This window comes from Zalophus californianus, chromosome 3 (genome assembly GCF_009762305.2).
Source record: "Zalophus californianus isolate mZalCal1 chromosome 3, mZalCal1.pri.v2, whole genome shotgun sequence".
Classification (NCBI taxonomy): Eukaryota; Metazoa; Chordata; class Mammalia; order Carnivora; family Otariidae; genus Zalophus; species Zalophus californianus.
Window position 1 is genome coordinate 74,076,275 of NC_045597.1, and position 144,179 is coordinate 74,220,453.

At 41.9% G+C, this 144,179-nt stretch overlaps 1 protein-coding gene across 2 annotated transcripts; it reads left to right on the forward strand.

The window, feature by feature from the left end:
- The first annotated feature begins 13,874 nt into the window (after positions 1-13,874).
- Positions 13,875-107,939, forward strand: USP12 (ubiquitin specific peptidase 12). Of its 2 annotated transcripts, XM_027589890.2 has the most exons (9): positions 13,875-14,364; positions 66,878-66,958; positions 76,958-77,171; positions 84,798-85,030; positions 90,565-90,641; positions 90,759-90,842; positions 99,895-100,092; positions 103,539-103,617; positions 104,753-107,939. In XM_027589890.2, the coding sequence occupies exons 1-9, from the start codon at positions 14,317-14,319 to the stop codon at positions 104,852-104,854; spliced, it is 1,116 nt and encodes a 371-aa protein (XP_027445691.1). In that variant the 5' UTR covers positions 13,875-14,316; the 3' UTR covers positions 104,855-107,939. The 2 variants fall into 2 exon arrangements, with proteins under 2 accessions (XP_027445691.1, XP_027445692.1); XM_027589891.1 differs by lacking the exon at positions 76,958-77,171 and having other exon boundaries at positions 14,307-14,364.
- The last annotated feature ends 36,240 nt before the right edge of the window (positions 107,940-144,179 follow it).

Genomic DNA, 144,179 nt, shown 5'->3' on the forward strand with positions numbered 1-144,179 from the left:
CACTGAGCAGGGAGCCTGATATGGGGCTCCATACCAGGACCCTGAGATTGTGACCTGAGCCAAAGAGAGATGCTTAACTGGTGGAGCCACCCAGGTGCCCCCTGTTATGCCCTTTCTTTTTGCCAACATAATATTAGGCCAGACCAACTGTTAACAAAGGTTAAGAGCTGTCCTCCCTGAGGATTGAACTCAGGACCTTCACATGATGAGACTGACACGATGTCAGCTGCGCTAAGAGGGCAGGCTGAGAGTTTGGGCTTGTGTGTTTTGTAGCTGTTCTTAATATATTCATTTACTCATTCATTATGTTCCCATTAGATGTTGAAGGTCCCATTAGATGTTGAAGGTCTTACAAAGTTGAAGTAATTATCTCTACATGTCTTCTGTTCAGATTCCTTGTGTGGTACATACTCAGGGAGCAGTTCAAATGAAGCAAAGCGGGAATTTTCGAGGCGTGAGAGAATATTTCTGCCTGAAGAAGTCAGGGCAGACAGCGGAGATGACATTTGCCCTTCACATTTAAGTACATGGGATTCCAGCAAGTAGAGAGGGGAGGATGCCATAATCTCCCTGTGAGGGCGAGATTTGTGCTTATCTTGTTTACTACTGGATTCTCTAGCTACTAAGTAGTAGGTGTTCAACAAAGATTTATTGAATGACCATTTGCGTGCAGGCTAAAGAGAAGAGACACATAATCAAATTCTCAGAGTCATGGAAGCCAGGTTTATTCATACAAAAACTAGTTTACTTTTGCTGAAGGATAAGCTGCATGAAAAGGAAAACTGGAAACTGAAATTGAAAGTTATATATTGAATCCAGGTTCTACTAGACTAAGAAGTAGTCAGTAGGTAATCATGACAATGGGTTGGAAATATTCATTCAGGTTGTTTTTTTAAAATCAATGGGATAGATCAAAGGCAAAGAAACCAATTCTAAATCTATTAAAAGAAAACTGGGGAGATATGGACACAGGCTGTATATTTGATAATGTTAAGAAATTATTGTTCATTTAAGTGTGATAGTAATATTTTAGTTATCTTTTGGAGAAACATAAGGAAATGTTTACAGATAAAATAATCTGATGTCTGGATTTGTTTCAAAGTCATCCTGGAAGTTGTGGGGTAGAGGTACAGATGAAAACAAGCACGGTCATATATTGATAACTACTAAAACTGGGGGATGGCAAAGGAACTCTCTGGGGTGATGGAAATGTTCTATATGTTGATTGGGGGTGGTAGTTTAATAGATATATACATTTGTCAAAACACTTTGTACACTTAAAGTTTATGCATTTTACTATATGTACGTTTTATGTAGACAAACAGTGATGGTTAAGTTGAGTTCATCTTACTATTCTCTCTGCTTTTTAAAATATATTTGAACATTTCATAATAAAAAGTAAAAGGAAAGGAAGAAAGGGAAAAGAAAAAAAGAGAGTGGAAGACATCTACTGCAGTACTGGGAGCAGGAGACTTACTCCAAGTGGTGACATGGAATAAAAGGGGATCGATTGAGGGTCACATCTTTCAGGTCAAAACAGCAGATCACTTGGATTGAGCAGGGTTCTGCCTCATTGGAACACTAGTGCAGTATCACAGAAAACGGGATGGGCAGCACTGACTCAGGCATTAAAAGGAAAAAGCATACAGAAGTGTTTTCTGATCCAGTTCCCATTTTCTCCAACCAACTTCATGATCAACATCATCAAAATGCCTACTTGTTATTCTCATCCATAAACTAGTTACTCCATCATCTCATAAGGAAAAAATGATTTGAAGAAATTTTCTTTGATGTGCTTTTGGTAGGATTGAGACTTTCTTAGACCATAATTATGGACCCAAGAGGAAAGGTATTTAGGGCTTTCCAGGCGGGGGCTTAATCCTAAAGAGATCTCTCCTAGAGATTAGCGTCCCCAGGTGCCTTGCTTCTAGCAGAACTATGTCTGTGGAACAGACTATATTATCATTTTCATGTTTGTAGATCCATTTTTATTTTAATATTTGAATGGTAGCAATTTCTGTGGGTATGTTTTTCTATAGATTTGGTATTATGATGACTAAAAATACTATTGATGCAAAAGTTAAGGAGCAGCAACAGTCAAAGAAAGTTTTAATGATAAGGCTGACCGATCTTGACCATGAACAAATATGAACAAACAGGCTCTCATGTCATGCATGCCAGGGAAGCCATTCATCCAAGCCTCTACAATAATGTTCTGAGTTATATTCAGATGAGGTTAAACATACTGTCCCAGAGATACCCTGACAGGATTGAAAGAAGGAAGACATAACCAGAGGCAGCTATGGCCCGGAAGTGGATTATTCCCCCCAATCCTACCCCATATGGACACTGTTTAGCTGGCATCTATTTGTTTGCTTCTTCTCTTCTGACAGAATGCCTGTATTGTCCAGGGTGGCCCCCCCATCCCTCAGACAGCCCGATGCCTCGAGGGAAGCTGACTCCCAGCCCCAGTTCCAGGAGCGAAACTGCTTAATCAAAGCGATCCCCATACTTACACCATCACCAGTGATTTGTTCAGAAATTGACTTATGTCTGTTTCCTCCAATTAAATGTAAACTCGATGAGAATGTGGATGTTCATCTGTGTTGCTGAGAACTGGAACAGCACCTGGCATGTAGTTCTTCCTAACATCTCATGAGTTCATTTTTCCACTCCTCTTCAGAAAATTTTAAATGAACACCTATTACATGTTGGGGACTCTTCTGAGCACTGGGGATGCAAAAACACACAAGACTCAACAAATCTAGTAAGGAAGATGGACATATAAGCATTCTCTAACAATACAACATGGTAAACACTGTCATGAGCTATATACATCGAAGGCTGAAGGAACATGGGAGGAGAAACCGGCTTCCTCCATAGGACTCAGGCAAGGCTTCCCAGCACTTCTTCCAGCACTAGGAGCAGACCTTAAAAGATGACCAGAGATTTTCCAGATGAAGAACTGGGGCAAATGCAGTGTGACCACATAATCTGTTGACCAAATGAGGACATTTGGAGAGTGAAAGGGAGGCTATTAATAATTACACCGAATTACAGGTGTAAACAGAGACTGTTCTGGGCAAACCAAGCCATATGGTCAGTCTTGGAAGAAGGAGCAATGTGGGAGAGGGTGGAGGATGGTGGAAGCCCAGGGGAAGGCCAGCACTCTGGTGTGTGGGAGTAGAGTGTGACACAGTGGGAGGAGGGGCTGTAGCTGGGGTGGGGGGTGAGGGTCACTGTGTGAGGGACCTACTTTGGCAACCAAAGAACTCCAACGTGGTCCTCCAGCATCTGGGTCCTGTGGAGCTTTCTCAGCAGGAGAACACCATGACCAGATTTGCATCTGGGGAAAATAGCTCTGGCAGGCATGTAGGGAAAGAACTGGAGGGGCACAGACTAGAGAAGAGAAACCAGACAGGAGGCTGGTGCCATGGCTCATCAGGGGATGACGGGGCCCTGGTCTCAGGCAGCATGGGAGGGTGGGTTCAGAAGGAAATACATACTCCAGGTAATGCTGAGGGAGAATGGACCGATTGTATGGAGGGGCAGGGGGTGAGGAACAGAAGAAATAGATGATGCTAAAGTTTCCAGACCGGGTGACTGGTGGCTTCTGTTGTCCATTCCCATGGGTGGAGACGAGTAGAAAATTACCTCAGCTGCTTGGCAGACTGAGAGTTGACAGGGAGCAGATACAGGAAGCTGAATTTTGTAGGAGCCAAGTGCCAAGCCAAGAGGCCAATCCAAAAGCTGAGTCACTATATCCAAAGGGGTCAGCACAGATGGGAAAGAAGGAGTCAAGGTGCCTCTTGGGACCAGGGAACCCCGTGAAGGAGAAGTACTGAAGCAGATGGGCAGGGAAGCAGGTACCCAAGGGCAGACCCACTGAAGAACAGATAAGACATGCTCCCTGCGGCTGGAGAAGTAGACTTGGTGGCAGAAGAGGTGAATCTGTAGGCAAGTCGACATAATAGAAGTGATCGGTGTTTTCGGTGCCCAGAGGAGGAAGAAACTCAGCATAAATGAACAAATTGGGTGCCTGAGTGGCTCAGTGGGTTAAGCATTGCCTTCGGCTCAGGTTATGATCTCAGGGTCCTGGGATTGAGTCCCATGTCAGGCTCCCTGCTCAGCGTGGAGCCTGCTTCTCCCTCTCCCTCTGCCTGTCATTCCCCCTGCTTGTGCTCTCTCTCTCTCTCTCTCTCTCTCTGTCAAATAAATAAATAAAACCTTTAAAAAAAATAAGTGAACAAATTGGCATCCTGTTTTGTCTACAAGCCCTGGGTGATTTTTTAAAAAATTATTGTTTTTTTATTGGGGTAAAATATACATGCATTTTTTAAACCATTTTAACCATTTTTAAGTGTACGGTTCAGTGGTACTATGTGTAAGGACATCCACATTTTTGTGCAACAATCACCATACCCAAAACTTTTTCCATCATCCATCCTTGATAGAAACTCTGTCCCTCCCTTAAACAGTAACTGTCCCCTGCTCCTCCCAGCTCCTGGCGACCACCATTCTACTTCCTGCCTCTATGAATTTGACTTCCCTAGGTACCTCATATAGGTGGAATCAAATAGTATTTGTCTTTCTGTGACTGGCTGATTTCACTTAGCATCATATCTTTAAGGTTCATCCATGTTGTAGCATGTGCATGATTTCCTTCTTTGCCAGGCTGAATAATATTCCACTGTATGGATATACCAATTTTGCTTATGCATTCATCCCTCGATGGACACGTGGGTTGTTTCTACATTTGGCTATTGTGAATTCATTACTTTTCAAATTAAGCAATCACACACTATTTTTTTTTTAAGATTTTATTTACTTGAGAGAAAGAGAGAGAGAACACAAGCAAGAGGAGTGGGAGAGGGAGAAGCAGCCTCCCCACTGAGCAGGGAACCCGATGTGGGGCTGGATCCCAGGACCCTGGGATCCTGACCTGAGCCGAAGGCAGACACTTAGCCATCTGAGCCACCCAGGTGCCCTGCAATCACACACTATCCTGACTAAATCGTCTTACTGAGGAGAGGAGAAGAAAGATTCCAGGTGAACAATGGCGTATTCCTTTTATCTCATTCATCCTATGATGGTCCACTGTGTTCTGAGCACTTATGCACGGTTTCTCATTTAACCCTCAACAACGTGATGAAATAGGGAACTTTTCCCTTGTATAACGATGACACTGGAGCTTAGAGGGTTAAGAGCTTTTTCAGCATTGCAAACTGAATTAGACATCCTGGGGGGTGAGGTTGGGGAGAGGAGATTCAACTAAGCATTCTGATGCCCTAATTATTATTATTGTTTTTAAGTAATCTCTACACCCAACATGGGGCTCAAACTCAAAACCCCAAGGTCAAGAGTCCCATACTCTACTGACTGAGCCAGTCAGGAGCTGCTGATGCCCTAATTCTTAACTTGGGGCACCTGGGTGGCTCAGTCGGTTGAGTTTCTGGCTCTTGATCATGATGTCAAGGTGATGAGATCGAGCCCCACGTGGGGCTTTGTGCTCAGCAGGGAGTCTGCTTGGAGTCTGCTTCTTCCTCTGTTCCTCACCACATCCCCCCCACCCCCGCCCCGGGCGTGCTCAGTGTCTCTCTCTAAAATAAATAAATAACATCTTAAAAAAACAAAAACAAAAACAAACCTTGCTCTTTAATTCATGTGTAAAGAGACTGTTGTCTTTCTTTACTAGGAGTCTCTGAGCCATTGAAGGCATAAGAGCTCTAAGAGGGTCCTAAGGAAGTGTCGAGTTCAAGTGCGTATTCCATTTAGGCAGGGAGACCAGAATTTTAAACCAGGCTCACACTGATAAGTTACTTTTAAAAAGAAAACATTTTTAGATTGTGCCTAGTAATTAAAAAATATTGTCACATAGGGGCGCCTGGGTGGCTCAGTCGTTAAGCGTCTGCCTTCGGCTCAGGTCATGATCCCAGGGTCCTGGGATCGAGTCCCGTATGGGGCTCCCTGCTCAGCGGGGAGTCTGCTTCTCCCTCTCCCTCTGCTGCTTCCCCCTCTTGTGCTCTCTCTCTCTCAATAAATAAATGGATAAAATCTTAAAAAAATATACTGTCATATAAATATGTTGCTTAAGCTTTAAAAATATTCAGTCTATTTAATTTTTGAAATAGTTATACATTTGTGTGATTCAAAACCCAAAAAGTATAAAAAAAATACGGTAAAAATTCCTATTTCCATCTTGTTCCCCAATCACACATTCCCACTTCCTCAATCCTGGGACTATGAACTGTTTCTTGTGTATCTGACAGGAGTTTCTTTATGCTAAATATATTTTGGAATTTTTGCTTTCGTTCAACTTTGCAAAACTTGGCTATTTTAATAGAGTATTTTTTAGAAAGAAGAAGTGGAAGCCACGCCTGTTTCTCTCGAATGATGACAAAGTTTGAACATTTCAGGAAACCCCCAGGTGATACACTACCTCTCACCAGGTGCCCTGGGTAGGCTGATCAAGGTCAAGGGGCAAGGAGGCTTGGTGGGTGCTAAGATACAAAAGTCACAAGTTAGAGACACACTTTTACAATACAAACTCCAAACATACAGTTAAACTCTGGTAAAGCGTACAGAAAAGCCATCCTGAGAAGTTTCCGAGGGAGAGAGGGCATGATGAAAGAAGAAGCTGTCTCCATGGGAAAAAACCTAAAGACACAAGAAGGAAAATCAGAGTTCTGATTGGGGAAGTAAGACGTAGGTGCTTGAGACTTTTTAGAGTCCAGAGAGTGTTATATTTTCTTTTCTTTCTTTCTTTTTTTTTTTCTGATGAACTTCCTCACAAGAACCGAGCAAATACCAAGGTGAAAATGGGAAATTCCGACATCATGAGAGTCAGAGAAGCAGCAGAGCATCCGGGAGTGCTTTGGGAGCCTTCAGATCTGTTGTATTGACTAGAGAAGATAAAACACCTCTATGGACCAGAATTATTTTATTTTTCTTTGCTCCGGAATTGGACCTATGGAAAGGTGTATAGGAGAAGCAAGCTCCCCACTGAGCAGGGAGCCCGATGTGGGGCTCGATCCCAGGCCCCTGGGATCATAACCTGAGCCGAAGGCAGACACTTAGCCATCTGAGCTAAGGTGTTTATCGGTTCTGGCCCACAGAATAACAGGTGTTTATTCAGCACTTACTATTCTTCTGCAGCCTTGGGGATAGAGCTCTCCAAACAGACAGATGAAGGTCCAGTTCTTGTGGAGGTCATACTGAAAGGAGGGTGTCCAGTGACAGCAAGGACGTGACTGTGTGAGGGAGGGACAGTGCTCCGGGGACGAGGAATACCTAGGGCGAGCCCTCGTAGGTAGCACAGAGCTTGTTGGTGTTTGAGGAACAAAATGGAGGCCCATGTGATAGGAACATAGTGAATGAGGGGGAGGAATATGAGATGAAGGTGGAAAGATAGAAAGGAGGAGGAGGAAGGAAAGGAGGTGGGGGGGTGTATAACAGAAGTATCTGTTCTTTAAGTGTCAGGTGCTGTTTTAAGTATTTTACAAGTATTAATTAACTTAATTCTCAAAAGACGTCAGGAGGTAGGTAATATCATTATACCCATTTTACATACGAAGAGATTTTTCTTTACGATTATTTATGAGATGTAATTAGGTTACTCTTTGAAATTTTCCAACTTTTCCTTTTGGATCAGGTGACCTGATTCTCTAGTACGTGGTAGCATTTTTTGACGTCCTAAAGAAGAAACGATCTTTCTCTTCTCTGAACCCTTATGATACTGTAAATCACACAATTGGCACTTGTCTAATTTAAAGTTGTTTGGGTACACATCTTCTCTCTCAACTAGTTGGCATACTTTTTGAAGGCAGGACTGTCCTTCCCTAAGCACCTACCACAAGTAGGAGGTATTCAAGGATAGGTATTGAATACAAAATGCAATTCAGATATACATTGTTGAATAATCGTGTGACCAGAACAGACCATGTTCCTCATGTTTCTATCCAAGGTTGTCAATGTGCTCCACATTTTATGGCTCTATTTCTCTCTGTTCTGCAGTTTGCATAGAAGAAGAGGGTGGCTCATGAAAGCATTTGAAAGGACATCCTCTTCTCAAGTTAAGCTCAGCCACTTTTGACTTTTTACAAACAGATGAGATAATTGTGTCATCCTTCCCAGCATCTGGATAGTCAGGCCCTGCTTAGCGAGGAGCTGAGTACATGAAGAAAATATCCTGGTTTACTTTTGTGCTCACCAGAACTCAAGGTTTTCTCCCCAGTTTTAAACCTGGGAGCTAGATGTGTCCTTGAAATTCTCTGCCATGTTTGGTCTCAACAAATTGCAGGACTGGGAAACCAAATTGATATGATGACGAACAAGGAACAAGGAACCTTTTAAGGTTCGCTGATTCTACCACTTAGTATTGATGGATTTGACAGAAGAGATCAGAGACTCTAATCCTTGCGGATGTCACTGTGGATTGGATCGTCCCCTTGGCGTTCCTCACTCATCTTCACAAACTCCCTGCAACGTGCCTGGTGCTGAAGCCTTAGACACATGCCGTGCTTTTTCAAGGTTGGTGCATGAGATCCTCTCTCTGCCTGGGAGACCACTGCCTTCTCCTCCCCCACCACTGTTCATCCTATTCTGGATCACGATGCTGTCCTCAGCTTGTCCCCCCACCCCACCCCTCCCTCCCATGGGCAGAGCTCTTCTCACCCCCTCTGGGAGCTGCCAGGACTTTGTTCTTCATTTTCTCAGTGCATTTTCCATAAATGAAGTCATCTGTCTACCCCAATGGCCTGGGTGCTTCCTGAGGGTGCAGAATTCTCTTACTCATGAGTAGGTGACCAACAGATATTTGTTTTAATGAATGCACTCACATTTCAGCTTTAAATAGAGTATAACAATAAAAGGATTGTATCCTTTTAAAACCTAGATTTAAATGGCAAGTTTTAGATACATTAGCTATATGCCATGCTGCCCAGCAAATCAACAGCTTATATCCTTAGTTCAGATGACTCAACTTTACTCATCAGAATTAGAAGTCAGCCTCAAAAAGTAAGTCACTGATTTGTCGATTTGAACCAAAAAGAACATCACTGTTTTCATTAACATCTACCTCTGAACAACAGGACGATGTTAATGCCACCAAGAAAGTTGATTCATTGGACTGTCAATGGGCAGGGTAAAGAAGGGGAGAGACCATGGGTTTTCAAGTCCGAGTGTGTGGTGTGGCTCCTGGGTCTGCACTGGCTAGGCAGCGCCATGATGAATGTGGTAGAATGAGCCCAAAATGATCAAGTTCCAAGGGCACTGGGAGGCTTACATTAGAAAATGTACCTAAGGGCACCTGGGTGGCTCAGTCAGTTAAGCATCTGCCTTCGGCTCAGGTCATGATCCCAGGGTCCTGGGACTGAGTCCGGCAACAGGCTTCCTGCTCAGCGGGGAGTCTGCTTCTCCCTCTCCCTCTGCCTGCTTGTGTGTGCTCTCACTCTCTCTCTGTCTGTCAAATAAATAAATAAATAAATAAATAAAATCTTAAAAAAAAAGAAAATGTATCTAAAGTACTAATTAGGTGTCTGGCACATAGCAGAGGCTCACTAATTCTGGGGGAGTAAACTGGCAGACTGAGGGCTGTATGTGCCCACCCTGATTTTTAAAATATTGACTTTCGAGTGGTCATTCAAAGCTCTCCGGTTTGTGTTGAGTGCCAGGCACTGTTCTAGACACGTCTCCACGTTTTATCCTTGCTGCACCCCTCTGAGGTAGACATGATTATTACCCTTCTTTTCCAGAGAGGGAAACTGAGAAAAAAAATTTGGAATATATTTCATAACTAAAACCTGCATGTGGGTCCCAAAGGAGTCAATGCCTCTCAACCTACCTCATCCTACTAGAATCAAAATGAGGCACTTTTACATGAGCTGATGTAGCAGAGTGGATACAAATGCGATCTCTGCAGCCAGGTTCAAATTCTGGTTCCACTGCTTCCTAGTTGTGCAATCTAGGAAAGTTAGCACTGTGCCTCAGTTTCCCTACCTAGAAAATGGGGATTAATAATAGCACTTACCTCACTGGGTTATGATGAGGATTTGATAAATCGTTTGGTGTATAGAAAAGTCCTCAGTCATTTGACAGTTACCTGTCATTATGGTTGTCTTATACCCCAACTCTACCTCCTTCTGCCTACTTCCTTCCCCACCCACCACAGGCAACATTTCATTTATTTATGCTCGTTGGTACAAACACAAATGCCTTCAGGGAGAAAAAAAATAGCAAGAAGTACACAAGCATACCTCATTTTATTGCTCTTCAGCTGTATTGTGCTTTACAGATATTGTGGTTTTTTACACTGAATGTCTGTGGCAATCATGTGTCCAGCCATTCTGCCAACATCACGTGCTCACTTCATGTCTCTGGGTCCCATTTTGCTAGTTCTTGCAATATTTCAACGGTTTTCATTCTTACTGTATCTGTTATGGTGATCTGTGGTCAGTGATCTTGCAATCACTTTGTAATTGTTTTGGGGTGCCCATATGAGACAATGAACTTAATCACTATGTGTGTTCTGACTGCTCAGGTTGTTCTCCCTTCTCTCTCCCTCTCCGCTGGCCTCCCTGTTCCCCAAGACACAACAATATTGAAATTAGGCCAGTTAGTAACCCTACAGTAGCCTCTAAGTGCTCAAATGAAAGGAAAGGTCTCTCACTTTAAATCAAAACTAGAAGCGATTAAGCTTAGTGAGGAAGCCATGTTGAAAGCCGAGATAGGCCCAAAACTAAGCCTCTTGCGCCAAACGTTAGCCAAGTTGAGAACGCAAAGGAAACAATCTTGAAGGAAATTAAATGTGCTATGTTAAGATGATATGGAAGTGACACAGCCTTACTGCTGATATGGAGAAAGTTCGAGTGGTCTGGAGAGGAGAGCAAACCAGCCCCAGCATTCCCGTAAGCCGAAGCCTAATCCAGAGCAAGGCCCTAGCTAGCTCTCTGTAATTCTGTGAGGGCTGAGAGAGGTGAGGAGGCCGCAGAAGGAAAGTCTGAAGCCAGCAGAAGTTGGTTCACGAGGAAAGAAGCCAGCTCCAAAACAGAAAGCACAAGGTGAAGGAGCGAGGGCTGGTGGAGAAGCTGCAGCAAGTTGTCCAGAAGGTCCATCTATGATAGCAATGCAGGTGGCTACACTCCAGGACAGGCTTTCAGTGTAGATGGGACAGCCTTCTACTGGAAGAAGATGCCATCAAGGACTCACAGCTCCAGAGGAGAAGTCAGTACCCGGCTTCAAAGCTTCAAAGGCCAGGCTGACTGTCCTGTCAGGGGCTAACGCAGCTGGTGACCTCAGTTGAAGCCAGTGCTCACTGACCCTTCCGGAAATCCTGGGGCCCTTCAGAATGATGCTCAGCCTACTCTGCCTGTGTTCTGTACATGGAACAACAAAGCCCGGATGACAGCGCGTCTGTTTACAACATGGTTTACCGAACATTGGAAGCCCACCGTTGAGACCTGCTGCTGAGAAAAACGATTCCTATCAAAATATTACTACGCACTGACAATGCAGTTGTACACATACCCACCTTTCTCTACAGTGAAGGTTGTGGTAAAGCTGATACAGCTGCAGGTAAAAACTGGGTTCGAAATCCAGATGACCCCTTCTGAGCTCTGGGTACAAAAGGGTTGTGTTTCAGTCAAATTTTTTTTTTTAATATTTATTTATTTATTTATGTGCGTGTGAGAGAGAGAGAACACAGAGGAAAAGGGAAAGGGAGAAGCACACTCCCTGCTGAGTCAGGAGCCCAGAACCCTGGGATCATGACCTGAGCTGAAGGCAGACTCTTAACCGACTGAGCCACCCAGGCAACCCTCAATCAAATCTTAACTGTATTACATATTGTTAAAAAACACCCTGTTGCTGTGCTTAGCACATAGAAGAATCTCTTTTTATATCTGTGCCTCACCGATAAACTTTAGGCTGGGGAGACAAGGCATCATGAAGTTCTGCAATTAGGATCTCTGGCATCCCTTATGAATTTAGACGGTTATGACATCACCTAGACACAACTCTTGATAATTCTACAGGAATCCATTTTTAAAAGACCTGTTCTTATGTAAAATTATGTGTAAAGCTGGTGGCTTCTGTTCCTGTGACATTTTAGGATTCATGGACAAAGAGGCATGTTGGTGGACAGCGTAGATGGAGGCAGGGCTCAAATTCTGGCACATCAGACCTGTTTCCTGGAACAGAATAGTAGAAGGGGAAGGCAGGATTACAGTAGGCATTTACCCAAATAGGCAAGACAGGGTCTGGGAGCATGGTGACACTGGTAGGCCCTGGGAGTCTAAGCAGAGAACATAGAATTCAGGTGGGTGATACTTCCAAGTCTTAGACAGGGAGACAGGGAGGCAAGCACTCCAAGATCCTGAATGTGTGGTGGTGAAAAGCAGGGTCCTAGCCACTGGCTTAGGTATCAGGGGAAAGAGGGAGGGCCCCAGCTTCCATGGAGGTAGGTGCCTGGAGAACCAGGCCAGCTACTATGGGACTTGCCTATATTCTATTTGCAATTTTTTTTCCCAAGCAAGCTTACAATGGAAATCACTATGGAAACAGCATTCATCTACCAGAAGTCTGTTTAGCACCTAAATTTTGTTTGCTTTGTTTTATGTTTCGAATGCTTTGAACCTACTGGGCAAGGCATATCTGATCTTGGAGCTTCATCTGAATTCAGGCCTTCAGCCACGCTGAAATGGGGGAACCGAAAAGGCACCCCATCACTGCAGCTCACCAATTGGGAAGTATTTCAAGCTTTCCAATATAAGAAAATTATTCTAACTTGAACTACTTTCTCAAATAGGAAGAAATAAAGCTGAGCTTCCTGATATGAGGAACAGGATGCAATGATGTATTTTATAAAAGTAGAAAAGAGGAACTCTGGGGCGCCTGGGTGGCTCAGTGGTTAAGCATCTGTGGGCTCAGGTCATGATCCCAGGGTCCTGGGATCCAGCCCCCCATCCATCGGGCTCCCTGCTCGGCGGGAAGCCTGCTTCTCCCTCTCCCACTCCCCCTGCTTGTGTTCCCTCTCTCACTGTGTCTCTCTCTGTCAAATAAGTAAATAAAATCTTAAAAAAAAAAAAAAAAGGAAAGAGGAACTCTACCCCTAGCTGGCCCTGCTTAAATATTTCTCACAGGACATTTTTCTCACTCAGGAGACTTCTTGTCTATGATAACATCATCATCGGTGTTGGGCTGAGATCTTCCCTGTTTTGCAACTCAACTTTCAGAACAAATATATTTAGGCACTATATTTATAAACATATTCTAAATTTATGGCCAGCAGGGAGGCGGGAAGCCTGCTTGGCCCCCTTTCCCCATTACTTATCTTTCTTCCTAATTCAAGGAGCTAAATATATAGTTTCATTTTTAATTATCTTTTGCTAAGTTATGGTGTTTTGACCCAGGTGATTCACCCACTATATGTCAAAGAGACAGACCACCTGATATTTTGTTAAATGCTTGGGATGTTGGGTTGCCCGGTTATTTCAAACGTAGAGAAAACAGGTTTCCTCCCACCCCACCCAGAATTATCCAGATCATCACGTCCGTTTTCTATTTGGGGAGTGGGGACCAGCTGTCCTTTCACCCTTAGTGGAGGCTGCGGGTCAGTCCTTTCCCGGACTTACCCAGGTCGCCGCAGCCCGTGCAGCGAGAGGACGAACCCCTCCTCCCGTTCCCCCCGCCCCCCCGCTTCCCCTGCTCCCCCCAACTCCACTCGCAGCCAGGGCTCTGCTGGCACTCGGGCTCTAGGACCGCGAGGGACGCGGGCGGGAGGCGGGGTCCGACCGAGCGCGGGGTGGGGCCGCGCCGGAGTTTCCCTGCTCGCGCGCTCCAGGGCCGAAGAGTCGTGCGCGGCGGAGTGGGCGGGGCCGCGCGGGGGCGGTCTGGGAGCGCGGCGGGTGGGCGGGGCGCGCCGCTGGGCCGCGCAGCTGCCGGGCGGGCGGGGCATTAGGGCCTCGGCAGAGCCCGCTCCCCAGCGCGCAGAGCGGGGTGTACGGGCGGGCGGCTTCGCGGGCGGGCGGCTTCGCGGGCAGGCGCGGGCCCCGAGGCAGCGGCTGCGCCCTGCGCCGGGGAGGAGCCGGGGTCGGGTGGGCGGGCGGGCGAGCGGCAGGCGGGGACTGGGGCCCGAGGCGGGGAGTGCCGGAGCGCCGGCGGCGAGGACGGCAGCGACTGCAGAGCAGGCTCTGTGCGTGGGTCCGCGGCGGCTCGGGGTCCGCCCGCGGGCTGCGGTGCGAGCGGGCGGCCCGGCTCCTCTCCTCCCCCGCCCGCCGCCGCCGCCGCAGCTGTGATTGGGTGGAAGATGGCGTTGGGCGGATGGAAATCCTAATGACAGTCTCCAAATTCGCCTCCATCTGTACCATGGTAGGTGCGGCGGGAGGGCGGCGGGGGCGGCCCCGGGACCCCCGCAGGCGGGCGGTGTCGGCTCGGCCCTTGTCTCCGCCCCTCGCCCGGGCGGCCCGCGGGGCCTAGCGCGGGGGCCCGCGGCCCGGGCGGGGGCGGTTGGACGGCGGCTGGCGGGGAGCGCGAGGGCTCAGCTGTCCCCGGGAAGCGGGGAGGCACCCGGCGAGCCGGGGCGGCGCGAGGGTGGCCGGCGCGGGGGCGACCGTGCCGGACGCGGCGGGGCGCGGGCACCGATCGTCAGCTCCCCCGGGTTCAACTGTCCGAGTCTTCCCGCGGCGCCGGGGCGGAGCGGCGAGGCGCACCCCGAGCAGTGGGCGCGCGGCCCCCGGCTGGGGTCGGAGGTGGAAGGACGCGGAGCAGCGCCTCTCCATTTCCGTCTGGCGGTGCGCGGAGCGGGGAGGTGGCCCTGAGCGGGGGTGGGGGGTCCGCGGGCAGGAAGGCAGGGTCTCATTCCTGCCGGGAGAGGACGGAAGTCAAGTGCAGATTTCCTCCGCGAGCCTCTGGCGAGGCCCAGGCCCCCACCCGGTGCTTAGGGGAAGGGGGTGTGTGTGAAGGTGGAAACTTTAAATAAGCGCTGTTGAAAATTTTCCCATTTTCTACTCTTCCTGAGCAACGAGCTCTCCGTTTTCCAACCATGTGTCCAGGTGGCAGTCTCGTCTTTACGAATCCACGCTAATCTTGAAAACAGCTTAAGCTTCCCCGTCGATTGTTTAATACATCAGACACATCTGTGTGTGGCTGAAAGTATTTCTGTGCAGGGACTGACTGTGAGGGTTGTTGTTGGCGTTTCGTTGGGGCATTTAAATAGACCTTAAGGGAAGAATGCTAATGCCTGTTGCAAAGTCCCGAATTAATTACAGCAAAACGTGGATGCGTTTAAATCTTGGTGTTTTCGTGACTGGCCAGAAGGGCCACAGTTTTCCACACGATGGGGCAAATTCGTTTCATTAGCTCCTTATGAGCTTACATCTAGGGATCATAATTGTGAGCCCTCGCAGAAAAAAAGTTATTCTTTGCAATGTGGGCCCAGTGATTATGTTATTAAAGATATCTGAAATCTTTCCTTCTGCTCTCACTGGCTCTTTTTTGTGCACCCGATTGCATAAGGAGATCCCCGAGCAATCTTCGATTTAAGGGTAGTACATTTTATATACCTTTCTTTAAGGAGTGGTGAGTCAGATTGGAAGGATGCTTTAGAGGCAGATTCTATACTGCACGCTGAGGAACAGTACAAAAAATGGCTGAAGTCAGGTGGGATTAAAATCTACAGTATTAAATCATGTTGAAGAGTGAATCACTGAAGAATCCATTTCCCCAAATGGATGTTTGTTCTTTCTCACAATTTACATTTTAGGAAATCATTGATATTAAAGGGACTTTATTAAAAACGATTCCCCAGGATCATTTGGATTAATTATTTTTAGATATGCCAGTTATTACCGTATTCTGTACCAGAAGGAATGTGATAATTAATTCTTTGAGAGTGATAATCTTGCCAGATTGCTGAGCTATACAGATTGTCTGGTCATAGTTCGTTGTCAAAGTCTATTGCTTCGGGAGTGATGTGTTACTCTTTCCTCACCGTTCATTCACTCAAGTATGTAAGGTACATACTTAGCACTTGCTAAGGGAGAGAGACTGGCCTCAGCCGCTGGGGGGAAACAGTAGTAATCAGGGCAGTCCCTGCTTTCATGGTGTTTATGATCTAGTTGAGGGACACAAACAGTATTCAGGTAAACATATTAATAAGTATATATGCTCTAATTAGGTTAGGAAAATGGGGAGAGATTTGCCAAGTCAAACGCTGAGTAAGGGATTCTGAGTAAGGGATTCTGATCTGAAGAATGTCAGGCTCCAAAGCTCTTTCTAGGGCTTTCACTCAAGTGCATTAATTGATTGCATGTGGTGTGTGTGTGTATTGTTGGTGAATATGGAAACATCATTGCCTGGTCAAATAAGATTGTTCCAAAACTAGTGTTAGAATTGGGTGTGTCTGTAGTCATATTTGGATAAATTCTGATGCACTCCCAAAATAATGCTGAATATCTCAAAGTAATCTGTAATCTTATTCTTTAAAGAAGACTGCAGCTCATCTTAGAATTAGAAAATGGACAGTCAAGAAAAGTAAAGATTTACCTTTATGCCTTTGTAGATGCTATTTTGGTAGACTTTGAACACTCCCTCTTCACTTCTTGTCTGGTGAGTTTTTCTTGGTCTCTCAAGCTGGTAGCCTTACTGGGTTATTCCTGCTCCTGTCCAGCCACACCCTCCTCTATCCCCCTCATAATTTCATGGAGCTTTTGTAATCTCAATAGCATTTATCATCCTTGCTGTGTTGTAAATTTTTCTCTTGTCTCCTCATTAGACTGGGAAGGACTGTTGTTTATTTCTGCAGTTTGGTGGATCACTAACTTCTGCAAACCAGAGAACAGTTTCCTGGAGTCCCTCATTTCTCCTACCAGAGTCTGGGGAGAAGTGAGTTTGTTTAGCATGGATGAGGGAGGGGCTGTATGTGTGTGGAGTGGTAAAGAGGAGGCGTTGGATCTAAAGAGAATGGTACGACTACCCAGGGAGTCAACATCTGAAAATAGTTATGATGAATTGGAATTTTATTTTAGAAATAGTAAAGTTTACCTGATTTTTTTCATTTGTCAACTTAAGGCATCTGAGCAAATTGGCAATACCTGAATTGGATTAAGTAACTGTTAAAAACACATCTCTTCAGGTATGTCTTATTCTAGGTCACTCTTGTGCTAACATGTGAAAATCAGTGTTTTTTTTTTTAAGTTAGTGTTATAGTCTGACCCAAATGAGTGATTCTTTTTAGATTGCAGTGAATAAATTTGCAAAGGTTCCTCTCGAAATGCCTCTTGTTATTTGTCCGTGAAATGATATATTTTCAGTATCACTTGGTGTTTGTTTTGTCACTCAAGTGGCTTCAGATTTCACATAGTAGTTACCTAATATTAAATAGTGTACTTAATAATTATGAAATGGTGGGAAAAGTGGCCTGGTACATATTAAGAGGGGCCAAGGTTTGGAAATTGAGGTGCAAGTTGTAGAGCAGTTTTGTGTGGCCTAGGACTAGAAAGTTATAATATGGGTCATGGACTGTTACACGAAGGCAGGTCTGTAATCATTGTTAGCACCAACTGGGACCATTATGTCCCTTCCTGTTCGGGTTGCAGAAGTCCTGGTTGGGAAGAGATTGCTGAGGAGGGGGATTGGGTAAAGGAGAAGTTAAGGGTGGTAGGTCCTGGGGTGGCACTGGCCTGGCTGCTTGCCCACTCCCAGTTACAGCAGGGGGAGGTAGAGCCATTGGAACGTGGTGAGGCCAAGGCCACAAGTCAGCTCTGCGTGGGTCTGACAGGTTTACTTCTCAAAAGCCTGTACCTAACACAGCACCCTACACATGGTAACCTTTAAACTACTTATTGAAGGAAAGTCACAGGTGGAGCAGGCTATTTGTCTTTTTTCATTGTTTTGCGTCTCAGTGGGGTCACTCAGTAAGAGTTAAGATGTGTGCAGGGTCAGTGCAATTTATCATCACTCCAGAGAGAAAGGAAAAGGGAGGAAGAACCCTCCAAGCCTGTGCCCTGTTGATTGCCCCCCCGGGGGTGGTGATGGCTGTGTGTGCGCACGCACTCAGGCTGCTCTCCTCTTATGCAGTCCGAATATTGTATTAAGTAATAAAATGCTTTGTTCCTTCTCAGGAAATAGGGTGGGTGTATTTCTTTTATTAGTAAAATAACTAATTTTTATTAATATTTTATTAGTAAAATAGTACTTCTATGATAGGAACATTCAGAGTGAGTTGCCATTGTTTTACTAATTTTTGCTGTTTTTACTATTTAGACAGGAAAATTTCAAAAAGAAGGATTTTTTTAATTCATGTAAATGGTTAAATACTGATAAGGAATGTTTGAGCATGTGTTTGAGGAAGCTTAGTGGAGAGAACATTTAGAATAAGTTATAAAAGTTTTATTTAAGCTTACTAATCTGATTTTGGCTAAAACACATTTTGATTATTAAAAATTATACATTCTCATTATAGAAAATTTGGAAAATATTTTGTAAAAAGCATTTGAAAACTCTTAAGCAAAAGGAAAGAACTGCTTTACCTCCCAGAGCATATTTTGTCTTTTTAAAAAAAAACTTAATTGAGCTTATACCCTAGATAAAATTTCCATTTCAGTTTTCCCCATGAATGGTTGTCTTGCTAGTTTTTAAATTTGTACAATTGCAGGATAAGCATGGAGAGTTTAATGTTTAAGATGATAATATTACAAGATGCTTAACACAGAAAGGTATAGTGATAGGCTACCAGGTTGTTGACAGGTTGTTTATCGATTGTTAGAGGATAAAGTTGTATAGTTAGGAGAAAAGGAATTTTGTAAAAGATGATGGGTTTAGTCCAATATTAGGCACTTATTAGTTATACAAAGGTAAGACCATTGGGATTTGAAACTTAATATGCTTAAAAAGTATAGTTTTAAACACCACATTCAAGTGTGTAGAATGTGTCTAAAGACTGGTTTTATTTTATATCATGTGGTTTTGCTTACCTCTGCTTCTCGCTAATCTTTTTATAATAGATCTCAGAGCAGGTTAATTATTTACCCTACCATGACCCATGTGGCTGGTTTTAGCCAGACTTGATCACAGCATGTCTGTTGTCTTATTTGATTTCAGGCTTTTGACCAGGCCCCCGGAGATGGAAAACCTCCATTTTTGTTACTTGCAAGTTTCTTTCTTCCTGCCGTTGAGATAATTTTTATTCTAGTTCTTCTGAAACTTTTACTGTCTCAGGAAAGATTATTTAAGCACTTGTTCACTTAGTAGCATTAATTCCTTTCCAGAAACCTTCATTTTTCCAGATTTAAATGGTCTAATTTAGATAGTCTAACCTAAAATCTAATTTAGATTTTCTTGTAGTAACTTAATTCCAGAAACTTAATATTTTATTATGTATTCTACGGCATGGTATGTTAAAAAGAGCAGCTGAACCAGAAGATAAATTCTAGTTCACAATTTGACATTTAGATCTATATAGACGGGAAAATCTCTTAAAACTTTGAGTTTATTTTTCTCATCTGTGAAATAAAGGGATTAGATTGGACACTTTGATAAATATTTCTTGTATGTTTGTTTCCTTCCAGATCTAAAACTGATACTTTGATCCCTTCAGAGTTTATAAATTATTATTGATAATCATCAGTATTTTGGAAGCTCTAATCATGTTTTATCTATTAATTTTTTTCTTCTGACTTTTTGACCACCTTCACCCCCTGCACCTTTGCAACCACCAGTCTGTTCTCTGTATCTGTGAGTTGGTGGGTTTTTTTGTTGGTTTGTTTGTTTTTAAGATTCCAGATATGATAGATCATAGGGTATTTGTCTTTCTCTGGTTTCCTTCACTTACCATAATGCCCTCTAGGTCCATCTATGGTGTTGCATATGGCAAGATTTCATTCTTTTTTTCTGGCTGAGTAATATTCCACGGTTGTGTATGTACCATAATTTCTTTTATCTAGTCATCTATCAGTAGACACTTGGGTTGCTTCTATGCCTTGGCTATTGTAAATAATGCTGCGGTGAACACAGGGTGCAGATATCTCTCTGAGTTAGTGTTTTCATTCTCTTCAGATAAATACCCAGAAGTGGAATTGCAGGATCATGGTGGTTCTATTTTTAATTTTTTTGAGGAACTTCCATACTCTTTGCCATAGTGGTTGTACCAATTTACATTCCCACCAACAGTGCATAAAGTTTCCCTCTTCTTCATATCCTCACCAATACTTATTTCTTGTCTTTTTGATAATACATTCTAACAGGTCGAGGTCGTACCTCATTGTGGTTTTGATTTGCGCTTCTTTGAGGATTAATGATGAGCATCTTTTCATATATCTGTTGGCTATCAGTGTGTCTTTGGAAAAATGTTTGTTCAGATCTTCTGCCCATTTAAAAAATCAGATTTTTTTTTTTTTATTGAGCTGTATGAGTGAGTTCTTTATATATCTTGGATATTAGTCCCTTACCGGATATATGATTTGCAAATATTTCTCCCATTTAGTAGGTTGCATCCAGTCATGTTTTAGATAATATAAGGAGCGTGGAATTAGATATAGTTAAATATGAATTATGCCTAGCTCCCCAGTTTTGTTCATGGAAAATTGCAGTCCAAATTAATACATATTTCTAACTTTAAAAGCATTTAGTGGAGGTTAGTGAAATTGCCATTTTATTCATTAACAGGCTATTCTATGTAACTATTTACTCATGTTTGAACATTTTTTCTTTTCCAGTACCATTAAAATGAATTTGAATTGGTGCCCTTTCTTGAGAGTCTACATTTGTTTCCTTAGGTGTGAGTGTAACCTTGGACAAATTAATTGTGCCATGGTTTCCTTATCTGTAAAATGGGGATAAAATGATAGCTGGTTCATAGTAATCACTCTGTGATGGTGGTGGTGGTTCTTTTTTTTTTTTTTAAAGATTATTTATTTATTTATTAGAGAGAGAGAGAGAGAGAGAGAAACAGCATAAGAGGGGAGAGGGTCAGAGGGAGAAGCAGGGTCCCCGCTGAGCCAGGAGCCTGATGTGGGACTCGATCCCAGGACTCCGGGATCATGACCTGAGCCGAAGGCAGTCGCTTAACCAACTGAGCCACCCAGGCGCCCCGGTGGTGGTGGTTTTTTATTACCCCTCTAAAGTGATTTGCTCCCTCAGTGTGGAAAGGACTCTTTGGCGCTACTGATTAATGTTAGCTCAACAAATATTAGTAAGCAAAATTGAAGTTTGTTTTATGAAATGCAATTATTGCAGTTCATTTTCATCACAAGAAACAGCTCATTAGTAATATATGCCTCTGAAAGCATAGATTTATTTTGAAGTGGATTAGATTATGATACTGTAAACTAAGAATGAAGATGATCTTTCTCTGTTTTAAATAGTTTGTAGAAAGATTTTATTCCTTTTTCCTGGGAATAAAAATGTTCTAATTTGTGACATTCTTGAACATGTTTGAGAAGTTTAGATAAGTTGGGAATACTACTTTTAGAAGAAAAATCTTGCCTTATTTTTTGTACTAGAAAAAAAGCAACCCAACTTTTTGTTTGTTTGAGCTGTGTGTATCAAAGTTAACTTCAGGCCTTATTTTCTTTTGTGTTTTCCTATTGTTCCTGCCTCTGTCCTTTCTTGGAATAACATCTCTTGTTGGCCTGCCATGCAGTTACCCAGTCTGCTTTCATATCTTGTCGAAAACCTGTTCTCTCCTTGTCTCATGGGCTAGAAGAGGATTAAATATCTGTAAAGTGCTTTAAGGTGTTGTAAGAAAAGGGTAAATGATAGATGTTATGAAGTTATGTATGGGTTGCTGGATCGAAAACTCGCAACCAGAGACACAGTGTTGTTGAAAATACCTAAAACTAGAATTTGATCATTTAAAATCTTAGAATTTGTGTTAGAAGGAGGTGAGGGACACAGTTTATAGACATAATTTGTTTTGGAAGAAGAACTATTAAGTCTTTGCTTTCACAAAAGTACTCAGTCAAGAAGAGTTTTGTGATAGTGTCAGGTTCAAGATATTTAATAGGAAACATAATTGAGTGAGGTGCTATAGCTTTTCATATCCTCTGTGTTCACTGGCTTATGCTTTTCTGTTGCTTCTTTGTAAGAAAGACCATTAACTCTTTCTAAAAATTGTGTAGTGTCTGCAGTGTATAAGCTTGCCGAGACTCCCCATCTGTAGTAATCCACATGTCAAAGACTGCATGCCAGTAAAAATTTATTTCCAACTTAGAAGAAGTGGATGTTTATTTCGGTGATAGCTGACAGATATTCTTATTGAAATGCTTCATAGGTGCAGGAATCATCCATGCATTTCCTTCTTGTGAATAGTTTAAATCACAGTATCTTTTAACTGAGTTATCGACTGTTGCCCTTGATTTTATTTTGGTGTTTTAGTGACTGATAAGTCTTCTGCCTGATAGTGTTTTTCATGGGAGGCTGGGGGGGGATTTTTTATAAGCCAATAGTGACACGCTTTGTTTTTTTGCTTTTGTTTTTTTGGTAGAGACTGCCTTTTCTTCAGTAAGTACTTTTAGGAAGTATTAATGGAGAATTACATTACAGTAGGGTTTATGTGGGTACTGAGAATACAAAGATGACAATGATAGGCCCTGGTCTTTACAGAGCTTCCCATTTCGTGAGTCCTGAATGGGTTCTAGTTGTGCTGAGGAAGTAATCCTGGTGGCCTCTGGGCAGCCAGGAGGCGTTTGGATTGACCAGATCCCTTGACTAGTCTCATCCAGGTGAGAACATTGTTATCTGTATATTTTTGTGGGCTCTACAGTTACTACTGTTTATGTATGCTGTGATGAGAAAAAGGTTGGGAAAGAGGGTAGACATACAGAACAAATGAGTGCAAGGAGATGGTTTTTCTATAAGTAATGATACATGTGAAAGAGAAAGTGGTTCTCTCTAAGAGAAAAGAGGACTTCAGGGAAAAGGTTTCACAGAAGAGATTTGAACTTTGTGAAATGAAGTCATTTATTGTATAGACAGGAAGGGGTGGGATTCCAGATGTGAGCAAAGGTATAGAGTCATGGGATAATGTGCTACTTTTAAAATCTGTAGCTGGTTTGGCATGGAAGGAGTCCTGGGAGAATTTAGGCTGGAGAGGGGGAAGGGACAGATGAAGAAGTACCAAGAGAGTTTACCAACCATTGACTTTCATTAAAATATCATTAAAATATGTATTTAATCTGAGAAAATGTAAGTTCAGAGGAAAGTTGTAGGGATAATGAAACAATGGAATTGATAAAAATATGTCAGTAATTTTATATTATTATTACTTTTTTCTAAAGATGACAGTAACAAGATGGGGTAGAATAGAAGGCTATTCAGTGGGTGGTTAAAACCTGATAATGGTTTGATCCCCTGAAAAACCCCAGTATTAGAAATTTTAAAGTTATATAGGCATGTTAAAAATGAAGGATAGATAAATACACACCCACACAAGAAATGAATTTTTTTGCGTCCAGACCAGCAGGAAATTAAACTATCACTCAAAGTCTGAGGGCAGGAAAATAGAAAAAGCAAGATGCAGAATTAAAAAAAAAAAAAATCAGAAAACCAAAATAAAGTGGAATAAGCCCTATTTCGTTAATTATAATAAACTTAAATGGATTAAATTTATCTGTATTATAGTGAAGGGACTATCAAATTGGATAAAACCCAAAAATACTGCTAAATAAGAAACCTGCCTAAAACAAAAAGACAACATATATAACCATACAATCCTATTATCATACCTAAGAAAACCAATTATATAGATTGAGATATTTCAAAGTTATTTAGTCCTTTTTCTCTTAGCTTCATACTTTCTCATAACTGTTGTCTTGGAGATCCATTTAGGGCTAGGAAAGCTCAAGTAATATTAACCCCGTTTTCACAGATTGGAGAAATAGGCTTCAGGTCATCCCCACATTCACTAGGGATGAGGTCTGAATTTCTTGACCCCCAAATCCGTAATGGTATCTACAAGCCAGTATGTTGAAACTTTCATGGTTGGAACAAAATTGTTTTCCCTTCCGTTTTAAAGAAGAATTTGGGAAATTTTGTCCCTAACTTCCAAGCTTTCGGTGTGTGTGTGTGTGTAGCTTTGAGTCCCACTTCATTACCTATTGGTACTTGGATTTCACCTGTGAAATGGAATAGTCATTCCCATTAGATTGCATAAGGGGATGCATGTGAATTGAGATGATTCATGTAGACATCCTTTGTGCTATAAAATAAAACCTAAAATCATTATATGACCATTATTAATAGGACTCCTTGTCCTCCTAAGGAGAGGATGGAAGGCACTTTAAGGTGCCATAGCCCGGGAGTTACAACAGGGCTCACAAGTTCGCTTTCACAAAGTGTAGTCGTGTCAAAATTTGAAAATGAGTATTTTGAGGATCCTGATCTTAGGATGCTCAGGTGATCGATGAAGCAAAGTTTTAGGTTCTTCTTTTTTTTTAAAGATCTTTTTAGTGGTTCATAAATTTATGGTTAATAGGGGTTTGGTTGTTTTTTTTTCCTGATAAGCTATCTGTAGGTTTGGCTTTCCTGTTAACATACAAGTTATTTGCTGAATTATTTGTGCTGTGAGGGAGCAGTTAACTTCTGATGTCAGCAAACTTTCTGTAATTCCCTTCTAGTAACATTTTTTTAAAAGTCTAAAATTATGGAGAGTAAATTTTGTTAATTTCTTCAGTATTGGTCCACCTCGGTTTTTCAGGGATCCTTGACAAGAGAACTTTTATAATTCTTTCAGAGTGGGATCTTATAAAGAGCCCATCTCAGCACAAATAAAGTAAGCAGTGAAGGGGCAAGGAGAGAGTAAAATAAAAGGCTTCTGTTCTTTGGAATGGTAAATATGTTTGTAATATGAGAGTCTGTAGACAAAAACATTTATTCTGATTTGTATGTGATTATCTCAGGCATTATAACTGAAGAAGTTACTATCTTTTTTCCTAGAATGTTGTTCCACAGTTTTGTTTTTGTTTTGTTTTTTTGCTGATGTCAGACAGATTCCCTGGTGTTTAATTTGCTTCATGAATGTACTCATGCAGGGTGATTATGGTGGTACCTTGGGGGTAGCAGTTGGTACTTTGAAGTTTGCATGAGGGTGCTTGCTTTGGCAGCACATATACTAAAAATTGAAGTTTGCATGAGGAAAATATGTTTTGAAAGCGTAGGGAAATAGGGTCCTCTTGTTTCTGCAAAACAGGATATAATATTTAGAAGGTTTCCAACTTACAGACTGGAATGATGAAACTTTGGTTCATCTAGGAACAGGTGAGGAATAGAAATGGGGTGTTTCGTCATTCATTATTTGATGGACTTACAGTGATATTCTCAGACTGATGGTTGTCAGGGTTATTTCTTTAAAGGTGAACAAAGGTTGGAACAATTTTGAAATGTCAGAGGCTCAAAACTAGATATAATTGGTCAAAAACAAAACCAGAAATACTGTGCTTTGATTCTGCTAGGCAAATTTATTATTGTTGTTATTATTTGCATATGTTTCTTTAAAAGACCGTTCACTTTTTTTTTACTAGTTTCTTTAGTTTACTAGTTAGTTTCGTTTGTTTTACCACTTTTTTTTTTTTTTTTTTTTTATTTGAGGAGGTTTACATATCTCTCACAGGGAACCCAGTTCAGCTGTTCCCATGCCTAGTAAAGCAGATGCCTGGACTTTGACTGTCAGCTTTACAAAGAGAAAGTTGAAGTAATCGTAACTTCTGATTGATTTTTTTCTTCCCCTGTGAAAATCAAGCCTTAGCCTAGTAACCCCACTTGCAAATGGGCAACATTGTCATCTTGTTTGGATGAGCTAGATTGCCCTTTTAAACTAACAAGTAAAATCTGTCACCTGTTTTGTTCTGTCTGTAATTTTGTTTTTGTTCCTCAAAGACTACATGGCCACCTTTGCTGAGGTCACTGGTTCTCCTGGCACTCCATGGTCCTGCTGTGCCAGCCTACTTGTGTTAATTCTCTCCTGTCTCTCCCTCCCTTCTGGGGCTAGACCATTTCAGCCCTGACAGCCTGGCTTTGTTGTGATGTTCTTGCCATTTTCTGTTAGTGATGACTTAGATCATCTTAGCCGACTTTGGAAAGTTGAATGTGACTTTAGTAATTTTCAGCTTTCCCAGAGAACTTAGATATAGATTTCTTGGTGAGAATTTTTTGCATCCATATTCATCAGGAATATTGGTCTGTAATTCTCCTTTTTGGTGGAGTATTTGTCTTGTTTTGGGATCAAGGTAATACTGGCCTCATAGAATGAGTTTGGAAATTTTCCTTCCGTTTTTATTTTTTGAAACAGCTTCCGAAAAATAGGTATTAATTCTTCTTTAAATGTTTGGTAGAATTCCCCTGGGACGCTCTCTGGTCCTGGACTCCTTTGCTGGGAGATTTTTGATGACTGCTTCAATTTCTTTACTGATTATGGGTCTGTTCAGGTTTTCTGTTTCTTCCTGTTTCAGTTTCGGTAGTTTATCTGTTTCTAGGAATGCATCCGTTTCTTCCAGAATGCCTCATTTGTTGACATATAGTTCATAATATGTTCTTACAATTTTTTGTATTTCTCTACTGTTGGTTGTGCTCTTTCTTCTTTGATTTATGATTTTATATATTTGGGTCCTTTCTCTTTTTGATAAGTCGGCTAGGGGTTTATCAATCTTTACTAATTCTTTCAAAGAACCAGCTCCTAGTTTTGATGGTCTGTTTTACTGTTCTTTTGATTTCTGCTTCATTGATTTCTGATCTTTATTATTTCTCTTCTGCTGGATTTAGGCTTTATTTGCTGTTCTTTCTCTATCTGCTTTAGGTGTAAGGTTAGGTTGTGTATTTGAGATTTTCTTGTTTCTTGAGAAAGGCTTGTATTGCTGTATACTAGATTTAGATTTCTAACATTTATTGAGTGGCTTCTTTCTGGTGATGTTGCTAGGTAACTTCACATTTTGAGATCTTATAAATGAAGGTGAAAAAACAGTTTGGAATTAGGTAAATTTATAGATAAATCTAGAATGAATTATTCAAGAAAGGATATTTGGGTATGTTTTTGGTTGACAGCAAAGTTAACAAGGCTCTCTTTAAATGTTACTTGGTACTGTAACAGGGAGAAGGCTGGACTGAATAGGTATGGCACAGTTGAGAGGTGAAATGTAATGATGGAACTTTTGTAAAACCTCCAGAATTATATGCCTGGTAGACATGGAGTGGTTGGTAAATGTTGCCTTATTTTCCTTCTGTCATTTTTACAAACGAAATATATTTAATACTGACTCTGAAATATGACGATGAGGTCAGTTTTAGAAATAGAGTGGTAAATATGCCTTTGTAGATTAGTAACTAATGAATTCTTTTGAACTATCAAAATAAGGAATTTAAAAGTGAAGTAAATCACTCAGGTTTAACCGTGTGTTGTTAAAGAACATGACATCTAATTACCTTGGAAACAATAGTTTCTTTTAATTCGGCATTTCTAACAAGTTAGAAAAATTAAACCATTTACTATTTTAAAAAGTACGAAGCTGTGTGAAGTAAAAAAAAAAAAAAAAATTCATCTTCTGCAAAGAGAAGGAGGGGCAGTCTTTCCCAAGAGTTAACTGCCTGTGAGAGTCTGTGTGTTTGTGTAGTTAGACATTACTTATGCACGTACAAACATGATGTGTGTGTGTGTGTGTGTCACCTTTCCACCCCCAATGAAATCTGCAGATTTATTTGCATCTTGCTCTTTTTACTTCATGTATAATGGCTATTTTTCTTTGTCATTTGGTTGCTTCCTTCTAGGTCAAAACTGCTCATTTTATTCTCTGTTATTTTCAGTGTCTCTCGTATTAGACCTTATACAGTACTATTGCACATTTACATTTTCTTAAACCCCAATTGTATCAGTTTCTTAGAGCTGCCCAAACAAAACTCCAAAAGCTCTGTGGCTTAAAAATCACAAAAGTGTATTGTCTCCCAGTTCCGGAGGCCAGAAGTCCAAAATCAAGGAGTCAGCAGAGTTGGTTCCTTTGGAGGGCGGTCAAGAGAGTCCTCTCTGCCTTTCTTGAAGCTTCTGGTGTTTGCTGGCAGTCTTTGGCATGTAGACGCATCCCGCCTTCATCTTTTCTTTTCTTTCTTTCTTTTTTTTTTTTTAAGATTTTATTTCTTTATTTGAAAGAGAGAGAGCACAAGCAGAGGGAGAGGGAGAAGCAGGCTCCCCGTGGAGCAGGGAGCCCGATGCGGGGCTTGATCCCAGGACCCTGGGATCATGACCTGCACCGAAGGCAGATGCTTAACTGACTGAGCCATCCAGGCGCCCCCCCCCCCCCCTTCATCTTTACTTGGCATTTTCCCTCATGTTTCTGTCTCTCCCATCGCTGTTCCTCTGCACATGTCTGTCTCCGTGTCCAACTTTCCCCTTTACATAAAGACACCAGGCATTGGATTAGGGCCCACTCTAGTGACCTCTAACTTGATGACTCTCTGAAGACCCTCTATCCAAAGAAGGTCGCTTTCTGAGGTCCTGGGGGTTAGGACCTCAGATGCCTTTATTGGAGGGTCCCATTCATCCCATAACAGCAGTGGAGCAGTCCAGCCCATTTCTGCAGTCAGAATCTGTGAATGCTCATGAAGTCAGGCTATGTCCTAGACACTCGGCATGCAAAGCTCTTTACCTCTTTACCAGTCTTTGTTCTCAAAGGACTTGAAGTCTCCTTGGGAAGACCAGACTCACCATGGCAAGGTAAGCAGTGATACAGACTTCAGATTTATTGCTTAAATAGAAGACAAGCTGGCCTTTGGTTCGAACAAAGCCTGGACCAGCTGGAGGCTTTTGGGAATGTTAGAGAGGGGAGCTTGCTGGGATTCGAAAGGTAACAGGAAGGACAATGAGGGTGGGGAAGGGGCTCTGGAGAGGAGGCAAGAATGTATGAATGAATGAAAAACAGCTAACAAATAAGGGTTTAGTGATTAAAATGACATAAGTAGTTTAATGCTTCGGTAATTTTGTCCTCAGACTTGTTAAATGGATTCTGTTGTATTGGTTTAGGCAAAATCCTCCTGTGAAGATTGTCTGGTAGTTTAAAAAAAGCCATGTGTATGTAGTTAATAATGACATGTGTAGCCTACAGGACTCATTTTTGCTACAGTGAGTTAACGCAGTGGGTAAAGGAAAGTGGGAGACATCATAAATAGGACATTCACTCCTTTCCTCCCCAGAGTAGTGACAGAGAAAGAAAAGTCTAAAAACCTTTGGTCTTTTTCAGCTATGGCACTGTTCCTGTTTTCTTTAGCTTATTATATGTAAAACTTAACAAGCAAAAAAGGGATCAGAGGAAGTGGTTTCATAGAAAATTTATCTTAAAAAGTCAACAAAACCTGGTTACTGTGGGTCAGTCATTAGTAAAAACAACGTATGCAGAATATATTTTCATGGCACATACTTGCTGTGAAGAAGCCTCACCAAGATCATTTTCATTTTAGACCACTTTATTATTGCTTTATTTTTTTCTGAACGGCAACTGTAAAATCTGTGAAATGGGCCAGTAGGTAGTAGTAGTAGTCTGTTTCACAAATGAGAAAATGGACGAATAGCTTACTTCAGACTATGGTTATATGATCAGTGAGTCGGGATTAGGAATCTGCCTGGGATCTCTCCAAATTCCATCTAGTGCTTTTGCCACTGGACTGTACTGCTAGTAATGTAAGTGTGGAATTCCCCTGTCCCCCAGTACAACCACAGTATCATTTACTGCCCCCCCATTTCCCATTTCTTAATACCTCAATCCAGTTATTACTGAAATTGCCGGATTATCTCAAATGGTTTTACATAGCTGGGTCCGTACATTGCATTTGGATGTCCTATCTCTTGAGTATGGATCTCTTACTCCTTTTATAAATAACAGCTTATCTGTTGAAGAAATTCTATTGTCCCATAGCTTTTCTCACATTCTGCATCACAGAATATCCTTTTAGTGGTATCCCTCCATCCTGTGTATTTCTGGAAGTTGGTAGATCTGGAGGTTGATCCAGAATCCTTGTTTTTTGTTGTTGTTTTGGTGGTTTTTTTCTCCCCCCCCCCACCCCCAGCAAGGGTGGAATGAGTGAGTAGGTGGGTGGTGGTGAGAAGAATATATCGTAACTGATGTGTACTTGTGGTTCCATCACATCGGGAGGTACACGTGTCTTCTCTTTTTGTGCCAGTGAAGTTGACGTTGGGTTCAGGTGTTGTCAGCATGATTCCTATTGTGCAGCTCCCCAGCAGCTTTTCACCTAATGATTTTAGCAGCTGTTGGTAATAATGGCTTAGGTCCAGCATTTCATTAGAGGTTAAGAATAGAGTTTTAAATGCTTTTATCAGTTTTCGTATTTGAAGAAAATATTATAGAAAACATTTAGAGAGAATGGAGATCTAGTCTTCATATCATGTTTAAAGCTACATAGATGTAAATTTCTTACATATGTAGAATATTTTCATAGTTGCACTCTCAAAGTTATAGGCTAACTTTTAAAATAAAGTTTAACTTTTTTCATACCTAAATATGATTTTGTGATATTACAAGTGGATAAGTACCTGGGATCCAAATAAAATTCTTGCGTCTGAACTATAATAAGACTTGACTGTGATTGTATACTAGTGCTAGACAAAGTAGTTTTTCTCTTATTTCCCCCTTTTTAATATATACTTGTTATAATAACTTGTTATTAAAGCAACTTCAAATTTTTAATCATATGATTGAGAATACTAGATGAACTAACCAGATATAGTCACTTTTAGGCTATTAGAGTGCATTGATTTCTGTTTGTAATGTTTGAAATGGACCAGAAATTTGTGTGTACGTAACAGATTACCACCAATTTAGTGGCTGAAAACGACATAAACTTCTTATCCTATTGTTCTGGAGGTCAGAAGTTTGAAATGGGTCTCAATGGGCTAAGATCAACGTCAGTAGAGCTCTGGTCCCTTCCGGAGGCTCTAGGGGTGAGACTCTTTGCCTTTTCCTGCTTCTGGAGGCCACTCTCATTCCTGGGCTGGTGGCTCCTCCGTTTTACAAAGCCAGAGAGGGTGGGTCAGTCTTTTTCACATCACATCATCCTGACCCTGACTTTCCTGCCAACCTCTTGCACTAACAAGGACCTTGTGATTGCATTGGGCCCATTTACAAAATGCACGATAATCTCCCGTCTCAAGGTCAGTTGATTAGCAACCTTAATTTCCCCCCCATCATGTAACCTAACATATTCTCAGGTTCTGAGGATTAATGATATGGACATTTGTCGTCTGGGAGGGCAGTAGTGCTATTATTTTTCTGTGAGCACAGTGTGTTTGCATCTTTAACTTCAAAAAATAAAGCCAGCATTATATTTAATGTGGAAAATTCATTCCTGATATGCTTGTAATGAAGTTTGGGCTGTGGTGAAGTATTAGGAGTTTGAGTGGATTAGTAAACACAGGCCTTTTGCACTAAGTGGGTGTTAAGAGGTCATTAGCTGTTGCAGTGGTAGGAGTGGAAATGTGAATTTTTACTTCAAGAACTGTTGGCACATCACCAGTCTTAGCAGGAGAAATGTAAAGATGCAACAGGGCATTTAAAGTGCTCCATTCAGTGGGTTTTGTATATTGTCAGAGTTGTACAACTCGAACCAGCATCAGTTTACATTTCTTTCACCTCTACTATAGAGTGAATGTTGTGTCTCCTCAGAATTCATCTGTTGAAGATGGTGGGTATTTAGGAGGGCACTTGTGATGATGAGCACTGGGTGTTGCATGTAAGTGATGAATCATTGAATTCTCCTCCTGAAGCCAGTATTACACTGTATGTTAACTAAGTAGAATTTAAATAAAAATTTGGAAAAAAAAATGGTGGCGGTGATATATTTGAAGGTGGGGCCTTTGGGAGGTGATTAATTCATGAGGGTGGAGGCCTCACAAATGGGCTTACTGTCCTTAGAAATGAGACCCCAGAGTCCACTGCCCTTCTGCTATGTGAGCAGTGTGCCATTTGGAAGAGTGAGAAGTGAGTGCGTGTTTAAGCCACCCAATCTGTGGTGATTGGTTACAGCAGCCCGAGCAGACTAAGGCACCTACCTTAAATTTTATAAATTTTTTCCCTGACTCGTGTCTTTTTTTTTTTCCTCCTGTATTCCCCCTTTACTGCTTCCTTTTGCATAGAGTGAATGTTTTCTAATGTAGCATTTTATTTTCATTATTGATGTTTTACTCTGTGTGTGTGTGTATATATATATTTAGTGGTTGCTCTAGATTTTACCATATGCATTTTAAATGATCCGAATCAATTTCAGATTTATTCTAACTTAATTCCAGTGAAATAGAGGAATTACTCCTGTGTGGGCCTATTTTCTTTCTCCCCTTTTTGTGGCATTATTTTTGTACGGATTTCATCCGTTAATGTTATAAACTCATCAGTACATGATTATAATTAATACTTTACCATTTCTGTTTCCTAAGCCCATTGCCCATTATTGATACATTATATTACATGTATATTAGAGTATATTACATTTATGTATGTTATAGTCCCAACACTATTTTATGTACTAATTATCTTATGTAATTGCTTTTTAAGTCAGTTAAGAGAGGAAAGGAGGAAAACAATGTGTTTATAGTGGTCTTTGTAGTGAAACAGTTACCATTACAGTCCTTTTTTTTTTTTTTTTGGTTCGTGTGGGCTTGAATTCCTGTCTGAGGTCACTTGCTTTCAGCCTGAACAACCTCCTTTAGTATTTCTTGTTAAGTGTGGTTGCTGGAAAAAATTGTCATGTTTTCTTCTTTCTCTCTTTCTTTTTCTTTTTTTTTTTTTGGTCTAAGAAAGTCTGTTTCACAGTTGGTTTGAAAGCTTTGCCAGATTTAGTATTCTTGGTTGATAGTTTTTTTCTTTGAGCTCTTTGAATATGTTACTCCACTGCCTTCTCCTTGCCGTTGTTTCTGCTGAGAAGTCGGCTGTCAGTCCTATTGGCGGTCCAGTGTAAGTGACAACTCCATTTTCTGTTGCTTTCAAGATTTTTCTCCTTGCCTTTGACTCTCAGTGTCTCTGGGTCTCTTTGTGTTTATGACCTACATATTCTTAAATTCTGATTTATGTTAAATGCCTCTGCCTTTCAGTTGAAAGTATTGCTTTTTTTATTTTGACATTTCAGTTATACTATATCAACTTTGTAACTCAGAATGATTAGATTAATTCAGAATTGTTTTGTCTCAGCTGAGAATCTATTATTGTTAAATATTGCAAACATTCTCACAGAAGGCATTTATAAGAAAATTCGATGCAAACTAAAATGAAATGATATGAATTCTTTTCATGAGTTGTATGTTGTCGTGCCTATAGGTTAGTTTCACTGTATTCTTCAAATAAATTTGTTCCATGCCAGCCCTTTTAAAAAGGCAGTGGATGTGAGGGTGTCTAGATGCATAGAATTTATAAGATGGGTTATTAGTTGCATAGGTCTTTGTAACAAGTACCAGAGACAGTGCTTAGAACAAGGAAAATGTATTGTCTTATAGCTTTGAGGGCCAGAAGTTGGATCAGGGAGTCAGCAGGGTTGTGCCCGCTCTGAAGGTGCTAGAGAAGCATCTTTTACAGGGCCCTCTCCTAGCTTCTGACAACCTCACATGTTCCTTAGTTTATAGATGGCTCTCTTCTCAGTCTTTCTTCAGATTGTTTTCCCCTCTATGTGTGTCTGTGTCTACTTTTCTCCTTTTTAGAAGGACATCAGTGATATTGGATTAGGGCTTACCTTAATGGCCTCATTTTAACTTCATTACTTCTGCAAAGACCCTATTTCTAAATTAGGTCACAGCCTGTGCTACTGGGAGGTCAGACTTTAATGACACAGTTCTGCCCATAACAGATGGGTTAAAGGGGTGTTGCCATCTGAAGCCCTTTCAGAAACAAGGTAGGGACTTAAGGAACCGTACTTTTTGAAGGGGAGCAGCAATTACTTTGTTTAGGTATCTTTTAAACTAACTAGTTTAAGTACCTCTGACTTCACTTACAAGCCAGCATTGGAGTTCTACAGCTCTGATTTCGCATTAATCTCATAATGGCTGACGTCTTCTGGAAGTGGTTAACCAACTGCTTGATCCCCCCTTTTTGTAACTGCTCAACCCCCTACTTTCCACCCCCTGAATCCCCCCCTTTTTGTAACTGCTCAACCCCCTACTTTCCACCCCCTGAATCTTTCACAGCTATGCAGTGTTTTCATTAATTACATGGATACTTTATAAGAAATTTTATTGTTTTACTGATAATAAAAAGAATATATGTTTGTGATGAACAAGAATGTGTAAAGAAGAAACTGAAAGTACCTATAGCCCATTAATTAATTACTAGTAATTGATAATGTGTTTTTGTATGTTCTCCTGGTCTTTTCCATACGTAGCAAATACGATTTTTAAAACAAATTCATGTGATTACATAGCCTTTTAACTGGGCTGTGGGTAATTGGATTAATTATTAATGCTAGTGCTCTTAAATTAGGCATTTTTAAATTTATTGCTATCTTCTCCTCTTCTGTTACCTTTTGGAGCCCAAGATAGACTTAACTTTTATTGTTTCTCATCTTCTCTACTGCCAACAGAAATTTGGTTTTTAGAGAGTTTTAGAGTTAAAAGGGACCTTGGAACAACTAGCCCTTTATGGCGACAGGTACTGCAGGGGAGCTAAATCTGGGATCATGATATTCACTGTGATGAGCAGATTCTAAATGAACTCCTTCAACATAGTAATTTAGATGGAAGCTATGTGGGAGCTAGTTTACATTATTATTAATTTGCCCTTCCTTCTGAAAAGCTACCAAACCGGAATAACAAACACTGGGGGAAAAGTGGTTATGCAGGAAGTCTTCAGCTAACAGATTGGTTTCCAAAGATTCTTTTTTGATGTCAGTTGATTGGAGCTCATTATTCATTTTCTCAGAAACAGTGTGTCAATTCAGTTCCTTAGCCAAACAGACAGGGTGTGTTTTAGCACCGACTTACTACCATAGTTCACAACGTTGTGGCATAGAGTTCATTCACAGGGGCCGCTGTTGCCACGTGGAGAAAAAAGTGTGGCTCAGAATTTCATGTCTTTTGCTGCCTGTCATTCTTCAAGAAGGAAACTCATGGGAAAGATACCTTACACTTTTATAGTTATCTGAGGAGAACCTGACAATTGGGGAGGAAGGGAAGTAGGCGGAAGGAGTGGGATCTCTGTATTTGACACAGACTTGTGTTCAGGTTTCCCCTCTCCCATTTTAGTTACAGCCCTGGGCACATGACCTTAAACTCTTTGAGTTCATCTAGAAAAATGGACAAAAATAAAACGTGTAACCGTTAGTTACCTTACTTCAAGCTTGACATAATTCTAAGACCTCTACACATATTAACTCATTTCATCCGCACAGCAACTCTGAGGTTGGTACTATTGCTGTCTTTTATGGATAAGAAAACTGAGGCACAAAATAGCTAAAGGAATTTCCCCAGTGTCATACAGTAATTAAGCTGGTGGGGCTGGGAGTCCTGTCCTGAAGTCTGGACCCAGAGTCTTTGTAATGACCATACTCAACTGCTTGTCCCAAAACACTGCTTTCAAGGTTGTTGGGAGGAGTTAGATCGTGTATGTCAGGTGGCCAGTTCAGTAAGTGTCCGTTCCCTTCAACTCTTTAGGTGTGTGCTAGGAACCCTGCATTTTCCTGGCGGCCTCTGCTTATAATCACAAATTATGAGTTCCCTGTATTAGCAAAAGCAAGTTGTAATAACGTAGTACCTCTCTTGACTTGTCTACACATTACCTTCTTATGGCAGGTGAAAATCCCCAGTCACAGTTGAGGGCAGTTTCAGGGTGAGTGGAAGGGGGAAGGGAAAACACTGGGGAAAGTCTGATCAGCACAGCGGCAGCGTGACTTGATGTTGGGGCTAATCAGTGGCTGGGAACCCTTGACACAGCAGAGCACCTCTCCCCCCTGGGGATTGAGAGCCTTTTCTTTGTAGTCTTGAATTAAACTTATCTCTTCCTTATATAGGCTCTAAAGAAAAAATTAACCTTTAGATTAAAAATTATAGACCTTTTTGATGAAGGGATTGAATGCTAAGGAATGATTAAGTAGGCAGACCCTGATGGGTCATCTAAAAATAATGACATACTTCTACCTGACAGCTCCCATTTTCTCACCCAAGAAAAATAATGGCCATTTTCCAACGTTGTCTAATATTTAGACCATATTCTAGTCACCCCAGTTGTTTTAAAAATGTCTTCTGTGGTCTTTTGTGGGATTTTCTGAACAGCAGTTCAATCAAGGTTCATGCTCTGCCTTTGTCTCTGTAGTCTTTTTAAATCTAGAATAGTCCCTTTTTTTTTTCTCAATGACCCTGACTTTTCCAACAGACAGGACAAATTGTCTCATTTAATGACCCTGTCTGAATTTGTGTGAACATTTCTTTGTGGTATCTCTTAATTTGTTCTTCTAGCTCTTGTATTTTTTATAAAGGTGAAATTAGGCCACAAGGCTTGATTAGACTGAGGTTAAACATTCTTTGGCAAGGATACTTCATGAGTAATGTTAATGTACCTCATATTGCAGCCTCTAACGTGGAACATGATGGTAGTTGTATCTGTAAGTGATGTTGAATTTGATACTATGATTAAAGTAGAGACCATCAGCTCTCTTCCTTGTAAGTGAAATATTTCACTTTGCAGTTACCAAGTAATCTGAGGTATTTGGCACTTTGCTGATACCCTATTCCCCTATGCACCCACTGATGATGAGGCCAGTTTCAAACATTTCTTTGGGTTTTGCAAAATGGTATTTTTCTGTCATTCCTTCCATGCTTATTAGCAGGCATTCCTCTGTAAAGAATTTTTTTTTCATTATCTGTAGTTGAAGTATACCTCTTTCTCTAAAGGCAGAGTAAATATTTAAGTCTTCAATGATCAGTTTTTAGAATAAGGAATCAGTATGTCATTCCCCACCAACGGTACGAATGAGTTTTCCAGTTTCCTGTTCTTTTACTTGCTTTTGAGTATCATGATGGATTTTTGAATGTTTTATAATCAGTTACAGTTGGTTTAATATTTATCGTTATTCTTTCTGATGCTTAGATTATTCTGGATTTTGCCAGTGAGAGCCCCTCACTGGCTGCTGCATGACTTGTTGATATATAGAAGTTGAAAGAGTAGTGCAGGGAATTCCCAAATAGCCTTTACGCAGATTCACTGATTGTTTACATTTTGCTGAATTTGCTTGGCACGCATAAGCACATGATTTTTATCTGAACCATTTAAGGATAAATTGGAAAATTGTGTCACTTTACTCTTAGGTTCTTCAGCATGCATTTCCCAAGGACAAGGATGTTCTCTTTCATAAACACAGTATAATTTAGAAAATTAATACTGTTACCTAATCTATAACGCATTTTTAAATCTAGCCAGTTGTCCCAGTAACATTCATTATCAAATTAAGGATTATCGTAGTGTATTTACTTAGCTTATTTTTTTTTTTACGTGTCCTTTAATAACTGTTCCTCAGGGCGCCTGGGTGGCTCAGTTGGTTAAGCGACTGCCTTCGGCTCAGGTCATGATCCCGGCGTCCTGGGATCGAGCCCCACATCGGGCTCCCCGCTCGGCGGGAAGCCTGCTTCTCCCTCTCCCACTCCCCCTGCTTGTGTTCTCTCTCTCGCTGTGTCTCTTTCTGTCAAATAAATAAATCTTAAAAAAAAAAAAAACAAACTGTTCCTCAGCCTTTTTTTGTCTTTGTTGCCCTTGACACTTTTGTGGAGTATCAGCCAAATAGTTTGTATACTGTTTCTTACTTCGGGTTTGGTGATAATTCTTTATGATTATATTTTTAACAGGAATGCCACAGAAGCAATGTGTCCTATTCAGGAGGCATATGATCTTGATTTTGTTCGAATGTTGGTGGTGGTAGCTTTGATCATTTGGTTGTGGTTTCCCTTTCATCGTCAAGTTACTGTATTTACTTTGTAATTAATTTGTGGGGGAGATACTTTTGATACAAAATATATATACTGCTTCTCATCATATTTCACTGGCTAGTTTTAGGACTGTCATTTTTTCTATCGTATGATTTGGTATTCTGCCACAAAGAGGCTCCCTTCCTTCTATGTATTTATTCATGTGTTTATTTATAGCACTCTGGGCTTTTATTTTGTTCAATACATTATGATCTACTGTTACTAATTTTGATGTGTAAATTGCCCCCGACCTGGCCAGTGGACATTAAGCTGGCTCCTCTTTCCCTTTGTCATATTTTTATCATTCTTTGAACACTTATTAACTTCTGGCATAAAATATTCTAGGTTCATCTCTTACTTTCCTTTCCCTAGCCCTGCAAACAGTTTTTTTCTGTAAAGTGTCTTGGTTCCTTTTAGTGGAGAATGGTATTTAGAAACCAAGACATGGATTCTAGGTGTGCTCATTGCTGTGGTGTGTCATGGTTTTGAGGTTCTTTTCTTTTAGTGGACCTATAGCAAGGAAAATTTTTTCAAATTAGTTCACATTGATATTTTCAAATCAGATTTAACATTAGAGTGCTTTTTTCCTTTGAATTTTAATTTCTGCAGTGTTAATTGGAATAGCTACAGAAGACTTTAGAGAAATTCATTAGTAATCTGGTTTTAGTATGTTTTGGCTGTATAGTCACTGTCAGTGGATGGAAATAATTGTGAAGCTTGCTGATCTCGTTAGAACAGATGAATGTTTTGCAATTAAAAAAATTTTAAATTTCATGTTATAAACTTTTAAAATGAAACCTATTATATCTAGATATTATTCTTTTTACACATGAAGAAAAAATAGCACTAATCAAATTTTCCAGTCTTTTAAGAATTCAAAGTGCTAACTTCAATTTTGTTATCTATGAAATTAGGATATTATCTAAAAGGGTTGTTATGAAGATAAAATAATGTATATAAAGTACCTAGGATAGTCTTTGGCCTTTCATACTTTTTTTTTTTAAAGATTGTATTTATTTATTTGACAGAGAGAGAGAATGCGAGAGCAGGAACACAAGCAGGGGGAGTGGGAGAATGAGAAGCAGGCCTCCAGCTGAGCAGGGAGCCCGATGCAGGGCTTGATCCCAGGACCCTGGGATCACGACCTGAACCGAAGGCAGACGCTTAACGACTGAGCCACCCAGGCGTCCCCTTTCATAGATACTTAATAAATGGTATCTATTATTATTATACTAATGTTTTTGTATTGAATATTGCCTATAGGGACATAGTAAGCACTGCACATTCCTCTAAAAACTACTCATTTGATTAAATTTCTTGTTGATGTAGATCTAAGATTTTGTATTCTAAAACTTTTGACTTTCTGTGTTTTCATAACTGTACTGATTTGTTTAACATATAAGCCTAAGCCTCAGTGAATTTTCAGACTACATATACCCATGTAACCAGCACCAATATTAAGAAACATTATCAGCACTTCTGAAGTCACCCTCATGTTCTCTTCCAGTGACTACCTACCATTGTCTTTCTCCAGGGACAGTGCATGACTTTTTCTACTTTTTCTCTCTTACATGCTACCCAAAACATAAAGAATATATTAAAGAAACTATTTTTGAGGTTAGAATTGTATTGGGTGAGAAACTTTGTATTTTCTTTTCAAAATTAAAAATTTTTTTTTTAGATTTTATTTATTTGAGAGAGAGCACGTGAGCGCGCGAGAGAGAGAGAGAGAGAGAGAGGGAGAGAGAGAATGAGTGGGGGCAAGGGGCAGAGGGAGAGGGAGAAGCAGGCTCCCTGCGAGCCTGATGTGGGACTCAATCCCAGAACCCCGGGATTATGACCTGGGCAAAGTCAGACACTTAGCCAACTGAGCCACGCAGGCATGCCTCTTCAAATTTTTATTTAAATTCTAGTTAATATACAGTGCAATATTGGTTTCAGGAGTAGAATTCAGTGGTTCATCACTTACATAGAATACCCAGTGCTCATCATAACAAGTGTCCTCCTCAATACCCATCACCCATCTAGCCCATCCCACACCCAGATCCCTCCATCAACCCTCAGTTTATTCTCTATCATTAGAAGTCTCTTACGGTTGGTTTCCCTCTCTCTCCCCTTTTTTTTCCCTCCCCTTCCATGTGTTCATCTGTTTCCATGTATGAGTGAGATCATATGGTATTTGTCTTTCTCTGACTTATTTCGCTTAGCATAATGTATACTGTAGCCCCATCCACGTCATTGCAAATGGCAAGACTTCATTCTTTTCGATGGCTGACTAATATTCTATTCTGTAGAGATATCACATCTTTTTTATCCATTCATCAGTTGATGGACATTTGGGCTCTTTCTATAGTTTGGCTGTTGTTGCTAATACTGCTATAAGCATTGGGGTGCATGCATCCCTTCGAATCAGTATTTTTGTATACTTGGGGTAAATACCTAGTAGTGCAATTGCTAGGTCATAGGGTAGTTCTATTTTTAACTTTTTGAGGAACCTCCATACTGTTTTCCAGAGTGGCTGCACCAGTTTGCATTTCCAGTGACAGTGCAAGAGGGTTCCCCTTCTCCACATCCTCACCAACACCTGTTGTTTCTTGTTTTGTTAATTTTAGCCATTTGGACAGGTGTGAGGTGGTATCCCATTGTGGTTTTGACTTGTATTTCTCTGATAATGTGTGATATTGAGCATCTTCTCGTGTCTGTTAGCCATCTGGATGTCTTCTTTGGAAAAGCGTCTATTCATGTCTTCTGCCCATCTCTTAACTGGAGAATTTGTTTTTTGGGTGTTGAGTTTGATAAGTTCTTTATAAGTTTTGGATACTAACCCTGTATTATATATGTCATTTGTAAATCTCCTCTTCTGTAGGCTGCCTTTTAGTTCTGTTGATTGTTTTCTTTGCTGTGCAGAAGCTTTTTCTCTTGATGAGGTCCCACTAGTTCATTTTTGCTTTTGTTTCCCTTGCCTGTGCTGGTGTGTCTAGTTAAGAAGTTTCTATGGCCGAGATCAGAGAGATTGCTGCCTGTGTTCTTCTCTAGGATTTTGATGGTTTCCCGTCTCACATTGAGATCTTTCATCCATTTTGAATTTATTTTTGTGTGTGGTGTAAGAAAGTGGTCCAGTTTCATTCTTCTGCATGTGGCTGTCCAGTTTTCCCAACACGACTTGTTGAAGAAACTGTTTTTTCTATTGGATACTCTTGTAGATTAGTTGACCTAGATGAGAGACTTTGAGTGGGCTTTGTAAATAGCTTTTTGCCTAAGTTGCGTAGTGTAATTTTTAATGTCAATACACTAGTGATATATTTTACATGTAGGAAGTAAACTTTAATTTGTATTTTACTTTATTAAAGGGTAATTATAATAAGTAGAACCTCTTTGAGGGACAAGGAAGTTAGAATGTCTCTTCAGTATCACTTGTTTATTAATAGTCTGTGAACAACAAAAGTGGAACCTCAGTTTGCTTTTCTGTAGGGATAAATGAACTTCGTATCTCTTATAATAGTATGTACCTAGTGCGCGTAAGTTGTATAAGAAAATGTTTTTAAGATAGATATATGAATCAGTATAGGCAGTGACTTATGTATGACTTCACCTGCATTTATTTATATTCTACCTATATAAAATCATTTAAGTTGGGACTTGCATGTGTGAAATTGCTATAGGAAAGCTCTGTCTTTCTAAAGAAATTTTAGGTATTACTAATTTATATAAGAGTGACTTTTAGAAAACATTTTATTCAAATATGTAGCATAAACTTTGGGAAACTACCACAGTTATAAGAATATAGGGTATATCAGCATTATAGAAACTAATCATACTCCATTCAAATGTAAAGTAAGGCTCTATTAAGTGTGTCTGCATCTTAAGTATTATATTTTGATCTGTATGCTAAACTTCTTCGCTGAAGAAATCATCAATCAGGGAAAAGTCCAGCAACATGTTACTGTAATGATTAGAGATATGAAGTATATGCAGTAAGAGCAAACTGAAAAGAAAAGATTAAGATAAACTTGCCTGGAATGATAATGGGTAATATGTAGAATGTGATTATAAGACTGAGTGACCATTTATTGTCTAAACTGGGGCACTTAGGGAATGAGAAGATATGCTCTTATTTATGCCATGACAGCTGACACACACTGTCTCAGGCAAACCGGGACATCTGGTCATCCTATTAGAGGGTTCACATGGATTTCTCAGTCATGTCCTAGAGTTCTAGAATTACTATTTCTTTAAACTCAAAAGAAGTGATAGTAGCCCAACTAAAGGGGCAAACATTACATGAAACATGGCAAACGTGAGGTCTTCAAACAAAATATGAGGGAAAGTTTATAGGTAAATGGATGATTGTATTTTTCTATGCTATGTAACAAATTGCCATAAATTTAGCAACTTAAGCCAACACACAATTATAATATAATAGTTTCTGTGGGTAAGCTGTGCCCCCTGGAAGGCTGCATTGAGTGGGTTGGCCAGAGCTTAGTTCTTATCTGGAGTCTCCCCTGGCAATGGATCTGTTTTCCAAGTTCACTTAGGGTGTTGTGGAATTTGTTGTAAGGCTGAGTAAGGGCCCTGGGTTTTTGCTGGCCGCTCTCAGCGCCTAGAGACTGTCTGCAGTTTGTCTCCATGTGGGCTTCTCCGCAAGCCCTCTGACAGCTTGGCAGCTTGGTGCTTCAGAGCCAGTAAGTGAGTCAGAGAGCAAGTCTGGGAGCAATGTGGAGTCTTCTGTAACGTAATCCAGTCACAGGAATGATGTTCCCTCACCTTTGTCATATTCGGTTAGAGGCAAGTCACAGGTCCTGCCTATATTCAAGGGAACAATTTCTGTCCCCCACAGTGAGGCATTCCCAATAGCTTATCAGCGAGGAGTTTCAGTCTGACAGGTTTAATTCTTACGTTGTGTGGTAAATATCTTCCTTGTGATTGTCTTATGTGAGGTGAATGGCTGTCTCTTTCTGAACTAATGTAGTTGTTACCTCTCTCACTTGTTGGGCAGTTAATCATGTGTTGCATTTTGTTTTAACCAAACCTAATCTTTATTATAGAAAAACTTAAACATCTATTAAGGGAGACAAAGTAGTATTGTGTACTGCCATATTCCTATCAACTAGCTACAGCAAAAAGCATCTCTTGGCCAACCTTGTGTCTTCTTTGTTCCTGCCTACCTTAAACCTTCCCAGATCATTTTGAGGCAAATCCCAGTATTTAAATATTGTATGATTTAACTTTTTTTTTTTAAGATTTTATTTGTTTATGAGAGAGAGAGTGTGCAGGAGTTGGGGGGAGGGGCAGAGGGAGAAGCAGACTCCCTGCTGAGCAGGGAGTCCGACGTGGGGCTCAATCCCAGAACCCTGGGATCATGACCTGAGCTGAAGGCAGACGCTTAACTGATTGAGCCACCCAGGCGCCCTTAACTTTTTTTTTCTTAAGATTTTATTTATTTATTTTAGAGAGTGGGAAGGTGAGCAGGGCGAGAGGGGCAGAGGGGGAGAGAGAGAGAGAGAGAGAGAGGGAGAGAATCTCAAGCCACTCCATGCTGAGCGTGGAGACTGACATGGGGCTCAGTTCCATGATCCTGAGATCCTGACCTGAGCCGAAACTGAGAGTCAGATGCTTAACTGACTGAGACTCCCCGGCCCCCCATGGTTTAGCTTTTTATGTGTTTGATTTAGGTTCTCCTCTTGTATATTGTATGTTCCCTGAGGTTCTGGACCATATATATTCCATATATTGCTTTGTTCTAGTGGTGCGTTATATAAACTTAGAAGTCAGAAAGTTCTGTAATCTCTAGTTTGAGTTTGGTCTACAAACCAACCTAGGATAAGTTACTTTTCTATTTTATTCTCTCCATTGAAGAATTTCACTTTATTAACTACCTAAAGGGTCTTTATTAAGGTCTGTTTTGTTTTAGTTATTTATAAAACGTGGACTTAGGTTATTATAGTCCCCCCAACTCTGCCATCCTCAGCAGTGTGACGGAAAATTAGGTTCTGCTTAAAGTAATCTTTTTATCTCAGCAAGAATCATTTCAGAGTCCTGCAAGCAGTGGGGCCTGGGAACTGGGCCCCTCTTCCTGACTGCTTTCTCACAGCTGGCCTGTGCTGGGGAAACAGTCCTAGCTCAGGGACAACGGAGGCCTCCAGTGGGTAGGATGGTGGCGACGGGTGGACTGCTGGTTCCTGAAGTCGAGCCAGAACGAGCCCTAGGAAAACAGAGTTTATATGTTTCAGGGTGGGCTGTTCTTATCCAATGCGACAAGTAAAGAAAAGCAGGTTTTCCTTCACACTCCCCTCCTTCACCAGCTTGTTTCTGGCACTCAGTGTTTCTCTATGGTTATATACCTATATATAAAATAGCAGATATCATAAGATAACATTGAACACTTAAGCGTTTGAGTAGAATATAAATGTTTAGAGATTCAGAGGGTATAAGAAAGGGTTACTTACATTTAATTTGTAAATGTTGTTACATAAAGAGATTTGAGGTAAAATGTAAATTGTAAATGTTTTCATTTTATGGTATGTTTTAATTCATATTCAAATTGCTCATAGGTATCTTTTTTTTTTTTTTTTTTTGCTCATAGGTATCTTTAACATTAGTGGTGGGTTCATTTCTAGTTATTTTTGTGACCTAGAGCATAGTTTGTCAGAGCATGTCATCTTTACTTTCATTTAGGTGTTTCCCTATGTACAGCACTTTTAAATTCATTTTTGATGGCGTCAGTGGGTACTGCAGCTTGGGATAATAGCATTTCTATTTTTATAATATTGACAATTGATTTTTTGTTTGTCTGTTTGCTCATGTCCCCACATAATGTATCACTGATTGCTGACCTTTTCTCTCCTTTATAAAGGTGATTTTGCAAGTCTTATTTATTACAACATCCATCTTGTACAATGATGAGATCATATCTCTAGGCATAATTAATAAATGTGTTTAAGTTCTTTACTTCTCTGAAGACATCTAGAATTCTTATTTAGCGAGGTTGTTTCGGGTCCACAGACTTCTCAGATAACCTTTGTTCAAAAGGAAGTAATTGTGAGAGTATTTTTTTTTTTTGTAATACATAGACTCAAGGGGACCTGGATAAAGGTAACTCCCTCTATTCTGAGAGCTTTGGGAGAAAGTACCCTGTATGTTTGGGCATGTGGATACATGTGTTCTCACCTTGGATTCATTGACCTCTTATTCTCTAGCTGCCCCGATTCAATAGGGGACACCTATTCTCCCCTTCTTCTGTGTCAGCTTTCAGAATAGAACAGAAGGTGGATCTAGATGGCAAACCAAATGTGGTAGAAATTTTAGAAATTGAATTACTTTTGATTAAAACACTTCGCTGTGTGTCGTGTCTCTCCAAATTCTATCGTGCAGATCTTTAGTGACCTTGTAAAGAGAATTTCTTGAGTCCTTTTCATTTATAGTGTGGGGACACATATCATAAAGTATGACTAATAAAGTCATTTTTAAATAAATCAGAATAAAATGTGAAAATTTTTCTGAAATTGATAATCTATAAATTTCTTTTACATTTCTATATGTAGTATTTAGGAAAACTTATTGAAGATTTTTGCTTGGAATAGTGGTTTGAATGAAACGGCTTTAATACGGGCTTAGAGTTTCTGATGAGGTTGATTTAGCATCAGAGATACTCCTTCTATTACAATGTTTATTAGCAAAGCTTTTCATATGAATTACACAATATTTATATTCTGGGGAGAGTTGACCTCTTTGAAGTAATATACTTGTTAAACTAAAAACTCTTATTTTCTAAGAAATATGTTAGAAGGAACCAGAGGCCCATCTGAGCTCCTACACATCCACTTCTCCAATTTCTGTGGAAGTGACAGAAAGATGTGAGTGTGGTGAGTGTATTAAACTATAACATGATAGAGGATAAATGGTGCTACCAATGGACCAGATATTTTCGTGGAATTCCTAGAGGGGTGAAAAGTGGTAGGAAGGATTCAAGAGACAGCAGCGAGTGCGAAGAGTTAGAGCAGGAAAGGGAATAACCAATAAAGAACCACGGGCCGTAGCCTTCTCAGGAGAACCTTGTGGAAGGTTGCATTTGGAATCTGTAGCTGCTGTTGGAGTGTGGCTATGAGGCGGTCACCGCGGTAATCAATTAAGGAAGTTGGTTTGCCGGAGCTGGCTCAGCCGAGCCTTGTGTTTTCTGTTCAGAGTGGCTGGCATGCCAGGCTTTTACCTTTAGGGGGAAGCCAGAGACATGGTCCTTGTGGGGAGTGGGTGACCTCTTATCTGAGGAGAGCTGACAGGCTCCTGGGCCTCGCGACTGGAGAGAGCAGAGAGGGCCTATGGTAGTTTGGTTTTCCCGCCGGAGTGGGGGGCAGGGTGCGGTGCCACCCCGCTTGTTAGCTTGCCTGCCTACTGCTCACACTCGGCTGCCTCTAGAACGTGCAGCCGCCGCTCTCTGGACGAGTGCACGGGAAGCCCGTGCCAGGTCCTTCTGCTAATCATCTTCCATTCACAAACTGGAACAACTAACCAAGGATTTCCAGACACTTGACGAAAACCGAGAGCTTGAAAGAGAACAAGAAACTTGAAAGATTCTCCTTTGAGTGGCAGTAGTGTAATAAGTAGGGTCACATTTCTGTTCACTTTCTTTTTCCTTCCTTCCTTCCCTCCCTCCCTCCCTCCCTCCCTCCCTCCCTCCCTCCCTCCCTCCCTCCTTCCCTCCTTCCTTCCCTCCCTCCCTCACTTCCCTCCCTCCCTCACTTCCCTCCCTCTTTCCCTTCTACCTTTTTTTTTAATTTTTGCTTTCCGGAACTGCTTTTTGTTAGAGTGATGCCATTTTCTTTGTTTTTGCTAGTTACCTATAAAATTTTTAGCATATGCAACTAAAATTTTCTTATGTCTGGGGCGCCTGGGTGGCTCAGTTGGTTAAGCGACTGCCTTCGGCTCGGGTCATGATCCTGGAGTCCCGGGATCGAGTCCCACATCGGGCTCCCTGCTCAGCAGGGAGTCTGCTTCTCCCTCTGACCCTCTTCCCTCTCGTGCTCTCTATCTCTCATTCTCTCTCTCTCTCTCAAATAAATAAATAAAATCTTTAAAAATAAATAAATAAATAAAATTTTCTTATGTCTTAAGTCATTCAATATCTCTGTCTTCTCCTCTTTACAAGGCAAGCTCCTTAGCATGCATTAGCTACTCTTTTTTTTTTTTAAGATTTTATTTATTTATTTGAGAGAGAGAGAATGAGAGATAGAGAGCACGAGAGGGAAGAGGGTCAGAGGGAGAAGCAGACTCCCTGCTGAGCAGGAAGCCTGATGTGGGACTCTATCCCGGGACTCCAGGATCATGACCTGAGCCGAAGGCAGTCGCTTAACCAACTGAGCCACCCAGGCGCCCGCATTAGCTACTCTTAAGAGTAATCTCTTTCTAGTTATTGTTTTTTGAATAAATCCATGGCAGATTTAGTTGTAATTATAGTTGTAATTTAGTTGTAATTATATGAATGTTTAAGTGTTACAGTCCCTGAGTACATAAAGAATTAATTGGGAGGTGGAAGAAATAAGAGGTAGAAGGAAAGGTACACGTGTTTTCTTTTGCTTCATGGCAGGAATTTCTTAAGTACTATATGAAGTTGGTAAATCTAGCTAGAGATTTAAATGTAGAATTACTAGAAGCCCTAGAGCAATATTGTATCCAATAATACACAGTAAAAATTAAAAGGTGACCTGGAGTAGTGGAGTTTGGAGGTACTGTGTGTGTGTGTGTGTGTGTGTGTGTGTGTGTGTGTGTGTGTGTGTTTCTCATCTTGCATAGCAGATTTAAAAGCTTTTCACTGAGGCATATATTAAAGTGATGATAATCACCATAAAAACTAAAACCTCGCTGTTAACAGTGGTTGTCCCTGGGGAAAGGAATGTAAAGGGAAGGAGTGGTAAGTAAAACTTCTGTGTTTTCATTTTATGCCCTTTACGGTTTGCATTGCTTTTGAGATTGTGAACATGCAATATTTATTAAAGTCTTGTACAAGGCTTACAGAAGGGATTTGATACTAATTCTAATATTTTTAACAACTCTCCGTAGGGAACCAACTCCAGATTTTTGAGTAGATTGAAGATTGGCATACCTGCCTTTCTGCCTACACAGTTGCTATCAAAACAAAGTGTACTTAAAGAAAGTACTGTCCTCTACTGGAATTTTCCATCGTGTTGCTCAGTTTGGTAAAACGACCACTTAGAAAAACCTCAGTGACTAATGCTTTCATCCTACCTTTACATAGTGCTTTAATCCTCTAGAGAAGTTTCACATTCATTATTTGATTTCCACGACAACCCTGTGAGGTAGGCAGAGTAGATGTTTTTCCTGCATTATAAGGCGAGGAAACGGAGACTGACAAAGTGACTTGCTAAGGTCGTAGGGCTTGTAAAGTGGCGATGGCACCTGCTGTCCAGCTCCTGTGATGGCATGCACGTCCCACACCACTGTAACAGTTTGACTCCTCTGCACAGCCTCCTGTGACCCATGGTGTCTGAAGTGTCTTTCTTAACCAGCGCACATCTTTATTCTTCATAACGTGACCCAAACTCCAGTTCTGACATTAATGGCCTTGATTTCTTCCTGCATTCTGAAATTTGTATTCTCGTTGTGTTTAAAATATTTAAATCTGTGTTAATTGTCGAAGATGAATTTTACTGCAGTTTTTGAGAGGGTGCCACACATAAACGTTGGGTATCATTTAGCCTCTTGCTATTTCAGCAGCTGGACAACCCTTATTCCTTACCCTGCTGAGCCGATCTTTTCTCAGAGACATAGATGCCTTCCAGATTTTTCTCATATCCTTGTTTGGCCCTGTTGTGGTTTGCTGAATCAAGCAGTGGAATTTAAATGTTTTTTACTTCAAGAATTAATTTATCGTTTTGGGCTTGCCTGAACCCTACAGTTATGTTTTTCCCCCAAGGAATTTTGATTTCAACTCGTGACTTGCTCTCCAGGAAAACAAGAGTGGGGAAGTAAGTGTATTTAGCTCTTGTCTTGGGAGCCCAGTGTAATACTCTTGTTCCTCGATCATGGGTTTTTTAAAAATTATGGTAAAAATTTTACATAGAATGTAAAATTTGTCATTTTAACTGATTTTAAGGGTCCACTTTGGTGACATTAGTTACTTCACCATGTTGTGTAACCATCACCACTCTCTCATTCCAAAACTGTTTCATTACCCCAAACAGAAACTCTGAGCCATTTGGTGGTAGCTCCCCATTCCTCCCTCTCTCCAAACCTTGCTATCCTGTCTTTCTGTCTTCTTTCTGTCTTCTATGAATTTGCCTACTGTAGGTATGTCATGTAAGTGGAAGCATACAGTATTTGTCCTTTTGTGTCTGGCTTCTTCCACTTAGCATACTGTTTTCAGGGTTCATTCATTTGTTGCATGACTCAGTACTTGATGTTTTTATTTTTTATTAAAGATTTTTATTTATTTGAGAGAGAGAATGAGAGAGAGAGAGCATGAGAGGGAAGAGGGTCAGAGGGAGAAGCCGACTCCCTGCTGAGCAGGAAGCCCAATGCGGGACTGGATCCCGAGACTCCAGGATCATGACCTGAGCCGAAGGCAGTCACTTAACCAACTGAGCCACCCAGGCGCCCCAGTACTTGATGTTTTTAAATGGCCGAATAATATCCCACCACATTGCATTGTACCATCCATAGCTTGTTTATCCATTCAGCTCTTGATGGGCGTTTGGAGTTGTTTCCACCTTCTGGCTGTTAGGAATAATGCTGCTGTGAACATTGACATATGTGTGTCGGTTTGACTTCCTGACTTCAAATCTTTTAGATATATATACCTAGGACTGAAGTTATTGAGCCATGTGGTTATCCCGTATTTAACTTTTTGAGGAACCACCAAATCTCCCAACATCCTCATCATGACTTCTTTTATTTTTTATTTTTATTTTTATTATCTTGATTCTAGCCATCCTGGTGGGTGTTGAAGTGGTACCTTGTGATTTTGATTTGCATTTGCCTAAAGAATATTGATATTAAGCGTCTTTTCATGTACTTAGCTGCCAGCTGGGTTGTCTTTTTGTTTTTGTTCTTTTAAGAGAGGGGTGGGGGTGGGACAAAGGGAGAGAGAATCTTTTTTTTAAGTTTTATTTATTATTTTAGAGAGAGAGAGAGCAGGGGGCAGGGCAGAGGTTGAGAAAGAGAATCTTAAGCAGGTGCAAGCCCAATGGGGGCTCGATCTCACAACCCTGAAATGGTGACCTGAGCCAAAATCAAGAGTTGGACGCTTAACTGACTGAGCCACCCAGGTGCCGCCCCAGTTGTCTTTTTCTTCTTGAGTTATAGAAGTTCTTTATATATTCTGGATTTTAATCCCACTTGGTCATGGTCAAGAACCCTTTTAATGTGTTGCTGAATTTGGTTTTGCTAGTATTTTGTTGAGTCTTTTTGCATCTCCATTCATAAGGCATATTGGTCTGTGGTTTTCTTATAGTGTCTTAGTTTGGCTTCAGTGTAAGGATAATGCAGGCCTCATTAAATGAATTAGGAAGTGTTCCCTCCTCCTCAGTTTTTTGTAAGAGTTTGAGAAAGATTGGTGCTAATTCTTCTTTAAATGTTTTGTAGAATTCACCAGTGGAGACATCTGGTGCTGGACTTTTCTTTGTTGAGAGGTTTTCAGTTACTGACTCAATCTCCTTACTTGTTTTAAGTCTTCAGATTTTCAGTTTTTTTCTTGAGTCAGTTGGCAATTTGTATTTTTAGGAATTTGTCCATTTCATCTGGATTTTCCAGTTTGTTGGCATACAGTTGTTCATTATATTCTCTTATAATCTTTTTATTTCTGTCATATTGGTAAGTAATATTCTCTCCTGATTTTATTAATTTGAATCTTTTCTCTTTTTTCTTCATTAGTCTAGCTAAAGTTTTGTCAAATGTGTTGATCTTTTCAAAGAATCAACTTTTGACTTTGTTGATTTTCTCTATTCTTCTAACTTCTGTTTTATTTACTTACACGTGACTCTTCATTATTTCCTTCCTTCTGCTAGCTTTGGGTTAGATTGCTCTTCTTTTTCTACTTCATTAAGCTGGACAGTGAGATCTTTCTTCATTGTTAATGTAGGCTTTTCCAGCTATAAATTTCTCTCTGAGCATTGCTTTTGCTGTATCCCATTTGTTACACGTATATTGTTTTTGTTTTCATTCATCTTAAGGTATTTTCTAATTCCCTTTGGTTTTTTTTCTTTACCTCTTGATTAAGAGTATGCTGTTTAATTTCCACTACTTGTGAGTTTTTCAGTTTTCCTTGTTTTGTCAGTTTGTAGTCTTACTACGGTGTGGTCAGAAAAGATACTTTGTATGGTTTCAGTCTTACTATTCATTAAGGCTTGATTTAGGGTCTAACGTGATGTATTCTGGAGAATCTTCCAACTGCACTTGAGAAGAATGTGTATTCTGTTGTTGGGTGGAGTGTTCCATTTATGTCTGTTAGGTTTATTTGGTTAACAGCGTTATTTAAGTCCTGTTTACTTCTTGAGCTTCTGTCTGGTTTGTTATATCCATTACTGAAAGAGGGTATTAAGTTATCCAGCTGTTGTACAACTGCCCCCTTTCCCTTCAATTTTGTCAGTTTTTAAAATGTCTTTTTTTAATTGAGGTATGATCAGCCCATACCATAGAGGTGTACAACGTAATGATTTGATATTCATTGTGAAGCAGTTATCACAATAAGTGTAGTTACTATCTGTCTTCATAAAGAATTACAAAAAAATTTTGTGTGTGTGATGAGAACTTTCAAGATCTGTTCTCAACAACTTTCAAATATGCAATGCAATATTGCTGTAGTCATCATGAGGTGTATTACATCCGCATGACTTATTTATTTTATAATTGGAAATTTTTACCTTTTGATGCTCTTCACGCGTTTTACCCATTCCCTCCTACCCCTCTGGCAGTCACCAGTCTGTTATCTTTGTCAGTGAGTTTTGTTTTTGTTTTGTTTTTTTCAGTTCCACACAAAAGTGAAATCATATGGTGTTTGACTTATTTCACTTAGTATAATAACCTCAAGATCCATCCATGGTGTTGCAAATGACAAGATTTCATTCTTTTTTATGGCTGAGTAGTATTCCATTTTGTTTATATGTGTGTGTGTGTATATATATGTTTATATATATATTTTATACCTATATATATATATATATATATAGGTATAAACATATTACATTTTTGTTCATTTATCCATCAGTGGACATTTAGGTTGTTTCCATAGCTGTACTGTTTTAAATGAATGGCGCCATGAACATTGAGGTACATACATATTTTCAAATTAGTGTTTCCATTTTCTTTGGGTATATACCCAGAAGTAGAATTGCTGGATCATATGGTAGTTCTATTTTCAATTTTTAATTTTTTGAGGAACGTCTGTACTGTATATAATTATGTTGAGGTACATTCCATCTATACCCACTTTGAGAGTTTTTATCATACGTGGATGTTGAATTTTGTCAGATGCCTTTCCTGCATCTGTGGAGATACGATTTTTATCGTTCATTTTGTTAATGTGGAGTATCGTGTTGATTTTGTGGATGTTGAACCACAGATTCTTGCATCTCTGGAATAAATGCCACTTGATCATGGTGTACGATCATTTCAGTGTGTTGTTGACTTCCGTTTGCTAATATTTTGTTGAGGATTTTTGCATCTGTGTTCATCAGGGATACTGACCTGTAATTTTCTCCTTTTTGTTGTTCATGTTTGGTTTTGATATCATGGTAATGCTGGCCTTGTAAAATGGGTTTGGAAGTTTGGGAAGAGTTTGAGAAGGATAGGTATTGAATGTTCTTTGAATGTTTGGTAGAACTCACCAGTGAAGTCCATCTGATCCTGGACTTTTGCTTGTTGGGAGGATTTTGATTACTGATTCAATCTCTTTACTAGTAATCAGTCTTTTCAGACTTCCTGTTTCTTCAGGATTCTGTTGGAAGATTTATGTTTCCAGGGATTTATCCATTTCTTCTAGGTTGTCCCATTCGTTGGCATATAATTGCTCATGATAGTCTCTTTGATCCTTTGTATTTCTTTGGTATCATTTGTAACTTCTCTTTCGTTTCTAATTTTATTTATTTGAGCCCTGTCTTTGTTGTTCTTAGTCTAGCTAAAGAATTTTCCATGTTTTTTATCTTTTAAAGGAAAAGAGACTTCATTTCATTGATCTTTTTTCTACTTTTTGTCTCTATTTTTGCTGTGCTATGTATTTTTTTTCTTTCTACTAACTTTGGCCTTAGTTTTTCCTTTTCTAGTTACTTTAGGTATAAGGTTAGATTGCTTATTTGAGATTTTTCTTGTTTCTTGGGCTAGACCTGTATTGCTATAATCTTCCCTCTTAGAACTGCTTTTTCTCCATCCCATAGATTCTAGTGGGTTTGTATTTCCATTTTAATTTGTTTTAAGATTTTAAAAAGTTTTTTTTTCCTTTGATTTCTTCATTGACCCATTGGTTGTTTAGGAACGTGTTGTTTGATCTCCGTATTTGTGATATTTGGTTTTGTTTTCTTATAATTGCTTTCTAGTCATACTGTTGTAGTTGGAAAAAATACTTGATAAGATTTCAGTTTTCTTACATTAATTATTAAGAATGTTTTGTGGGCTAACATACCTGTTTTGGAGAATGTTTCATGAGTATTTGAGAAAAATGTCTATTCTGCTTTTGGCTGGAATGTTCTGTATATGTTTATTAAGTTCTTCTAATCTAATGTGTTGTTTAAGGCTGTTATTTCCTTACTGATTTTTTTGGTTTGGGTTGTCTATCCATTGATGTGAGATATTAAAGTCCTTCACTATTGTATTGCTGTCAGTTTCTCTCTTTAGGTCTGTTAATAGTGATAGTGATAAATTCCTTTAGCTATTGCTTGTTTGGAAAACTCTTACCTCTTGAGTTCTGAATGATAACCTTGCTGGATAGAGTTCTTGGTTGGAAGTTTTTTCCTTTCAGCACTTTGAATATATCATTCTGCTCCCTCTGGCCTGCGAATAAATCTCCTTCACATGGTTTAGGTGTTTTTCAACCTGCTGCTTTTTCCCTGGGTCTGGGAGTGAATGAATCTGCACACAAGCCCTCTAAGAGCAGAATCTTTGTTTCCTACAGCCCTGTGTTTCTCCTGGATGTAAGCCCCATTGGTTTTCCAAACCAGATCTTTTGAGGGCTTGTCTCTTTGGTGCAGGTCCCAAGGGTTCAGATGCTTGAAGGAAAGCTCCATATTTGTGAGATCTCTTTCAACTCCTTCTGATTGTGGATCATTGCACCAGGGGTGGGGTTTTTGGAAAGCTAGTGTCTCTCTCCTTTTCTTTCCCTTGTTGATGTGGCCTTTTTATCCTTTGTTGTGGAGGATATGTTCAGCTAATTTTCAGTCCCTCTCCCCCCCAAATTGTTGCATATGTAGCTGTAGATTTGTCCATGGCAGGAGGTAAGTTCAGGATTCTCCTAGGAGACCATCTTTAACTGTTTCAATTTTGTCAGTTGTTGGTTGGTGCATGTTATGTTTGTAATTGTTATATTGTCTTGATGGATTAAACCTTTTATTAATATATAATGTTCTTTGTCTCTTTTCTTCCCCACCCTCCCCCCCCAGCTTTACTGAGATATTGACATGACATGCAAGTTTAAGGTGGTGATATGATACATGTGTGTATTGCAAAATGATTACCACCTTAAGATTAATTAACAACTCCCATCTCACATAATTGCCGTGTGTGTGGGGGGGGTGATAACATTTAAGATATACTTTCTTAGATCTTTCAAGTATATAATACAGTATTTTTGTAAGTTTTTGGGGAGTGTATTTCACACACAATGTTGGTTTGGTTTCAGGTGTACATACAACTTTTTTTGACTTAAAAATCTATCTTGTCTGATAATAATAGCTTCCTTCCCTTCAGCCCTCTTTTCGTTACTATTTGCTTAGAATATCTTTTTGCATTCTTTTAATTTCGATCTCTTGGTGTCTGTTTATCTAAAATGAGTCTGTTGTAGACATCCTATAGTTAGATCATGTTTTTTTATCTGTTCTGCCAATCTCTACCAATTAGAGAGCTGAAGCCATTTACATTGAAAAGTAGTTACTGATAAGGACTCTGCATTTAAGTATTTGTGGTTTTGTTTTGTTTTTTGTTCTTTAATCCCTCTATTGATGACTTTTTGGTATTTACTTGATTTCTTTTAATGTACCATTTTGATTCCCTTATTTCCTGTATATATTTTAGTTTTTTCTTAGTTTTCTTGAGTGTTAGAATTAGCATCTTAAATTTATAACAACCTAGTTTGAATACCAATTCAGTTTCAGTAGTATACAGACATTCTGTGCCTGGATGTCCCTGTTCCTCCATCTTTATATTGTTGTCACAGACTACATCTGTACATTTTACATGTAGTAACACAAATCTATATTTATTGTTTAATATGTTTGTCTTTTAAATTCTGTGTGAAGAAAAGGAGAGTTAAAAGCAGAAGTACATACAGTAATACTGGCTATTGTATTTACCTGTGTTCTTTATTTCTTTACATGGCTTTGAGTGATTTCCTAGCTTTTTTTTTTTTCTTCATCTTGACGTGAGGGACTCCTTTTAGTATTTTCTTGGAGGTCAAGTCTACTAGGCCTGTCTTGGAATGTCCTCATTCTTCATTGCTGAAAGTCTGCAGTTAGAGAATTGTTGGACACTTTTTCTTTTTCAGCATTTGATTCCTGAAAAAGAAGCTCTTTATCTTACTGTGGATCCCTGGTATGTGATGAGTTGTTTCTGTCTTGCTGATTTCAAGATTTTTCTGTCTTTGTCCTTTGGCAGTTTGACTGTAATATATGGATCTCTTTGAGGTTTTCCTGCTTGGAATTTGTTGAATTCCTTGGATATGTAGATTCAGGTCTTTAATCAAATTTGGGAAGTTTGGGGCTATTATATCTTCAGATTTTTTTACTGCTTGCTTCTTCCCTCCCCCCACACTTCTTTGGGGATTCTCCAGTTGTATATGTTGGTATGTTTGATGGTGTCCCATTTTTCTGCATTCTTTTTTCATTGTGCTCTTCAGCCTGGATAATTTTAATTTCCTTATTTTCAAGTTTGCTGATTATTTCTCCTGCCTGCTCAAATCTGCCATTGGACCCCTCTAATGAATTTCTTCGTCAGAGGTAATTCCAGATGTTCTCTTCAGCTTCTTTTTTATTATAATCTCTATTGACATTCCCTGTTTATTAATACAGCATTCTCTTGATATCCTTTATTAGTTCTTTGGACATATTTAAGAGCGTTGATTTAACATCTTAGTAATTCTGACATCTAGCATTCCTCAGGGGTAGTTTTTGTCAAATTCTTTTTCTCCTCCCAAAGTGCTGTGGTTTTCTGTTTCTTTGTATGTTTTGTAACTTTCTGTTGAGAACTGGACCATTTGAATATTGCAGTGTGGTGACTCAGGAATCAGATTCTCCCCTTTCTCAGTGATTGCTGTTGAGGGTTGCAGTCATCTGTTTGTGTGGTGACTTTTCCGAAATAACTTTGCAAACTCTGTATTCTTTGTTGTGTGTGTGGTTACTGCAGTTTCTTTTACATTATCTGTGGTCAGCTTGTGGCCTGGTGGAGATTTACTTAAATATCTAGGTCTCCCCTCCCACCACCCAGAAAATCCAGAAGGGGAAGTTCATGCAGCCCAGGAGGGTGGAAACAGATGCAGGCGTCTGTGTTGTTTCCCTAGGCTACCTCCAGTATGACAGGATAAACAACCCAGTATTAGGAGGGCAGGGTCCCCATTGCCCACCCTGGCAGCAGCCAGTGCTTGAGGCACATGGGCCCTGTGCCTCCTTGTGCTGCGGGATGGAGCAGCGGGGGTTGGTAGCTGGTTCGTGCACTCTACCCTCTGCCCTGGGTTGAGCAGCCTCTGTTTTCATCAGCCACTCCCCTGGTTGGCGTTAAGTGTTCTGAACTAGGTGATTTGGACGGGTTTTCCAGCTTAATGGTTTTGTGGAGGTACCGACCCCAGGAGTTTGAATTTTCTGTGCGACGTCACTCCACCTGTGGTTATGTTTTGGACGTGCAGTGGGGGCACCTGCATTCAGTTCCTTTCTATGTTTAACAAAACTATTTAAGTTTGATGATATTTTTACTTTTTATTAGGGTGAGCAGGAGTACTGTTAGCCTCTGGAATCCAGAGTATGAACTCTGTTGTAGTAACAGAGTTACTCAGGAAATAATTTTGATTTCACGTCAACGTAATAATACCTTGTGTCTATATAGTGATTTTCTTCAGAGGAATGTGGGAGACTTTACATATAGGTCATTATACTATAACCTAGGAGTTGGGGGAAAATAGAAGTGTTCCTGTTTTTGTAAGTGGAAAAGCATTGAACACGTGTTTTCTGATTGAGCATTATCATACAATCACTTATCCAAGTCAGGTGTCTGAAGTTGGCCTAGTACCAGTCCAGGGCTCCTTATTTTTTATAGAGCAAAATATTTTGTTCTATTATTTGGTAAAATAGAATATAAAAACTATAAAGAATATGGTAGAAAGCTCTTAAAACAATGTCACATTTCTTGTTATTTGTTCACCAGAGTAGGTGAATCTCTGCAGAGAGGCTGTAAAGACCAAATCTTAACCTTTTTTTTGTTGTAGGTAAGGTGCCAGGAAGGGAGTTCAGATATGGTTAAGTTTTAAATGTGTAACTGTTCATGAGAGTGTCTTATAAATTTCTCAGGAAAGTTTTTTGGCGTTGATATGAATAGGATTGGTAAAATTCAGTGTACTCAAATTAAGTATGTCCTTATGCTAAGTTTGGTCATATTTGAGAATTTTCTTTTTGATGTTATTGTTAAGCTAAATGTGAAGGCTTGGCAGAGTAATTCTTGCTAAGCCCAGTATCACCACCATTACCTTCTGCCAGAGATGAATTAATGAGAGCATATTCAGTAACTCATTGTCTCGTGAACATTTACCAATTAAAAACATGGGTTTTTTTGGTGGTTGTTGGCACCAAGTCAGTGTTCTTACTTTCTCATTCCTTGACTGATTTAAAAGACTTTAAAAATGAATCTGAATCATATTTTATTCTCTACATGTAAATGTTCTCTACAAATAACACATTAGCTTGTGAATTACATAACTAAACTTTTCACTGAAGATATGAGATCAAATAATAAAAAGATCATAGCTTTTAACATGTCTAATAGGAGCATTGATGTTCTAATGGATATGTGAACTTCTGGAGGTTAAAATGATATGTCTAATGTTTTGGGGTTGGTCATTTATCATTGAATTATAATGATGATTCAGATACGTAACTTGCCTAGCTTCTGTTTCTTACATGGTATGTTTGTATATATATTACTGTAAGATGAAAAGGATTATATAAGTGTAGTTCTGAGTAAATGTAAATTTGCAATCATTTGGCCAGTGATTAATCATAGAATTGAATTTTCCTTAATTGCTTAGTTACCTGTGTAACTTACATGTTGCATATATGCTCCTGTAGCGGGAGCTGAAGAAGACAGTAAGCTGCTTTAATTTCTTCTGAATTCTTGAAAACTTGCCACACGTCTTCCCTGCTGGGTTGAAGATTTTTGGGGTGGTGTGGAGGATGGAGGGAAAATGGGAGGGACATATGAGCATGTACGCATGCACCATTGGAAGAAAGTTTATATGGCTTCTCCTTCTCCGTGGAACTTAACGAAAATGTCTTTCAGAAGACCTGTGATGGAACAGAGGCCAGAGCCCTTCGGGAGTGTAATTCATTTCCAGAGGTTGATAATTGGTTGTATAGTAGTTCAGAGATAGGAAGGCGTGTTGAGTTCCCCTTTCTTGTTGGAGGCTGTTACCTCCCTCCCTGTGTATACTATTTATACCATATGCTGTCTTACCAGGGGTGGCTTTGCTTTGTGCCGATCTCAGATTCTCAGCACTTGCAGCCCGCTGTGAAATGCCTCAAGGGTGCTGCTCCACTCTTAGGTCTGGCTCAATCTTAAGAATCCCGTGTACTTTCTGTGGAGCACATCTTCACTTTGATGGCAGAGTTAAAACCAGAGGAGGCCAGTGTAGAGGTCCTAGACCAAGATTCTTAGAATGACAGCACACCAGTGTGGAACTTCCAAATACTTTCTCAGTTACTTTGACAATTTCGGTCTCTTGGGGGGTTGATCTGAAAGTGGGCGTAAGAAGGGGTAAAGAAACTATTGGTTTAGTGCCTACTGTGCTGGACATTGTTCTAAATCTTCTATACAGTTTTTAGAAACAGGACATAGTAAGTAAGGGTATCGTCCGCCCTGTTTTGCAGATACGGAAATTGGAGCACAAAGGGGTGAAATATTTTGCCCTGAGTTCACACTGTGATTGTGATTCTATGTTGCTGCTAATGGTCTTAGAATTCAGCATTTTTAGATTTGCAGTAGATGCCGTAAATCTGGTCTGACTTACCTTGCTGATGAGAAAAGCAAGTCGGAGTGATTTTGGAAGGTGATGCTGTGGTTAACTCCTATTTGGCCGGGAATGCAGGCCTCCGGATTACAGGCCATTTACTCAGTCCACTGCGCAGCCAGCAGTTGGAATGGTTAAGCGCCTACTCATGTTCTCTGGGCTCTCATTTTACCAGCGTGTAAAGCTATAACGAAAATACTTCGGAAGAAAAATTTAAGGCTTGACTCTTTTAGTTACATCTGAAGCCTTTCCCACATTCTCCAGCTCTCGGAGTCATTCCTGTCCTGATATCCTATAGTACATACTGTATACTAGCATAGTTTGACATTTATTTTCCCCTCTGTAACTTTAAAACAAATTGAAAACCAATTTTTAGTCACTGTATACTCCCCAATTGGATTATGACTTTGGAATTTTTTCTTACTCTTTTAAATCTTTGGTAGCACTGTATATATCAAAACTTTTTTTATTTAAACTCACAATGAAAATAGATTTTACAGTTAGACCTAATATAGACGTACTTAATTTTTGGAACAAAAATTTCACAAACGATCGTTTACTTGTAAGGAGATACACCATGAGACCTCTTCTGTTTTACTAAAAAAGCAAATGGTAGATCCACCACATTGATCTCACTCTCCACTACATGGTATTAATTACAATTTGACAGTCATGTTCTACAAGTTTTCACACAGGGCTGGGGAGAAAGTAGATATTCAGATACTTGGTGAATTTCACCTTTTATGAAGGACTGGTGCTTGGAGATGATTTTTATGATGCCTGAAACTTACGGTGTGGAAATGGGTTTTTTGTTTTTTTTTAATACAAATTTTTGTTGTCTCTGATACAGTTTCAGGGACATGGTATCTTCCAGGAGAGCAGATGTGGGCTTTTAGCCTTCCTGTTCTTTTCCATTCTCTCATTTAAGATACTTGCTTCTTGTATCTTCTTTATTTTGGATTCATCCTTTCACTGCTCAGATTCACTTCTTCTGTGTTTGTTCATATCCTCACATGGGCTCTTCCTGTGCCTCCAGAACTTTTCTTAGTTTTACCACGGTCACTTGATTGTCTTCTCTTCAGGAAGCCTTTCCTGCCTGTTTTGGCAGCTCTCCTTTGGGTACTGACCTGGTGTGACCCTTCAGTGTTACACTTGGAATGATAAACACTGAATTCTAAGATATGATTTGAAACATGAGAGTGGGGGAAAATGTATTTTATCATATTTGTTTTAAACAAAAAGTTGTCTGGGAACTAATGGTTCAGTGCACCTGTCTAGTATAAAAAAAGGAAGTATTCTTGATAAGTATATTTTCTAGGTAGTAGATAGTCATCTTTTTACAATTTACCTTTTTTTTTTTTTTTTTTTTGCTCAAATGTATTGTGTTGTCTTGTGTCTTTCTCATAATGACAGAATGGAGGGCGGTCAGAGAGGTGTGGTTTCCATGGTTGACCATGTAAAACTTTTTAAATCAGAAACAGCCTTCCCCTGGGTTATTTTATTTTTTCCTGTTTGCACATGGTATCTTCAGAATGGTAGATCAAAGACATCCTTATAGTTTTAACTTACTCTTCCTTGGAACAAGGAAGTCTTCCTTCCTTCACTTGGATGGTTATTTTTTGGCATGAAAAAGAAGCGTTGCTCAGCTTTCTAAGAATTCATAGTAGGCAGGTTTAAGGAGGCACTTAACTCCATGACCTATACATTCTTGGATTGCATGACTGTTTCTGGGAATGTGATTATATATCCTAACTTTTATTTAGAACTTAATGTTTGACCTTTAATAGACTGTCCAAACATTTTTCCTTAATATCTTAGTGAGATCAGAAGAACCAATAGAGTCACACATTGCTAGACACATGCGGATGGGAGGTACTGTAGATTTTGAGGTCTTACGTATGAGATAACCGAGGTCCAGAGAGAGAAGCATTTGCCTCAAGTTGTTACAGCTAGTTAGTGGCAAGGCCAGGAAGGCCAGGACCAGACCCAAGTCTGTAGCTTTGCTAGGTCAGTGCCATAATAGTGTTCCATGGTCTCGCTACAGCAGCTCCACAACGGACCCATTCTTCCGTGAAATATTTTCCATGAAACAACATTTCCTATTTTTAATAAAATGTTAGTTTGAATTACTAGCATTATATTGACAGGAATGTTGACTAAAAAAATATTACCCAAGGGAGCCCGGGTGGCTCAGTCAGTTAGGCATCCAACTCTTGATCTCAGCTCAGGCCTTGATCTCTCAGGGTCATGAGTTCAAGCCTCATGTTGGGCTCCATTTAAAAAAAAAAAAAAATATTACTCAATATTAATCTTGTTTCTTAGGCACAGCCATTGAGTTTTTTTTCTGATTTAATTAATTTATCTTATTAAGACTTTCTGTTTTGTGGGGGGCTAGGGTAGTACAGGGATCTCCCATATAGCCCTGCCCCTACGCGTGCATAGCCTCCCTCATTATCAGCATCCCCCGCCAGAGTGGTACATTTGTCATAACTGATGAACTGCACTGAAACATCATAATCACCTAAAGTCCATAGTTCATGTTACTGTGTACTCTTGGTATACATTCTGAACAAATGTGTAATGACCTATCCATCATTATAGTATTATACAGAATATCGTCACTGCCCTAAAAATCCTCTGTGCTCTGCCTATTCATCCCTCCTTCTCCCCAACTTCCAATTTTTTTACTGCCTTCCATAGTTACCATTGAGTTTTTAGTTTCAATTATTATAATTTTCATATTTAGAAGTTTGGTTCAGTTCTTTTACAAAATCTGCTTAGGCTTTAGAGTCTCACCTCTCTTCTTATAATCAAGCAATTGTTATTTCTTGGCACATAGTAAGCATTTGTTTTGTGTCCTGTCTGAAATAGTTCTGATAGTTCATATCTTGAGAGTCTAAATCGGCTGTCTGTGCTTCTGCTGGCTTTTATTCATAGTGTTTTCCTGTTGTTTTGTGTATGTGTAGGAGTTTTGATTTTGAACTCAAATCTCTTGGAGTTTTAGTTGTGGGAGTTTTTTGTGGGGTGGATTAACTTCATCTTCCAGAGTGAACTTCTGGTTCTGCTCATTGTTGGTTGAAGAGGGTGCCATCAACTCAGGGTCTCTCTGAATATCACGACCTGCTTGAGTGGTTCTGTTTTAAGATCATGCAGCTTGCATGGATTTGGGTTACAGTCTTTCATGAGGGTCAACTTGGGGTTATAAATTTTTGGAAGTTCTCCTCCACTCCCAGTGCCAAGGACATGTCACACATGTTTCCTTGCTGCCTCCTCTTGTGGTAGAGGATTATTTCTTGCTCCCCCTGACATGAAGACCCAGCCCTTTTGGAATCTTAGTGTCATGCTCAGGTCTTCTGTTAGCCTTCCTGTCGTGCCAAGTTTTAGGTTTCCCTGCACTGCCATTTCATTCAGCTGTCAGAAGAGAGTGTAAATGCCACTAGTGTTGACAAATACCCTCAGCGTAAAATCTCTTTGGCATTGGCCTATCTCCCAGGGTACTCCCATCATTTTGTTTTTTGTTTCCTGCAGAGTCCTCATTTTCTCACCAGCTCAGTAAATTATTATTTTTTTAATATTAAAATTCATCCACCTTCTTGTTGTTTTCATCAGGAGGGTCATGAATACCTCATTGCTTCTTTATGATGAATTCTGTAGTAATAGGTACTGACTCTAAAATAATCTTTTGTGTAAGTTACAAAAATGGAGACAGAACGATCAGAAAAGAGTATCTCTTCCTTCTCTGTGTGTCGTGTACTCCTACAAAAGAGAAGAATCCTGATACCCTATGAAAGCTTTAGAGCAGAATTTTTTTTTTTTTTAAGATTTTATTTATTTCTTTGACAGAAAGAGACACAGCGAGAGAGGGAACACAAGCAGGGGGAGTGGGAGAGGGAGAAGCAGGCTTCCCGCCGAGCAGGGAGCCCATGCAAGGTTCAGTCCCAGGGCCCTGGGGTCATGACCTGAGCCGAAGGCAGACGCTTAACGACTGAGCCACCCAGGCGCCCCTTAGAGCAGGAATTCTTAACCTGAGCATGGCCACCATTTCTTTCCTTTTTCCTGGTAAATCATCACTGATTTAATAAACCACTGTTAATTGTAGTGGAATCATATTTCTCAAGTGTAGAGATGGAGAATTGTTCAGAGCCATTACTATTGGATATTGACTTGTTCCAGGTTCAATTTAAACCTTGGGGTGCTTCGTTGACCATTATTTGACATGATAGGGTTTGTCAGCCTTCAACAAAATCTTCAAGGGGTGACGTTGAGAACTCTTCTGAAGATACTAAAAATTATACAGCAAACTTTTGGTTTGGTGGCTGTTTTTCCCCAGCTGTATCTAACTCTAGTGTTGAAAACCAGTCACCAGAAACTGAATTACTTAGTCTCCTCTTTGCCTTTGTAGTTAGCATTCAGCTAGAGGTAGAGAGATGTACTCTCATTGCTTCTGCAGAGAAAATCTTGAATTCATGCCATAAGAATAACGTCCCGCACACTCACAGAATCTGCATTACACAGCATCATTATCATGGTAAGGTATATGTTACTATGCTGCACTTTAATTTAGAACTGTCATAAAGTAAATCCCATTCTCTCTTTGAACTTTCTTTTTGGATCTGCTCTTCTTACTCCATCTGTCGCTATAATGTCTCCCTTTTGAACTGTGTTGTTTGGCATATATTGGTTGGCTTGGACTTCCATGGAGCTTTGTGTTGATACAGTAAATGTCCTCAGAAATGTTGATAAAAGTGATTGGTAATGTTAGAATGTTGAGTTAGAAGAGACTTTAGAAATTACCTAGCCTTAATTTTCTAAACATACTTAGCTGTGAAAACCTTAATTTGGGTAAAGGATTACTTGAAAAACCCAACAGATAAACTTGGAGCTGGGGTTTTTGAAAATCAGTGAGGAGATGAACCCTTTTATTTCGCAAATGAAGCTTCTTAAATGCAGAAAGGTTAAATGACTATGGTTTATGGCTGTTTCCATTTTATCACACTTAGCATCCTCTTCCCAGACCTCTGATTGGATTGGGGTTTTGCTTTACTGTCAGCCTTTTGGAGAGTACAGTGACTGTGCCTCTGGGCCGCTAGGTGGAATTGGCTAGAGTGAGGAGATCCATTTTTTTTATTAATAGCTATCTCATTTTTTCTTCTGACTTGTTTTCTTCTCTTATTTCTTAGGTGTTGCACGGGGCAGATACTTATTACCATTACTGGCTAATGAGGGTAGTTTTTCCCCCCTTGACTTTGAAGGGAAGGGGAAGAAGGAAACCAACGTTTATGGGACACCTGCTTATGTAACAGGCACTGCAGGATGCTGTCACAGAGTTTTAAATTCCTTTCATTTGTAGCTATCCTATAAAGTAGTTGGTGACATTTTCCTTTTGTAGTTAAGGAAACTGAGGCGCAGAGAAGCTAATAATCTGATCCATAGTCAGACTTACCTTGAGGATGCAGGACAGCTGGAGGATTTTCTAAGCAGGGTGTGAAAGTCTATGATGTGGGCGGGTTGGGGGGCTGGTAAGTGGATCCTCTGGCATGGTTAGAATACACGGTCTGTTGTGTGTGATTGGCATTAGCCTGGGCAGAGAATGTTCACATGTTATTCTGTTCATCCTAAGGGCCAGAAATGCTTTCCTGAGTTCTGTGTACTGGCATTTTACTGTTCCACATAAATAAATGTAATAAGGTTGTATTTTGGATAATAGAACCTTTCTTCTTTCTCCTTCTCCCCCACTTGCTCCCCCTCCTCCTCTTCTTTTTTGTGGGGAAGGGGTTATACTTATTTGAATAAACTAATACCAGTTTGAATTCTTATAGTAAGGGGTAAACATCTGGGCTTATTGATACTTTTCAACATATGTGAGGAAATTTTATGACGTGATAACTTGAGCTGCCAGGGATGGGGCGTGGATCTTGCAACATTTCCACCAAGACAGATTTGTTCAGTAGATCTTGAAGTTGCAGTGATAATTGAATTTGATGTTGTTACAAAACAGTGGATGGCCAAATTAGAAATAAATGGTTATCTATAAACTAGTGATTATATCAAGATTTTGTAGAAAGCCTAAAATAAGTTCTAAATTTAAAAAAAAAAAGGCAGTATCATGTTTATATACAAGTGCTGGATGGCTGGAGGATATTAAAGGAAATGTCTTGTTTTGGTAGAATTTGACCACCAATCCACCAGGTCCCTTTAATCAGTCCTTATAATCAGGAAGTTGAGGATGTGCTGCCTAACAAAGGTTGGGCTTCCCCAGTCCAGGAGTGGAGCTCAGTCAGGAAACAACAGGGGTGGGCTTCTGAGCTCGGGGTGTTAACCTCATGTCAGTGCCTTTGAGGAGGCATAGTGTGTGTGTTGTCGTCTTGTGTGCAACTTTGCAAAGTGGTGTTCAGGTAGTTTGTGAATAAAATGGATATGGTATCATGTCTGTGGTGGTATGTTTTCTTGGGAATTTTCAAGTCATCATATCCAGAGTTGTGTGTTCAGAATTGCTGTCATTTCTCTTTCCAGCTGTGTTTGGAGTCCATTTAGTGGCATGTGTCAGTACGCAGGGGCACCCTGCCCTCCCTTTTTTCTCAGGGACCTCAGTGCACAGAGTTGAGTCAGTCGTATTCCCGAGGCCATGACACTCAGTCGTTGTCTGGGCAAGGCCCTTCTTTTGTTGGGTTTCATTTTATTTTTTTCCTTTTTTATCCTTCATCCCCAATTCCATGTCCCAGTCCTCTTTCAGCACCCATTCAAGTATGTTTAATGTACGTTCTTCAGCCCATTGGCCATGTGCTATTTTTTATATATGTGTTAATCTCATTTTTTTTCTTTAACATTATGTTTTTGAGAAGTAGTCATGCTTTTGTATGTGAACCCAGTTCCGTTACTCTGACTCTGCTACGTAGTATGCTGGTTGTCTGCTGGGCAATCATCAGTGCTACTTCACACAACATTCTTGTCACTTTGGGCTCCGTGTGGGGATTTTTCAGGTATATACCGCCAAAGAATTGTTAGGTCATTGACTGTCTGCATCTGTCATTTCAGCTCTCCTGTTACAGCAGGGGCTTTAGTCCATTACCTAGAAAAAAAGTAGCACATTATAAATATAATTTCTTGATCCACGCTTTGGTTTCCTGGGGAAGTTCTTCTGAACTGGTTTTTAGTCATACTATTAAAATCCTTTACTCTTCACTATCTTCCTTTATTTTCCTTCAGTAATGTTAGGGAGTCAGAGGGAACATAGTTTTTTAAAGGATTTCTCTGTTGGGGCACCTGGGTGGCTCAGCCGTTAAGCGTCTGCTTTTGGTCAGGCTGTGATCCTAGGGTCCTGGGATCGAGTCCCGCGTCGGGCTCCCTGCTCAGCCGGAAGCCTGCTTCTCTCTCTCCTTCTGTCTGCCATTCCCCCTGCTTGCTCTCTCTCTGTCTGTCTCTCTCTCTGTCAAATAAATAAAATCTTAAATAAAGGATTTCTCTCTAATGCCTATATAACTGTGAAAACGTTATGAAAATACTACAAATACTAACATTTTTTTTTTTTTTTTATTTTATAGGGCGCCAATGCCTCGGCATTAGAGAAAGAGATTGGTCCAGAACAGTTCCCAGTCAATGAGCACTATTTTGGATTAGTCAATGTAAGTATCCATTGATACTTAGCCTTCACCAGTATCGTTGGAAATAGTTTTAAAAATGATGAATGCATTTCATAATTTATTAGAGGAAAATTGTTTATTTGCATCAGTAGGATTAAGGCCAAGAAACTTGATCTGAAACTCTCTTTTTAAATGGAAGGGAAATAAAGTTGCCCAAGGTCTTAAGAGTTTTAAAACAGTTTCATTTTTCCTGTTTTGTGTCAGAATTTATCATAACCAAAATTTTGTGTGGCCTACACCAAATGATCTTTTGCTTCTTTGAGAATCCTTTAAATGTCTAAATATAAGTGGCCCAAATGTACAGGTATAATAAACTTTTGCAAGTGCCTCCATGTGTCTGTAGAGTAGTTGTCACCTTAATTCTGGCAGTGTCCCACTAGTATAGATATACAAGTGCAAAATATAGGCAAAGGGTACATTCCCCAGTCCTTGTGGAAGTAGTTCTAGCAATTGTGCATCATGAAAACTTTGGAAGAACTTTCTTTTAGAGTTTTCAACTCTTTTCTGAATCATCAGCACACACCACAAATCTGTGTTGTTGTGTGCTGTTAGATCCATGGTGAGTGTTTTAAACTATACACAGAGAGGTGATAATACAGGTGGCAAAATAAGTTCCATCGAACACACCTGTGTGTCACTGAACACTAGTACGTAATTGTGACATATGAGGGGGATTTCTTGTCTGATTTGAGGAAAGCGGTTAAAGTGATGTGGGTGTTTCCTCTTGCTCTGGGAGTCCGCTCATGAGTGTGAAGCTTGTAACACATTCAGCAGTCCCCACTCCACAGTGCCTCCCGAGAGGAGGCTGGTCATTCCTGCACGGGCGATTTTTCCTGGAATCTACCCCTACATTCTGAGTAAAGTGCCTGTGCTGCTAATAACAGTCCATTGACTTCCTGTTACGGTAGGTAAGAAACTTCGCCCTCTTCAACCACCATCCCTGCCCATTCTCTGGTATGGAATTAGCCATTTATTTTCCATGTCCTTGTGCTCGCTTCGGCAGCACATATACTAAAATTATTTTCCATGTCCTTAATTTGCATTTATTCTTCCCAAAGTCTTCAGCAGCGCTAAAAAAGCTGAGAAGACTTTCTCAGTACCAGTTTGCACTGCCTTGTCCTCAAGGCCCTGACAGCCCTCTGGAGCCCTGTCATCCCGCCGTGTGGCCCCTGCGGCCTCCTCTTCCCTTCACCCTAGACATCCCTTCGCTTCTCTCCTTCCCTAGATGCCCTCTTCTGCTTGGGTTTTTCCCTGCTTTGTGGAACATGTTCTGTAGTAGCGTCCTTAGGGAGTGTGCCCAGGAGGTAAACATTGAGAGCTTGTGTATTTATCTTGTTTCGGTTATTGTCAAAGCTAGATATAGATCCTAAGTTATAACCGTCCTTTAGAATTTGTAAGGGATTACTCTCTGGCTTTCTGGCTTCTGTTGACATCCACAGGGCTGATGCCATTCTGATTCTTCATCTCTTCTGTGTGGCTTTTTCCCCTTTAAAAAAATGTTTGGGAGGCTTTCAGAATGTGGATGGATATCCACGGGGTTCTGAAATTTCATGATGCATCTTCATGGCCCCCCCCCCCCCCGCCCTCCCACTAGTGTTGCGTTGGCTATTTATCAACCCATTTAGACATTTTTCATTTTCCTCAGTTCTAGAACATTTCTGATATTAGTATTTGGATAATTTCCTTCCTATCAGTGTTATCTCTTTGTTCTGTCTTTTTTCATATACTCTTAGTTGCATATTGAAATGCAGACTGATTCTTTGTTTTTCCTCCTTTTTCCATTTTTTGATCATCTGATATTATTCTACATTGCCCTTTTTTGTCCAGTTTGTTGCACTTTTTTTTTTTAAAGATTTTATTTTTTTATTTATTAGAGAAAGAGAGGGAGGAAACACAAGTAAGGAGAGTGGGAGAGGGAGAAGCAGGCTTCCCGCTGAGCAGGGAGCCCAATGTGGGGCTCGATCCCAGGACCCCGGGATCATGACCTGAGCCGAAGGCAGACACTTAACGACTGAGCCACCCAGGCACCCCTGCGCTTTTATTTCGTAGAGTGTTGCCTTAATTTTTTGATCTTGTTTTATGGAGGCAATATTCTCTGTTATTTTTCTCAGGATATTATTTATAATTTTTGTTGTTGAGGTTTTCTTACGCTTACTGGATTGTTTTGAGGCCCCTACTCCCCCGCCCCCACCATTTTAAATTCTGTCTTTCCTAATGGGATCTTTCCTCAAATTTCATCCATACATAAAAGTGAAATTCTGAAAAGCTGACTGGGACTTGGTGTATTATGGGTGGAGCTTATCAGCTATGGGTTTCCCTCTAGGGTGACCCCTTGTCAAGCAGGCTTTAGAAATAGCTGCACCCATCCCCCATTCTAGTGGCTAGAGCATTTCTTCTGGGGTTATTCCTTGGTGCTGGGGGACTTTCACTTTCTGTCAAGGGGTGGCTTCCTCAGGGTTTTGTTGAGCCCTCTGTTTTCTGTTTGGTGCCTCACTGCTGTCCTCAAGGGCTCTTGAACCAGACTCTCCTGTGCAGCTTCTGTGGAGACTAAACCTGCAGTTGAAAGAAAGGTTAAGTATCTAGGGGTCTAAATGGTCCTTTTAAAAGACTTATAACCAGACCTCTGTTTTTAGGTGAACCCCTACCCCCCATTTTTTTTTTTTTGGGCCTTTTGAGTTTTTGCTTAATTTATTCTTTTACTGTCATTTTATTGGGGTTTTGTGGGGAGGGCGGGGAGTTAATTGACTATTTAATTTCCCTGGTTTAACACGACCTGGCCTCTACTTCTAATATCTAAAATGTCCGTGCTTACGTGCAGAGGCGTCTGGTAATCAGAAGCCTGGTGTCCATTCTGGCAGTGGCAGAACCCCAGCTTCTTCACTCTCACGAACTACTTCCCTGCGGCTCCCACCCTTACTCGGTTCACACTCTAAAGCTAATGGTCTTGAATTGTAGGAAAGTTGTGCTCATTGATAGTGTCTCAGAAGAACCCATTTTCTTCGCACAGGAGTATTTTATATATTGAAGGCTGTTTTACCTTTAATCTTCTCCAGTTTAAATATTTCAGTCTCTCCATTTTGTGTCTGACTGTAACTCTTTTTGTAAATAGCCTCAGAACAACTAAAACAACATCCTTGAGAAAAATCTTACTATAAAATGAGTTTAAAAGTCTTTTTTTGTTGTTGTTTTTACTCTCATGTATCACTTTGAGAATACCATTGTCAATTGTGTAAAAAAAAAAAAAAGGATTTCTAAGAAGGTTTCATTTTTATTGTTCCCTGTGGATCAATCCAAATTAAAAGGGCAATATTTGTGCTTCTCCCTGAAGCTGACTAACCGAGATTCAGTAAAACCCAAGAGAAACAGGAGGGAGTGAAGTTAGTAAGGGACCTTTAGAGGAAGCTTTGTCTTTCACCCCTTCCAGAGACTCATTTGATGGGTAGAAATGTAGTTTCTGATCTCTGTGCCTAGTTACTATGATGAAGAATTGGGATCTCTGAGGTAGCCGGGGCTCAGTCAACTATGAAAGACTGATGAACACCTGAGTTAAATTGAGAAATTAATTGGTCGTCAGAGTAGATGCAGCAGAACTAGTATAGTGATTAACTCTTTCTGTGATTAAACTTTCAGGTTACCTTGCAACTGTGTTCTGTACTGTTAACTTTTTGCTCTAGGTCCTGTATTCCAGTTCTTAAAATATCCTCGCTCTTTCTCTTTGTTTCCCTCCCCCTTCCTCCTTTTTAAAAAAAAATTATGGAGTTAATCACACTATTTATAGGAGTCCCTTAAAAATAAGGGGTGGAGCTTTGGAGTGGGTAGGGGAGGGTAGCTTAGTTAATTCAGAGATCAACATTTTAACTTCTTTTTCTCTCTCTGTACCTGTCAGCCAGGTAGGTAGTGTTGAAACAACACTGGAATGTAACTGCTTTAAGAAACTGTGGTTTATCTTTTCCAATAATTGGATTTTGTTAAAATGAGGCACACATATATTTTCTTTTTATCAGTATGTTCTTAGCTAAGTATGCATCTCCAAGGTTCATTTTAATTGCTCTTAACAAAAAGCTTACCCCGAGAAGAGTTCCTATTAGACCTGCCCTTTTGGAGCCTTTTTGTGACTGGCGAGTGACACAGTCCTTCACTAGCACTTGCCTTTGGGAAATAGTACAGGTATTTGGGCAGTTAGAAAATCAGACTTTTTTTTTTGTTGTTGTTAATGGGCAGAAGAAAAATAACCACAGTTTGATTAGCACAAAATTCAACACAGGGGTTACTCTGGACATTCTTAATATAACCTATTTTCCATTACTTTCAATTGCAGTTACCTTTTTCTTGGAAGAATATTTTCACAAATGATCCTTTTATAGCAGTTCACTCTTAATAGTTCTGATGTCTATCACTGTACTTTGCATAATACATAGAGTGGGGATTTCCTTTTGGTTTAACTCTTGAGCATGCTTTAATATGTTCAGAGATGAGAAATATTAGTGTGGTGTGGGGGTTTAGGAACTGTCTTTTGAGTAGGCAAGGGAGCCTTTTGGAAGCTTTCTCTTGCAGCAGAATATCCTACTTAAATTTTGTCACCCCTTTATAGGGTCAGCTAAGTTCTTTGAAAATGAATTGTTTTAATCTGATGAACGAGATTGCCTGTTTCCCCTTATATCTTGCAGCTAGTGAGTACTTATTTTCGTAAAGTTGATAGAAAAGGAGTGATTTCAGTTAGTAGTATCTCTTTCCTACTTTTTTGTGCAGTCTGCATTTTTAAATAGCCTTTTTCCATTGTTTTATTATATGGTTCTGTATTAATTCTCTAATACAGTAGGAGCCAACAGACATATGGCCTCAATAAATCTGTTTGTGAGGCCACAGTGGAATGTGCTTTTCCATAAAATCTTTGTTATGAAATAACAATTGTGTTCCTTAGACCATCTTACAAAAGGCTTTTAACCCTGAATTGCTAGTAGTCATTGGTTGGAATTCTGGATCCAGGGAACAGGAGCCATTATGAAGGAGAGAGACAAATAAAAATGAAACTTTCTTTCTCTTTGTAGGTTATAAAGTTGATTAGGCAAATGTCTCTTGGTTCTGTTTTCGTTTGAATTGATTCATTCTCATTTAGTTTCTCTCCACCTGATGGCCATAGGCTACTTGAGGGTTATATTATCAGAGATCCCAGAGAATGTTCATAATAGACTTGACAAAACAACTCTGCCCCAAGTACTCTGCTGAGATTGGATCAGGTGTCCAGCCCTGTTGCAGGGTCTATAAAAGGGTTTGTGATTGACAACCCCAGAATTTATGTAGAGAAGTCACTTTCTATAAGGAAGGGTGGGACAGTGGAGTCAGGGTGTGGAGTGAGGAATGGATGTCCACTAGGATGTGGAGGGACACTTTTAGATTAGGTCCACTTGGCTGTAGTGAGAATGGTGGGTAGGGGAACGTGGGGTATAGTGTTAAAAACACAGAGCCACCTAAACAAACTACAGGAGGGGAAGAGGGTCTTTCCTTAGAAGGGGATGTTCACAGGACAGGCATCATCACCACCAGCCTCCATGGGGGACAGTGGAGCATTTAAACATTTTTTGAAGGCAAAATTGTTGACCTAATGGTGGTAAACAACAGTTGTCTCCAAATGATATATGTAAGATGAACAATTGGGCTTTAGGAAGAACTATAGAATTCCTAATGTTTATTTTTATCTAAAAATGAGAGAGAAGCCTTACTAATTCTTGTTTTTAAAGTTTTTTATTCATTTGAGAGAGAGAGAGAGAGAGAGAGAGCATGCAAGGGGGAGGGTGGTGGGAGGGGCAGAGGGAGAGGGAGAGAATCTCAAGCAGACTTGCCCACTGAGTGTGGAGTCCTATATGGGGCTCGATCCCAGGACTCTGAGATCATGATCTGAGCCGAAATCAAGAGTCAGGTGCTCAACTGACTGAGCCGCCCAGGCGCCCCAGCTTTACTAATTCCTAATAAATGGATGATACAGGTCTCCATACTCTATTCGTGTGTGAAGTGGTCCTATGACGCTTCAAGTTCCATAGCGCCAAAGAGTTGACAGTATAACTGTCTCTTATTCATTTATGCGGTTACAAACTATTATCATTTCAGTGTAGATTTAGAGATTGTATGATTTAATTTCAGTTAATCTATTTTTTCCAAAATGGACAAATGACTTAAAAAAGATGGTTTCAAAAATAACAATGCAGTGATGAAGTCCTGAGAACCATTGTCTCTGCTTCATGTGGATTATTAATTTAATTCTTTACAAGAGTTTAGAAGGTGGGCACTGTATCATAAACCCCATTTACAGACGAGGAAGTGGATGAACAGAGTGGTTTAGTAGTTTGCCGAGGTTGGAGAGCAGAGCCAGTCTTGAACCTAGGTTTGGTTTCAGAGCCTGCGTGCTCAGTTACTGTGCTGTGCTGCTCTCAAGGCAGGTAATTACTCAGATGAATTCAGACAGATTCGGTAGGTAGGATTGGGAATTTAATTTAGAAAGTAAAGTAAGACCCTTGGACCTATCTGTGTATCTGTCCTTGATTGCCATTAAGCCCACATACCGAGATAACGGAATATAAACTCAGACTATCAGTCAGAGTATTAAAATCTGTAACCCACAGTTTACCAAAAGGCATTCTCCGTTTCATTGCTCTCACTTAAATAGTAATAATTTTTAGTGAAAACAAAATCAGTGTAAATAAGATAAAAATTGTACGCATTTACTTTGTCTTAATCACATTTGTTCTACAGTTGGCTACTGAACAACATGGGTTTGAGCTGCTCAGGTCCATCTATATGCAGTTTTGTTTTTTCTTTTGTATAAAAAGTATAGTATTGTAAATGTATTTTCTTTTATGATTTTCTTAATAGCATTTTCTTTTTTCTAGCTTGCTTTATTGTAACAACATAGTATATCATACATATAACATACAAAATAATGTGTTAACTGATTGTTATAGGTAAGGCTTCTGGTAAACAGTAGTCTATTATTAGTGAAGTTTTTGGGAAGTCAAAAGTTACACGCAGGTTTTTGACTGTGTTGAGGGGTCAGTGCCCCTAACTCCTACATTGTTGAAAGGCCAACTATATGTAATGTATATCTTTATGTATATAAATTTTGCATTTTATAAAAGTATATTTTGATGTATATGATGTAGCACATTATTTTTATTTGTATTTATTAGGGATGTGTGCTCAAAATGATCTTAGAGATGGGGATATGATAAATATTTGTGAAGGGGGCATTTATTTTAAAACTAGGAGAAAAAAGACATTAGAGAAAGCAGGCACAGGTCATTGTGTTCAATAAGCAACTGAAAAATCAATGCTGAGACCTTGAGGAGGGTGGTAGCTTTTTAAAATTTGTTTCCCCTGGGTGCCTGGGTGGCTCAGTCATTAAGCGTCTGCCTTCCGCTCAGGTCATGATCCTGGGGTCCTGGGATTGAGTCCCGCATCAGGCTCCCTGCTCAGTGGGGAGCCTGCTTCTCCCTCTCCCACTCCCCCTGCTTGTGTTCCTGCTCTCGCTGTCTCTCTCTCTGTCAAATAAATAAATAAAATCTTAAAAAAATAAAATAAAATAAAATTTGTTTCCCCTGATTTTAAACCTGGTTATACCTTTGATCTTCAGAACTAGCTGAGAAGACACAGGGTAGGTTTAAACCCTAAAGGTTTCAACCCTTTTTTTTTTTTTTTAAGATTTTATTTATTTGACAGAGAGAGAGAGAGAGATTTATTTGAGAGAGAGAGAGAATGAGAGAGAGAGCACGAGAGGGGGGAGGGTCAGAGGGAGAAGCAGACTCCCTGCCGAGCAGGGAGTCCGATGTGGGGCTCGATCCTGGGACTCCAGGATCATGACCTGAGTCGAAGGCAGTCGCTTAACCAACTGAGCCACCCAGGCGCCCCTAGAAAGGTATCGTTTTAGGCTTTAGGAACTTGAAAGAAAGTTACTATCAGGGAAGCTGAAGGAAAAGTTTCAGACTTATTGAATAAGATTGAAAGTTACTGTTTAGTCTGGAGAAATTGTGGTAGTTTCAAGCTTTAATTTTTCTTTAATGGGATTGATGAAGATAAGTGCAAGACTGTTAGAGAAGGGGGCACCTGGGTGGCCCAGTCGTTAAGCGTCTGCCTTCCGCTCAGGTCATGATCCCAGGGTCCTGGGATCGAGCCCCGCATCGGGCTCCCTGCTCGGCGGGAAGCCTGCTTCTCCCTCTCCCACTCCCCCTGCTTGTGTTCCTGCCCTTGCTATCTCTGTCTCTCTGTCAAATAAAAAAAATCGGTGCAAAGCAGATGTTTTTAAAAATATACTTTGATTCCTCTGCACTTTTCCCTCTTTCTCTATAGATAACCATTTTTATTTTTGATTTATCCTTCCTGGTTTTTAAATATAAGCAAACATGTACATGTCTGTGGATGTGTGTTTGACATTGCCCTTTTTTTAAAAAAAAATTTATTTATTTATTTTTAGAGAGAGAGGGTGTGTGCACGAGTGGGGGGGTGTGTGGAGGGACAGAGGGAGAGGGAGAGAGAATCTCCAGAAGACTCTGCGCTGAACATAGAGCCCAAGAATTGGGGCTTGATCCCACGACCCGAGATCATGATGAGATCAACACCCAAGTAGAAACCAAGAGTCTGGCGCTTAACCATCAGAGCCACCCAGGCACCTCGACATTGCCCATTCTTAAAAGTCTTCTCTGCCTAGGCTTTTTTGGGTAGTGAGTGTGTGACCTGGACGCATGGTAGTGCTGTGAGAATTGTCCTCTTTCCTTTTTTTTACACTTTCAAAGTCTCCCCAAGTCCTCATCGATCAACTTTTGGGTGGTTTGTCAGCTGGCTTTGGGAGCCAATGTCTATTAATGGGAAGGGAAAAGGAAGACAATAAATGTTTATCAAACTGAGTGTCGTTTTCTCATAAGGTAGGATTATTTTTCCCCATTATTAAAGAGGAGGAAGTTGAAGTTCAGTAGGCTGTAGTTACATACAACCAGATCACATGGCCGGTAAGAAGTCAGTTACAGTTGAGGATTTAATGCACCTGAAGTCTGTTTGTAATGTATCAGGAATGATCTGTGGGCATCTCAGCATTTCAATGGTAGTTTTGCTGGCATATTGAACAGTTTTTGCTTTTTTTAAAGATTTTTATTTATTTATTTGATAGAACATGAGCGGGGTGGGGGGGGAGGAGGAGAGGGAGAAGCAGACTCCCCACTGGGCAGGGAGCCTCATGTGGGGCTCGATCCCAGGAACCCAGGATCATGACCTGAGCTGAAGGCAGGAGCGCAACCGACTGAGCCAGCCAGGCGCCCCTGATATTTTTAATCTAACATTTCAGAGGATCTAATTTTATTTCGCTTTTTGGTTTTATTTTTTATTTTATTTTATTTTAAGATTTTTTATTCATTTGAGAAAGAGAGCACGAGCGGGGGGGAAGGTCAGAAGGAGAGGAAGGAGCAGACTCCCCATTGAGTAGGGAAGCCTGATGCGGGGCTCAATCCTAGGACCCTGGGATCATGACCTGAGCCAAGGGCAGATGCTTCACCAACTGAGCCACCCAGGCGCGCCCCTTGTTTATATTTTTTGAGAATCTGATAGAAAACCTCACTTTTGTGTTTTTCTAAAAGAATTTTTGAGAGTTATATTTTAAAATGTATAATATATGAAATGCTTAATATCCAGAATGTAACAATGGGAATTGAAAAAGAAAAAAATTATAGAGAATTTTTAAATCCGTCTTCATGAAGGCCAAATTTATTGCATATATTTTCCTTCAATTTTAACCTGAAACCAATGCCTAGAGCATCCATTTAATGTTAAAATGGCAGATTTGCAGTCAGAATAATTATTTCTACTCTCAGATACCTTTTAATTTATGAGGATCATAAATTCCCTATCTTCTCTTTGTTCTCTTAACTATACATGGAAATTCTTTCTCTTGATAATGTGTTGCCCCAAATTTAACAAGATTTTTTTTTTTTTTTTCTGTTCTAGTTTGGGAATACCTGCTACTGTAATTCAGTTCTTCAAGCACTTTATTTTTGTCGTCCATTTCGGGAAAAAGTTCTAGCATACAAGAGCCAACCTAGGAAGAAGGAGAACCTTCTTACTTGCCTAGCAGACCTCTTCCATAGCATAGCCACTCAGAAGAAGAAGGTTGGGGTGATTCCTCCTAAGAAGTTCATAACAAGATTACGGAAGGAAAATGGTAACTCTTCTACTTCTGAATGTATTCTTATATGGCAGAAAGGGTAAATACAGCACACCACAGTCCAGCAAGCACGGACCGAGCATCTTCTAAGCCTGAAAGTATTGTAGCCATTGAAAAACCAGAGCTAATGTTCTTTAAGGAAGTGCTAGTTTAGTGAGGAGGTAGTCACACAGTAATTAATATGAGGTGTGATTAATGTTGAAAGTATGTTCTACAAAGACCAAATTCTGTATGCCAGGAAATGAGAAATGATTTTTTTTTTTTTTTTTTGCTTGCTTGGCTTTTCTGTTGAGAATGTAGTTGAGTTCCCCCTGCTCCCCACATTATTTGTTGTTTTTGTAGTGCTTTCATGTAGGTGGACCCTTTTGATCCTTACCCTGCCCTGATGTAGAGAGCATGTTATTTCTGCCATTTTAGCCATGCAAAGAATAGAGGCTAAAAAGCTTTCCAGGAGTCATACTCCAGGGAAAGAGCCAGAATAATAAAACTTTTTGGCCTAGGGTAAGTGGTTTTAACTCCACTCACCCCCTTTTTTAAGTAGTTACTGATCAAGCCCCACTTCTCTTTTTCTCTCTTAAATGTTGTTTAATGCTCACAGCAAGCCCAGAAGTCAGATGTTATTACCTCACTTTACGTGAGATCGTGGACGCTCAGAGAAGTTAAAATGGCTTGTCAGGGTCCCACACATCTTCCTGACATCTAAATCCCATATTCTGTGTAGTGTGGTATGTGACCTCAAAAAATTCAAGTGGAATTTAAATAACATGTAGAATTCTGTGTTTTGTTTGATTTAGGCATTTTAGTCATTGTAGAAATAAAATTGAGTGATATTTTTAGTTTGTTATCAAAAGATACCCACAGAAATAAGATTTGAGAAGTCTTTAAGATTGGTTATTAAACACACCATTGAATAATCCTGTCCTTAACTGAGTTGACAATGTTCATTATCCCGTGAATTGAGAGAAGCCTGGGTCATATCTAGTTTCCTGAAATGTAAGGAGATACTGAGATAATATGGCGACAGGCTATTATTCTTGAATCTGATCCACGTGTTAAAGATTTTGTTCATTTCCTCCATATACAGATACAAAGCAGTTGATCATTCACAAAAATACATCTTTTTGTGTTTTCCCTATCAAAGCCAAACATCTTTCTTAAATTATAAATCTGTAGTATCTTTTATCTTTAAGAACACCATATACAGCTCTATTAGAATGTGGCTGAGTGATTCAAGTCCTCTGTCTTTTTGTCTGTATTGGTATGAAATTTCAAGAATTTTGTCCTGGTAGAAAATTCATGAGCATGGTAATTGAATGTGCCATCCTTTCTCAGTGATTTTGTTAGTATTTTAGAAATGTTCAGCATCAGAAACATGAAACACAGAATACACATTATTTTCTTTTTCAGTTAATAGTGTGTTTTTCTTGACCTTATTCTTTTTTTTAAAAAAGATTTTATTTGAGGGGGTGGGAGGAGCAGAGGAAGAGGGAGAGAATCTCAAGTAGACTCCCCGCTACGCGGGGAGCTGGGTGCAGGGCTCAGATGCAGGGCCTGGCCTCACAACCCTGAGATCGTGACCTGAGCCAAAATCAAGAGTCGGACGCATAACCAACTGAGCCACCCAGGTGCCCCTTGACCTTATTCTTTAATGTATTGTTATGGGCTCTTAGTTTGGGCTGCTCTAACAAAAGTGCCATAGACTGGGTGGCTGAAACAATAGACGCGTATTTCTCACAGTTCTGGAGGCTGAGAAATTCAAGTAACACGGTGGCAGCTTCAGTGTGATGCGGGCTGTCTTCCTCGTTTGCAGATGGCTACCTTCTTGCCGTGTCCCCACATGGTGAAGAGAGAAAAGCAAGCTCTCTCATGTCTGTTCTTAAAAGGGCACTAATCCTAGTCTTCAAGACCTGAAGGTCCTCCTCAGGCCCCATTTCCAAGGAGCATCATACTGGGGGTTAGGGTTTCAGTGTGAATTTTGGTGGAGGTACATGCATGTGGCCCTCAACATGATCTTTAAGTGTGCAGTGACTTTTTTAAATTTAGATTAAGTCATGCTGAACACAGAGCTCAAGTTACTGTGTTTTGAAAGTCGTGTATGTGTGGCTTTACATGTTTGCTTGGCAAAGCTGGGATGTTTTTACTGTGTTTATTATTTTTTAATAATTCAGTATTTTCTGAAAATTTTTTATATGTTTAGGCAGAGTAAATTGATATACAGTAGACTTCTTAAATATCTTTTTCAATGAAATTGATTCCAGAATGAATATTCCAAAATTATCTTCTCATAGTTTTGTTTCATTTTTCTATACCTCAGAAGCAATATTTAATGGAAAAACATGTCTATTACTTGATGTTGCTCACCTTTTTATGTTTTGAAATATAGTTTTGCCTTTTGATTTTTTCTCGATAATTTTGTAGAGGAGAGCATACAAATTAAAGAGGATTTAATGGGTTATCCATTGCTTAACTCTCCTTCTGAGATTATGTTTGCTGGTTTGTTTTTTTCTTTCATCTCTGGAACAAACGGATGTTGCCCATTTCAGAATTTCCACTAACTTTCACTGCTGGACTGTTGTTCTTAAATCACTTTTCTTCCATGGTATGCTGTAAACTTCATGTTTTATATTTTCAGTAGATATTAGCTCCATATTGTGTTAAACACTGTTACTTTATATAACTAATCATTTTGATATTACTTGGGAAGAATCTGTTTTAATTTCAGTAATGGATTTTTGTTTTCAAAATTTTAATTCATGTTACCTAATCATAGCATATGAGAACTGTAGCGTAGTACTTTTACAGTGTGATAAAACACTTGCTCCATAAATGTGTTATCCTTGATGATGGGAAACTAGTTGAATGTTTGAATTGATTAACTATTATATGTTTAGCTTCTGCTGAGTGCCATAAACTAGGGGAGAAGACAATCATGTAATATAATGTATTATCGCCATGAAAAAAAATTGAGCATGGAAAGGGAGTTGGTAGGTTACGTTAGTTCAGAGAGTTGGAGAAGCCATTGAAAGGTCTGAGGCAAAATCATTGTAAGTGGATAGAATAGAAATTGCAGTCGCCCTGAGTGCTTGAAGGATGACAAGGAAATTAATGTGGCTAGAGTGGAGTAAGATGAAGAGAGAGAAAAAAGGCAAGGGCCTAGCGCTTGGGTTTTATTTTGAAAGCCATGGCAAGCCATTGGAGGGTGCTGAGCAGGTGGGTGATGTGTTTTGATCTGCATTAGGAAGCGATCCCTCTGGTTGCTGGGGGCTGCGGTGGTGGGAATGAGTGGGCATGGGCCGCATGAGTAGACACAGGTAGACCAGCCAGGAGGCTGTTTCACGAATGAAGGTAAGAAATGAAGCCCTCTGTTTCACACTGCTAACTTCCTGTAGAAGAATTAAAACCCGGACTGATGATCTCCTTCTGTGCTAGCTAGCAGTAACTCAGCTTGGGATCCTTTATGGTGGGCTTGAAAGTCACAGCAGCTGGTACGCATAGCTGTGGGCTCTGACTCACCGAGTCTTAGCGGCACACCGAGTTCACACGGTTGTCTGGGCCCAGATCTATCCTCATGTCATTGTAGCTGTTTCAGCCCCTGCCGTTCATTTGTTCGCCCATTCATTCATAAAATGTGAAGCACATCTGAATATGTGGCAGGCACTGTTCTGGGTGCTGGGGGTACAGTAGTGAATGAGATAGAAAAGGTCCTTATTCTCAAGAAACCTGTATGTACATAGCGATGCTTCAGGTGATGTAGAGAGATATTAATAGTATATATATTTAAGGATGGGTATTCCTTAAGTGAGGATATAATTATAAATAATACCTATTAAGTAGATTTGAGTGAATAATTTCCCATACTCATTTTAATCCTTTTTCTCCAGAAGAGCACGAAAGATTTTTTGGTATTAATGAAAGCTATCTATTTCTGAATTATGAAGAACACATAACATTTTTAAGCATTGATTTAGTTTTCTTTTTTTTTGCATTAATGTTGCAGGTATATTAGGACTTTAATAATTGATACCTTTCGTATACATTTATTTAATAATGTAATTGTCTCTCCCACTAGACTGTCAGTTCCATGATGGAGGGAACCCATTTGTTTTTGCTCACCATTGTATTCCCAGCACATAATCCAGTTCCTGGTACATAGTAGGTGCTTACTAAATATTTGATGAGTGAGTGAATGAATGAGTGAATTTATTTAATTTGCCAAAGCAACTTTGAAGTCCACCTTTCCCATCATGTTACTTAGCAGAGAAGAAAGCAAGCCATAAGGAAACCAAGATTTTAGAAATTAAATGTAATACAGTTTATGGGGATTGTCTGCGGCCATTTAGTTGATGTTGTTTTGATGTTTATGTGGTCCTGGCTGAAGTTTTTAAATCTGTATTGGTACTTTTAGGCACAGCAAGAGTCTGGCACATTCAGCATACTGTGTTTATAGAAAATGGAGTATAAATTGTTTTAAATATTTCAACAAAATGCTTAAAAAGAGTATTTTCTGGTTTACTTTACATCTCATTTCCGGAGCATTCAAGCCAGTTGAGGTATGTTTGTGAATGTGAAGTCATTGTTTTGTGTTAAAGGAACATCCAAGAAAAGATGTTTCAAATTTTTAAAAAAACAAAAACATTTGTACATTTTTGCTTTACAGATTATTTTGAAAGACATGCATAGATGCTAAAATAATTTTAAACAGGAAAAAAATGAGACTTTATTATTTTTTCTTAACCAGAAAATTTTTTATTTAGAACATTTTCATTGTTTTTTTTAATTTTGTAGTTTATTTTAAATATTTATGGCAAAAATGTATTCTTTAAAACTTTGGCTATAAAAAACCTGATTTAGTGGAAAAGAGACTACTTTAGACTGTGGCATTGAGCCAGCAGATAGAGATCCACCGCAATGAATTGTTCATATCTCACTTTAACTAGGCCCTTAGAGTGTTGATAAAATATTTTTACTGGTCCTCTCCCATTATCCTTCCTTTTAGATTCCTCCCTGACTTTTCCAGTTTGTTTGTATTTTCCTTGAGCCCCCTAATCAACTTTAGCATATTTCCTTTCAGTTCTTATCTTAGCGGACCTGGGTGGTTCTAGATTTGTGACCTGGGGATGGGTGAGTGAGAGATGAAAAGGGGACTCTTTTAAGGGTGTCCTGTGCACTTCTGGAAGCTGCCCAGACACTCAAAGTGTTAGGGTTGGTGTGGGAGTCGGGATGGACAAAGAGACCACGAATCAGGCCATCAGTGGGTGAGGGGAAGTTGGCAGACGACCACAGAAAGATCTTAATCGCTTTTTTGAATGAGGGCGAGTTTTTCATATGCAAGGGAAAGGTAATGATTGAGAAGTGGCTACAGGGAGCTCAGAAATGCCAAAGGTTGAAGAGATGGGGAGTTTAGAACAGAAAGTGGTTTTTGGAGGGAACAGCAGAAAGGGTTGAGAAAGAAGAACATCCCAACGATGAGGAAGGAAATAAGGAACAATAAACGACTGAAGGAAATAAGGAACAATAAACGACTGAAAGTCGAGGATGGGAGAATGGGGTTGGGAGGTGGACTAGTGTTTTCAGGGATGAAGGATCGTTGCATTGAGACGCAAGGTGAAAGGTAATTGACTTCAGTTATCCCAGCCTTGGCCTGGACCAGTCCAGTGGTGGAACCATCTAAAAGTTCTGAGCGTGACTTGGTCTGGTCTCAAGGAGATGGAGTAGATGGCCAGGAGTTTTGCGGTGAGCTGTGTCACAGTGTCGGTCGGGAGTGACACACGGACTTTTGCTGGGAATAGGGGACGGGGAATGGTGTCCACAGTGCTTGGATCTGTCCCTCATGGGCAAAAACCATTGGACACACAGAATACCAAATTATCATCAGTTAGATGGTCCACATAGGCTACTGCAGTATCTCTCAGGACTCAGGGCTTTTATTGTTCTAAAAAATAACATAAGAGATTTGTTTAAGGCTAATCAAATCCCTTAGGACAAGCTTACAGCAGAGAAATGAAGTGTGGCTCTAACTGCATTAATATTATTGTGTTTGACTTGAAATCCAAGAAAGAAATTAAATAAATTGGCTGTGACATACATGTAATTAAAGGTAGAACCATCCTAGGAATCCAGACAGTCTTGCTCTAGCAGCTGTACCTTACATCTGAGGCTTTTTAAAGGTCTTACTGACACCAAGATTAAAAATCAGTCTTTATTTTCTTTGACTATACCTCCCATTTTCACTTGTTCCCATTCTATTTGCACAGTCCCTTTACAAAGGGAGATGGTGTTACATTTTACAGACTGGAAAATCAAGGCCTTTTTGATTACCATGAGAGGGTGAACGTGTTCTCGTGTTTCTTAATCTTTTGAATTTTGTGTCTATAAATTGTTGATTTCCACCCGTTGTATTTCCTTTTGTATAAGCTCTTTCTGTGTTGAAGATGTTAATGGTTTTTGTTTTATTTTTTTTAACTTTTTCAATGATTCCTAATGCACAGAACTTAATTTTATGCAATTGTAACTGTAGCTCTTCTAAAATGTAATGTTCTGTTCTTTTTATCATAGACCTTCCTTAAGTTTTGTTCCTAATTTGCCTTTTATTTAAAAAATGTTAGCTGTAATCTTTCAGGAATGTATTAAATGTGCATCGAGGATCTGAAGGTAACATTTTGCTGAGTGGGTTGTCCTCTGTGTGTGTTGGATGGCTAAGCCGCAGGGGCCGTTGTGTGGCTGGGTCTCCCTGGCACGCTGCTTTGTATGCGGCTTGTGGCGTCGGACTGCCACTTCCCGGCAGCATGACTTTCCCTCTCTGATCCCATTCCCTCATTTGGAAGATGACAATAACAGTGTCACAGAGTTGTTCAAAAGATCAAATGGGATACTGCCTATGAAGTCCTTACCTTTCAGTTTCAGGTTGTGTAATGTCAAGCTCGGGGTATAAAGCACTTCATGTTTGTGACTGTTTTTCTGTGATACTCATTTGTATAGTGACAGGGAACGTTTCATAGAGTTATAAAATCGCACATTTTAGAGATTATCTGGATTGAAGAGATAATTTGTGATACCCTTGTTTCCTATACCTGACTGCAGATCAGAGTCGCCTGGAGGAACTTTGAAAGTCCCAGGTTCCAGGCCTCACCTCTGACTGAGTCCCTAGGATGCATGGCCCCGTCATCATCATTTCCACAGCCTTTCTGTGTAGTTCTTACCCAGTTGGCTTCGCATTGGCAAGAGGTTGTCCCGCTTCTGTTTTCAAGCTTGCTGTGTCAAACAAATAAAGAACAAAACTTGCCATGTTATAATCATTGTGGAATAATAAGATGAGCTAATAAAAAGAAGTTGTTTTTGATCTCTTCTATGTATTATATAAATGTATGAGGCTAAAAGTTTTGCCTTTTTCTCATGGATCACTTAGTATTGTTGCTTTAAAAAGAAGCTTCTCATTCATCTTAACTGTATTTTTCTCCAAGTTTAGTCATATTTTTATGTGAAAGCTAATCTATTTCCTGTACATGACTGACAATACCAAACGTTTATACTTAGTTCTGATAGAATATTGGATATTTGTTTTAAATTTAGTTTGAATCAAGTTACTAATTCTGAAGTAATTCTCTAATATATTTTTATTTTTAGAGCTTTTTGACAACTACATGCAGCAAGATGCCCATGAATTCTTAAATTACCTACTAAATACAATTGCTGATATTTTACAAGAAGAAAGAAAGCAGGAAAAACAAAATGGCCGCTTACCTAACGGTAATATTGACAGTGAGAACAACAACAACAGCACACCAGACCCGACGTGGGTTCATGAGATTTTTCAGGGAACATTGACAAATGAAACCAGATGTCTTACTTGTGAAACTGTAAGTATGTCATTGAATTTTGTGTAGAGCAGATTTAATTCATTTTTATTAAAAGTTCTTTGAGGATGAGTGTGAGAGATGAACATGAAGGTTGTAATTTCTTAGGTATAGTATAAATAAATTATCAAAGATGTACTTGTCTGTTGAAAGGACTCTATATACTCTTTTGTAATGCTGCTTATTAACAGTGAATACCTGAGGTGACAGAAAAATACTTACTGTGGTTTGGACTGTAGCTGACCCTTGAACAACAGGCGTTCGAACTGCATGGGTCCACTTATTTTTGGAATTTTTTTTTTATATATGTAGTACTGTAAATGTATTTTCTTTATGATTTTCTTAATGACATTTTCTTTTCTCTAGCTAACTTTATTGTAATACATACTACGATACATGTACAGAATGTGTGTTAATCAAGTATTTATGTTATTGGTAAGGCTTCTGGTCAACAGAAAGCTATTAATGGCTAGCTTTTTGGAGAGTCAAAGTTACACGTGGATTTTCAACTGCGGGGCCGGGGGTAGGAGGTTTCGGCACCCCTAACCTCTGCATTGCTCAAGGGTCAACTGTATTTGATTTTATTTCAGTATAAGAAACAATAGAGCCATGTTCTGGAAATCATATGTCTTGTGTCTTAGTTAAGCTCATAAGAAACTTCCAGGTTAGGGAGGTACATTAATTTGTTTTTCCTTTCCCTACAATTGTGTTTATTGTTGGAATAAAAACTAAAGCATACTGTGTACACTCAAGTGAGGGAAGTACCCACTTGCTGGATGCTTTGTGAAGATGAGCAGCAGGGAAGAAGCATGAAAATGGATTTTATGTGGGATCAGATAGCCCAGTCCCTTTGTTGTATCATTGCCTTGTAACTTCAGTTCTCATTTGAGGAATGAAAGATCAGGCATCCATTATTCACCTTTGCTGGTGGAGCCAACATGCCCTTTCCAGCCTGTCTTCCCTTCAGCACAGGATCCAGTTTAGAGTTTAGTAGTTTGCATTGCGTATACTTGTGTTTTCTTTAGCCTCCTTTAATCTGGAACATTTTCATAGTTGTTTTTGTCTTTTACGACATTTACATTTTTAAAGAATTATGTCTTTTTAAAAAAAGTCTAACATTTCTCATACTGAGTTTGATGTTCCCTTCTGCTGAGATGCAGGTATGCATTCTTGCCTGGAGTGGGATTCAGTTAATGTTGTGCCTTTCTCAAGGTCTCATATCTGGGCACACAATATCCGTCTGCCTCTCATTGGTAAAATTAATTTTGATCTCTCATTCAAGGTGTTCTTCACTTTCTCCAATTGATAATGACTGGCTTTTATGCCCTAGTAACTAGGAGGCTGTCTGTGGGGAGACACAAATATCTTGTTCATCAAAATCTCCCCCGAGATTTAGCATCCACTAAATGGATGTTTTTTTGTTTTTTTTTTTGCCCAGTCCAGTCTTTACTGTGATGGTTCTATGACTAGTTTTTATTTTTTTTATTTTTTTTAAAGATTTTATTTATTTATTTCAAAGAGAGAGAGAATGAGAGAGAGAAAGCATGAGAGGGAAGAGGGTCAGAGGGAGAAGCAGACTCCCTGCTGAGCAGGAAGCCCGATGTGGGACTCGATCCTGGGACTCCAGGATCATGACATGAGCCGAAGGCAGTCGCTTAACCAACTGAGCCACCCAGGCGCCCTATGACTAGTTTTTAATAGCTTAGAAGAGTAGCATCGTCCATTGGAAAAGAGAATTCACAAGCAAGAAAGTAAGACAGGTGTTTTATGAATATTTGGAAGACTAGCATAGTTAGTGGAGGCTACTAAGAAACTGTATTTTTTTTTAATTAATGGACTTCAGAAAAATTGAGTGGGAAGTACAGAAGTTCCCAAATATCTCTCTCCTTTCCTCCACTTTCCCCTATGATTAACGTTTTGCATTACTGAGGTACATTTGTTGCAGTTGATGGGCCAATAATGATACATTATTAACTAAAATCTGTAGTTCATATTTGAGTTCAGTCTTGGTGTTGTCTGTTCTTTGGTTCCATATATTTTGACAAATGTATAGTGACACATGTCTGTCATTACAGTATCATACAGAGTAGCATCACTCTGTCTTTCACAAATTCATCCCTCCTTCCTCCCCAAATCCCTGGCAACCACTGATCATTTTACTGCCTCCATAGTTTTGACTTTTCCAGAATGTCGTATATTTGGAATCATAGAGTATGAGGCCTTTTCAGATTGTCTTCTTTCACTTAGCAGTATGTATTTAAGGTGACTCCATGTCTTTTTGTAGCTTTATAGCTCATTTCTTTTTGTCAATTATATTTCCTTATGTGGATATACCGCAGTTTATCCATTCATTTATTGAAGGACACTATTGAAGGACAACTTGCCTTCAAGTTTTGATGATTATTGCTTTGTCTTCTCTGGGCCTTTTGCCTCTCCATATAAATTGTGGAATCATACGAAATTTAGAAACTAGTTTACTATCCGTAATACAATGTGCTGTGATTTCAAAGGCGATTGTGTTGAATCTGTAGGTCAAGTTGGGAAGAACTGACATCTTGACAGTCTTGAATCTTACTGTCCATTTACATGGACTATACACTTACTTACATCTTCTTTGATTTAGAAAGAAATCATCTTGTAGTTTTCCTTATGTCGATCTTATACTTATTTTATTATGTTTATATAGGTAAGTGTGGTTTTTGTTTTTGGTGCTAATGTAAATAGTATTGTGGTTTCTTTCTCTCTTTCTCGCCGTTCTCTATCTCTTAAAGCAAATGGTGACCCTTTTGGTACAACCATGAATAAAAAGATAGGGTCTTTAAATAGAACTGTAACCCATATCGATGAGTGATCTATTGACTGTTGATTATGCATTGATCTTTTCAACTATAACCAGGCATTTGGAAAATGATTGCTGTCGGTAGTGTGATTTTAGTTAAAGAAGGACACAGTAGTCATAAATGAATAAAATTCTCTTGTGGAAATACATTTTTATTGGTGACCCTCTCTCACATCAAGTGAAAGAGGTATAATTGAGTGTTTGAATACATTAACATCCCGTGAAGATGTTTTTGGGTTAGAGTAAGGATTATAGCTCATTGCTGCAGCCATTAGTTAATTGTAGTAAGAATTTGGGCAATGTTTGGTGACAGGAATTGGTCTCAGTACTCATATTTGTTCAATCTAACCAACTCTAGTTATTTAACAGAAGTTTTGTAGACACATCTTACAAAGAAAAATTTTATTGTAGCTGAGTTCTAAGCTTTAGGAAATAAATGTACTGTCCAATTATTAGAGCAGTATTTCAGTTGGAATAGTAGGTATAATCAGAGAATTTGGCAGTTGCTTGATGTTTTGTATGATGGAATTTGGTCCGTGTTAGAAGATATGTATAATTTATCCTCTTCAATAAAACAGAAAATAGTTAAATTTGCATTGCTTGTTGAGAAATGCAGTAATAGGTGAGGCTGGCATAGTAGGTTTGGGAGGTCTGTGCGATACTGTGGTGTAAGGCCTTTGAAGTTTACTGAGGATGATGGGGAGTGAGGATTAGATGGAGAAAGTGATATCACCCATCCTTGTTTGCTCAAATATTTATTAATTTTATTTGTAGTGGATGGATAGTGATCCGTCCACCCATTCTTCACTAGGTCCTCCTGTGGTCAACAATATATATTTGCAGATAGTCTCCCAAGAATTAAGGGTATGACTTGAGACTGTTTCCTCAAAATCTCCATCATCATCTTGCAGATTCAGTAAATGATCATTAGTACCATGCCTTTATCAAATTCAGCTAGAGGGATGAAATTGAGGATTTCTCAGAGTGAATATATATCATTTCTTCATTTAGTTTTGCACAAATACTTGAGTACCGGCTATGCCAGGTAGAAGATGGGTAGAGGTTGGCAGAAGATGAATAAGGGAGTGGGAAGCAGTTGTGAAGGTTCAGAGTGGGCTTCTTGGAGGAGACAGTATTTGTATGGCAGATTTTAGTAATGCATTTGTTAATATCCCACTTGGTAGGAGGTTGGGTTTCTGCAACAGCACCCTCTTCTTGTGTTCTTCTGTTCTTTGGTGCTTTCTTCTGGTCCCATTCCTTTTCTACTGTTTATTCTTCAAATGTGGGCATCCTCCAGGGTTTCATTTTGGGCTGCTTTTCACTCTGCCTTGGGAGGATCATGCTCCATTTCGTTACCACCCGTGCTGATGACTCCCCACCCATATCTCCAGCCTACGCTTCTTTACTGAGGCTCCCACATCCTGGGTGTGACCTGACCTTAGAACATGGGAGTCCAACAACAACCAGACGTGTTTACAAACACTTTTAAAAGTTAAATACTGCCCCACTTGGTGGTTTCCCAGTACCAACACAATTGTAAACCCAAACGTAGTAACTCAGGTGTATCCAGATGATCCAGAACAATCCTTATGTCAAATTTTTTATGTTATAATAAAGATGGAAATCTAAAATGAAGACCCCTGAGGCAGTGCCTGAGAACCACAAACCTCATTTTGAGAAACACTGGGCTCTTTAATCTTTATTTCTCTTTAGCTTACACATAAGTCCCTGCCCAGTCTGGCTTTAGCCTGTCTCTACCCTACTGTCCCTTGCCACCCTACTCTCCTTCATTGGGCTGATTCTTTTTCCTCAGCACCTCACATTCTCTTTCCTCTCTCTGTGTTCTTTCTTACTCTTTTTCACTGAATGTTTTGAGACCCAGATCACTTATCTTGTGGTGCCCCTAGGCCGTGCATACCTGGTACTCCCAGCTACTCCTCTTTGATACAGCCACATAATCTGTCACAAGTTAATGATACTGAGCTTATAAAACTGATGCACTATTGAGGCAGGAAAGCCTTTACTACACCAGGTGTATAGCCCTTGTGGGTGAGAGGCACAGAGATCTCCTGTTGTGTGCTCATCTTAGGCATAGAGTCTTTGAAGGGAAGAACTAGGAAAATTGATGTCTGAAGTTCCGTCCTAATCCAATTCAAATGAATTAAGTAATAACTTGAATTTTTTTTATCAGATGATTTGCCCATAATTCAAACAGAACTTTATATTAGATTTTTTTTTTTTTTGGAGAAGGATTAAAGAAGGTCCTCAATGAAGATTGTAATTTGGCATTTTAGGCTAAATGATTTCCTGGAATGATGAAACAACACAGGTTGATGCCCTTTGCCAAGCACCCCCATTCAGTCTTAGCCTGTGTTTTTTTAAGAATTAGTATATATGGGCAGTTTGTTTCATACTTTACAATAGTACCAAGGTTTTGGAAAGTAATGGGATTTCACATGCTGGCCTTTGCCAGACAGGGAATCAGTCACGGCTGCACTTTGCTGTTTAACCTGTACGTGTGTTGAGAGCCACTTACTCAGTGTCCTTTTGGATAATCCAGATTTGGTAGATTTCTTTTGAACTCGGGGAAGATGAATTCTTCATGTACTTACTACTAATAAGAGAATGAATGCATTTAATTCTGTCATTTCAGAACAGTGATTTACTGATATTTAAAGAAATCACCCTATTTTTACAGATAAGCAGCAAAGATGAAGATTTTTTAGACCTTTCTGTTGACGTGGAACAAAACACATCGATCACTCACTGCTTAAGGTAACTGGAGAGTTATTTATTTTGAAATTTAATGAATATCTTTGGTTTAGAGTATTTTTAAATGAATACACGGTTTTCTGGTATAGACAAAATAAATTTATTTTGAATTTTACACAGGGGTTTCAGCAACACAGAAACTCTGTGCAGTGAATACAAATATTACTGTGAAGAATGTCGCAGCAAACAGGAAGCACACAAACGGTAATTTAGCATTTTTAAAAACTTGTTAGTGATTCTCTGGCAGTGGGTGTTGTAGATGGGCCTTTCCAGCTGAAAGTGATGTCTGAAAATTTACACTGAGTAAAAATTCCTAATTTTATCATTAAGTAATTAAGACTCATTAAGTTATTACTAAATAAACAATATTCAGCTCTGCAGTCTCCAGCAATTTTCTACACTTAGTAAAAGTCATTTAAGAGTCATAAACCAGTACAGTTAAAATATTTGACTTTGAAGCTTGCCTGCTTAAGTAAACTTTTTCTTGGTGAGGAGAGAGAAGGGGGAAAATCCTTTCCTTTCCCCTACCCTAGCTTCTGCTTATCCTACACAGGATCTTGTACCTTCTCTTATTTGGTATTTGGTGTCAAAGAATGGAATCGTCATCATCATTTTGAAACAATCTCAAGCTCAAAGAAAAGTTGTATGAACAGTACCAAGAGTGCCTTTTTTTTCTTTTTTTTTTTACCCAAAACCACTTGAAAATAAGGTCCTGATATGATGTCTCATGATCCTGGACACTTGAGTGGCTATTTTCGACCGGCGAGGAAGTTTTCCTATTGCCATATTTACCCACATGGGGCAAGTAACACTGACACGTTAACTGTTCTCATGGAACCGATGTCCCAGTAATGTCCTTTATAGAACAAAAGGATCCAGTCCAGAAACACACATTACATTTAGTATTCATGTCTCTTTAGTCTTTTTACATTTGGAACAGTCTTTTCTTGACTTTAAAAATCTTGACACTTTTGAAAATTATAGATTACTTTATGGACTGTCCCTCTTGGGGTTCATCTCATGTTTTCTTACGTTGGGGTTCAGGTTATGTATTCTGGTGGGAAATCTCACAGAAGTGATGCTCTCTTCTCCTCCTTGTATCCTCTTATCCACAATTCTGATTTGTCTCATGTGTGGGGGTCCCTCAGACCATTCGTGAGAGGCACCGGAAGGACTCGCAGGACTCAGCGTGTATAGTCAGGCCCACAGCCAAGACTCCTTACAGGGAAAGATGGCAAAGAATCGCAGCAGAGCAGAAAGCCAGCGGAGCTTCCAAGAAGAGTTCAGTGCAGTGGAGTCACACAAGACACACTGAACTCCTCCTTCAGCACTGAATACTGACATGGGGAATTGTTGTCTCCCCTGAGGCTCATGACACACTCGGTGTCCAAGGTTTTAAACTGAGGGCTGGGCAAATGGGCACCCTCTGTCTAGCATGTACCAAAATTCCAGACTCTCAGAAGGAAAGTAGGTGTTGAGCATAAACCATGGTGTTTGTCCCGACAATTTAGGCATGTTGAGACACTCTTGTCTTTTAGGAAGTGGTGGAAACACCCCTCAAATCCAAGTTCTCATATGTTAACTAATTTTGTCATACTACAGCATGGCTGAATCTTGAGCATATTATGCTAAGTGAAATAAGCTAATCACCAAAAGGCAAATTCTCTATGACTCTATATATGAGGAATCTTAAGTAGTCACATTTTTAGTAACAAAGTAAAGTGTTGGTTGCCAGTGTCTGGGGAGAGGGGGGAAAAGGGGAGTGGTTCAATGGGTATAGAGTTTCAGTTGGCAAGACGAAAAAGTTCTAGAGATCTATTGCACCACAACATGCTAATCGGGAACACTACTGTACATCTAGAAAGGGTTAAGATGGTAAAGTTTATGTTATTTGTTTTTTAACCACAATAGAAAAATGCATGTGGTTTGGCCTTCATTCAGAATATATCTGTGTTTGTATTAACATAAAGACAATGTCTTCTTCAGAACCAAAGGTTTCAATCTTGGAACACTGAAGAACGATTTCTGGAAATGTTACCATAAAATAAGTATTCCATGATCAAATGAATTTTCTGTGTAATAAAATTTCCTCTTCATTATTTATTCATGCTTCATATTATGGACTCTGAGAAGACCCACAGAATAGGAGAAATTTATCTTCTTATCTAGCTTAATACAGAACTTACCTGCACATAGACTCCTTTTTATATGGCACACCTGTTGAACTGTATATAGCAGGAAACTATATACAGCCCAGGAAAAATACCGGCTTGGTAAATGTAAGTGAAACAACCATAAGCTGTTACCCAATGGGAGGATAAAGCATCTGGGGAAAAGCAAAGTGATGTCCCCGGGGAACTGGAATGAGAGGATGCGATGGCCTTGTTTCTGGTGGTGGTTTCCTGTCCTCTGGGCATTGGGGTGGGAGTGGTGCTGGAGGTTTTTAAAGAGCACTCCTCTGTCACTCCTCTCGGCCTTAGTGCGGGGATCTGACGATGAGTGGCTGGACTGGAAGCTGAGCCAGCCTGACTGGTTCTCTGCTACACATCCTTCTTCTCTTCACTCCCCTTACACTCCCTTTATGCCGGACGCAGCTTAGCCCACCTCCAGGCCCAGTGCTGTCTGTGTGAGGCACTGGGGAAGACTCTCGCAGCGCCCAGGTCAGCCAGCATCAAGGTGTCATGGCCACTGTCTGTCTCCATCTACCCTGGATCTAGTAATTGAGGCTCTTCCTGTTTCTGAGGGCAAATTCTTCCCTTTTGCTCCTTTTTCATAACCAGATCCATATCTTATCCCTCCATCTGCAGGTCCTAATCACAATTAGTGTCCTGTCAGCAGCCATGTTGTTGTCAACATCCCCAGCCACCCCGGGCACGTACCCTGCCTTAGTCCATTGAGACTGCTGTAACAAAATTATCATAGACTGGGTGGATTATAAACAGCAGAAACGTCCTTCCTGGAGTTCTGGAGGCTAGCAGTCCAAAATCAAGGCACCAGCATGCCATGTGCCGGTGAGGGTTCTCTTCCTGCTTCCTAGTGGGTGCCCTCTCATTGTGTCCTCACGTGGTGGAAGGATGCCAGCAAACTGTAGCATCTCTTTGATAAGGATACCACTTCCATTCCTGAGGGCTCCACCCTCATGACCTAAGCACCTCCCAGAGGCCTCGCCTCCTAGTACCATCACGTGGGGCCTTAGGTTTTGAACACAGGACTTTTGGGGGGACACAAGTATTCAGACTGTAGCACCCCTTCCCCATTAGAATCCTCCTGAATCTGAGCTGTGTTTCTGGTTTCCTGGGTCCTTGTGTCTTTTGACAGGTTGATGCTGTCTGGATGCACAGCTGGTAGCATCTACAGATAGCACTCAGTACTCTTACCCCTCTGGTCGGGGCGCTCCACGCCCACCTCCCCTGTCCACTGACTGCCTTCCTTGAGAACACGTGCTGGTGGTCAGGCTCTGTTGTGTCTTGACTTTCCTCTCAGTGCTGCCAACTCCGTCATTTGGTGTCTTCCTCACATCTAGTCCTAGCTTCTGTTCTCTCGCCCCTCAGCCTGACCTGCCCCAGGTAGGCCCTGTGGACGTGATAGTATATGAGAATGTGGGATTTTATGTTTGTACAACTACTAAACTCTTCTGTGCGGTCAAGACTTCTCTGCCCGGGTGCCTGGGTGGCTCAGTCGTTAAGCGTCTTCCTTCGGCTCAGGTCATGACCCTAGGGTCCTGGGATCGAGCCCTGCATCCAGCTTCCTGCTCCGTGGGAAGCCTGCTTATCCCTCTCCCTCTGTGCTTCTCTCTCTCTCTCTCTCTCTCTCTCTGTCAAAAAAAAAAATCTTAAAAAAAAAAAAAGACTTCTCTGCCAACAGAATTTTAAGTTCTTATGTGCTTGTGCTGGGATGTTAAATTTCTCTGTGGCAGAGTTTGCATATTAGTGCCCTTTGGCCCACATTCAACATATAGGCCTCTTGGCTGGGCTCACACAATTTATACAAATGGGAAATTTTACTTTAAAAATGGTTTTGGCTTTTCTTGGCAGGGGGAGGGGTAAAAAAATCAAAGCAGCAGACAGTACTGGAATCTGGAACCTGCGTTCCTGGGGCCACCTGTAGCCTGCAGCGGAGTAGCTGGTGTTCTGGTCTGGGAATGGTTGCAGACAGTGCCCGTTCTCCATGCCCCCACTCCTGTAGGATGCTCTCACTCTGCCTCTTCTCTGGGGGCCTCCCCTTGGTCTGCTGCTGAAGGAAGCTCCTGAGAGTTTCTTTCCCCCGTGACCTCTGACCAGCAGATGGAGAAGAGAGTGCGAAAACCTAATTACCTTGCTGGAGGTACAGAGTAACCTGCAGTGAAATCCAGAGCTCAGAGTTCCCTGGCCGCACCAGGCTGAAGCTGCCCTCTGTGCGACTTTTCCAGAGACTGAACCCTTAGCTGCTTCTTCCCCTTCCTTCTTGGCTCCCCGGGTCAGGGTCTGCTTCTGGGTAATAAGACCCCAAATAGGAAGGATGTGCTCCTCATCACGGTGGTCCCGCCGCCTCTTCTTACAGCGGCTGCTGCAGATTTGAGTTCCTAACCTGGTATGTACGCGGGCAGTGCATTTTTGCTAAGAAAGTAAGTCTGCTCATTCCTGGTTTTCTGGCAGGATATTTTGATTAGGTTGGAAGAGGACATGCTTGTTTTTAAAAATCACACTGTTGATAAGCATAAGTTTTCTGCCAAGATCTAAAATTTCTTGGAAAATTTAAGTAGGGGGCAAGGTTGCTTTTTTCAGGAGGATAAATATGCTATACTCATATTTTAAGATGCCCCTTACATATTTATTATTATTATTTTGCTAATTTAGGAATATAAAGGAATCTTTCCATTTTTACAGTTACTGGTCTTTATTTAGAAAGAACCTGAGGAAAAAACATTTCATTTAGTAGAACTAGTATATCATCACCAAGTGAGGTTTATATGTTGCTGGATTCAGTTTGCTAATGTCTTGATTTTCACATCTTTGAAATAAATATCATGAGGAGGATGTATTATTAGTCTATAATTCTCTCATACCTTTGTCAGGTTTTGGTATCAGGTTCATGCTGGTCTCAAAAATGAGTTGATGATTCCCTCTTGTATAAAGGAGTTTGTATAAGACAGGTGCAGGTATACCTTGCTTTATTGCACTTCACAGATACTGCGTTTTTTACAACTTGAAAGTTTATGGAATTCCCTGAGGCAAACAAGTCTATTAATAATGCCCCTTTTCCAACAGCATTTGCTGACTTCATGTCTCTATGTCATATTTTGGTAATTCCCACGGTATTTCAGACTTTTTCATCATTATGACATTTGTTAGGATGATTTGTGATCAGTGGTCTTTGATGTGGTTATTCTAATTGTTTGGGAATACCACAAACTGTGCCTGTATAAGATGACGAACTTACCTGATAGTATGTGTGTGTTCTGACTGCTCTGTCCACTGGCCATTCCCCCACCTCTTTTCCTCTCCTTGGGCCTCTCTGTTCCCTGAGACACAACGAAATTGAAATTAGGCCAGTTAGTAACCCTACAGGGATGTCTAAGTGCTCAAGTGGAAGGAAGAGTCACGTGTCTCTCACTTTGAATCAAAAAGGTAGAAATGGTTAAGCTTAGTGAGGAAGGCATGTTGAAACTGAGATAGGCTGTGAAAGCTAGGTCTTTTGCGCCAACCATCAGCCAAGTTGTGAGTGCAAGGGAAACATGCTTGGAGGACATTAAAGGTGCTACTCCAGTGAGCACATGAATCATAAGAAGGCGAAAGAGTTTTATTGCTGATACAGAGAAATTCTGAGAGGAATTTGATCTCCTCTGGAGAGAAGAGCAAACCAGCCCCAGCATTCCCTTAAGCCGAAGCCTAATCCAGAGCAAGGCCCTAGCTAGCTCTCTGTAATTCTGTGAGGGCTGAGAGAGGTGAGGAGGCCGCAGAAGGAAAGTCTGAAGCCGGCAGAGGTTGGTTCACGAGGTTGAAGGAAAGAAGCCAGCTCCACAACAGAAAGCACAAGGTGAAGCAGCGAGGGCTGGTGGAGAAGCTGCAGCAAGTTGTCCAGAAGGTCCATCTACGATAACAATGCAGGTGGCTACACTCCACGACAGGCTTTCAGTGTAGACGGGACAGCCTTCTACTGGAAGAAGATGCCATCGAGGACTCACAGCTCCAGAGGAGAAGTCAGTACCCGGCTTCAAAGCTTCAAAGGCCAGGCTGACTGTCCTGTCAGGGGCTAACGCAGCTGGTGACCTCAGTTGAAGCCAGTGCTCACTGACCCTTCCGGAAATCCTGGTGCCCTTCAGAACGATGCTGAGCCTACTCTGCCTGTGCTCTGTACATGGAACAACAAAGCCCGGATGACAGCGTGTCTGTTTACAACATGGTTTACCGAACACTGGAAGCCCACCGTTGAGACCTGCTGCTGAGAAAAACGATTCCTATCAAAATATTACTGTGCACTGACAGTGCACCCGGTCCTCCAGGAGCTCTGACGGAGACGGACCAGATGAATGTTGTTTTCCTGCCTGCTGACACAGCATCCAGTCTGCAGCCCCTGGATCACGGAGTCATTTTGACTTTCAAGTTTTATTTTTTATTTTATTATTGTTATTTTTAATATTTTTTTCTTGTGTTGAGGGCTGACTTTTAATAGATTGCTGTGAGGGAGCTGCTCAGCTACATATGAAACCCTGAAGATCTTATATTTTAATAAATACATTTTGTAAGGTTATAGGTGTCATAGATAGTGATTCCTCTGATAGATGTGGGCTAAGCAAATAAAACCCTTCTGAAAAGGATTCACCATTCCAGATGCTTTTAAAATATTCATGGGAAGAGGTCAAAATCTCCACATTCACAGGAGTTTGGGAGAGGTTGGTTCCCACCCCCACGGAGGTCTTGGAGGGGTTCAGGGCATCAGTGGGGGCAGTCACTGCAGAGGTGGTGGAAACAGCAAGTTAACTGGAAATAGAAGTGGGGCCTGAAGATAGGACCGCATTGCTGCGATCTCATGATCCAGCTTGAACGGATGAGGAGCTGCTGCTTGTGGATGAACAAAGAAAGTGGATTCTTGAGATGGAATCTGCTGGTGAAGATGCTGTGAAAACTGTTGAGATGACCACAAAGGATTAAGAATCTTACATCAACTTAGCTGATAAAGCAGCAGCAGGGTTTGAGAGGATTGACTCCAGTTTTAAAAGACGTTCTGTGGATGAAATGCTCTCAAACAGCATCCCATGCTACAGAGAAATCGTTCATGCAAGGAAGAGCCAGTCAGTGTGGCTAACTCTATTGTCTTCTTTTAAGAAACTGCCTTAGCCACCCAGCCTTCAGGAGCCACCGCCCTGATGGGTCAGCAGCCACCAGCAGTGAGCCAAGACCCTTGTCCCCAGCAAAAAGATTACGACTTGTTGAAGTTTTAGATGATGGTTTGCCTTTTTTTTTTTTTTAGCAATGAGATATTTTTAAATTAAGGTATCTGCATTGTTTTTCTAGACATAATGCTATTGTGCATTTAATAGATATAGTGTAAATCTAACTTTTGTATGCGCTGGGAAACCAAAAATTTCACTTCATTGGCTTTATTGCAATACTTACTTTACTGTGGTGGTCTGGAACTTAACGCACAATATCTCTGTCATATGCCTGTCTCCTGGACTTTCCCAGTTTTTCACGATATAAAATAACCCTAGAAGTGAATGTTTTTTTTTTTTTTTCAGAAGTCTTGTATTTGAGATGATATATTTCAGTCCTAGAAGTGGGATTCCTGAGGCAAAGGCCATAAAAACTCTTATACTGCTAGATTTCTTTCCAGGAATGATTGTCTGTTTATTCTTGATGTTTTTCAAAGGCCAGGGTAGAATCGTAAATGTTTCTGAAATAATAAGCTGCCCACCACATTTAAAATTCGTAGGATGCAGATTTAGTAAATGCTACAAAATGATTTTTGTTTTCACTTCATTAGAGGCAATGGCTTAGTAAATTTTATGTTTTAATTATGAAAAGCGTTATGCTTCATTGAACACATACAGAATTCGGTTCCACTACATTTGTCAAGTATCTGTCATGTGCCAGGCATGTTGCTCAATAGAGAAATAAAATGGAAAAAAAAAAAAGGTTTCTACCTGCCAAGACTTCAGATCCTAGAAGAAGAGAAAGACCCATAATCATCTAAATATTTTATGGCGTTGTAAATGGTGTGTACACACACACACACACACACACACACACACACACACACACACACAGTGAATCCGTGAAGTGCCAATGGGGGATTGAAGGGAGGAGATATTTATGCCAGGGGTTATAACATCACACACACACACACACACTCTGAATCCGTGAAGTGCACACACACACACACACACTCACACACTCTCTGAATCCGTGAAGTGCACACACACACACACACACACACACACTCTGAATCCGTGAAGTGCACACACACACACACACACACACTCACACACTCTCTGAATCCGTGAAGTACCAATGGGGGATTGAAGGGAGGAGATATTTATGCCAGGGGTTATAACATGTGAGCTGAGACTTCAGAAGAATAAACTGTCGTTAGATGAAGTAGGAGTGCAGAGGTCGTGTCAGAGAGAAATGGCATTTAAGGGCATACTAAAGATTATTTAAAATGTGGAAGATAGCCAGTTAAAAACTTATCTCCTAAATTTGCAGGTCATTTAACTCCCTTTCTAGAATACATGTAGTCGTCATTCTTCATATGGAGTTATTTCTTAATCTCTGGCAAACACCTTTCACAGAATGGTCTTTAATGCTTTCTCATCATGTCCTGTTCTCCATCCGTTATTGAATTATATAGACCGATAGAACAAATGGCCCTGTCTGCACTCACGTCCAAAGGAGTTAGCAGCTGTAAGGAACTGGTTTTCCTCCACCCATCATCGGCCTCATGTGCAGTTAGCCTGATCTTCAGGGGCCTGTATTTCAGAATAAGGATTTCTGAACAAAGGACTGATGCCGGTCCATCTACTTTGAAGCCGTATGGAGTACAAAGTCAAATTATGTCATTTAGTGATGATGGGTGGGGTGGGATAGTCTTAACATGTTCAGAATGTTGCTTCGCCACTATAAAAATAATTGGTAGGAATATGCAGAAGTGGGCAGTGCTGGGTTATTAAAACTGACCATGAACTATTTGTTAATGGAATCATAAAGTTTGGTAGTTCTTTTAAGGACATGGTATGAGTGCCTTTCATGAAATTTTGTTTCCATGTTTATTTGAATAGGATGAAAGTTAAAAAACTGCCCATGATTCTAGCTCTACACCTGAAGAGGTTTAAATACATGGATCAACTTCATCGATACACAAAACTGTCTTATCGGGTAGTTTTTCCTTTAGAACTTCGTCTGTTTAACACCTCTGGTGATGCGACCAACCCTGACAGAATGTACGACCTTGTCGCCGTGGTGGTTCACTGTGGAAGGTAACTGCAACCGTGGGCTGCGCGGGCGAGGATCTTTGTCCGGGGGCAGGTGTTCAGGATGGGCCCGAGTGCTTCCACTCTAGACCTGCCAGGGGCTTTAGCATCAGGATAACTTGGTTGCAAAATGGGATCTTTCAGATACAGTGCATTTATCATTTCCTCCTTAAACTTCTATATATTGAAATATTATTGCTCAGATTTGATTTTCACTCTTATTCTGTAAATATTACTCTAAAGGAACTTTAAGACCTCTTAGATTTTCTTTTTATTTCATTTCTTTTCTTCTCCTTTCTTGTCATCTCTTTTTTCCTCTTTTTCTTTTCAGTAAAAATGATGCCTAAATAGGTTTTACAAAATAAATTCTTAGATTAATTGCGTATGTTCATCATTACAGTGGTTATGAAAACATTTAAAATGGCTTTGGAAATAATCTTTGAAGACAAGTTTTCTGATTTTATCAATCAGTATGTTTATTTCGATAGTCAATTTAGTGTGCTATCTCATTCTATATATGTGCATTTATAAAGTAGCTCAAAAAATTCTCAAAACTACAGGAGCATCACACAGTCAAAGTGTGTATTTGGAACATGCAGTCTTCATTGACTGTTTAGAATTTCCTGTATAATTTGAAGAGAGACACTCACTCTTTTCCCCCTGGCTTGGGGAAACTTGTACTAACAGCATGTTTCAGCCAGTGAAAAAAGTCCCTGGCCTTCTCACCTTAAGCTGTCCCTCCCAGCTTTCTGTTGAGAAAATGTAAGGACAGCCCAGGTGGTAACCTTGCTGTAACTCCACTGTCCCTTTCCGCCTGCCTCCTTGTCTTCCATCCTCAGCAGTAATCTTTCTTTTACATGCTTGGAACATTCTGTTCTAAAGGAAGCCTGGAGACCTCTGAATGGAGGAAAACCTTACCAGACAACTTAACCTTGGTGGAGTGATTCAAACCAGAGGTTTTAGAGTCAGAGAAACCCGGCTTTCGGTTCTGTCCTGCCATTTATGGCTGGTGTGACTTCATACAGTACTCCCTGAATGTCTGCTTTCTCTTGTGTAAAATGCAAATCATGTTACCGACCTCGCTGTGGTGTTAGGGTTAAAGGGGGAATGCAAATCGCTTAGCTGCTGCTACTGTTTTCTTAACAATAACAACATCATAATATTACTTTTTCACATCCTCACTTAACTGTTCCTTAGCCTCTTCAGATTCGGGGACAGTTACAAGTTTCACTCTACTTAGATTATGCTAGGGTTCTTGGAATTGTTTTACTCACAAGACCATGAGCTCTGAGATTCCTGATCACAGTTGGGGCCCCCTCCGCGACTCCTTACTCCTCTTCTCTCACTGTGATTCCTCCGCCTGCCTTCCCTCCTGCCCTCTCTGAACCTCTCCGGAAGCCTCTCTGGAAGCCGTGCTGGGTGCGCTTCTCTCCAGCCCGGCTCCATCTGGTGCCCTGCCTCCGTGTTCACATAACTGCTACTGTATCGTATTGTATTTGTCAGATTGGAGGTCCATTTCCGTTAGGAGAACAGGCACTTCTTAAAACAGGAAATGATTTGTCCATTAACAAAGATTAAAAACATTTTCAAATCTTATTTTTTACTTATCAGATTTACTCGTAGTTCTTTTTCCTGTGAGAGTAGAAAGGGTGTACTTTGCCCGCATCCTTCACCTGTGGACCATGCTCACTGTAAGCAAGCCTGTGCCAGTCCAGCTCACGCGTTCTCTCTCCTGAATGCCTGGCATATAGTAGATTTCTAACAGGTGCCTGCGGAATGATTGCGTGTGATCCTTTCAGCCCATCTCCGGCCCCAGCTCCATCAGAACCAACCTCCCTTGATTCTTCAGGCCTCTCTCTCCTCTCTCGCTGGATGAGGTCTGTGGGTTGCACTACCTCTGCAGCTCTGCTTTTATATCCAATTATTGGACCCTGTATTGTGTTTTGGGAGGGCTCTCTCCTGTACTTACGGTGTCTTCAGGGAAGTTGTTGGTGCCTTTGTAATCCCCACAGCAACCAGCACAGTTATTTGCACACATGACGCATTCATACATACTGAACTGAGCATGTCTTATGTTCAGAATGCAAGTCCCTAATCCGCGGTTTTCTTAGGTAGAAGTTTATTAGCCTTAGCCCTTCTTCATCTTACTGGTTTCTGTAATTAGCTTTTGTCTTTTGTTCTTCAGACTGCTTCTTTGCCAGAGGGAACAGCTGCCTACCCTTTTCAGTCTTACACCTACCGGCCCTCAGCCCACCTGCCGTCTTCCCTCTCAGGCTCTGTTCCTCAGCCTTTCTGATTTTTATGTTCACCACCTTAAAAATTAAAAAAAAAAAAAAAAAATCTTACCCTCTCACTATAAAACACAAGACTCTTTAGATGAACCCTATAGAAATGGGGAAAATATTTTATTTATTTTTTTTAGTTTTTATTTTAAAATTTATTTTAGCATTAAAAGCCTTAAAAAAAAAAAGCTGTGAGGTATTTTCTTCTGTGGAGAAAGAGAGGTACTCTTGTTTTTGTCATTTTGCCAGGGTCAGAGGAGCCGAGACAAGGGCACACAGGAGGCTGCTTATTCTGTTATCTGATCTTGCTGTTCACCATAAACAGCAGTTTGTGTTGAAAATTATCTCAAATTCTATAATGTAATAATTACAATGGAATTTAATTTAATAAAGAATTATATAGAAGCTTTTATAATGAGTCACATTTCAACTGGGAGAGGTTAAAATCTTTGCCATGTCCTTTATAAAGCAGAGGATATTTTTGAAAAGAAATAATCCCACCTGCATTTTTATGCATTTCTAGATTTCTTTATTCCAGATTTGTTTAAAATGAGATGCAGAGGCAATTCTAAGAATTATAATGGTGCTGAGATCCAGGTACTTGAAAATAGCACTAATAATACTAACAAAATGTCATTTGTTTTTAAAGAAGTTTATGAAGGCCAGGCTTGATTTCAGAACTATAGATGTGATACCTTTGCTTTTTTAGGCATCACATGGTATGGTATCTTTCCTCAAGAGAAAAACTATGGCCAAGGGAATAAGACTTAGAAAAAATGCTACATGTGTTGTTCTCTAGTTAAACTCGGGGCTGTGACCTTCTACCATCCCCCCCAAATGCTAAAAAGTGTATTTAAATTTTTCATAGAAGCAAATTTGAAAATTATTTTAAAAATTATAATTAAATTATTACAAAGGCAACAAATAATTTGAATAGCATAGCTTTATATAAATAGAATGCTGGTTATAGCTCTCAAAGTAGAGTAGTATTTGGTTATAAAATTGAATGCCAAGTCACATCAATGTAGCTTGATATTTTGGGGAGGAATAGATAAGGAGTATTTTTATCGGTTTCAGTTATTCTCCTTTATAGAACATGAAGTTGAGGGCACAGAAGAGTGATATTAATAAACATTGTATGAAACTAACTTCTCTTTCTCTTTGTTTTAGTGGTCCCAATCGAGGACATTATATTGCAATAGTTAAGAGTCATGATTTTTGGTTGTTGTTTGATGACGACATTGTAGAAGTAAGTAGTTCCTGAATTTCTTATTTTTCTTCAAAGTTGTGTATTTTACTCTTCTTTCTCCCAAGCTCTCATTCTGAGAATATGACAGGTGATAAATATTGGACAAATGTCGAGGTCTTCAGATTGTAGTCAGATTCCTACTTCTTACTCCCCAGCAGCCAATCCCAATGCTTGAATGGTCAGGTGACCGTCAAAATGCTTAGAATAAAACAAAGAAAAGAGAGCTAGTTTAAAAAAAATCTTTCATTGTCTAAAAAAAACTATTGAGCTGTAACATACGTACAGAAAGTACACAGATCTTAAGCAACACTTGAATTTTTTGCATGTGAGTGTGCACGCACACACACTCTGTAACCACTCTGCAGATCGAGGTAGAGTACATTTTTAACACCCTTCAGTAAGCCCCTGGTCGGTAAGCCCCCGTATCCTCTTCCTGGTCCGTCTTCACAGCTTTCCTGCCCTCCCCCGCCTGTCCTCTGAACCCGCTGTTGTGACTTTTATCATTATGATGAATTTTGCCTCTGTTTGACTGTAAATAGACTCGTCCAGTATGACTTCTTTTGTATCTAGCAGTTCATTCTTGCTGCCTATTGTGGTTCTTCTTTTTATGGCTGTGTAATTTCCCATTGTAAGAATATAACAAGTTAGAAATTTGCCTTTTCGTCCCTTACCGACTCTTATCAGTAAAACTGCCTTGATCACCCTTGTCTAATGCTGGACATATGCACTCATTTTTCTTGGGTGTATGTTAGGTGGGACCATATGAAATTGCCATTTTCACAGGTCACAAAGGGTTGGGAATTGGTGGTTTCGTATAGTTCAGGTAATTCTGTTCCCTAGGCATAGAATTGCTGGATCAAAGGGTAGTTGTATGTTCAGCCTTAGAAGATAATGCTAAACATTTCCCTAAGGTCTCTGTCCCATCCTGCCTTCCTGCCAGCCATGCATGAGAGCCCTGTTTGCTTCACGTTCTCACCAATACTTGGCATGATCAGTCTTTTTCATTTAAGCCATTCTCGTTGTGCAGAGCTGTTTTATAAACAAGAAAATGAAAGGCATGATTCTAAGAAATGTGGAAGACTTTACTGGACTGAAGAGCTCATTTCTGTACTAATATTTCCATTTTGCCTCACAGAAAATAGATGCACAAGCTATTGAAGAATTCTACGGGTTGACATCAGATATCTCAAAGAACTCTGAGTCTGGTTACATCCTTTTCTATCAGTCTCGGGACTGAGAAGGGACCGTGATGAAGAGACACTTTCTGCCTCATTTCTTCTCTGGTTATTTTGGAAAGGATCAAGCACTGATTTTTCAAGACAAGAGAAATGCAGGAAGCTCAGGGGGCAGTAGCACACTTTGCACACAATAAAGCAAAGACTGTGGATTAACACGCTCTTCCTATCATGGTAGTTGATTTATTTGCTCAGGTATCATGCTGTCTGTGCAGTTCCACACAACAAGGAAGTGAAATCAGAGATAGCAGCTCCTCTTGTAAAACAGCCTTCCAGTAATTGACATGCATTTCTCTTTATTAATTGCACCAGTAATGATTTGAACTCCTTGGGGGTGCAGTAGAAAGACTAGGAATCCGTGCTAGGTTGTATTGATCATTTAAGGAGATCATACTGAACACACTGCGTAAATTTGCCCGTGTTGAAGATACGTAGAAGGAATATTCGGTGGTCTTTTCAAGCGTAAACCAGGACTACATTTGGGCCCAACACTTGCAGTTGCCTTCCTGACGTAAGAACTAACAGATCACTAGAATCCAGTGTCAGGAAGACAAATATGTTTTGCTTCTCTGAAGAAGCTTATAATAATATACAGTATATGTATATGTAGGGAACAATTGGTCAAAAGTGGCTTTTTGTTTCCCCAAGGGGAAAGACTGGCTTTGTAATTATAATTTTTTTTTCTTATTTATTTTACTTAAAACTGGTAGAGTCTAAGTATTGTGTGAAGTGCCCATGATTCTGTCAGTAAATTTGAGCATATTTTTATTAGTTTTTGTCAGTTTAACTAGTCCTTTTGTTTGTTTCTATTTTTAAGGTGAATTTTAAGCTCTATTTTAAATCGTTAGGATACCTTAAGAAAAATTTGCAACGAGAGGAGGTAAATATTCTTTTTCAGGAGGAACTGATATCTCTGGCTAAATATTTGTCCTTTTGTTATAGTTTATAAATCAGTTATTCAGCTTTAATTTCAGTACCATAAAAAACTATCAAAAATTCCCTGTCACGGTTGGAACGATAAAGAAGTTGTGGCTCCGTGGTGGTGCACCAGTCTTGAGAAGTCTTAAGCACTCTAACGTTTCAGGTTGAGGCCGTGTTTGGAAAATTGGTGTCATAGCAGTTATGTTCTTTTCAAACGTCATTCTTTACCCTGGAAAGAGGTAGTCTGTCAGAACCCCAGCAGCCCACGAGGCTCGCTGCGAACCCGGCGAGGATGAAGTGTTTGTGACACAGGCCAGGAGCACACCGAGCAAGTCCTTTTCTCCAGCCGCCCTCCTCCTTCATCTTTACCAGTCTTACTGGAAGAGTGTTCAGAAATTACACTTTGCATTTGTTAAGACTTCCTTCTGTTGGGAGTTTTAAGAATTAATATATGTAATGTAAAACGTATGTGAACCATTGCGGTCGACACTTTTCCATGCATCAGTAAGTTGTCTGACGGTGGCCAAATGTAACGTGCAGGAAGTGATTGAATATATATTCAAAATAATAGCGATCGGGCCTTGGATGTTCTTTAAGTCCTTTTAGGCAGTAGTTTTTTTTTAATTGCTGTAATTTTTCTAAACTTCTTTTACTAATACTGTTGAATATGAAAAAAAAAATTTTGTCTGCTGCTATTTATTAACATTTATTATCTGTATCTTTTAGCTCAGGAAATGACTTCACCTATTCGTTCCATGAACTGATCTTTAACAGGGTCACTTGGCTAATCGGGCTGTTCAAGCAGATGTGCTGGGAGAAAATGATGATGTATTTTGACAACTTGCTTTTTAAGATTATAGTCGCTAAAGCCTTATGCTGGCTGGAGTGGGTTTCTACAAGTTCCGTAGCCTGCCCGATGACAACATTGCACAGAGAATCACGACTGAGAATGTGGGGAAGGTCACAGACGTGGAAGTGGATACATTTTTTTATTTTGAGGGCTTAAACCAAATTGTCTCAGAATTCGAGGCTGTGTTTCTGCCGCGTTCAGTGCAGAGAGACGCAAAGTGAGGCTGAGTCAGTCTTTACTTGAGTCAGGCCACAGCATGGATGAGAGAGATGAAGTCATTTGCATAGAGGTACAGCATTGGAATACTACGCTGTGTTTGTTTTTACATTTTGCATTTAAAAAAATACAGTAAAAGCAAGGTTAAATTTCATATTAAAGCAAGTTCTAGCATTTTTATTGAGTTCCTTGGTAGTCACACACTGTTCACATCTACACCGTGTTTAATAGTATGATTTGTCAGGGGAGGGACTGTGGGGTGATGGTTCTCAATTTCCTTTTTACTCTTAGTACAGCTGCATCTACATAAAATGTTTTGAAGCTTATCAGAAACTCATTATACTTTAAAAACATAGGGTTAGGGGTGGGGGAAAAAATGCAGGTATTTAGTAAGAGAAGTGACCCATATAGAAAGCATTGTCAGGTTGTATGTTGGTTGACTGCGATTGAAATGAGGGGCGGGGGTAGGTTGTAAATGGTGGCTGATTGCTCTCTAACCATGTACATGTTTGTGGGGATGGCTGTCCCATATTTTTTGTATATTGGAATAAAAATTTCTATAAATTATCATAACTGAAAGTAAATATTCTAAATTAAGTCTCACTGCCAAGTCATATGGCTTCTGTCTTGGAAACTTTACCTTTAGAAGATTGCTTAAGACGGGGGCCGTGAGAGTTCAGGAAAAGGGAAAAAAAGAAAATGTGTAATATATGGGTCTTGTTGCCTTTAACCATCAGTATTGGGTTTTTTTTCTTTTCCGTGATGGCAGTAGAAAGACCTCACTTTCATAACATACTACTCTTGATACTTTCTTTAAGGATACTTTTCATTAAAGATTCTCTCATGAGGTATTTAACTGGGAGCCGGGAGGCTAAGGCGCTCAGGTCCTGGCTCTTCAGTGAATTTAACCGTGTGACCTTGGGCAAGTCACTTAACCTCTCTGTGCTTCAGTCTCCCTATCTTGTAAAATGGGAGTAATACCTACCTCACAGGGTTGTTGTGGGGATTAATTAGATATAATGTCTGTAAAGCATCTAAGGTTCTTGAAGAAGGCGCTATATAAATACAAAATAATATCTATTAAAGTTGGTTTATTTGTGCTTGTGGGGTTTTAAGTGTGTTTTTTCCTTTTTGCCTAAAATGTCTTTGCAAATTAGAAGAAGGGTTGACCCATGAACAACACAGGTTTGGGCTGTGTGGGTCCACTTGTAAGTGGATCTTTTTCGATAATACAGTACTGTGAATGTAGTTTCTCTTAGGATTTTTCTTTTTCTTTTTTTTTTTTTTTTAAGATTTATTTATTTGACAGACAGAGACATAGCGAGAGAGGGAACACAAGCAGGGGGAGTGGGAGAGGGAGAAGCAGCCTTCCCACCGAGCGGGGAGCCCGATGCAGGGCTTGATCCCAGGACCCTGGGATCATCACCTGAGCCGAAGGCAGACGCTTAACGACTGAGCCACCCAGGCGCCCCTCTCTTAGGATTTTTCTTAACATTTTCTTTTCTCTAGCTTTATTTTAGAACACAGTATATAAAGCATAGACAAACTGTGTGTTAATGGCCTATAGCTTATGTTATCTGTAAGCCTTCAGGACAGCAGTAGGCTCTTAGTGGTTTAAGTTTTGGGGCATCAAACATTAGATGAGGTTGTTTTGACTGCCCAGACACAGTGCCCCTTACCCCTGGGTTGTTGCAGTTCAACTGGCTATGCTTGGGCAACTGCCGTACTGCTTTGGCTGCGAACTTAGCACTTCTGTTACCCAGAGATTGTCCCAGAACAGCATTCCGTGTGTACCCCGGCACCTGCAATCCCGTGCCTGCACGTGATCATCTCGTACCTTGCATCTGTCTTTACATAGCACTGTCTTTAAAAATGTAAATTTAGGATCATAGAATCTTAGAGGGGCAAATATGTTAGAAGGCATTATTTTTAGCGCTCCTTGTCCCTTACAGCGTAGTGACTTGCTCCAGCGAAATCTGTAACTTGGGGATATTCCTCCTGTGCTGGAGTACTTGAAGCCCTGCTGCCCAACTGAGTGACTCAGTAAGTAGTTGCTCATACTGCCTTCATTTGTAATCCACCTTCCTCACTCTTGGGAGACAGGCCTGGAAACACTCTTGTGTATTCATCTCTCTGAAGGAGCGTTCTTACAATCTGCGCAGTAACAGATGAACTAGACTGTCACTGGGGATCTAAGGCGGCATTCTCTCATTCAAACATCTGTATCACATACCTCGTGTTGAAATTTTAATAAATGAAATTCTCTGTACTTGAGAGAGCTTCTTGGGAACTGTTGCAAAACCAAGACTGCCCCTCCCTTTTTTCAAGTTCCCTTGTTACCCAATACCTGTTTCTCTTCCTTTGAAGCTTTTTTTTTTTTTTTTACCTTCGTTCATTTGTTTTCTATGATAACATACTACCTTTTTTTATTTCCAGAGCTGCTAAACATCATTTGTTGGTTGATGGCATGATAGGCCCTATACTCAGCATTTTACTTTTTCCTTTTTAATGCTGATCTTGACTTTGACCTCATGAATGTGTGATATCCTCATTTTACAAGAAGAAACTAAAACTCTTCAGAGGTTGAGTCATTTTCCCAAAGTCACTCAGCTGGGACGTAGTAGATCCAGGTTTCAAGTAGGTAGTACTTCATTGCCCAGCCCTTCACCGTGGCTGTCATTATCAAAGTATTTTATTGTGGAAAATACACACGACATACAGTTTGCCATTTTAACCATTTTTAGGTATGCAGTGGAGTGACATTAAGCACATGCGCAATGTTGTACAACTCTCACCACCATCGATTTCTAGGATTTTTCATCTTCCCAAACAGAAACTCTGTACCCATTAAATAACTTCCCATTTCCTCCCCTTCCCTGGCCCCTAGTAACTCCTTTTCTGCTTTGCGTCTTTGTGACTTTGACTGCTCTAGGTAACTCATATAGGTGGAATTCTACAGTATTTGTACTCTTGTGTCTGGCATATTGCGCTTACGTAACATTTTTAAACTTCATGTTGAGGCACGGGTCAGCATCTCCTTCCTTAACCAACTGAGCCACCCAGGCGCCCCAGCATCTCCTTCCTTGTTAAGACTCGGTGATACTCCATTGCATGGATATGCCACATTTTTATCCATTCATCTCCTGATGGACATTTGGGTGGTTTCCACTTTGGAGTCTTTGTGAGGAACGCCGCTATGAGCACGGGTGTACAAATATCTGAGTCCTTGACTTCAGTTCTTTTAGGTACATACAAGAGATTGCTGGATCATGTGGTAATTCTGTTTTAACTTTTTTAAGATTTTATTTATTTGAGAGGGAGGGAGGGAGGGCGGGAGGGCAAGAGAGAGAGAGAAATTGAGAGAACAAGTGGGAGGAGGGGCAGAGGGAGAAGCAGACTCCCCGAGGAGCAGGGAGCCTGACGCGGGACTCGATCCCAGGACCCTGAGATCATGACCTGAGCCGAAGGTAGACGCTTAGTCAACTGACTGAGCCGCCCAGGTGCCCCTGTTTTAATATTTTAAGGGCCTGTTTTCCATGCTGTTCTACACTCCTTTACATTCCCCACCAGTGATGCACCAGCACTGCAGTTTCTGTATGTCCCTGCCAGCGATTGTTACCTTTTCCGGAGTGTTCTTGGTAGTGGCCATCCCAGCTGGTGTGAGGTGATCTCACTGTGGTTTCGATTTGCATTTCCCTGACGAATAGTGATGCTGAGCATCTTTTCTTGGGCTCCCTGGCCATTTGTATAACTTCTTTGGAGAAATGTCTATTCAAGCTCTTTGTCTATTTTAAAAATTGGGTTGTGTATTTTTAAACATTGGATTATTTGTAGGGGTTCTTTATAAGTGCTGAATATTAATCCCTTTTCAGAGAGATTTTCTCCCGTTTCTTTTCACTCTTAACGGATTTTATCCTTTGATGCACACAGAAGTTTTTAATTTTTATGTAGTCCAGTTGATCAATTTTTTTCTTCTGTTGCCTTTGGTGTCATATCTAAGAAATCACTACCAAACCCACTGTCATGAAACTTCCCCTCTGTGTTTTCTAGTAAAAGTTTTGGAGTTTTAGCTCTTACATTTAGGTCTTTGATCTATTCTGAGTTCGTTTTTCAATATGGTGTTAGGTGAGGGTCCCACTTCATTGTCTTGCATGTGGATATCCAGTTTTCCAAGCCCTACTTGTTGAAAAGACTGTTCTTTCCCCATTGAATGATCTTGGCATTTTTATCAAAAATCCATTGGCCATATATTTGAGGGTTTATTTCTGGGCTCTGTTTTGTTCCACTGGTCAGTATGTCTGTTCTTGTGCCACCCCGACACTGTTTTTATTACCGTAGTAAGTTTTGAAATCAGGAAGTATGAGGCCTCTAACTTTGTTGTTCTTTTTCAAGATTGTTTTGGCTGTTCAGGGTCCCCTGAAATTTCATAAGAATTTTGGGATTTTTAAAAAAATTTATGCAAAAGTTGCTGGTGAGATTTTGAGAGGGATTGCATTGACAGTGTCTTCCACGAACACAAGATGCCTTCTGTTTATTTGTGTTGCCTTTCCTTTCTTTCAGCAATACTTTATTTATAGTTTTCAATGTAATAATCTTTCACCTCCTTGGTTAAGTTTATTCCTAATTATTTTATTGTTTTGGTGGCATTATAAATGGATTGTTCTCTCAATTTTCTTTGTCGGGTTGTTCATTGTTAGTGTATAGAAATGCAACTGATTTTTGTATATTGATTTTATATCTTGCAATGGTGCTGAATTTGTTTATTTTGACAGTTTTGGGGGAAATCTTTAGGGTTTTCTACATCTAAGATCACGTCATTTGCAAATAGATCATCTTACTTCATCTTTTTCAAATTTGTATGCCTTTTATTTCTTACTGTTGCCTTATTGCTCTGGCTAGAACTTTCAATACTGCATTGAATAAAAGTGGTGAAATCAGGCATCCTTGCCTTGTTCTGATCTTAGAGATAAAGCTTTCAACCTTGCACCACTGAGTGTGATGTTAGCAGTGCGTTTCTCCTGTATGGCCTTCATGTTGAGGAAGTTTCTCTCTTATCTCTAGTTTGAGTGTCTGTATCAAGAAAGGGTATTGAGTTTTGTGAAATGGCTTTTTCTGTATCATTGAGATGATCCTGTGGGTTTTTTTGTTTTGTTTTGTTTTTGCTTTGTATTATAGTGATTTTCATATGTTGAACAATCCTTGCATTTTGGGGGTAAATCCCATCTGGTCTTGGTATACAATCCCTGTAATATGCTGCTGAATTCGCTTTGTCAGTACTTTGTACATGATTTTTACGTGAATGTTTTAAGGGATACTGGTCTGTAGTTTTTTAAATTATCTTTGGCTTGGCTATCAGGGTAATTCTGGCCTCACCGAATGAGTTAGGAAGTATTCCCTCCTTTTCAACGTTTTGGAAGAGTTGGAGAATATCAAAGATTTTTCCAAATAACCAAGACTTAAATGCTCGCTATACGTCATTATGTAGGTCATTGAGAAAGGTGAAGGTGTCTTTGCCCTTGAGGAATCTACCACCTAGGAAGGAGTCAAAGGAAACAGCTTGCTAGGGAAGTCAGCTGGATGCTTCAACATATACACAACTGTACAGAACAGGTGGAGAAAAATTGAGTAGAAAGGTATTGACATCCACACAGATGCAGTAAGAGTGCTAGGCCCACAGAGAGATCGGGAAATCAAAACAGTCAAAGGGATTGGAGATACTAAGTGTAATAGGAAATTAAGAATATTAACTCATAATACTCTTCAGTAATAGAATTTCTAAGCCTGACTCAAATACTTATTTTCCCTCCTTGTTCCCTAAGGAGAGGCTCTAACTTACTCACAGGAATCCACCCAGGCAGCTACTATGGGACTGATTTCCTGAGGAAATCAGCTTACGCTATTCTGCATCATGTTGCTTACTATATTTCACCTTAAAAATTGGTTCCTTTTTTGAATTTCCTCACCTGTTGTCAATGATTTGCCCCATAATTAAACCCTGACAGTAAGACTTAATTAAAACTTCCTACCACCTAATTGTTTTCAAATAAGCAAAATTCTGTTTTAAGATCAAGGAAAATGGTTGCACTCTACTGATTTAATGAGTCATTCCCAGATCTGGGGGATGAGCAGAATCACTGGGAAGTTGTACAGATATTCAGATGCCTGAGACCCATCCCCAGTGATTCTGATTCTCTGGGGAGGAGGAATCTAGTTCTGGAAAGTTCACAGGTGATTCTCATCATCCAGGTTCAGGACTCGCTGGGGTCGAACTCCTCTCAAGTTCTGTATCATTTTTCTGTAAGGTCACTGCCAATCTGGAGTTGACCTGGAGCATTATCAAAAAAACAAATTACTTAAGGAATGGTCATGGGCAATTGAAGGGGAGGGGATGGGACATTTGTCTTTACAGCATTTGAAAGGTTGCCATCTGGAGGATGTTGCTGTTGTGGCTCAACTGGGACGGAGAGGTGGAAAGGGCAGAGGCCATATTAATGTACAAGGAAAAGCCTGGTTGTTCAGCAGTGAGCAACTGACAAGCTAAGAAATGAAGAGTCACGCTCTTACTGCCATGGCCTGTTTGTAGGTGGGGCTCTTAGCTGGCTAGGAGGCTGTGCCAGAGAACCTCGTGCTCCCAGATGAGGCAGGGAGACGGGGGATGAGCAGCTAGCTGGGTTTTGTATTTCAGCGCTCATACTCAGTTCTGTATCCACACATATTGGACATAGGGTGCCCGTCCCCAGTCGCTAGCTTGAAAGGAGGGAGATGGGTTGAATAAAACACCAATCTTGAGATTTCAAACGTGGCGGTCGTGGAATTCATTCTGCCTTCAGTTGGAGCAGGCAGGATGCCTTGGGCGAATCTACCCTCATAAATCCAGCGCTTCCCACTATCTCTCCAAACGCTTTCTTTTGGAAGAACCTTCAGGTCCTTTGGATTTAGGGACCTCTGAATTGTGGCTGACGTTAACAGAAGACATGTTCAAAACGGACTGAGGTGTGACCTGCTTACCTTCCGTGAGGGACATCCTGCTCACCCAACAAATCCGGGAAATTGCGTGTTAGGTCATTTTTAAGTAAAACTGCAGAAGAGCCAAGTACAATCTTGATTTTACTATACTCAGCCATGTCATTACAGTCTTTCTCCATTGTCTGCAAGGCCCAGAAACAAGACAGTAAAATCATGCTGTCTGTGCACAGTTTGGGACAAATGCAATGATTTTGTTTTTAACTGAAACTTGTTTGCTGGGAGCCTTTCCCTTCAGGTAGAAACCATTTTCCAAACGGTGTTTATTTTCGGCTGCAGAAATGAACATTTTCTTGGCTGGACTTCTATGGCTAGTTTTGTTTAACCTGCCAGAGTTTTTGCACGGATTTTAAGGAAAAAACAGGGATGATAGAATGATGAGGAAGGTAAATTTGCAAAATGGCATGTCAGTGGGTTAGATTATTAGACGTAATAATGGAAGCTCCAGAAAAAATAACTATAGGTAAGCCCCCTTACCTTTTTTCCCAGTGTTACATGGATTTATCGTTCTAAAAGTCTTACCAGTTGTTGCACTGTGTTCAACAGATGCATTTTTAAGTTCCTGTCATGAACACCGTAGGGGCAGTGTAGTGTCTGAGTTCTGTACGTCGTCTATGCTCTGTATTCTCTATATACAGCTAATGATCAGAACTGGTGTGAAATTACATTAATTTACTGAATGCAAAGTTAGTTACAAACTGGGATCAGGTTTATGATCCTCTGCCAAAGCAGGCAGGGGTGGGGAGATTTGTACTCCCAGAAAATACTCCTGGCTGTGGTGTGGAAGGAGCTAGAGTGGGTGTGATGGGGCCTTGGGGGGACAGCACTTGGCATTGAGTTAGCTGGCGCGGGACGAGGGGAGAGGCGTGTCAGGGAGGACTCTCAGCCCACACAACGGGGAGGAGAGGAGCCTCTTGCCGGGAGCCCACGAAGAGGACCAGGCTTGGGCGTCAGGTCACAGTGCCCCGTGGTATGGAGGTACCACAATTTTACAAGCATTTGCCCTTACTAGACAGACATTGCCCGGCAGGGTGGGCAGGCCCGGCCGTGGAAGTGTGGGCACCACGAGGAGTTCTCATGTTCAGGCTGTTCCCCCACGCGCCACACGTACAACGCTGTGACTTCAGAAGGTAAGATTTGGTAAAAAGCTGAAATGACTGTTGTACTTCAGAGGTAATTACCCTGTTTGGGTGAACTCACCGAATGTCTTCCCAGAGTGCCCAGTGATTCTGAGGCATTTAATAACCGAGGACAGACTGATAAAATGTGCAGCCTCATGTTGAAGAATGCTGGGGGCCTTTTGAAAGCTTTTACTGGAAATAATTGTATCATTTGCTCTGGCATTAAAGAAGCTTCCTTTCCTTTATGGACAGCTGATACATTTTAAGGACCCTGGAGACGCCTGAGGATAAGAAAGAAACAAAAAATGCAGCTGATGGGCAACTTGAAAACTTTTGGAAAGAAGTTTTGCGAAGTGAATGTAATGCTGGAGAGTTGAGAGCCCGGTCTCGAGAGATGTGAAGAAACTCCCTGCAGGTGGCTGCTGGCCTCTGTGGGAGGCAGAGGGTGCAGTCGCATCGGAGGTGGGAGGGCTCCTCAGGAGAATCTCTGCAAGGGTCTCTGGCAGACGTCTCTTTCTGTCTTTCCCAGCACCAGTCCGGGCCTGAACTGTTGCTCACTTGGGGACCATGATGTTTCCTGCCTTCCTTGAGTGTCACGTCCTCGCACACGCTCGAACAGCGAGCTGACCCTTCCAGACTCAGGACCTTGAGCAAGTGACACAGCCCCCTGAGCCCACATTCCTCATTCGTAAAATGGCAGAAGTAACAGTATCATGTAGGAATGTTGTGAAACGGACTCGAGATACACTTGGTATACTTCAGGGCAACAGTTGCTCTAATAGTGTTGTCTAGAAACTTGGGCTGAAACCCCACACTGATTTCTTTCTTTTTTCTTTTTCTTTCCCTTTTTTTTTTTTTTTTAATATTTTACTTATTTATTTGAGAGAGAGACCCACAGGGAGAGAGGGAACACAAGCAGGGGGAGTGAAAGAGGGAGAAGCAGGCTTGCCGCAGAGCAGGGAGCCCGATGCGGGGCTCGATCCCAGGACCCTGGGATCATGACCTGAGCGGAAGGCAGACGCTTAACGACGGAGCCACCCAGGCGCCCCGGCCACACTGATTTCTTAGGTACTTAATGACCTAGGGGGAGGAGGCATTATGGGAAAAGCATCGTATCCGTTGTTGCAAGGGACATAAAGCTGACAGACACGGCTTCTGTTGTCATGGAGCTTACAGTGTAGAACATAAGTTCATTTTAAAAAAAAAACAAAATGGAAGTAAAATGTTCAGGAGTTTAGCGGTCACATAGTGTGGTTAAGAGCGCAGGTTCTAGAAGCAGACCACCTCAGAGCCCAGCCCCACCCCTCCCTGTGTTCGCTTGAGCAAAGTTGTGCTGCAGTCCCCGTCTATAAAATAGAGAAATTTTGTGGGTGTCTACTTAGTGCAAAGGGTGACGATGATTCAGGGAGTGAGGATTCCTTTGAAGGTGCTCAATAAACGTTAGCAGTGATGTATTTATTCAGTGCATATTTATTGAATGTCTACTACTATGCGCCAGTTGCTGAGAACACAAAAGTTGAACGAGACTTTGTATATTCAGGTCAGCGAAGGAAGCAGACAAATCAATAATTGATTGCAGTGATACGGAGTGTTGAGAGCCATAATGGGAACATAAATAAGATAATGTGGGAACACAGAGGAAGAACATCTAAATCAGATTGCTGGGCAGGGAAGGCCTCCCAGAGGAAATGCTACTTGAACGGAGCTTTCAAGAAGTAAGGTTATTCGGATCCAGGAAAGGAGAGAGGGGGAAGCATCGGGTTTAAAGAAACAGGATGTGGGAGGGCATCGCATATTTGGACCGTGTGGGTTTCACGTGGCTACAGCAGACTACATTTGGCAATACGGAGCAAGAAAGGTAGAGTTCTAAAGGCAAACGCCCTGATTTATTAAGGTAATGAGTTTGGATTTTATGAAAATGGACATAGGGGACTTCTGAAGTATTTCAAGTAGATGACTAATTTCTCAGAATGACGTTTTGGGACGATCATTTTAGTTGCAGTTGGAAGTAAATTGGAAGGGGAAGACCAATGAGAAGTTTGTAGTAATCCTATATCAAGAAGGCACGAGCTCCTGGACAAGGTGGCATCAGGAATGGACGTGGGGGCGGGGGGGGGGGGGCCTGGGACACAAGATACTGAGGTAGAACCTAAAGGACCTGCTGGAGGAGTTAGCTGTGGAAGTTGGCGTGGGGAGGGCTTCCGCTTGGGCCTTTGGGGGCTGGTGTTCTCCAGGGTTCTCTTCTAGGTCATTTGCCCCCTTCTCTTCACACTTCTGGACAGTGTCAGTCATCACCTGATGCCAGTGACTACCAGATCTTCACCTCTAGCCCAGGTGCCTCCTGGGCCACTCCACCAAGGTGTTACACAGACACCTCAAACTCCACTCACAGAATGGCAGCTGGGCTCCAAGAGAGCAAGGCGAAAGCACATGGCGTTGTAATGATCTCTCCTCGGAAGTCACCTAGCATCACTTCAGCCTTAGAGCATTGGTTGAGTCGGCCCCACAGCGTCACCCAGATGGAAAGGAAGCGGACACAAATTCCATCACGTGGTGGGAGGGGTGTCTGCATCACACCCCAGGAAGAGCAGGTGGGATGGGAAATGCTGTGGCCACCTTTGGGAAATCCGGTCTGCCACAGTCAACCTCCCGTTTCTTCTCTGACTTTACTGAGGAGAGCTGCCATCTAGAGAGCATATTTATTGAGTAGAAGCATTTTGGTTATGCCCCTCATAGATGTTCAAGGTGCAGAGGAAAGAGCGAAGGAGCAGAAAGGGTTTTGGGCCTGGAGATGCCAATAGGGAAAGGTGTTGGGAGCAGGTCACATCATGTAAGGGGAGTTCACAGCCACAGGGGTTAGTCTTCCCACGGATACGTGTCTGGGGTCTGATGCTGCTGTGAGCACATGACATAGAGGCAGGGAGAGGGTGTGTTGTCTTGCACACAGCGAACAGCACACGCAGTCACACCCCTTCTGCAGTCTGTGTAGACAGAATGCTGACCGAGGGAGCCCCTTCACCCTATGACAGTCCACCATGAACTCCTGAGTGTGGGGCCAGCAGGCTAAGGAGGCATCATAAAGTGAACAAAGAAGCTTTGGTTTGGAGGCAATATCTGTCATCTTTTGGCGTCAAAGTATTAAATAAAATCAGCCAACACATTAGTTGCCAAAGTTATGAATCCATGCCTTTTCAAAGACCTAGTGCTCCAATAAGTAGAATTTCTTCAACACAGGATATACGAGAGAAACCAAGCACAGGTGGTTAGGCATTTAGAAATAAAACAGAAGATTGAAAACAGGTTTATTAGTAAGGGTTCTATTACGGTTAAGAGAAAAACATGTCAGCTTCCTTGAAAGAGTTACTCAGACACTGGGCAGATACTTAAACCGAAGAAGGGGTCATTCATTCATTGCTTCATTCAAGAAATATGGTTAAGCAGGTAATGTGTGCTCAGCACTATTCCAAGCAATAAAGAAGTGAATGAGACTGGCTGCCTTCAAGGAATTTATGCTTCTACTGCGGGCCAACAAGACAGAGCATTAGATACCGCCATATGTGGGAAGGAAATGAACGGGGCTGTGTGCTACAGTGACTGAACTGGGGTGGCCTGCCATAGATGGGGTGACAGGCAAGGCCTCTCTGAGGAGCTGAACTTGAAGGGTGAGAAAGAGTCAGCTATGCCAAGTGCTGGGTGGAGAGCATCCCGGCCCCTGGGGTGGCCGGCAAACACACAAGCCCTGAAATGGCAACAAGTTTGCAGTGCAGGACGAGGTCATGCGGCTGATTCTTCGGGAAATCCTAAGCACGAATTGCTTTACTGCCGTGTTTAAACAGCGAGTTTTGTTTTGTTTTGTTTTGTTTTTTTTGCAGAGCGTGAAAGTTTGAATAGTCACTAGGTGGGGATTTAAAAAATGACCTAAAAATTATTACATCTGTTTTCCGTGCACATCGTAGAATCTTTGGTGTATGGAATGAAGGAGGAAATGAAACAGCCAGCTAGTTTTCTCAATGCCGTTCACGGGGTAAAATGTCTTTGCCCCATCGAGTTGACAAAACACAGTCTCTGTCGTGTACTGAAATCCCACACGAATCTGTGGCTCCTTGGGGCCCTGTCTTTAGTTTCATCCATCTGCCCGTCTGGCCCTGATCCCAGGACCATCCTGATGGAATCGCTGTGCTCCTCGGTCTCAGCGGCACCTTCTTGAAGACTAGCATAGACAACCATATAGCAGTGCTTAGCGTTTGGGGTTTTTGATAGGTTGTCATGGAACACCATTAGCATCCCACGGAACGCGTGTGTTCCCTGGATCTCAGTTTGGGAAATACTAGCTTGTACCGTCTTGCTTCGGAAAGGACTGGCAGGCCTGGGGTTGGCTCTGGAAGAAAGCAGATTCACACAACGTTTACGCGTCAGGCGTTGTACAGCATGCTTTTGGGTGTATCATCTCCTTTAAGCCTCAGGAGCAGCTATTACGGCTCCTCTGTTTTACCAGGAAGGGTCCGCGGGGTTAAGGGACTGTGTTCTAATGGATGTCTAATAGATACCAAGCAGTGTGCCAAGTGCTCTGGATGGAAAGACACTTCTGCTCATATCCTACTGCAGTCAAATCGGGCTGCTTGATGTACCCCCAAACACTAAAAATAATAGCTGATGTTTGTGGAGCACTGCTATGTGTGAGAATCGGGCCTCGCCCTCCACATGCATTATCTCATCCTACCCTCCCACCACGGGATGGTTTTCTCCTGTGGGAATTCCAGCTTGTTCATAAGTGGCGTGGAAGATAGTGTAGCCAGCTTGAAGGGAGGCAGATTGCTTCTCATTTTGCAGGTGAGGAAATGAGGATGGGGACGGTTAATGCGCTCACTGGCAGAGTCACAGTGCTCACGAAGTGGTGAGGCTGAGATTTGGACCCAGGAGAAGTAGGTTTGGAGTCCATCCATGGTACAGTGGACCATCCCCTGAGTCCTGAGCTTTTCCGCTTTGGGGCCTCCGTTTCTCTTTCGAGGCCTATCTGGAACCCCAGCCGCTTCATGAGGCCTCACCGATGGCTCAGCTGGACGAAATTGCTTTCTTTCGTGTCCCCTGACTGGCAGTACTTGGTAATTGGGCTAGCATGGCTACCAGACTTCAGCCTCCCCGAGGGCTGGGGCCACATCTGGCTCATCCCTGGCCACACGTGGCACAATGCCCCGCAGACAGACGGGTATGTATTGAATGTTTTGAGCTGACGCCCTCAAGGGGCCAAACCCAAGACCTTGTATAGGGACGATAGCTGGGCAAAAGTCAGAGCCCATCATCCCGGACAGACGCCAAGTCTTCTCTTGTGATACTCCTAGTAAGTGGTGCCGAAAAGAGTATGAGGCCCAAAGGCGGACAGAACCGATTTGAAAATTGCTTCCACCACATAGAAGCTATGTGCTCCCTGCAGCTCAGTTTCCTCACTCGGGAATCGTTGTGAGGTTTATACAACGCAATAATGCAATAAATACAAAGAGTCCCGAGGACATGCCATCTCCGTCCCCAACTCCCTCATTTACTCAACAAATATTTATGGACCTCCCACGAAGCTCGAGGCACTCTGCTAACCATTATATTTATCGGTTGTTTCTATGGAATAGTATTCCAGGTTTCAGGCTGAGAGTACCCCAAGAGTGGATAACATCCCCAACACTGCGCTCCTCGTTGACCCTGACTGTGGAAGCCTCATTGTCCAGTTTACAAGGTGATGTTACCTTCATAAGCAATGTGTGATTTTATCAAAGTTCTACATGAGCTGGTGTTTGGTTAACTCAGCTCAGCTCTTTGGTTTCCTCACAATTGTGATGGAACCCAGAGCAGGTGCAGCCAACCCTGGGATGACTCCAAACAGGGCTGTCAATCTGGGGGTGTGGAGAGTGAAGGGAGGCCTCTCCCCACAAGCTCTTCTAGGGTAATGCTATGGATTCTTTATCCCTCAGGAGTTACTTCTGCAATTAGAAGGGCTCTCCGTTTCGATATTTTATGCACCTAATTCCACGCATGAGGTGGTCAGACCCAGGCCTTGCAATAAGTCTCCAAAATCAGGGCCAGAGTGAGTTTAATGGGGAAGGTTACTGTTTTCTCAAGGATTAAAATAAGCAAAGAAGATGGGTTATTACATAATCAATAACATTGGCCCTTTGATTAAAAACACAAATGTAATTTATCTCCAAATTATCCTCTAGTTTGTTGTTCTTCAAAATTAGATTACAATAACAAATGTGTTGAGCTTCTTGAACAGACAGCTTTCTCATGTCAACAGCCTCCGGAGGAATAGTCTTCCCAGCGCAGATTTTCTATGGATGGAATTTGGGGGAGAAAAGCCCTTCGAATCCGAACATTCGAACCACAGTTCTTATTATAGTCATTAAAGGCTGAGAGACAACATGTCCTAATGGGGAAAGCCTGGACTTCGGAATCAGATAGACCAGGATGTTAATTCTGGCTTCCTTACTGACCCAGCTGTGTGAGTTTTGTTTGACTTCACCTTTCGGAGTCTGTCTTCTTAGCTAAAAAATAAAATAAAACACTTAAAAAGGGGAATAACAGTATCTACCTTACAGGATTGTTTTTAGGTTTCACATACTGTATAGGAATGTACATGACATGGTACCTGGCACATATTAGGCCCGCGGTCTAGGGTAAGACTACAAGTGCTTAGTAGAATACAGATTAAAGACTAAATTGGTTCCAGGATCCCAGGGCTCTGTCTCCATCTTAGAAAGAGAGATATACTTAGCCAGTGGTTCTCAACTCTGGCAGCTCAGAATCTCCTGGGGAGCTTCTAAGAAAGGCCACTGCCCTGGTCTTGCCTCCAAAGATTTTTGCTTCTAATTGATTTGAGCTGAGGCTGGGTGTCAGGATGCCCTGCAGTGCCAAGGCTGAGAACCCTGCCCGCGTCCTCATCAGCTAGGGCTGGCAGACCATATGCCGGGAAGCCTCGCAGAGATGTCTATCAGGGGGCTGGCCTTCAGCCTCACAAGTTCAGAAACCCTCTTGTTAGACCTTCAAGGTGATCGGTCTCAGACACATGCTGAAAAGGAAATGGAGAGGCTTTTAATTTATAATTGAAAATATACCTGCCAAACAGACCAAGTGCGTGCATTGGGCTGAACAGCGTATTCTCCCTTTAAACAAACTCCAAAGGAAGCCAAATGATGGAGAGATGACTCAGAGCAGAGGAAGTGGTCACACAGTTTAAATGGTGCCTGGCATCTGGTCTGATGGCCCAGCAAGGGCATGTGCCCTTCAGGCAGGCTGGGGGATCTATCTTCCCACGTGGCCCCTTCTCACCCGTGAATGGGGTTTACGGGGCACGTCCAGGGTTTGGGGCTGGAACAACCCTTTCTGTGGGCTTCGGGGTCTCCCCTGCATGCCACCACCCTCAGGTCATTCTGAAGTGGGCCCCGTAATGTGAGAGCAGTAGAACTAGCTCACATCTGCATCTAACAAACTGACTTGCCAATGCACCAGAGAGAGCAGGGTGTGAACCTCAGCTACGGTCTGATGAAAGTGAGGGTCATAAACATGCGTGGGAGTGCCCCAGAGGAAAGGATTTTGGCTTTGACCTTCATCCTTCTCATTCCACAGGAGGATTTGAGAGCTGCAGCTAAAACGCCTGCAGGATCATAAAACATCTGATGTTGGTTTTAGAGCCCATTCCTGATCCCACAGCGGCCTCGCCAGTAGGGAGAGGGTCTTAGTGAACGATGGGATGGGGAGTGTGGTCGGGTCCAGAGCCAAGGCCAACATCCCCTTTAGCATGGGGGTGACAAATGGGCAGAACAACAGGGCGGTTGAGACGTCTGGCTTTGGTATAAAATGTTACCAGGTGAAGAAAGCAACAGTCAAAAGTTAGCGTCACTCTGGACTCAGAAGTCTAAATACCTGGAGGGAATAATTTATTCAGAATTGAGAATCACTGTTCAGTCATTCTTACCAGAGAGTGAGAACTATGTTCAGTTTATTAACTGATGATACAGGATAATTACATTTATCAAAACCCAGCTTTCATCACGGCTGTAAACTAATTCCTGTTCCTTCGCGTGTTATTTCTTTGGCCAGGAGGGGCAGAAGGAAATTTCTTGCCTGAGTTCTGTTTGGATCCTTGTTGCACCGAGCTGACCTAATTTTGCTTTGCCCATTCTCTTGGGTGGGGTCCACACTGAGTGGCCATGTGCTGGTGCCAGGATTTTTATACTGCAGAACAGGTTTTATTTTCGTCCCTCCTCCGAGTCGACTCGCCGGGCCCGATGAACATGGCGGCCCTCCAGCTCACCCGCACCCCTTTGAGTTGAGCGGTGTCTGTTCCTAAACCAGTTTATGCCCACAGTACATGTTAGAGTAATTAAGTGACTTACTTACCTACTATGTCAATCAACTTAGCGTTATGTAAACCAATACGATGAGTATGAAAAGAAAAGGTTATTTCTTTGAGAACTAAGTGAAATTATTTGGAAAGACTCAATAAAGGCAAATTGACTTCAAGATTTGTTTTAAGTGTGGGGAGATTGGGGGGGAAAATAAGAATATGGAAGAATTCTGTACTGGAAGTCCTTTTTAAGACTCTAAGCTTTCATGCCACTCTAAAGAAGTTGAAATTTAAAATTGTGGATAACACATTATAGGTGTGATTTATGCAAAAAAGAGACAGGAAGGATCCCCAGTGGGGGCACCAGGCTCAAAGAAAAGACTTTGGCCCTATGTCAAAATATTGGCAAACTGGGACGCCTGGCTGGCTCAGTCGATAGAACAGGCGACTCTTGATCTTGGGGTTCAGTTCGAGCCCCGTGTGAGCATAGAGCTTACTTTAAAGAAATAAATATGATATATGTGTTTTAAGCTAAAATGCTTCAAGTATATAATATATATTTTTATCTTTGATTCATCATTTAACATATATTATTGAGGGCCTACTGTGTGTCAGAATTCTAGGTTCTGGGAATGCAGAAATGAGTAAGGCCAACAAAGTCCCTGCCCCCAGATGGACATTCTGGTGAGGGAGACAGTGGAGGATGGCGTCTAATACGCTATATATAGTGTAAACCGCCACGCACGCGTGTGAACTCAGGGTAAGCAGACTCATGATGGGGTGGACAGGCAGTCACAGGACAAGCCTTGCCAGTGAGCAAAAGTGGAGTGGAGATCTCCACAGAGTGGAGATGCAGCTCTGTGGGCAGAGGGGAGCCATGTGGAGATTTAGGGGAGACACTCTAGGGCGGAGGGGCCAATGAGGCTGCGATCCCAAGCCAGGCCTGAGCTGGTATTTAAGGAACAGCAAGAAGGAGCTGGTTGGAAGGTGAGAACCAAAGGGTAAGCTGAGCCCTAGCGTCATCCAGGGCATAGGGAGCCTGGGAAAGACTTTGGATCAGGCCCTGAAAATGAGAAGAAGCCACTGGGGGCTTCTGAGAAGGGGACTGGCCAGGTCTGGTTGCTATGTTTAAAAGGTCACCCTGCTGCTGTCTGAAGAGAAGTGATGATGAGGGGCAAGAGTGGCAGTGAAAAGCCGCAAACGGGACAGACAAGGAAGGGTCAGCGATGTGGGAGGGGACCAGTGGACAGGCCCTTCCAGAAAGCAAAGCTAGGGAAGCATCCCAGGCTCGCAGGGACCAGAAGTCGCTCTGGAGGCCTAGCGAGGCCCGTGGGGAGAAGCCTCGGAGGAACCAGGGGCCAGAAGCCACTGCCCAGGAGCACAGGAAGTAGCCGCTGGGGAGTCTGAGCCCTTCTGAGGGGCTTGAAGGGAAAGGGCAGGAGAGACAAGGGCTGGAGGGAGAAGGACCTGTGTCCGGGAGAGGTGCAGGTAATAGGCTGGCGGCAAGGACCACGCAGGTGGCCCCGCAGGCCTCCCAGAGTCCTCCGCGCCGGATGTCGGGCTTCCTGTGAATAAGCGGAGAGATGGCTTTGTTTATGGCTAGGAGATAACCAGGCAGAACTTGACTTACTTCACCATTCGAAGCAGTTTGCCTGACTTAGGAGCTATTTCCTTATTGTCTTCTGTTCGTCCGGTTTTCTTCTCCCTCCAGTGGGGAGGGCCGAGGCAGGAAGCCCACAGAAGCCTGCTTTTTGTTTGTCTTTGCAGCAGACTTGACTGGAGAAGGGGGGGCTCTGGGGGACTGTGGTGGGGCCTGCAGAGTATCAGGGAGATGGCCTGGTGCCCGAGGGGGCTGATCTTGCCCATTTTTGGCAGGCACTGTTGGGGAATGCTACTGGGCAGAGTTCCCATGTCAGAGGAAAAATAAGCTCAAGGCTTAAATTTCTCAGGCTTTAGGTGGATTCTCCGTGGTTTTCAAGCTTTTGAAAAATGTCTGTTTATGGGAATCTATTTTATATATAGGTGTCAGCAATCTGACTGGAGAGAAAGAGGTTCCTGGCAGCCTTAGGACCTGGCTGGGACCCTAGTGTGGACTGGAAATGTCCAGGGATCACATCACTTTTGAGGATCGGATCTTTCTGGCTGGGGAATGGAAAGAGCCTGGTTCAGAAATTTTTACCCTAAAGGCCTGGCCTTAATTTTTCACCCTCTTTGCCTCCACCCCTAGGTACTGACTGGCCTTTGGGAAAGTTGAGGCAAGGGGTTGAAGATCTTCAGGCTTGGAATCCTGCCCCAACACAGCCCTTCCTCCTTTTGATGTGCCCAGCACAGGGAGGTGAAGGCAAACATGTGCTTTTGATGACAACAAAGCCTAATGCGGACCCTCATAAGCTAGTGTTGGCCCCATGGAGTATGCCTCTTTCCTGGGCTGGAGGCAGGCCTAGGGCCCAGAATCAAAACAGGTGGCGTGGACCTTCCCTCCAAGCCCACACGTGAATCTTTCCAGTAGGCATTCTTGGAGGCATCCCAGGAAAGGCCTGCACAGTGGGGAGAAGCCAGAGCCAGAAGCCTTCCCAACCAGACCTGTTGCCTGCTACCGTGCCCTAGGCTACCTGGGGGTAGGGGGAGGACTCACGTGGGAGGAGGCTGAAGGGGGGGGGAGGAGCAGGTGAGTGAAGGGAGCAGAGCAAGAGGAGGGCAGAGCTTCTCTGGCGGGGGCAGCTCCCAGGGAGTGCCTTTCTGAAGTTTTTGAAACGTTGCTTTTATTGGTGAACAGAGCCAACATACATATAGTGGCATAAAAGCATATGTATGGTTTAATAAAGAATTCTAGAGGGAACACCTGGGTAATCATTGCTTAGTCAAGAAGCAGAACAGAGCCTGCGCCGGGGCAACCCCTGCCACCCCACCCAGAGGGACTATTGTCCTAACTCGTGGTAACATCTCTTTACTTTCCTTTATAGTGTGATCACTTATATATGTATCTTTTTTTTCTAATTTTTTAAAGATTTTATTTATTTTTGTAAAAGAGAGAGAGAGAGCATGAGTTGGAGGAAGGGCAGAGGGAGAAGCAGACTCTCCACTGAGTTGGGAGCCTCATGCGGGACTCGATCCCAGGACCCTGGGATCATGACCTGAGCTGAAGGCAGACACTTAACTGACTGAGCCACCCAGGTGCCCTTATGTCTGTATCTTAAACAATAAACTCTAGCTTTGATTGTTTTTAAATGGTATGGGAATAGAATCATACTCTATGTGTCCTTTTATCTTGCCTCTTTCCCTCAACATTGTTCCTTGAGGCTCATCCGTACTGTTATGTTAGTTCCCTGATTTTCACTAAGGTATATGATTCTCTCGTATGAATATGCCATGATCACTTATCCATTTGACTGTAGTTGGGAAATTGGCAGTTGTGCAGGGCTGTTGGCAATGCACAAGGCTGTGAGGAATATCTTTGGCTATGAGTCACAGTGCACATGTGGCCCGGTTTCTCTGCAGTGCATACGTAGAATTGGAAGTTCTGGGTTTGCTGATCCGCAATCTTAAAGAAGTGCTGAACTGCTTTCCAGAAAGATGAATTGGGCTGTCCAAGTCTATATCCTTGCTGGTTCTTTTCTGTTTGTTAATTCCTGAAAGAATCTTGTCAAAATCTCCCACTATGTTTGTGGATTTGTCTGTTTATCGTGTGAGTTTTGTTGGGGTTTTTCTGCTTTTACATTTGAAGCTATGTTATTAGATACGTAAAATTGTTATATCTTCTTGGTGAATTGATCGTATTCAAAATAGTTTGGAGGTTCAAGAATATTTATAAGAGCATTATGCATTGCCAAGGACACTGAACCACAGCCCCAGATGAGAAATTGTCCAAATGTTATTTTAGCACTAGGAAATGACCCTAATTACCTCTGCTAATGCTTTTTGCATTAAAGTCTATTTTGTGCTTCTAACCTTGTTGCCTCCAGGATCTTGGAAGGAAGAGAGCCCAAGACAAAGTGAAGTTGCTATGGGTATATCAAAGAGAGAGAAAAATAAGGCTGCTCCCCAGTGAACCACCCAGCCCCTCTGGGCTCAGGGAAGTTGAGGGATCCTCAGTTCACTGCCTTGGGGGAACTGGAATGAGGCCGAGGAGGAGGAGCAGAGCCTTAAGGAAGGCCACTTCGCATCAGGACACCTGCTAGACTGGGGATCAGAGCGTGGGAAACTCAGCTGTGTGCGTATGTGGCCTCTCCACGTGCTCACTCCACAGCTCCAGGGGGTTGGTGGCCAGTGGGAGAGATGATGCTCTCAGGTGTGTGCGAGGATGTACTTTCTGTCAGCTCACGCTAGAGCTCACGCTAGAACTCCAGATATCTGGGAATTTGTCATTCTCTTCTTCGTGCACGTACTTATCCAGTCAACAATACTTTTTTTTAAAGGATAAAATACATTTTCATTTATAGTCTTATGGTAAAGGGGAAAGCCTTAACTTGTAAGACAATTCTTGGGCAGTACATACAACATACTTTTTACTTCCACGGAAGGGACTCAAACACGGACTGAGACTACAGAGTACACACTGGAAATCAGCAAATGCCAGGAAAGGAGTAGGAAAAAGATGAAGAAATGAGACCTAAACATGCAAACCCCTTCACGGGGGTCTGCTGACTGCAGCCAGGACCAGGGCTGGATCCCACAACAGGAACGGGCTCCAGGACACATGGAGCAGGAGTGGGGTGAGGGCGGGGAAGGGTCCACACTGGGCGGTCGGTTTAGCACCAGCTCAGTTGCTCTTGGTATTCACATACAAAATCAGTTGGCTCTATTCCTCAGAAATGCACATGGAAACAAAGGAAGATTTTTTTTTTAAGATTTTATTTATTTATTTGAGAGAGAGAGAATGAGAGACAGAGAACACGAGAGGGAAGAGGGTCAGAGGGAGAAGCAGACTCCCCGCTGAGCAGGGAGCCCGATGCGGGACCCGATCCCGGGACTCCAGGATCATGACCCGAGCCGAAGGCAGTCGCTTAACCAACTGAGCCACCCAGGCGCCCAACAAAGGAAGATTTTAATCACTGCTTTATGAATCTCCCGCTTTGCAATACCTACGTCATCAGAAATAGGGACAATTCACTCAGACTCAAATTTCAGTAGCAGGAAAAAGTATCAAAACATCATCGCTGGCCCCCAGTACAAGACCTCTCCCGGACCCGATCCTTCCTCCTTGTCCCACCGCCTACCGCCCCTGGGCGGCTACCACTTCACCGCTGCCCACTGCCCCCCACACGTGCCACACGAGTGTCCCGCACCCCCCCAAGGCTGGCTGAGAGAAGCAGGAGTGAAGCAGGCCAGAGACTGTGCTGCAACTCTCTCCCCACTTGTTTTTATACCACAGACTTCTTCAAGGAGCTGGTCATTCAATAGGAATGGTAAATAGCTTTGCAGGAAAAAAAAAAAAATCCTCAAAAAGAAGAGGGATTAATTCTGATGACTCCAAACCGGTCACTTTCTTAAAAAAGGAGAGCAGTCCACAGATTCACCAAGTCTATGAAACGGAGGGGAGGGGGGCCCGGGAGGAAGGGCCTGCGAGGGGCTGGAGCCCTCGGGGCCTGTGCCGGCCAGGGCTGGAGGGACTGGTGGCCGGTCAGGACACCATGTGCTCGGAGGGCCGGCTGTCTGTCCTCCACAGAAAAAGCTGCCAAGCTGGGGTGTCTTGGTTTAAAAATACCTGGTGGGGACAGGGAATCCCTGAAGGAAACGTCAAAAAAAAAAAAAAAATTGTGGAAATGGGGAGGGAGAATGAGAGCTGTTGGCCAAGAGCTTCTACATAAAGATGAAATTTGAGAAAAAGAGGAAACAAAGTCTCTTAAATGATGTGAGGGTTCTAGGGAGGAACTGAAAGGCGGCTGGGACGATGGAGGAGATGGTCAGTTAGTGCTGCTGGCCTGCCCCGCGGAGCTTAGCTGGCCTCCATCCGGGGCTCCCCCTGCTCTGGGGCTCCTGGGGCTCCCCCTCCGAGCCGGAGAGATGGTGCTGCCCTTGGCGCTGGGGGAGAGGCTGTTGTCTGAGGAGGGACAGTTGGTCGAGTTGGGCACTGGGCCTCGCCTTCTCCGGTGCACAGACTTGCTGCTCCAGGAGCATCCCGCTGCTTGAGGTCATCAGTGTCTTGCTGGTGTGCGTGGTTTTTCCTTCGCATACCCTGGGTGTACTCTGTGGCTCTGTCTAGGACTTGGGCCCGGGATGCCTTCGGTCCTTGGAGTGACAGGACCGAGTCCTGTCAACTTGCTCACACACACACACACACACACACACACACACACACACACACACACACACACACACACACACACACCACGGGCAAGAACCACTTCCTCACTCCAGTCAACAAACACTTATGAAGTGCCTACTGTGTGCAGACCCTGGGCCCATTCAGGGTCTTCTCTTTGAGTTTCCTGGTCACTACTCAAGGGACGCTGGACAAAACCTCCTATCCTTGAAAGGCCCGAGCCACTCTCTGCGGTCCTGGGGTGACCGCGAAGGCTTTGGCCGGTTAGCAGGGGAGAGCAAGAGACTAAGGCTTCCCATTGCCTTGGATCCCTTTCTCCCCTCAAAAGCTGGAAACCTCTGATACGGACATTCCTTGCTCTGGAGCAGTTCTCTGCTCCTAAGAACTGAGAAGGCTGGTGACCGGGAGTCGCCATTTGAAACCGGCTAGGGATCTCCACTTTGAGGGTGACATGAGGTGAGGCGTGTGCTGCCAAATGTCCCTTATTTTTTCTCCCCAAAGTGACAAGATCTTCATTAGGCTTCAGCCCTGGGGAAAACTCAAGACTAAACCAACCACCAATGCCACGGGGGTTCTAGAAGCCCAGAGGTGTCGCAGCCATCACCTAGACCGAGGATAACTATATAAAGTTGTTGCCAGAGTGGGACACTTTTGAGAACAAGGAGTGCTGTTAATGTGCACACCGGAACAGCAACGGTAACCCCGGACCGTCTTTGGCAAATGGAGAGGCAGGGTCACTCTCTCTAGAATGGAGTTCCTCAGAAACGATCTGCAATGGAGAAATTTAGCTCCCCCTCTGCCTTCTCCGAATGTGACTCAGAACTCATGCTAACCAAGAGGAATCTTTCCTAGACAGGCCTGCTCCCTTTTTCCAGAGCACACGGCAGGAGAGCATCCCCAAATGCTGCTGGGTTGGGCCACTTTAGAAAGCCACCCTGAGGGACCTCAAAGGCAGAGAAGGACACGGAAAAGATGCATGCAGGGTTCCTGTGAGGAAAGTGCATCAACACTGGAATCTTAGGGAATCTTTGACGATATGCTGGCCGGTGGGGGGAAGTTCTTGTTAGTCAGCGGGGTCAGAACGCAGGCCTCCGCTCCACACTGACACTTTCCTAGAAGGTCAAAAATGTGTTTGGGCTTTGTAGATGGTTGGCTGAGATATGATTTAGGGGAAGTTCCAGGCTCTGAGATTCAACTGCCTAGGCTCCTGTCTCTTGTTTCCCTGTGGTGATGTGGTTATTGACTGTATTTTTAGAAGAGGCTATTTGAAAATGAGAAGACATTTATGACAGTGGAGTGACTCAGCCTTCATTGGCTGTGCCTCTGTTCTAGATGACTTGGGATGGGACGACATTCAGGATGTGAGTGGGACTTGGAGGGGCCCAGCTCGTTACTGTGAAGTGGGCTGGAACCTAAACCTTTCACCTGAGGGGCAGGCTCCAGGGTAGACCAGAGGCAGGGATGGACTCTAGAATCTGGACTTACCCGCGGGGCTGGAATGGAGCTGACCTGGCCTGTCTCAGCTCCCATCTGTGCACGAGTGTCAGGCAGACCACATGGGTATGTGCCCTTCACAAGTGAAAACCTTCCAGATCTGCTCAGCTGTCCCCCTAACCAACAAGTGTCCTCTCTTCTTTAAGTACTGCAGACGTGAGGTGGAGCACGCTACCCCTAGCAGAAGAGGGTAGCCCCACAGTAGAGCTGGTGGCTCTGGACCAGGATGCCTGATCCTCTAGGCTGAGGGAATGGCACCAGGGAAAGATCTGACCTGCCTTTTTGGTCTCTAAAAACTAAAACGGAAAACCTGGGGAGACCAAGAGAATGGACTTGATAATTGATTCTTACAACTAAAGATAGCCATACTAATAATAGTGTTCATGGTAATAATTACTAGGCACGGTAGCACACATTTACTGAACATGCTTTAATGCAGGGTTTTAATGAATCCTCAGGGTAACCCTCTGAGGTTGGTATCATTATCCCATATTTCAGATGGGGCAACAGGCAGAGAGAGGCTACATCGCTTGCCTGATATCCGACTGTTGGAGGTGGCACCAGGTAGACCACAGCCTCCATGGCACATAGGACATGATGGCTGTGGTCAGATGGGAGTGTCCTTGGGCTCCACAACCACACCCCATGACTGCCTCTCTGCCTCTCCCCATCCTTCCCCCTTTCCGACTAGTGAGAAGGGAAGAAGCAGATCCGCTTGGGTACGGCTTACCTGTCTGAGGGACTGTCCTCCCGGCCCGGCCCTGTCTTCAGCCTTTCCCTCCCTTACGGGTCCTTCCCATCGCACAGTCTCTCAGGAAAAAGAACCGGTAGCCAACCCTTCCTGGAGCCCATTCTCCTCCACCTCCTCTTCTTTGTCCCCCAACCACTGAACTTCTAGAAGAATTTGTCTGGATTCTGTGTCCACTTCATTTCCTTTTAGTCCACAACCTGCTATACCCTGCATTTTGCCGCATCCCCATCCCCTCTCCACCAATAACCTTACACCCAACCCAGTGTCCATCTCTGCCCCTATTGTACTTGCCTTCTGGAAGATTCCATCCCTGTTGACCACTCCTTGCTTATCGAATGGCCCCCTCCCGTGATGTCCCTCCTACCACCGTCTCTTAATTTCCTCCTGTTCCTCTAGCTTCCCCTTTGTTGGCTTTCCTGGCTCTACCCTTTCTGCCCATCTGTGATGGTTAATTTTATTTGTCAACCTGGCTGGGCCATGGGATGCCCAGACATTAGGTTAAGCATCATTCTGGCCGTTACTGTGAGGGAGTTTCAGGATGAAATTAACATGTGAATCAGTGGATTGAATAAAGCAGACTGCCCTCCCCAATGTGGTGGTCCTCATCCAATCCATCGGAGGCCTAAATACACAAAAAGGCTGAAAAAGGGAGAATTTGGTCACTCTGCCTGTCTTTGAGCTGGTTCATTGGTCTTCCTCTGCCTTTGGACGCAGACTCAGACTGGAATTTACACTGTCAGCTCTCCTGGTTCTCCAGCTTGCCCACTGTAGATCTTGATACTTCTCAGCCTCTATAATCACGTGAGCCGATTTATAACCAACTTATCTCTATCTCTATCTACATCTCTATCTACCCATTGCTCCTATAATATATATAAAATCTCCTATCAGTTCTGTCTCTCCAGAGCCCTCTGACCAAAGGGCTGGAGCCCCTGAGCACTCTTTACTCCTTGTCCCCATAGCGTTATGTCTGTAATGATAGAGTTTGTTTTGCATCATCGTCGCCTAATGAGCTCCTTAAGGACACTGATTGTGTCTCATTCATCTACCCAATCGGAAATGTTTGTTGAATGAATGAACAAACTATAAACTTGGATGCACATAGAACTAAGTACGATGTGTATAACCACAGGTGAGGCTCTTTTAATGTCCACGTGATCCTCATGTGGGCAGTGCAGACTACCATCGAGGGTAAGTAATCTTCATGCATCTTAAATCTAATCTAGAGCTGAAAATCCCTCAAATGCATTACTTCAGTCAGGCCTTCTGTGCTTTGGTCTCCATGGCCAGGCACTCTTGTCAGTTCAGTAAACAATCTTTGGGAAGGAACAGAGTAAACATATATTAACTTTCTGACCCTACAGACATGATTTCAAAATCTCACCTCCACCGGAGGCCCTAGATTCCCTCTCACTGTGCACTCTGTCACTTTCTCTCTCCACCTGTCCCCTTGCTGTCACTCCATCGTATTTGCAGGGCGGAGTTCTTGGAGAAGAGAATAAGCCTGCATGCCTCTTGTCTATAGTTAGAAATTATTTGGCAGGTTAGCAGTCAGCCCTAAGCCTTATTCTCTGTCTTGAATTTATAGGTGAAGTACCTACACTCCTCAGGCTGACATAAAACCACAAGAACCTGTTTTGGCTTTTGTTTGGGATGAGCCAGGACCAGTGTGCTGGGACCTGTACAAACAGGGCGGTGGACATATTAGAAGGCATGTCCAGGCCTGAGGGCTGCGGGTGGTGACAGCAGGAGAGAGTTCTGACAGAAGCCTATAAAACAGAAAAGGGCAGAAAAACAGGTTGTGAGGGTTCATAGGCCAATTAAGTAGAACATTCCGACACGTTCCTTCTGTGTCTTTCCCAGCGACACAGAACGAGTTTCTCCCCCGTAGGTCATGTGCCTCACCTGGGACCCGAGGTAGAGTGTGAAGTGACAGAGAGGTGATACAAACGTTTGCTTCCAGGATGGGCAGCCTGTGGTGTAATCTTGGATGAGGCTGCAGCAACTCCTTCTTTGAAGAGAGGAAGGAGCCAACTGCCTCCAACATCCACTGGCTTCCTACATATAGTGTGTGAAGATCTGCTCCTTTCCCCCAACATGTTTATGACACATCATTAAGGGCAGTGCCTCCCCCTAAATATTCATGTTGAAAGTGGCTGGTGAATATTGGTGGTAATCAGACTGACATAACTCCCTGGAGCTTGTATAAAACTGAAATCCTTCCTTAATTTTGAAAGGAACCCTAGGGATAAAAGCAAAAATGCCCACAGTCCAGTGGTACCAAAGGACTCCACCTTTGTTGGGTGGGACTCCTCCTGAGTTGTTACCTGTGTGGCTGAGCTTGTCCGGCACATCTTTGTTGGGGATAACTCCGAGGCAGCATTGAAATCAGTCACTTGAAAGTTTGAAGTTGATGAATTCTTGGAGCGTCCACCACCCATACCCAACAGTACAGAAGCAGAGCCCGAGGACCTTCGTGACTCTCGGTGATACTAAAGCTACCTCTCAATGACTGTCTCTTCAGGGACAGGCCCTTAGCACATTAGTCTTATTCCTAATCAAACCAGATCTTCTCATGGCTAAGAAAATCTGAGCCTGGAAAATTCTACCTTTAGCTAGTGAGCAGCAGAACTGAGGGTTAGACCCTAGTGCTTCTAGGGTCTAACCATTGTGATCTCCCCATTATTTCCACTCAGCGTATTTTCCATGACTCCTTTGGTATTTTTCATTCTGTTCTTCTTCCTGCTCTCCAGAGAAGCTATGGAGGAGAGCCCCTTGCTTGCCTAGAGGGACACTTTGCTGGCACTCCTGGGAAGCCCAAACACCTGTCAAATGCCTTTGTACTTAGAGATCCCCATTAAGCACCTCGGATCCCTCCCCGTCTGCTTCTGTGCACTCGCATCGTGCCCCAGGCTGCAGGGTGCTGCTCAGCAGCGCCTGGGTCTTGTTCATCTTTGCATTCCAGGGCCAAGCCCCAGCTGGCACACGGTACCTGCTCGGTACGGACAGAACCTGCCTCCTTCCTCACGTCCCACATGTCCTGCTGGGCCCTCTGCCCATATCCCCATGTCCTGACTCCCCCTCCAGTCATCTGCCTGGCCTTCTCCAGCACCCTGCACCAGGGGCCTTAGAGCCACAAAAATGGATTCTCTCACAGTTTGGGAGGCTAAAAGTCTGAAATCAAGGTGTTGGTGGGGCTCTGCTCCCTCTGAAGCTTCTAGAGGGGAGTCTGGTTTTTGCCTTTTCCAGTTCCTGGAAACCCCAGGTGTTCCTCAGCTTGGGGCCACACGTCCCCAAACTCTGCCAGCCGGTCACCTGGCCTCTTCTTCTTCTGTCTGTGAACCCTCCCCCGGCTTTTCTCTCACAAGGACACAGGCTGACATTTAGGGTCCACCAGGTACTCCAGAGGAATCTCCTCACCGCAGAATCCTTAATGTAATCACTTCTGCAAAGACCTCCTTCCAGCTAGGTCATATTTACAATTTCCAGGGATCAGGACTTGCTGTCTTCGGGGGCCGCTACTCAGAGGATCACAGCCCTTGGAGAATGGGCAGGGAGGGATCCCAGGTGCAAGTGGGGGCTGGAGGTGGGCTGCAGCAAGGGGCCTACCACTGTTGGAGGAGGAAGGGGGTGGCGTTGGGATCCAGGGAAGTGCGGGAAAGGAGTCAGGGGTGAGGGGCAGCGGGGATCATGGTAGCAGAGTGCCCCCAGGGAGATTAAAGAGAGTGTGAAATAACTTCTGAGAGAATTAGAAAAGTGACTGGAGACCCAGAGAACTGCCGGCAGCGCCGAAATGTGTAGTGGCACCCAACTCGTGCCCGGGGAACATTCTCTGATAGTTTAAGTAGCCTGTGTGTGTGTGCGTGTGTGTGTGTGTGTGTGTGTGTGAGAGAGAGAGAGAGAGAGAGAGAGAGAGAGAGAACATGGCACAGAGAGCCCACCATGTCTTTGGCCAGGTAGCTTTGCAAGGAGGACAGGGAGCCTGGCGGTTGGCAATATTGGTTCAAGTCTGGGCTGCCCAGGAATGCCCAGGGAGGAAGGATCACAGGGAAGAGCACAGATGGATGGGAAGCTGGGCCACCTGGGTGCTGTCAAAGAGCAAGTGTGGTGCCTGTTAATGGAATGAGTGTTTAAAGTTTCAGAAAATTGCCAACTAAGCAGAGTTCGAAGTTCGGGATGAGGCAGGTGCAGGCTCCTGGGTATGTTGAGAGAAGCCAGGGACTGAGATGTAGGGGAGCAGGGTAGGGTGGGGGCTCTGGGACCACCCTGCTGGATGCGCCAGCCGGGGGTGGATGTGACCTGCCAGGTCACAGCGGGATTTACAAGGGAGGAAGAATGGCCTTAGGGGCCATGGCCTTCCATGAACACAGGAGGGGTAGACAGCCTGCACCCACGAGCCCTATGGTGGCAGGGTTTCATTTTTCTAAACAAGGGTAGAGGAAAGGAGTTTAGAAGTGTTTTTTTAAAGCAAGAGCAGAGACAGGGATTGGAAGCTGGAAGAGCATTGATAAGCAAAGGCCAGGAAGTAAATGAACCTTCCCTTGATGAGATTGAGGATGTGGGGGACTTTGCCATGAAAGGAGAGTTCCAGGGGCACAGTATTTACTGTGCAGGCCCGAAAGGAGCAAGAACTGGGGGAGCTTGGGTCAGTGACCAGAAGCCCAGGCACGACGGGGAGCCTCGAGGGAGATCTAGGGGGCCCGGTGGGGCTGATCTGCCTCAAGGCTGCAAACAGAACTCCAGTCTCTTCCGGGCAGAGCTGTGCCGAGGCCCCAGGTGATGTGGGGAGTTAGCACTGGTAGCTTCTGTTACACATTCGTTGACTGTGCTATGTTTGAGAGAGGTAGCTAAAGCTGGCACGAGCCACTGAAAGGCAGTTTCAGAACAAAGGCAAAAGAAATGGTCTACTCATCAGTCAGGGCCCGACGTCTGGTTTTGCTGCATAGGGTAGTCATTTATTTGTCAATGCTAAGGCCTCTGTTTGAGAACCCTGTCCAGTTTGGGGAGCTGATGCAAGCTCCTGCAATCAAGGTGAGAAGAAATGCAAGCTAAAGACTGCCCATGGCCCTTTGGGGTCTGTCCACAGGGGACCCAGCAGCCCTGCCGGAAAACCGCCCTTGTGGCTGGACAGACCTGCTCTGCTCTCCTGCAGCAAACTCCCTTGGCGGAGAGGTGAGGCTCGGGGCATGGGAGCTGCAAACAAGAGAAGACTTTGTACTAAGACCTTGTAGTAAGGGGTGGCCTTGGGTTAGGCAGGAAGTGACTTTTGACTCGCATAATTTAAGATCTGTGTTGCCACAGAAATAAATACAACGCAGGAAGACAGTGGCTTCTTAAAGCACATGTCTTTAACTATTATTGTTTATTTTTTTTGGCTGAGAGTTGCTTTAAGTCTTCTCCATCGTTGGCTTTTTAATATTTTGCAATGTTCTATCTGCTCAGTTACCAGGGTGGGGGGAATGACGAACTAGTGTGGGCATCTCCACAGCATGTTTTGTCACATTTAACTTCTGCTCTGAAGTTAATGGATTTCAGGCTAATTTTTCAGCACCTGCACATAGTGAATACTTGGATGACATTTTTATAGGCACCAAAAATACTTTCAATTATAATGTTAGCGCATGATAAAATAAGAGCACGCCAGTCATCAAAATCACTCACAGGATTTGCAGGGCTCAAGAACAGCCTGGCTCAGGGGATACCAAACCCAAATCCAGTCTCCAGCTAGAATGGTGCCACTGTTGTGATATTGTATATCATAAAAATATACATATTTGATCCTTGTCCCTGTTCCTGGCACAGAGCTCCTAATATAATACAATAAATAAATATTTGGTTTTCCTCCCAGGTTCTTGGCACAGAGTTTCTAGGGCCCTTGGAATTTCCCAAATGATAGGAGTGAAAGGAGTGAAAAGAGCTTCTTTTGTTATTCATAACCAAGCCCCTTTGCAACCCGACCCGGAGTTTCTGTTACTGAGGTGACTCCAGGAGGAGGGGGGCTGGTTGCCAAAGGAACCCACCCAACCGGGTGATTAAAGGGCTGGAACTTTCAGCCCCATCCGTCGACCTCTGGGGAGGGGAGAGAGAGGCTGAAGATTGAGTTCAATCACCAGTGGACAGCAGTGTGTTCTGTGTAAGGGAGACTTCACAAAGACTAACTGAAGGGGTTGGAGAGCGTCCAGGTAGGTGAACTCGGGGTGGTGCCGGGAGGGTGATGCACCTGGAGAGGGTGTGGAAGCTTCGTGCCCCCTTCCACACACCTTGCCCTATGCATCTCTTCCATCTGGCTGCTCCTGAGTGGAATCCTCTATAATAAATTAGTAATAGCAAGGGAACTGTTTACTTGGATTCTGTGAGATGTTCTAGCAAATTTTTGAACCGGAGGGGCCCAGAGGGGAGAGTTGTGGGAACCTTTGATTTGTAGCCAAGTTGGACAGAAGCTGTGGAAATCTGGGGACCCCAGTACTTGTGATCGGTGGCAGAGGCTGGGAGACAGTCTTGTGGGACTGAGCCCTCAGCCTGTGGGGTCTGGGCTAACTGGGCAGTTCGTGCCAGAATTGAATTAGATTGTGGGACACCCAGTCAGTGTCCCCTAAGAATTGGAAAATTGCTTGGTGTAGAAAAACACATTTTCTCGGTGTCAGAGTGTTAGGAGTACAGAAACAGAGGTTTTTCTTTTAACCAAGGTTAACAGCAGAAACACAGCTTATCATTTCCCTGTTCTACCAGCTTTGAAATCCAGTGACTTTTGATGAATTCCTACCATTCGGAAACATTTCAAATTTTGCAAACAAAGTGAGTCTTTATTAATATTTTACATGGTGCCATTTCAGCTTTGCGTAACCTTTTTTTTTTTTAAGATTTTATTTATTTATTTGAGAGAGAGAGTGAGCACAAGCAGGGGGAGCTGCAGGGGGAGGGGGAGAAGCAGGCTTCCCACTGAGCAGGGAGCTGATGCAGGGCTCCATCCCAGGACCCTGAGATCATGACCTGAGCCAAAGGCAGACACTTAAATGACTGAGCCACTCAGGCACTCCAACTTTGCATAATCTTAATTAGCATGAAATCTATTCAGTCATTCAACAAATCTTTTTTGGAGTATCTTCTGTGGACCAGACTCTCTCCTAGGTGTTAGAGATTCAGCAGTAAGCAAAACAAAGTCCCCACCCCCGAGGACTTCTTAGTCTAATGGGGAGATTGATAGATAATAAACAAATAATAGATACATGATACAATGTCAGGTAAGGGTAAGTTTATGAACTAAAATTGGGCGCCTGGGTGGCTCAGTTGGTTAAGCGTCTGCCTTCGGCTCAGGTCATGATCCTGGAGTCCCGGGATCGAGTTCCACATTGGGCTCCCTGCTCCGCAGGGAGTCTGCTTCTCCCTCTGACCCTCTCCCCTCTCATGTGCTCTCTCTCTCTCTCTCTCTCTCACTCTCTCTCTCAAATAAATAAATAAAGTGTTTAAAAAAAAGAACAAAAATAAAGCAGAAATGTGTGAAGGTGGTCAAAAGGTATCAACTTTTAGTTACAAAATACATAAGTCCTGGGGATGTAATGTTCAGCCTGGTGACTATAGTTAAATAAAACATTGTATATTTTGAAAGTTGCTAAGAAAGTAGATCTTAAAATTTCTCATCACAGGAGAAACCATTTGGATGTTAACTGGACTTATTGGGCTGATCATTTTGCAATATATACAGGTATCAAATCATTGTGTGGTACACCTGAAACGAACACAGTGTTACATGTCAGTTATATCTCAATAAAAGAAATCTCCAAAAAAATAAAAAAGAAAACAGAGGAAGGGATAAGGAAAGATGGAGGAGGAGGCGCCGTTCCAGACAGGATGCTGGAAGGAGTCATGTGGGTACAGGGAGGCAAAGGGAGCAGCCAGGAGCAGAAGGGTCCTTGGTGACTATTCAGCTCATGAAGGACTTAGTCTGGCATTGATACAGAAGATGGGTTAAGCCACTAGTTGTGGAATCAGACTAAGTTCAAAACCCACCATCTATTAACTGTGTGTCTTTGGGCAAGTGAATTAATCTTTCTATGTTTGCTTGTCTGTTGAATTGGGATAATAGTATACTTGGCTCATAGGGTTGTGGTAAGCATTAAATGTGATAACGAATGTAAAACCTTTATCTCTGACCATAATACATAGGATGTGCTCCAAACACGATGGCTGTCACTATTATTATAATTACCAGGAGTAAAAAGCCCTTTGAAAGCAACCTTTGTGTGGTTACTATTGTCAACACGTGGGACTTGGGCAGAGCACAGAGGCTCTCTCTGCGGGGAAGAGTAACACGTAAACACGTCTGTGGATATTCAAGCCCATGAGCTCTCCGGACAAGCGCTGGTGAGGGCCGAGGGCAAGAGAGCTCAGTTCAGAACAACGTAAGAGGGAGAATGAGTGTGAACAGGATCTGCTTTTAGAGCACCTGCTTATTGTTCTGCACCTGCACACGCCTCGCCAGCCGGGTATCCGGCTGCTGGACTAGATCCTGGGTGAACACTGCCACTTTGGGAAGGCAGGGCACATGGCTTGTGTGCATAGCCGGGCATCCCACGCAGCAGCTCTGGGAAGAAGACTGTTGATTCCCCGCTGCACGTGCTGTTCGCAGAGCCAACTCGGGCCTTCCTCTAAGCTTCTAGATGCCCAAACCTTTGGCCCACCAAGCCTGAGGTGACCACAGGCAGATGTCAGCATTGGGAGGAGCATCCTTGAGTGCGAGGTAGAGAATGGAGTTTGGCAAAAGGAAGCGCTTGTGTTTTTATAAATCTAAAATTGAAGAACACATCCTTCTCTTACACCTGTCATTGGTGAACCAGTTGCATTATAATCACCTGTTACCTTTCCTAGCTCTTCCAGAAGGATGGGAGTTCCTTGAGGGCCGAGGCGGTTTTCTCGTGTCCCTAGAACCTAGTACCTAATAGAGACTCAATAGTGAATGAATGAATAAATGAATGACTCAAATGTCAAGGGAAGAAAATAATTCACAGTAATAAGTAGCCATAATATAACCATGTGTTTATGTGTAAATGTGTGTGAATATAATACAATTTTATTTCTTGACCTAAAACTTAATATTGTATCATAAAATTTTTCCCTGCTATGGAAACTCTCAGAGTATCTTTTTTAAAACCACTGCACAATATTGAAGTGTGTGGCTGGGCCACGTTGAACTGTTAGCCATCCTTCACTGGTGAGCGGCTCCCATCTGCCCCCACCCTGAGACTTTCCACCTGCCAGGCTCTCCCCGCTTCTTCCCGGTGCATCCTGGTGCTCTCGGCTGTCTCACCAGCCAGAAGTTTTGTGGTGACTGACAAGATGCTCCCCTGTGACCTGGCAAGAGGCAGGCGATCTGTGAATTCTGGGAATCGAGGGGCAGAGTGGCACAGATGGTGAGGGAAGGCCCAGGCTCATTCCCCCAACGCAGGCGCTCTAGGGAAGTCTTGCTGTGCAGGTGGCCTAGGTCGGGGGGGATTCTCACTCGAGTCTCACTTAGCCCCCTTTGACCTGAGGTACAGGAATCACCCCCGCCCCACACTGTCCCTCCTCATCTGCGTTTTCCCAGGGCCTGGCTAGCCGAGCTGCTGGGTCTTGCGAGGGGGATTGGGTCTAGGGGGCTCCCCATTGGATTCCCGGGGCTTGACATTCTGCCTGGCCTGCAGGAGGCACTCAGTAGTTGTCTGCTCTACCTCACACACTGTCTCTGATTCTCTCATTACACCAGGGCTACCCTTTCTCCTCCATGCCCTGCCCCTTTGTCCCTTGCTGTTGTGACCACCATGGGGTTTCTGAAGACAAAGTCACCTGAGCTCCATTTTTTTGGGAAGATTTTATTTGTAAGTAATCTCGACACCCAGTGTGGGGCCCGAAACCACAACCTCGAGATCAAGAGTCTCACGCTCCACCGACTGAGCCAGCCAGGTGCGTTTTTTTCCCTCTATCTTCAGTGCGCAGAGTGTTGAACTGGTCGAATTAGAATTACAACACGGAGGCAGTTTACAGAGGGGCTGGTTATGGAAACTGAGACAGCAGAGGGAAGGCATCTGATGGAAATGTGCATCCGGAGGTGCACAGCCTGGCACCTTCCACACTGACGGCAGCTGGTGTTGTTCTCTGAGCTAAAAAGCGGCCCCAGAAGAGAGTCACTGAGCGCGGTCACATCTGTGTGCCTGTCAGCCTGGAAGGCGGGTGTGTGGGTGGGTCACGTGGTTCTGGGCCACGAGTTCCCACGTGTGCACTCCGTATGAAGGAGCCAGCGTTTCCTAAGGGCTGGATTCTGTCCTGGGTGGGTGGTTTTTATCTGGAGCCACTTAGATTCTGTCTCGACTGCCTACATTATTGAGTTGGTAACTTGAGGGCTGAAATCAAAGATGACTTTAGAAGAATTCTTAGCCGGATAGAAAAGAATGTAATCCAGACACCACTAATGCAGTCTTTAATACCTTTTATGTGGGCCCTATTGATATGAAGAACATTTTTCAAGCTCCTATGGACTCTCTGGAATTATGTCTAGGTATGTTAAGAAAGGTATATAAGGACACACACATACCCCTCAAACACGTACCAGCTTCCAGAAGGAGATGCAGCCCCTCCTTTGGTGTTTCTCCTTCTTTTCCTCCTCCTCCCCTTCTCATGCTTTTTTCTATTTGTTACAGTTGTGGGTTTTTCTTAAGTAAGCTCTATGTCTAACATGGGGCTTGAACTCATGACCCCGAGATCAAGAATGCTCTATAGGGGCGCCTGGGTGGCTCAGTAGATTAAGCATCCAACTCTTGATTTCGGCTCAGGTCAGGATCTCAGGGTCATGAGATCTAGCCCCCTCCTTGCTGGGCTCCACACTGGGTGTGGAGCCTGCTTAAGATCTCCCTCTCCCTCTCCCTCTCTCTCTGCTCCTCCCTCTGCCCACTTGCATGCTCTCTCTCTCTCTCTCTCTCTCTCTCTCAAAACAAACAAACAAAACCACCCCCCCAAAACCCAAAAAACAAAAAGAGAATCACACGCTCTACCAAGTGAGCCAGCCAGGTGCCCCTATTTTTTAAAAAGATTTTTAATGTTTATTTTTTTCTAGTTAATGAAACCCATATTCAGGAGTATTATAAGTGTTTACGAAATAAAGTAGATCAAAACCAATAAGTACTCTAGTGCAGAGACACACAAAGGTGTTCAGTAGAAAGGACAGCTCTGTGGAAACAGTCATTTTCACTTACAGTCGGTTCTGCTCTAGCACTTGTGAATTTGTTCCAAAGCAGTTGATAGATTAGGGAACAATTGGAACATTACATGCGTTCTACGTTTGCCAATGAGCATTGAACTGCACCCAACTGAACTGAGCTGGTAGCAATACACAAAATGCACATGCACACATGCACACATGCACACCTCAGTTACCAGCTACTTCGGTTCACCACGTGCGTTATCTCAAAAGGTTGTGCTTTGCTATGCTTTTGCACATGTGACCTTTTCTATATTAAAACAAACAAATATTTGTCCAACATCCCAAACACGTCTAAGCCTGCTGGCTCCAAACCCCGAAGAAGAGTCCGTGTGATGGAGAAAGCCTTATTTATATAGAAAGATCTTAACGGAAACTGCCGAGCCCTGCAGAAGTGACTCCATCTAGGGCTAGTAATGGCTGGTTTTGTGGTTTCAAGCATCACTACAATTGCCAAAGCACTGAGTGCAGATGAGAAAAATTAGATATGGAATTGTAAAAGCAGTCTGTAATGTCGGATTAGATTTTCAATTTTGATGAAACCGGTATTTATCAGAAACACATGCCACAAGGGACCTGTATCTCAAAGGCAGAAAAACATGTCTCAGGATTTAAGGTTACAGAAGATTGCTTACCTTTGATATTTGGTGCCAAGGGAAACCAAGGACAATAAACCCCACCCACGAACATGGATGCTCCCACTTTCTGTTCAATTTCAGATAACGCTCTTTCCGCCATTCAGGATCACACACCCGCCACAAGCCTTCCCAGCCCCCTCCACAAGCACAGCTCAGGTCATTTTCAAGGGAAAGGGCCCTATTTGCTGTCATATTTTTGTATTTATGAACCACTTCACATGTTCAAGTGGCTCCTGTTTTTATTAGGGTCCTATCTTCTTTCTTGGAACATGTCACTGATGACATTTTAAAATTGTTCCGCCACCACACTTAACTCCTGCTGGCCCTGTGTTGTTTATTGAGTGATTTTGCTTAGTCTGGTAATTTTTAGGAACACACACGTCACATGAAAGCACAACGGACTGTATTTGGAAGTGGTTTATCAGCTGCATTATTTAATGAGACTTAGTAATCTTGCCACATGGCCATGAGTGACTCATGAGGTGTGGGGGA

Coding starts and splice junctions, on each gene's coding strand:
- USP12 (XM_027589890.2), top strand. CDS start 14,317: ATGGAAATCCTAATGACAGTCTCCAAATTCGCCTCCATCTGTACCATG. Junction 77,172..84,797: donor AAGATTACGGAAGGAAAATG/GTAACTCTTCTA, acceptor TTTTATTTTTAG/AGCTTTTTGACAACTACATG. Junction 100,093..103,538: donor GTGGTGGTTCACTGTGGAAG/GTAACTGCAACC, acceptor TCTTTGTTTTAG/TGGTCCCAATCGAGGACATT.